This window comes from Delphinapterus leucas, chromosome X (genome assembly GCF_059928025.1).
Source record: "Delphinapterus leucas isolate spDelLeu-1000000601 "Yukka" chromosome X, BTC_Dleu_Yukka2, whole genome shotgun sequence".
Classification (NCBI taxonomy): Eukaryota; Metazoa; Chordata; class Mammalia; order Artiodactyla; family Monodontidae; genus Delphinapterus; species Delphinapterus leucas.
In genome coordinates, this window is record NC_143150.1 from 40,537,766 (window position 1) to 40,681,944 (window position 144,179).

General features: G+C 39.3%; 2 protein-coding genes across 5 annotated transcripts in view; one reads left to right on the top strand and one right to left on the bottom strand.

Annotated features, from left to right (window-relative positions):
- Window positions 1-1,664: 1,664 nt before the first annotated feature.
- RADX (RPA1 related single stranded DNA binding protein, X-linked) lies at window positions 1,665-68,705 on the bottom strand. 4 transcript variants are annotated; one of them, XM_022566415.3, is made up of 14 exons: window positions 67,991-68,705; window positions 60,352-60,494; window positions 59,007-59,199; window positions 48,547-48,655; window positions 48,255-48,346; window positions 48,025-48,147; window positions 44,887-44,991; window positions 43,360-43,524; window positions 42,014-42,174; window positions 41,081-41,253; window positions 28,873-28,946; window positions 20,860-21,150; window positions 13,420-13,587; window positions 1,665-6,662 (listed from the first exon to the last, which is right to left on the bottom strand). In XM_022566415.3, exons 1-14 carry the CDS (start codon window positions 68,631-68,633, stop codon window positions 6,532-6,534), a joined length of 2,571 nt encoding a protein of 856 aa, XP_022422123.1. In that variant the 5' UTR covers window positions 68,634-68,705; the 3' UTR covers window positions 1,665-6,531. The 4 variants fall into 4 exon arrangements, with proteins under 4 accessions (XP_022422123.1, XP_089760359.1, XP_022422124.1 ...); XM_089904233.1 differs by lacking the exon at window positions 44,887-44,991 and having other exon boundaries at window positions 67,991-68,704; XM_022566416.2 differs by lacking the exon at window positions 42,014-42,174 and having other exon boundaries at window positions 43,490-43,524; window positions 67,991-68,704.
- A 74,933-nt stretch (window positions 68,706-143,638) lies between these two features.
- The window catches only part of LOC149744211 (uncharacterized), a 4,703-nt gene continuing 4,162 nt past the window's right edge, over window positions 143,639-144,179 (top strand). Inside the window, exon 1 of the mRNA XM_089904902.1 lies at window positions 143,639-144,179. This exon is cut by the window's right edge and continues 1,403 nt beyond it. The gene's annotated coding sequence lies outside the window, so the exon portion shown is untranslated.

The window sequence follows — 144,179 nt, forward strand, 5'->3', positions numbered from 1 at the left end:
TCAGTAGTTGTGGTGCGTGGGCTCAGTAGTTGTGGCACACGGGCTTAGTTGCTCCGCGGCATGTGGGATCTTCCCGGACCAGGGATTGAACCCGTGTTCCCTGCATTGGCAGGCGGGTTCTTAAGCACTGCGCCACCAGGGAAGTCCTAGTTGTAGTTTTGACAGATTAGCTGCTGTCATTTTATTTCAACCTCATCGTGCTTCAACTTCCAATCTATAAAGGTCTGATGTTTTATTTGTACTTTAGGTGGTTCTCTGAACATTTCTGAAGTTATCTTAAAAACCAAAAGGTTGTGCAAGTGCTGATACTGCAACAGCTAGTGTTATATCCTCAGGAAAATAATAACCTCTCCTGGACTTTTTCTTCTTTTACACAATGAAAGAAGTTGGGTTAAAATTTATCTATCAAGTCTTTTCCAGATCTGCCATGCTAGAACTCTATGAAAATGAAAGTTGTTTCAAAACTATCAATTGTTAATTTTTCCTTATCAGAACAATTGAAGTGGAAGCTGCATAGAGAGCAGATGAACTATAGCACCTAGATAGGAGGTAAGTTCAAAGTACTGGGTGAAGCTTGATCTCTAATAAAACTAACAAGTGCTTGAAACAGGACTATGTAACAGTGGTTTTCAAACTTGTCTGCACATTAGAATCATCTGGGGGAGATGTTGACTCTCTTGACGCCCAGGCTACACTCCAATCAGAAACCTGGGGTGGGGGTGGCATGTAGGAATAATTTTTTTTAATTAATTAATTTATTTATTTTTGGCTGCGTTGGGCCTTCGTTGCTGCGTGTGGGCTTTCTTTATTTAGTTGCAGTGAGCAGGGTCTACTCTTCATTGCCGTGCGTGGGCCTCTCATTGCGGTGGCCTCTTGTCACGGAGCACCGGCTCTAGGCGCGCGGGCTCTAGAGTGCAGGCTCAGTAGTTGTGGCACACGGGCCTAGCTGCTCTGCAGCATGTGGGATCTTCCTGAACCAGGGCTCAAACCCGTGTCCCCTGCATTGGCAGGTGGATTCCTAACCACTGCACCACCAGGGAAGCCCAGGCATAGTAATTTTTAAAACTCTCCAGGTGATACCAATATGAAGCCAAGTTTGAGAACCACTGCTATGTTTCAAACATTTAATACTACTGGACTTTTTCAACTACTTGTACCTTAATAAATATTAAGTATCTTAGCAAAGGTACACAATATTAATTAAAGTATAGAGAAGTGAATCACTCATCTCTTAAGCAAGGAACATTTCAATTTTTTCCATATGATTGAATAACAGCTATGGCAAACCTACCATTTAAAGATGACAAGGACTTCCCTGGTGGCGCACTGGTTAAGAATCCGCCTGCCAATGCAGGGGACACGAGTTTGAGCACTGGTCCGGGAATATCCCACGTGCCACGGAGCAGCTAAACCCGGGCACTACAACTACTGAACCTGCGCTCTAGGGCCTGCGAGCCAAAACTACTGAGCCTGCACTCTAGAGCCCGCGTGCCACAACTACTGAAGCCCGTGAGCTTAGAGCCCGTGCTCCGCAACAAGAGAAGCCACCCCAATAAGAAGCCCATGCACCGCAACGAAGAGTAGCCCCGGCTCGCCGCAATTAGAGAAAGCCCGCGCGTGCAGCAACAAAGACCCAACGCAGCCAAAAATAAATAAATAAATAAATTTATTAAAAATAAATAAATAAAAAATAAAGATGAGGAAGTACAGGGCTGTGTTTCTAATAGAATACAGGTACCCCTTGATTGTTCATAGCAAACTTCCAGTTCTGCCTTGGGTGACTCTGACTTGGTGTATGTTCAAAAGAAATTAATTTTAATATTAGCCCTAGCCAAATAAAAGAAATAGTCACAAGGCCATATCCAGCTACAAAGGAAGCAAGGAAAAGTATTCTTTATTCTACGTAGCCATGTGCTTAGCTAAACATGGGGAGAACTATTACTATAGAATAGGTATTAGGGTACAGCTAGCAGTCTCTGCTAACCTTCTTATAATCCATTCTCCTTCCAGGAGACAGTGACCACTCTAAAACATGAATCGAATCAAGGCATATCCCTGGCCACAAACCACTTAATGGCTTCCTAGTGCTCTGAAGATACATACTAAAATCCTTACCATGGACTATAAGGCTCTGTGTAATTTGCAAGAGCCTTTGTCTGTCTGTCTCATCTTGTATCCAACTTTCCGCACTCCAGCCATATCAGTTCTCATTCAAGTTCTCAAGCACACCTTGTGCTGCAAGGCCTTTTCACCTCAAGTTCACTTCCTCAGGAAAAACTTTCCCAATGCCCCCTGGCCAGCTTCCTTTGTGAAATTTATCTTATTTATTTGTGCAATTATTTGAATGTCTTTCTCCTCCACAACACTGTAAGCTTTATGACAGTAGGGGCCATGTCTGTTTTTGCTTGTATTGTATTGTGTTCCTAGTGCAAACTCAGTGCTTGCCATAGAGTGGGCATTCAAATACTTGGATATATGCTGCAATAACTGGGCTCATTATTTTATGAACCCTAGGATTTAGAGAAGTTTATCTCACAGTAATCTACTAGCTGAAAATTTATTATTATTCAAACGTTTTACTTTGTGCTCAAATTAGAGTTTAAAGAAACAGACATTGGAGTTATAAGCCCAACCTTAAAATTTAATTGCCTTGACAATATTTTTTTTTTTTTTTTTTGCGGTATGCGGGCCTCTCACTGTTGTGGCCTCTCCCATTGCGGAGCACAGGCTCCGGACACGCAGGCTCAGCGGCCATGGCTCATGGGCCCAGCCGCTCCGTGGCATGTGGGATCTTCCCGGACTGGGACATGAACCCACGTCCCCTGCATTGGCAGGCAGACTCTCAACCACTGCGCCACCAGGGAAGCCCACCTTGACAATTTTACATTAAATCATTTAGTCTTTTTCTGTTTCAGGTTCCTATCTACAAAACAGACATTAAAAACCTTGTTAGGGGCAACTCCTAGATCTTAAGCGACTAGAAGTCACATGCAATAATCTCAGAATAGCATCAGAAGTACTCAAATTAAAAAAAAAAAGGTTACTTGATTTTCAATGGAAATGTGCATATGATTAAAAACAGCTAAAATATTTCAGATTTCTGTTTTGAAAAAAATACATATATGTATCAATCACTGAAAAGGCAACAAATTAGGAAGAACATTAGCAATAAAAATAACTGGGATTTAAATATTTCAATTTTTTTTGTTGTAATGAGCTGCTATAATTGATAATGGTCTAATCATAACTTTAAAATGTTCTTCATAGAAAACCACATTTTCATGACACACATGATAATAACACAAAGACATTTTTACTGTTCTAATAACTATATTAACATACCAAAAGAATCATACAACTGGATGGGACCATTATTTTGCAAATTTTACAAATAAGAAAACTAAGGCCAAGCAGTTTAAGTGGCTTTCCTTAAAGTTCCACAGGGATTTAGGGACAGACCTGTGGCTAGCTTTAAGTCTGTTTTTTCAAAATCTACTTTTTATTTCTTAAGTATAAAGGAAAGCAAAAACTTAGGGCTAGAAGTGGTATCAACATAACAATGTAAGAATGAGGGATAATATTTAGTGGGTGGTGTGACCTAGACCAAGAGATAAGTTTTTATCTAATGTTTCCATTTTGGAGATGTGACATTAATGTAATATGACTTGACTCAAATATAATCTCAAATAACTGAAATCTTCAGATAATCCCCAAATCTAGTTTTACGTATTCATTTTAACCCTTTTCCCTAAAATTTCCTTACTAAAAACAACTGATTACTGAAATAAGCTGTACTAATACATACTTCACCTCCCATCAGTTTACCTGAAAACTCATGGGTAGCAATGCTTAAAAAAAAAAAAGGAACTGTACCTGAACAGGTAACTAGCAAAATAGCAACCAGCTCAATTATAAACCATATAAATGACTTCAGAATAATAGAATTGGTTATAATCTATAGTCCATGTTGGCAGAAGTTATCTAGCCAAAAACATCAAATATTATTAGTGTCACCAAATAAGGGTTTCAAAATTTTTAAAAGTCCTTGTCTTAATATGAATAAAATTAATGCAGGATAATTCCAACAAAGAAAAGTGGCAGGATAAACATGTACTCAGATTCTTCTTTTAATAGTTTATCAAAGGATTTCAATGTGTAGATCTCATGTGCCATCTAAAATTAGAAACTTCAGTGAAAGGTTGTGGTCTTGTGGTAGACTATGTAATATTTCATAATTTACTAACTGATTTGTTAATATAAAAGTGACACCACAGTAGTATATTTGTGTTGCTTTGGAAAGAATCAACACATATTGTCACTTGAAGATAAGGTCTTCTGATGTAGTTTGCTATTTTTCTTAGGAAACTGCCACAGTAGCTATCCAATTTTGCCATAAACTGGAAATGTGGACACAGATGTTTAACTCCAAATTTGGATAGAAACATTACTATAATATAAAACAAATTGCCATGGAAGTTGTTTTTAAAGATCCTAAATCTTTTTTAAAAATTAATTAATTAATTAATTTATTTATTTTTGGCTGTGTTGGGTCTTTGTTGCTGTGCACAGGCTTTCTCTAGTTGCGGCGAGCGGGGGCTACTCTTTGTTGTTGTGCACGGGCTTCTCCTTGTGGTGGCTTCTCTTGTTGTGGAGCATGGGCTCTAGGTGCCCAGGCTTCAGTAGTTGTGGCACACGGGCTTAGTTGCTCTGTGGCATGTGGGATCTTCCCGGGCCAGGGCTTGAACCCGTGTCTCCTGCATTGGCAGGCAGATTCTTAACCACTGTGCCACCAGGGAAGTCCAGGATCCTAAAACTTAATAATGAGTTCATATTTCTCATTCAATATAAGAACAGAAATTACACCTGTTAAAGTGTGTAGTTTTGCAATCTCGGCCTGAGGTTTTTTAGTCAATAGCCATTTAAGTATTAACTTTTTCCCTTCTCCAACTTTTATGAGGCACTAAAACTGAATTGCCTGTTAAAGTTTATAATAGCTTAATACAAAAGCCCAGATTCTGTTTGATAAACAACAGTTTTCAACCCATATGGAAGAATCATATTGGCTCATTTAGCAAGCATGTGTAGGTCTAATATAGGCCAAAAATATGAAGGAAAAACATCAAATACATTCAAAATGAGATAGGTTTTAACTTCTTTAATAATACAGTCAAAATTTTAACATGAGAAGGATTCCCTATTTTAATTAATGTTTAAACACAATTTTAAAGAACAAAAGATTGAACACAGTTATGAAAAAACTGTAGCATCTGTCTTTAGGTTTATGATGCCCAACACATTTAAAATGTATAGCATATGAAGTTACAGAACCACAGGGCTAGAAGGAAGCCTAAAAGTTAATAGCTTAACTACAATCGGATTCATCTTGAAACAGTACTTTTTTTTTTTTTGAGGTACGCGGGCCTCTCACTGTTGTGGCCTCTCCCGTTGCGGAGCACAGGCTCCGGATGCACAGGCCCAGCGGCCATGGCTCACAGGCCCAGCCGCTCCACGGCATGTGGGATCTTCCCGGACCAGGGCACGAACCCGTGTCCCCTGCATCGGCAGGTGGACTCTCAACCACTGTGCCACTAAGGGAAGCCCGAAACAGTACTTTTTAACTCAAGTGATGGTCATTTTGGCTCATCTAACTAACCACATAGATGTCAATCACAGAATCTTGCACATGTGGAATGGCCATTTACAGTTAAAATGAAGTAAGATAGACAACCAGAATAAAATCAATTCCCTTAGCTACTCTTTTATACTTTCAATATGAGCACTTAAAATGTTAATTTGAGATAAATTTTCACTATTTAAACTCACATTACATGTACCAAAATTACAAATGAACATAGCAAGAATACAGACATACCGTAGCCTCTGGCGTTAAGACCATACACTGGTCAAAACATTTAGAAATTCAAAGGATAAGAAGTCACATTAGGGAGTAGAAAACCTTAAAACAATTTAATTTAGCATGCTCTTTGTACAGGTGACCAAACTAAAGACCAAGGCAAATGGAACATAACAATCCATGTGTGCTTTTGAAAATGATAGAAACTACCTTGGTTTTGAGAAATTCAGGTTGACCATTTTAGGAGAATTTAATCCTCAAATCAGCAATTCAAAATTCCCCATTACAGCCGAATAAAATGTTAAATGTCCATGAAAAGTTACTCTTAAGTTGGGATGCCTTATGCTGAGGCTTTAGAATAAAAGTATACTTCACAAATAGAACAGTGAACACAAATTATCACAAGTCAAGATAACAGTCATATAGAAAGAAGTAAGATGAACTTTCTTGATACACACAAATTGTTTCAATGACCTTTCCAAAGAATGAATTTAAAATGAAGTGTGTTAGCTCCAAATACAAGACGAACATAAAACCACTTAACTTTAGAGTGTATGTAATACTCTGAGAAACAGTTACTGAAATTACCAACAAAATGACAGAATATCTTTTTTTTGACAGAATATCTTTAAAGCCATGCCCTCTTTATAACCTTTAATAATTTCATCTGCCAATTTTTAAGAAGTTTTATCTGGTCTATAAATTTTGTGCAAATAGACTTCTGTTTTACCGTTACCTAAATTACAGATATCCAAGATACCAACGATATGCACTTTATCCAATTCAGTTGCTGCTTTTATAATATCACCTAAAAGTAAAAAGCAGATGGTAAGTATTGTAAAATAGTTAAATATTTACTTGGATTTAGTATCACATAAGCTGATTTTTTTTTCTTATAATTAACAGTGTCTCTCATCTTCTCCCTCTTCCCTCCAGTTCATCACATACATTCATCAAAGTTATAATATAGTAATTTCTGCCAATAACAGCGAATACATCAAACAGATGCTACCAAAAATGTCAAGATACAGGCTGGTACTCCAAAGCCTTATTTGTTTGTTTATTTATTTATTTAGTGGAGCAAAGTAAATCTACATATTTTCAAGGTCATTTAGGTGCCAAGTAAACAACTTCTTACTACCCTGCAAGGAAATACAAAGATAAATTTTTCTATTTTGCAATTCAATCATCAATTATTTGCAAAATTTACAAGACATAAAGCAAAATTTAAAAAAGAAGCTTCTTTTAAAGTATGTTTCCTTTTAAGTGGCTTTATTAACTAACACTTAGCTTTGGATATTCTTAAGAAGCTTTATCAAGAATGGATCGGGTGAGTGACATTGATGAAAATGGCAGAGTATGGAATTTCAGGGCTCTGTTCCTCCACTAAAGCAACTTATAAGCTGGCAAAAAAATTCTCAGATCAACTTTTCCAGAACTCTGGAATCTAGACAAAAACTTAACAACCTGGTGAAAGATTAATGAAGAAAGAAGTTGCTGCACTATGGTAAGAGTGTGCTGTGGTGTTTTAAACTGCCCGCCTACTCCCCAGATCAGTAGCAGCCATGAAGATGGCAGCTCGTACTCTTGGTACAGGTTGCTAGCACAAGAGGGAGCTACGCAGACCTTATTCTCAAAGATGTGGTTGTGTATTTTGACGGGTCAGGCAGCTCCCTCAAGGTTAGATGCAAGAGCTTGCTTGTGTTTCACCCAATTTGGAGCAACCCGTGACTAGGGTAGCTTTCCCAATGGCTGTTGTTGAAAGCATATAAAGGCAAAAGCATTTGTCAGAGCAGATAGATTAGGGTTTTAAAGTTGGGACAAGCAATAGACAGACCAAAAAGCCTGGGGAGGAAGGGCCTGGGAAAAGAGATATGTGGGGGAATATGAGCTTTTAAGAGCTCCTGTGTATTCCAAGGAAACAAGAAGGCCACATGTATGCCCAGTGCTGGATGCATGTTCAGAAACGGCCTGAGAAAACTCTCATTGTTCACCTCTGGCTGACCATCAGTCTCTGTAGAGCAGGAAGTGAGGGCTAAGACAGAGTCATAAACATCTTGGCTAAGCACTGAAGGGGTGCCACAACACAGAGCCAATCTGCAAAAAGTGAGAAAGTAATGTTTTTCTTTTCTTCTTCTTCTTGGCTAAAATGGTATTTAAGGAATCTCTTTCAAAACACTAACTGACCACTACCAAGCTACTGTATCACAGACTTCAGTGGTTACACATGACAAAGACCTCATTTTAAACATGAGAAAGCTAAAACATTTAGAGGTTAAGTAACTTAAGCAAAGTCACAGGGTGATTCTAATCCAGACAGTCTGGCACCAAGGCATGGGCTCTTAACCTTTTGTGCTAGAGCTACATCTCTACAAAATTGTGACCAAGGGCCAGTAGTGGATCTAGATTTTGTGGGGCTTGAAAGGTATACTATTTGGGGGTCCTCTTTATGAAAGAGAAAACAAAATACAACAACACACACAAAAAAAAACCCTAGAAGTGCTGTGGAAAGGATTTACACAAGTGAGAGCTCCTCAAGCTCAGGCTTCATTAGCTGCATAGGACAGCCACATCTGCTAGGCATGTCACAAAATCTGATGAATGATTTAAAATTGTGCAAGTTCACTAAAGCACAATGAATATAATAACAACTGCTGGTACTATATAATTTTCTTCTTTTTTGAGTGGGATGGACTTTAATCCAGATGCTTTGGAAAGATTTCAAGATCTTCAGATTTGATGCTAACAGCAGAAACCCAAACCTTAATAATTCTAATTGTCACCATATCATTCTACAAATAATGACTTACGTAGTACCTGCAACATAACGTATAAGTAAGCTTTCTGTTTAGGTAACTCTGCCTACTTGTGTAAATGACAACCTCTCTGCGCCTCAATCTGCTCATCTAGTACCTATATCATAGGCTGTTGTGAGGATTAAATGCATGTAAAAGCATTTAGAATGGTAGCTGACACATAGTAAGCACTTAATTAAATGCCAGCAACCATCATTTTCTACTTAAGAAAACCTAGTATTAAATTAAAATGTTATTATTTACATTACAAAGGAATTGTTTTAAAACGATTATAGATTTTACCTATAAAATGAGCTTCTCTACATGTCACTTTAAAATGTTGGAATTACTAAAATTGTACATTTTTAGGAACATCACATATGCAGAAGGTGAGTGTGACAAAGGCAATGCTTTGTGTTTGCCACTCCATTTCCTCTTCATGGTCACATGGGAGACAAAGTGTCCTGGCCTCCCTTGTAGTTAGCTTGGGATCATGTAAATAAGTTCTGGCAAATGAGAATGTGAGCAGAAATGATGTGGCAGTTTGGGTCCAACAAAATTAAAAGTCAGTGTCTCCTTCATCTATTTCTTCCTCTGCCTAGACAACCCTAGAAGCCATTTGGTCCTGTTGGAGGTGCAACAGGATGGAAGCATGCTGGATTCCTGAATCACTGGTGGGGAGAAAGCTAATAACTGATTGAATCAGACTTGACTTGAGCAAGAAATAAATTTTTACTGTATTAAGTCACTGAGACTTTGGAATTGCTTTGTACTGCAGCACAGTCTAACCTATCTTGTAATATAGTGTGGTATTCCTGCCTCTGAAAATAATATCAGAAACTCTGATTATCTAGAGAATAATAAAATTATTTCTTACATGTGTTAAAACCTTTCCATATCATGCTATGCTTCTGAAATGTTTATCAATGAAAACAATGCTTTCAAAGAGGTGGGATACATATATGTGTGTATATGTATATGTGTATATATATATCCTTGTACTTCATAGTTAAATATAATACCAATTATAACACCATAACAGTAAGTATTATTCAATAAATGATTTGGGAACTATGGCTAATCCCTTGGAAAAACATTAAGCTGGATCCTTATCTCATTCTCTACACCAAAATAAAATTCCAAATGGATTAAAATGTTAAATTATAAAAATGAAGCCATATTATCAAAAGCAAAAAAAACCCCAAACAACCCAATTCAAAAATGGGCAAAGGACTTAAATCGACATTTCTCCAAAGAAGATACGCAAATAGCCAACAAGCTCATGAAAAGATGCTCAATATCATTTGTAATTAGAGAAATTCAAATCAGAACCACAATGAGATACTGCTTTAGGATGGCTGTTATCAACAAACAACAAACAGAAAATAACGTGTTGGCGAGGATGTGGAGAAATTGGGATCCTCATGCATTGCTGGTGAAAATGTAAAATGATGCAGCTGCTGTGGAAAATGGTTTGGTTGTTTCTCAAAAAGTTAAATATAGAACTACCATATGACTCAGCAATTCCACTCCTAGGGATATTCTTAAAACAACTGAAAGCAGGGACTTCTTAAACAGGTACTTGAATACCAATATTCACAGCAGAACTATTCATAACAGCCAAGAAATGGAAACAACCCAAATGTCCATCAACAGATGAATGGATAAACAAAATGTGGTACATACATTCAACAGAATATTATTCAGTCATAAAAAGAAATGAAATTCTGATATATATTATAACATGGATGGATCTTGAGGATATTATACTAAGTGAATAAGCCAGACACAAAAGGACAAAACTGCATTACTTCACTTATATGAGATACCTAGAATAGGCAAATTCATAGGGACAGAAAGTAAAATAAGAGGTTACCAGGAGCTAGGGAGAGGGGGGAATGGGGAGTTATTGTTTAACAGGTATAGAGCTTCTGTTTTCAGATGATGAAAATGGGTAACGATGATGGTTGCACAACATTGTAAATGTACTTAGTGTAAATGTACTGAATTGTACAATTAAAAATGGTTAAAGTGGTAAATTTTATGTTATGTATATTTTACCACAGTACAAATTATATATGAGTAAAAAACCAAAGCTATAAAAGTATCAGAAAAACACATAGTGAATTAAAAAAAAATCTTGGACTGAGTGATGCCTTTTTGAGTATGACATAAAACCAGCCACCATAGAAATGAAAGATTGATATATTTGACTACATAAAAATAAAATTACTTAAAATATCAAGATTTCCACTGAATAAACGTCAAACTGGTAAAAGTATTGCAACACACAATAAAGGGTAAATTTCTTCAATATGCAAAGAGAACTTACAAATTAATAAGAAAAAGAATGCTCATGGAAAAATGGAAAAAATAAAGCTAGCATAGAAAGTTCATAGAAAGAAAAAATATAAATGGCCAATAAGCATAGGAAGATATTCAAGCTTAGAATAATTAAGATATGCAAATGAAGATAATGATATAATACTTTTGCCTATTGTCTGCCAAAGATTAACAAGACTGATAACACCTAGTATTTCTAAGGGTGTGGGTAAAGTGGCACTCTTTCTTTTGGTTAAAGTGTAACTTGTTATAAATGCATATATCTTTTGAGTCAGTGACATCTAAGAATTCATCCTACAGATGTGTAAGCGCACAAAGATTATATTATATACATACACACAGATAGATATACTCATTGCAGTACTGTTTGTTAATATCAAAAACATTTGAAAAAGAAAAAAAAACATTTGGAAACAATCTAAATGTCCATCAATAGGGGACTGATTAAGTAAATACAGGTATATCTACACAGTGGAATATTTATAGTTACTAAAACGAGAAAGGTAGCTCTCTCTATACTAATATGAAAGTTATTCAAAACACAGTGTTACAAGGAAAAAGTAGGTTATGAGACCATGTTTACTATAATTCCATTTGTGTGTACTTAAGAGAGAGAGAGAGTGTATGTTTGTGTATGCGTGTGTGAGAGACAGAATATACTGTTATATGCAAAAATAATTTCTTAAGGATTCAAAGAATACTGGTTACCTCCAGAGAGTGGGTGAGTAGGTTGGCAGAAGGGGATGGACCTTCAAAGGCAGGGAGGGGAACTTTCACTTTTACCCTGTGCCTTTTGGTATTGTTTGAATTTTTAAATTGTGAACATGTATAGCTTTTATAATAAAAAAGAAACTAGTTCATAAAAATGTTTAAAAGATGATACCAATGTTATACTATAAGCCACTGCATTACATTATTCTGTATATTTTTATCTTTCAGTTTGTAATTATGGAGGGAATAGAAATGTTTTGAATCAGACTGATCTGGGTTTAGATCCTAGCTGTTATCCATGCTGGTGAGTCTCTCTGATTTTCAGTCTAATCATCTATAAATAGGGGATAATAATGTTTACCTTGAAAGTCTCTTGTTAGGATTAGTTGTAACTTATGTAAAATGTCCAGGCACAATGCTTTGCACAGAGCTAAACGGACACTATCATTATGTCATGAAAAATACGGTATTCCATGTTCAAAATGAATCAACTTGCTTTTGATTACATCACTTTTCTAGTGATTCTTGCCCTTCATGTCCCAAAATACTAACTGGTTTGGCAGAATGGTACCAGGTATTTTCACTTGACCATGTTAGCGACTGCTGGAAGACTACTGGCACTAGCAACTAGTAGATACCTGAGGATTTTGCCTTGATTTTTTATATCAATAATAACATACACATATAGCAGAAGAAACATGACAGAAGTGGATACTGCATGAAACAAGAACATGAGTGCACAAATATTTAAAGTACATATTAGGGCCCTAATTACGAAATCTGGGTTACTGTAAGTCTAAGGAGCTGAAATGTAAGAAGTAATACTGCAAGTTAACTAATATACTATCTTTAAAATGGACTGTGGAAAAATAAAAAAACCTCATCTCTTACAAAATTAGATACTCAAGTTCAGTTTGCAGTAACCATTACTGCCAAAAGCTACTTCATCATCAGGTACAGCTCAAAAGACTTGTTTAAAAACAACACCCACTCAAGGGTTTCATCAGCTTAGAAAGACGCACCACAAAAATCCCAAGATAATAAAGCCTTTCTTTAAAGCTTTTTAAAATGAAATATTCTTATAAGCTTGATGAAAATGGCTAGAAACTTTACCACATGCTTAGGAAATAGAAATGACAACAGAAAGTGAATAGGATAATTATAATTGGACACATAATTTTACTGGTATATAGAAATGATTTATAGTTCAGGATATTATGTAGCAGCCTAAACAATTAGTTGGTTGAAGGGTTTCACTACTGGGATTACATACACTCCTAGCAGTCCTGAAGAAATTTATTGCATAGCACTTGAATAACTGAACATTTATAAGAGAAAACAATTGTACTCTACTATACTATGGAGGTATTGAGATTTCAGGCAATTATAAGGTGAAAGGCCTGAATTAAAAGGAGAGAAGAGTAGAAGTTGCACTGCTCCATGTGCATACCACTTAGGTCTAATGAATACTTACATTTAAAAATGTATTATAAGAGAACATTCTTAATGCCTGCCTGGAATAGAAACCATTAATCTATCCAATTTTATTTAAAAATATATTCTCATTTATAAGTCTTTGGGTACTTTTACCTAATAATTATTTAAACTATATCAAATGTTAAGGCTAGAACTATTTATATAATAACATCTTAAGGTTAGGACTGTTTGCAATATTAATTTTATTTTCTGAGTGAAAAGATCCTGAGATTGTCTTACCTGTAACTGTTTTTGGACCTTGAAATCTGTCATTGCCAGTTAATTCCTGTGGAAACACACAGCTGTAATTCATGCAGGTCAATAATGTGTCTATTTGAGATGTTCGGACATCTTCCGGAGAATACTCAGGAAGGAATGCAACACTGATTGCTATCTCATGATTCAGACCTGTTAAAGAAAAATCACACTTTATTAAAAGTGCAGTGGGTTAGTACATGGTGCTAACGTGGCCAGATTTGCTGGTTTGATCCGCACATGTGCCAAATAGCTTCAAAACTGTAAAAAAAAAACTTTCAAAACTAGGAACTAAACCCTTTCCTGTGCAAACATTTATGAATACATGCTATTGGTTGAAAGAAGAGACACTTTGGAGCAATCTATCTCCACCGCTGGAAATAACAATCCCAAATCTTTTAATATTGACAGAAGGCTTAAATTTCAATATCCAGAGGATAGCCTAGTCACATAAATGAAGACATGTAGGGTGTTTTCTTCATCATTCATGACAGGTGCCATTACAGGATAGGAGAATTCAGAGGTAACTACTGGTTCAATTACTGCCATTTGGACTTAAGGATATAAGACTCAAGCAAGGCCAGGGATGGTAGTAACAAGGTTCCATTTGTCCTCAAATATACAAGAAAAACTTTAATCACTCACCATTAGGGCTAGAAAAGGTCGCAGTATGGGGAAACAACCAACATGAATCCTGACCTGTGTCTGTTACTCTTTATGAGAGTCAATGTCAACTAGGGTGGATAAAAAAAGACTTCCTAGAGTCAAGGGTTTGAGCTGGGTATTAAAGGATGAGTAACATTTAAATAGAGAGAAGGGTATTTCAGGCAGGACAGGGAGAAGCCAAAAGTAAAGACCAGAGTTAAGGAGACCATCTTGGCTGGAGCAAGGGTAAACGCACAGAGCACATCTTGAAAACTCTGAATTTCACCCAGTCACCCAAACCAGAAACGTAGAAGTTATCCTTAACTCCTCCCTTTCATTCTTCCCTGATATTTTAGTCAGCAAGTCCCGTAGATTCTATATCTCTCCTATTCAGCCCTATAGCAATGCTGAAGTATGGAGTAGGAGCAAATGGTAAGTAAACAAGTCCTTCCAGTTAAGCTGTAAACTGATCCAGAAATGCAAGTCTGTTCTTTTTTGTTTTTGTTTTTGTTTTTTGCGGTACGCGGGCCTCTCACTATTGTGGCATCTCCCGTTGTGGAGCACAGGCTCCGGACGTGCAGGTTCAGCGGCTATGGCTCATGGGCCCAGCCGCTCCGCAGCACGTGGGATCTTCCTGGACCGGGGCACGAACCCGCGTCCCCCGCATCGGCAGGCGGACTCTCAACCACTGCGCCACCAGAGAAGCCCTCGTTCTTTGTTTTTTATGGGCAAATGACACTAAGTTCCATAGCTTTAACTTAACAAACAACTAAGGGCTACTTAAAGCTTTTCAAGGATTACTAAAATCTGGTATTCATAAACTAAAACAGTCATGCCATCTAGAATTTACTGTGGATTCCAATTCAGTATTACAAGTATAGCTACCTCAGAACTCTTAGCAATGCTGCAAAACTCATGTCAATGTGCACACAATGGCATCCCATTTCCTTGATTCTAATACCAAATCTAACTCTAAGACATACCATCAATTTAGTAACAGTTTTTTAATGAAAAAGGAAACACTGCATTAATGTACCCATTGACCATAAGATGCATTCCAACTTGCAAATGTAAAAAAAAAACGTATGCTTTAGAACTGAGAAAATATTAGAAGTTGGAAATCCTGATATTTTCAGGAAGATAGCTTCATTATCAGTGTGTCACTGATACTATTATGGGTTGCTTTCTAAATTACAGAATGCTGTGAGTTTAGCTTCAACATTATTGGTAAAATTCATCATGAGTTGTTTGGTTAAAACTAGAGTTCAGAGTGCAGATGTATAAGTAAACATGCCTAGGGCCTCTGTACTTGATGTTCTTGTACATAGACTGTTCTTTCCCCAGATAAACACACAGCTTGCTCCTTCATCTCCATCAGGTGTCTGGTGAAATGTTATTTTCTCAGGGAGACCTCCCTTGACAACTCTATTTAAAATTTAGCCCTTTCCTACAACAGCACTCTCCAACCCTTTTCTTCTAGCCCTTATCACCATCTCATTTTACCATAGGCTCTGTTATCTGTTGCATTAACGCATGTAACCTCAGCCCCCAGAACAGTGCTGGGCATGCCTTAGGTGCTCAGTAAATATTTGTTAAATTGAGCAAAAGAATGTACATATGTGTATTTTTAACCTATAATTTTCGAATATTAGACTTTAGGACATTTGTGCATTGTGTTCAAATATGAATTCATCCATATTCCCAACAGCAAAAGAGATGAACACAAACATCCTCCCCACAATGTACATGTATAATGCACTTCAATGGTGACTTACTGTTTATGTGTTACTTAGATAACTTACAACATACTATCTAGGTAAACGTGATAATATATGTGGACTATATTAAAAATTAGAGGCAGATATAAAATCAAACAAGCTCATATTCCTCTTTTGTAAAGTGTATTGTATGCAATTTATATATCTTCCTCTCAAATTCTTTGTTGTCACTGAATTTCTTTTCCAGTGAAAAGTGTGTGTGTTTGTGTGTGTGTGTTGCAGAGGAGGGCAATTTGTAATCCCAGCACATAGCTAAGGGTACTTGGCATATACCATGTTTCATGGAATCTAAGATACCATTGATTTTTAAGATGATCATTATTTTATATACCACTAAGAAAGAAAAATGCTACCAACTAAACAAAGGCATGACATCGATTATAAGATCCGTATCAATTTTCAAAGATGTTAAAATATGGGGAAAAAAGTCTTACACTGATGAAATCTGATAGTAGCTACTTAAGGTTTAAGGATTAAATTACTTTTATTATGCAATGGAATAAGGGACAGAATTAAGGGGTGGCAACAGTAACCACCTCTGGAACCCATATAATCCAGTGTGCTGCTCCATTCAAGATACAATAATGGGAAGCATGCCAGTGGGATAGAATATCCTAAGGATATAGCCAGTTAGGGAACCAAGAGTGAGGGAACCCAGTGCTACTCAGTTAATGGTTCAAGTAGTCTTCAGTACGGAAGGAGGCATACCTCAGGGGTACAAATAATTGGTCCTGAGCTTGCAGGCCAGTACCAAGGAGGGCAGGAATTATGTTGGCCTGCTTGGTTGCTTTAATAGGAGAAAAAAATCAAGGTAAGTAAAGCCTTATGATTTCCATGTTAACTATAGCATATTACATTACTTTGATGTTACAATTAATGCTATTAAAATTTTTAAATTATCATTTAAATGCATTTTGCAGAAAAGGAAAAGAACCATATAAAAATTCTTGACAAAAAATCTTTTGACAAAAAGTCTAGAAAATACTGTCTTGACAGCTCTCCTTAAATTATACCTATTGTTACTGGAGTTTGTATCTCTTGATTTCCAAGAGATAAACAGATGGCTTTCAGAGGTTTACTAAAGACTGGCTGAATATTTTCCTTATTGTCTAAGTCAAATGCAAATCAAAGAGGGAACTCTTAAGCTTTAACTGACTCAGCATTTCATGGGTAACTAAATTAGTGTTGGCAGAGTCAGTGATATACTAACACCATCTATGAGTCCAATAAAGCTTTTGAAAAATACTTTCTTATATTTAAAGTGAGAAATAATTCTTAAAATTGACCAATAGATTAAAAATTTTGTACCTGGGCTAAAGGCATTGAAAATTTAGTCTGTTACTCCATCCCAATATCTTCTCTTTGAAGTGTGTTATTACACTCCATCCCAATATCTTCTCTTTGAAGTGTGTTATTACACTCCATCCCAATATCTTCTCTTTGAAGTGTGTTATTACATAATAGGCAATGGGCCGAGATTTTAGCACTTATTAATACTATCTACTTATTTGAGTCAAGTGAGATGGCATAGCAAGAATTTTAACACGAGAATTGGTACTTCTGAGATGGGTTTCTGATATTGCCACAGTACCCAGGTGGTTGTTGGGAGCCATTAGAATCGTGGGAGGTAAGATTACAAATTCCGTTCAATATTTTCAATAATGATTCACCCTAGACCAGTCAGAGCTAATGACCAAGTAACAGGGTTATGGTCTGAATAACCTTTCTGGCTCCCAGAATAAGACACTTCAAAATTACTGGGTCCTCCAGAGATCAGCAAGATACAGCAGAGGGACAATAAACCACTAGAAGGTAGTATCAGTGTAGACTGGACAAACTGCATGTTGGAAGAACTTTAAAAATCATACAGACTTATCTGCCTTGATTGGTTTAATCAGTTTCATCTAAAAACAGGAATCTAGAAGAGGGCTCAGCAAATTATGAGTTGGTGGGGGGAAGGGTCAAATATAGCCTCTACCTGGTTTTGTACAACCCATGAGCTAGGAAACTTTTTTTTCATTTTAAATGGTTGAAAAAAAATCTAAAGAAGAATATTTTGTGATATGTGAAAATTAAATGCAACTCAGATTTAAGGGTCTAAAAAGTTTTATTCAAACATAGCCATGCACATTCATTTACACATTGTCTATGGCTGCTTTCACACTAAAAGAGCAGAGCAATGAGATATCACCTCACACCTGTCAGGATGGCTATCATCAAAAAGAACACAAATAGGGCTTCCCTGGTGGCGCAGTGGTTGAGAGTCCACCTGCCGATGCAGGGGACACGGGTTCGTGCCCTGGTCCGGGAGGATCCCACATGCCATGAAGCGGCTGGGCCTGTGAGCCATGGCTGCTGAGCCTGCGCGTCTGGAGCCTGTGCTCCGCAATGGGAGAGGCCACAACAGTGAGAGGCCCGCATATTGCAAAAAAAAAAAGAACACAAATAACAAACGTCGGCAAGAATGTGGAGAAAAGGGAACCCTTGCATACTGATGGCGGGAATGTAAATTGGTGCAGCCACTGTGGAAAACATTATGGCGGTTTCTCAAAAAAGTAAAAATAGAACTACCAGATGACCCAGCAATTGTACTTCTGGGTATATATCCGAAAAAAACAAAAACACTAATTTGAAAAGATACATGCACCCCAATGTTCATAGCAGCATTATTTATAATTGCCAAGATGTGGAAGCAACATAAGTGACCATCAACAGATGAATGGATAAAGAAGATGTGGTATACGTGTACAATGGGATACTACTCAGCCATAAAAAAGAATGAAATTTTGCCATTTGCAGCAACATGGATGGACTTGGAGGGCATTATGCTAAGTGAAATAAGTCAGACAGAGAAAGACAAATACTATATGATATCACTTACATGTGGAATCTAAAGAAATAAACGAGTGAGTATAACAAAAAAGAAGCAGACTCACAGATATAGAGAACAAGTTAGTTGTTATCCGGGGGAGAGGGAAGGGGGAGGGACAGTATAGGGGTAGGGGATTAAGACATGATTTTTAATCATGGCCTGGCTTTTACCTAGCTAGGGGGTTACGACTAGAAGATATCCAGGATCCTTTTACCTTTAAAATTAAGTACCTCATTAGGAACAATCCTTTTTCTCCCTTCCTGCCAGAAAGCTCACAGAAAATTACTACCGAATGGTAATAATTTGTTATTTATAGGCACCTAGTAATACCTACTTTTTCTGTATCCTTTTAAATGCTCTGTTTTGTTTTATCCATACATAGCATATTTTTCACTGTCTTTTATCCCTGTAAATCCACTTATGTCCTTGAAAAATGGTAGGATATAAAACAGCCCAATTCTAACATGGATTACAGCTGGTTGGACAGAATGACAAATTTGCCTTCTTTATATCTGATTCTTGCTTTTAGGTGATGCATAGTAAAGCTACAAAGGTTCACAATACTTATAAGACAGCTGAGATGTTTAGAGGATCAGTGACATGTTGAAAAGAAGAGAAGTATTCAATTTCTGTGATTCCAGATGAACTCATGGTTTTCATGGTTACTTTTTGTGATGTATGAAAAATCTCCACTATAATTTTTGTTTCCTAGATATAAAACTAAGATTGATAAGTTACCCAAAGATAACAAGCAATGCAGTCTAGGAAAAAGAAGCATTTGAAACTTAGGTCTGAGAAGGTCTAACAGAGTCAATGGGAATTTATACTTTCCATAGATTATATACATATACACAATCACATGTATGTACAAATTTATGTGTGAGGGAGTAGGGCAGAAGGAGTGGAAGAGAGTAAAGGGGAAACAGGAATCTTGATTAAGGGCAAGGTAATTCACTTCAGTACTGTAGGTGCAAAACTCTATGAAATGCATCCTCTTTCAGGCATTTAATTAATTTACTAATGGCACTTCATCATTCTTTCATTTTAAGGTAACAAGATCTTCCTTTCAAGTACAAATAAAAAACCTAGAGAGTAGCTCATTTTGGTTAAGATTTTATTTTATAATTAATTTTTGTGTACATTTTTCATTCATGAGAAACAAACTTTAAAAATAAATGTAAGTTGGGCTTCCCTGGTGGCACAGTGGTTGAGAATCTGCCTGCCAATGCAGGGGACACGGGTTCTAGCCCTGGTCCGGGAAGATCCCACATGCCATGGAGCAACTAAGCCCATGCACCACAACTACTGAGCCTGCGCTCTAGAGCCCGTGAGCCACAACTACTGAGCCCGCAGGCCACAACTACTGAAGCCCACGAGCCTAGAGCCCATGCTCCACAACGAGAGAGGCCACCACAATGAGAAGCCCGCGCACTGCAACCAAGAGTAGCCCCTGCTCGCCGCAACTAGAGAAAGCCCGCACGCAGCAGCGAAGACCCAACATAGCCAAAATTTAAAAAATAAACATAAGTTTAAAAATGTGTTGACTTTAAATTTTTATAAGTTCTATAGCTACCTGTCAGTTTAGAACAACCTGAGAAAATCAGTTTATTGTCCCTTGTCAGACAAGATAGTTTTTTGAATAGCTTCCTTCTGTTCAACTTGTTACTTGAGAATTTTATTTTCTTCACAGGCTAAACAGACGTCTGTTCATAGGATCTTCTCTCAATTAGTATGCCTTTCTCTTTAACCTACATTTTACCCTTCAGTGGTTCAGATGCACTGAGAAAGAGGCAGAGAATATGAGCAAGAAAGTGGTGGCTAAAGGATAAGTGAATCAGTTTTAGAGGTAGTAGGAGAGTCAGGGCTAAGGAAAGTTCCCTTGGTTCCCATTCTTCTCTCCCCAGTACTTTCTAAGGACTTGCCAATATTTAAATGCCCACAATTAAAGCTTAATGTATTCCAGAATTAGTGCTCCATTCCTTTGGTTTGAGCCAAACAGGAGTTCTCCTTGGGCTTAACTTTTTTGGTGGTGGGGATGTGGAGCGCTTAATTTTTTAAAGCAAAATAGTATCATCTATATTTAAATTATGTCAAATTAACAATATTCAAAGAGAAGAACAGGTGACTTACCTAAGATGGTTACTTCAAAATGTCCAAGGACTAGGGCACTCTTAAAATCATAAAGATTTGGGGGTCTTCCTTCTTGTGGTATGTATTTTGCAGGCTGAGAATTATACTGCTGAGTAAGAAAATTTCTGTGTTCTAAAACAAATCTCCGTGGAATACTTTCAGGATAAATACAGCTGTATCGTAGGTGATCTATTAAGCCGAACTTCTTTTCTCTCCACATCTGACTTTCCCATTTACCACTTATAGTTTTTCTGGCTTTCCCTATGCAACCAGTTCTTGTGCTTTCTCGACCTGTTAAAGAAGCGAGATGAACACAATTGAGACCTATAAACTAACCAAATCAGGTAAATCACTACAAAAAAAGCACAGATTAATGAGAAATAGCTTAATTAACTTTAAAAATCAACCACCTACAAAATGTAAACTGAATGTCCAAAAGGTAACTCTTATTAAAGTGAGGAAAGAACTAGAATTCACCTTCAAAATAAACTTTTACTCCAAAATATTAAAAAGTAATATTGTTTTTTCTGTTTCTGGAATTAACGAGATTTGTAATTATCTTCTTTATACTTTTCTATATTTCCTAAATGCTCTTAAATAAACAAACATTCCTTTTATATTCAGTGACAAATTCAAGTTAAGTAAAATTCATGAGAATAATAACCTTTAGAGATTGGACCTCCACTCACTATTGGTGGAATTTAAGCTTAAAATAAAATTTTGTTAATCTTTGCTAAAAGTATCCTGAACACACACAGAATGCAGTCTATTTTTTGGATATAAGTCTCTTTCAAAAGGACCGTTGATATGATATTCCTTTCAGATATAAATAACATATGGAAAACAAAGAGGGAACTAAATTGAAATGAAAGACCACTTCAACTCTTAATTGTTCTCTATCATCAAGTCAGTTTATCATTTATGTACAATTTATCTAACATATTTAGTTTCTAAGGCAGAATATAATTTCCCTCTTACACATTATGACATTTATCCATTCATTCAATTCACTAAGCAAATAATTATTGAGCACCTATTATGTACCAAATACTACACTAAGGAATTTGCTAAAATAATATTTTAATTAAATAATACACCCTGGGAACTGAAGACATAGAGAAGAATCAGAAAAAAAAGAGATGTTGGAACTTCTCACACTGTCAGTTCTGCTAGCTAAGGCAAGCTGACAGCAACTGTTGCAGAGTTTAGCAAGGTTGCTGAATTGCTTCATTGTAGGCTGCCTATGCCTTGGCATTTATTATCTTCCTAGCATAAAAAACCATGCTGAGACAGAAGGGTGTTTCAACAGCAAGGTTTCAGTGTGGTTAATATATCACTTCTGTTTTTGAACTTTATTCTATATCCCCAGACTACTTTCTTGGTTTCTTAAACCTAGACAGAGACTGAAAAATTATTACGAGGTAAAATACTACATTGAATTTTTAGAGAAGATGAAGAGGTGAACTTCTTACCAGGTATTCAAAACACTGTGATATTACAAGAGTATTTTTTTAAACTTAAAATTTAGTTGATGAACACACTTAACTTCGCTTGATAACAAACGAAAAGGATAAAAAACTTAATCACACATGAAAAGGAAAGGAAACAATAAAAGCCAAGAGAAAAACTCAAAGTTAATAGGAGTAAAGTAAGGATTGGGCAATGATTTATCCTTTTTATCTTCTAGAAATGAATTTCCCTTACCCAAACTAATAAAAGTACATAATTAGATTAGCAATAAGTAGCTATTACAACCCAAGTTATAGTGAGAATTCCTGACTGATTTGTTCTAAAATAATGCACACAAAGAACAAGTTATGGGCCATTCCAATCTTTAAAAATTAAGTACTTACATCCATTGCATAGGAAAAAAATCCTATGATTGACACTGTCAGGAATAAGTCAGAATATTTTCTATGGCTGTTTTCTTATTTGAGTGTTAAGAACTGGCAAGGTTTAATGTTTACATGAAAAGTTCTTCTGAAAAAATAATGCTTTTTTTTTTTTTTTCCGGTACACGGGCCTCTCACTGTTGTGGCCTCTCCCGTTGCACAGCACAGGCTCCGGACGCGCAGACTCAGCGGCCATGGCTCACAGGCCCAGCCACTCTGCGGCATGTGGGATCTTCCCGGACTGGGGCACGAACCCGTGTCCCCTGCATCGGCAGGCGGACTCTCAACCACTGCGCCACCAGGGAAGCCCCATACATTGTTTTTTAATTTAGTAACTTGGGACTGTAATTAACTATCCCAATTATATGTTCATAATTAATACAAATGGGTATGAAATCAGTACAAGAGATATTGGCAGTCACTGGTTGTGAATAGCAAGATTTCAAAGGCAATAATTAGGAGACAAAATACATCTAGAGCTCAGGTTTTTCTAAAAATAAGATGGAAAATTATACACTAGAATTCTTTTATTTTTAGCTTGAATATTACTAAAATTACCAAATGAAAAACATTATTGTTTAAGCCTAATGCATAACTAAGATACAGGTTAATTACCTAGCAAAATTATATTTTTGTATATATCTAATTATATACCAGAATTATAGTGATCACCGTTATTTTAATGATTCATTTTACCCTTATTTCTGGTGAGAACGGATTTATGTTTTAATGAGGAAAAATTTCAGGAGAAGACCACATTTAGGTTGTGAGGTGAAAAAGGACATGGTATAAATGTATGTGTATAGGCAGAGTGATTTTTCTTCACAAAATCTACTCTAAGCATTTCATTATGTGGATAAGAGTGATAGGTAGGGGTGTATGGAGGCATGGGGGTCGGAGAGGAGCTATTTCCTTTCCCTCTTTCCCCCTTGCCTTCACTGACCCCATGCTGGTGCAAGATCTACAAGTCTAGAAAAAAACAGAGTATTTCAATCAGTGATCAGATCTATGCTTGGTAGCAAGTATAATAGACTTTTTAAAGAATTGTGTAAGTCAGAGGCTACCTATAATGTCTTATGATCTCAGTAGTACTGTTATTGTGAACTTTTCAATGTATATCTTACTTATCTAAGTTACCAGATACAAACAATAAGATGTTAAACTTTGTAGTCTTCAAAATAACTAGCACAATCAAACCACATAAACAAATTAGCTATATATTCACAAAATGAGTGGCTTTTGAATTTACAGACACAGTAATTTCCAAAGCTATCATGAAACATATCTGGAAATACATCAGTAACCATGTTAACACATATAGATCTAATTCATTCATTAAAACTGCAGTATAATAAACAAATGGGACTACATCAAACTAAAAAACTTCTGCATGGCAAAGGAAACCATCAACAAAATGAAAAGGCAACCTACAGAATGCGAGAAAATGATTGCAAATCACATATCTGATAAGGGGTTAATATCCAAATATATAAAGAACTTGTTCAACTCGATAACAAACAAACAAACAAATAAAAAATGTGATTAAAAAGGGGGCAGAGGATCTGAATAGACATATTTCCAAAGAAGACATACAGATGGCCAACAAGTACATAAAAGAGATGTTCAACATCACTATTAGGGAAACGCAAACCAAAACCACGAGATATCATCTGACACCTGTTAAAATGGCTATTATCAAAAAGACAAGAAATAACAAGTGTTGGGGAGGATGTGGCAAAAAGCGAACCCTCATATGCTGTTGGTGGGAACGTAAATTGGTGCAGCCACTATGGAGAACAGTATGGATGTTCCTCAAAAAAGTAAAAATAGAACAACAATATGATCCAGCAATTCCACTACTGGGTATTTATCCAAAGAAATAAAAAACACTAATTCAAAAAGATATATACACCCTGCTTTGGGGCGGGGTGGTGGTGTGATGAATTGGGAGAGTGGGATTGACATATACACACTAATATGTATAAAATGGATAACTAATAAGAACCTGCTGTAAAAAAAAATACAATACGCATAATGGTTAAAAAATAACATTAAAAAAAAAATATATACACCCCCCTGTCCACTGTAGTATTATTTACAATAGCCAAGACCTGAAAACAACCTAAAGGCCCATCAATGAAAGAATGGATAAAGAACAGGTGGTGTATATACAATGGAATATTATTCAGCCATGAAAACAATGAAATCTTGACATGGATGAAACTTGAGGACATTATGCTAAGTTAAATAAGTCAGACAGAGAAAGACAAATATTGTATGATCTCACATGTGGAATAAAAAAAAAGACAGACCTCCCCCCAAGAAAAAAACAAGCTCATAGATACAGAGAACAGATTGGTGGTTGCCAGAGGTAGGGGTTTGGGAGCAGGTGGGTGAAGTGGGTCAAAAGGTACAAATTTCCAGTTATAAAATAAGTAAGTCATGGAGATGTAATGTACAGCATGGTGACTATAGTTAATATCATATTGCATATTTGAAACTTACTAAGAGAGTATATCTTAAAAGTTTTCATCACAAGAAAAAAATTTTTTGTAACTATGTATGGTGACGAATGTTAACTAGACTTACTGTGGGAATCGTTTTGCTATATATACAAATATCAAATCATTATGTTGCACACGTGAAATTAATATAATGTTACACGCTAATTATACCTCAATTAAAAAAAGAAAAAAATAATGAACGTAAAAGAGTTTTCCTATTTTAAACAATGCTCCAATACTCATCTTAGAACATGTCTCCCAGTGTGCCCAACATATAGGTCACAAAGTGTAACATTTTCAATAAATTAGGTCTTGTCAAATTGCTCTCAAAGGTAGTTGTACGTTTATCTAAGAAAGGGGGGGGCGTGACTCTCTCTCTCTGATATACACACATACCTTCTTATATTATAAAACAAACAATGAAAAGACATACCATAAAATGAATTAAAAAGTTACCTATAATGGTGGAGAAGGAAGAGGATGCAGGGAACAGGGGTAGAAGCTAAACTTCTTTAAATATATATTTATACAACAACAGTTGAATACATTCTTTTCAAAAATACACGAAATACCTCCAGGATGGACCATATGTTAGGCCACAAAATAAGCCTCAATAAATTTAAAAAGAATCACATAATACAAGTATCTTTTCTGACCACAATAGAATGAAGCTAGAAATTAACAACAGAAGGAAAACTAGAGAATTCACATATACGTGGAAATTAAACAACACACTCTTAAGCAACTAATAGGTCAAATAAGAAGTCACAAGGGAAATTATAAAATACCTTGAGATGAGCAAAAATGAAAATACAACATAAAAACTTATAAGATGCAGTGAAAGTGGTGATCTGAGGGAAATTTACAGCAGAAATACCTATATTTAAAAAAAGAACTATGGAGAACAGTATGGAGGTTCCTTAAAAAACTAAAAGTAGAACTACCATACGACCCAGCAATCCCACTACTGGGCAAATATCCTGAGAAAACCATAATTCAAAAAGAGTCAGGTACCAAAATGTTAATTGCAGCTCTATTTACAATAGCCAGGACATGGAAGCAACCTAAGTGTCCATCATTGGATGAATGGATAAAGAAGATGTGGCACATATATACAATGTAATATTACTCAGCCATAAAAAGAAATGAAATTGAGTTATTTGTAGTGAGGTGGCTGGACCTAGAGACTGTCATACAGAGTGAAGTAAGTCTGAAAGAGAAAAATAAATATCATATGCTAACACATATATATGGAATCTAAAAAAAATGGTCATGAAGAACCTAGGGGCAAGACGGGAATAAAGACACAGACCTACTAGAGAATGGACTTGAGGATATGGGGAGGGGGAAGGGTAAGCTGTGACAAAGTGAGAGAGTGGCATGGACATGTATACACTACCAAATGTAAAATAGATAGCTAGTGGGAAGCAGCCACATAGCACAGGGAGATCAGCTCGGTGCTTTGTGACCACCTAGAGGGGTGGGATAGGGAAGGTGGGAGGGAGGGAGACGCAAGAGGGAAGAGATATGGGGACATATGTATATGTATAACTGATTCACTTTGTTATAAAGCAGAAGCTAACACACCATTGTAAAGCAATTATACTCCAATAAAGATGTTAAAAAAAAAGAAAGATCTCATTCAATAACGTAACATTAAACTTTGAGGAACTAGAAAAAGAGAAAACTAAACCCAAAGTTAAGAAAAAGAAGTAATTATGCTTAGAGTAAATATAAATGAAATAGAGAATAGAAAAAATAATAGATTCTAAGAAACCAAAAGCTTGTCCTATGTAAAGACCAACAAAATTGATAATCTTTACCTCGACTGACCTTCTCCCCAAGGAGAGAAGACACAAAAACTAAATGCAGAAATGAAAATGTGATTTATTACAGAAATAAAAATGATAATAATAGAACACTATGAACAATCATATACCAACAAATTAGAAAACCTAGATGAAACAAATTCCTAAAAGCAAAGAAATTACCTAAACTCACTAAAAAAGAAAAAAAAATCTCCACAGACCAATAATAAGAGATTCAAAAGGAAATTAAGAAACCTATTCTAAATATAATAGCATCTAAAAGAATAAAATACCTAGGAATAACTTTAAGCAAGAGGTGAATGACTTGTGTACTGAACACTACAAAACATTGTTGAAATAAATTAAAGAATGTCTAAAAATGAACAGAAAGAAATCCCATGTTCATGGACTAGAAGAGTTAATATTATTAAGATGTCAATACTATCCAAAACAATCTGCAGACTCAATGCAATCCCTATCAAAATCTCAAAAGCCTATTTTGCAAAAATGGTAAAATGGATCCTTAAATTCATATGGAATTACAAGGAGTCCCGAATGCTAAAGCAATCTTGAACAAGAAGAACAACGTTGGAGGACTCATACACCCCAATTTCAAAACTTGATACAAAGCTACAGTAATCAAAACATTGTGATACTGGCATAGGGACATACATATAGACCAATGGAATAGAATTTGATGTTTAATAAGGGTTCTAATTCAATTCAGTGGGTACTAAGTCAATTCAATTTTTCCTACCCATTGCCCAGGGAATACAGGAAGCTCCTTGATACTTCCCCATGCTGATGGGAATAATTTATCTGGACCTTAATAACCTTCCAACTTTATATTAGTTCTACTTCACATGTAAGAGGCCTGTGGTCTGGACTCTCTTTTCCATGTCGTTATTACACCTCAGCCTATGATCATTTAGGCCTCTATCTAGTTCTGAAATGCCCAAGAGCAGTTTTAGTTTTAGTTCCTACTCACCACTAAATTTAAATTCTTTTGTTTCTGCCACTTAGGGATTTTTCACTCTTGCTTTCAGCTTGGTTATATATTTATATTATAATGATATTCCCCTTATTTTCTATCTTTTATTTTTTTGGGGGGTATAGTCCAGATCCCTTTGTGGGTTCTTTTCTTTTTTTGGTGCTGAAACCCGGGACCTTTGTGGGTTCTTAATCTGTCAGACTGACTAGAAGTCAATCCCCAAATAAGAGTAACTCAAAAAGCAAGAAGGATCTAAAGTGCTAAAAAGTCTAGAGAGATGACCCCTTATAACATCTGATTTAAACAAAACCACTCTAAAGATACCCTACCAGAACTAAATTGTGTCATGAAATCACTTCAGAAATGAACCCAAATATTCAAACCAGTCAACCTAACAGCAAAGAAAGGAACTACAACTATCTTTTAAGCTTTACCTATATTTATTGTCAAATAAAAATTAAACTTCCTACTTTAGTATTCTTCTGTTAATTCAAAATAGTACATTTGAAGAGATGTACTACCAAAGAAACAACTTAATAAGTGCTTAATATAAACAAGTTTATTTATATTTACTTGCACTTTGGTGATGATACCAAATTGTTCTAAATTTGGGACCAGTACTTTTGACAAGGACTTAAGCTAAATAAAAATAGAAACAAAAATAACTAGCTACATATAGTTTAATACAAGTACTTATATTATGCTAGTGGCAGGTATGACCCAAAAATGCAGAATCAAATCAAACAGCAATCTGTATATAACAGTGTTCCATAAAGACTTTATAAATCATCATCATCATCATCGTCAAAGCAACATACGTTGGAAGGTGATTGGCATGTCTGGTTTACTTCCTTTTCTTTGTGCAGAAGTTTCTGGCTGAGGCACAGGAATTCTACAAAAGATTTTTAAAAAGATAACAAATAGTTAACAAATAGTTATAAAAAGAGACTTGAATGGGAAAAACTAATTGGTTCCATTCAGAGTTTATTCTAATTCAATACATTTAGAAAATTTATAGGTTTAGTTTCTTAACGTAATGCATTAGGAATTTAAGGAAAACACATTCAAATTATAAACAAATATCCATACTAACATAATTCAAATACTGCAACAGATTTAAATGTTCTCTTTAGGAGTGTTACACAAAAGAAAGTATTCAACTTTATTAAATGTCAACTAAAGATGGATATATATTTCATTCCCTATGATAGGAATTTAAAAATTTGTCCAATGGCCTATTTTCATCTTTGCTTTGTTCAAATATTCTGGAAAACTATTTGGCCTAACTCTCCAACTTCATTTCAGAGTTTTCTATAAGCCTCATACTGGTTCAAACCTTCGTGTTTTTCTTTCAGCCAGGAAAAACCCTATGCTCCTTTTCCTTTTCCAAGTTAACTCTTCTGCCTCTTTCAACATTTAGCTCAGGCATTATTTCCTATAAGAAGCCAACCTTGATCTCTAGTCAAGGCTCACTGATCCTTGTATATGCTGTCATAGCACCATGAATAAACTTTATCATAGCATTCATCACACTGTATTAAAATTACTGGTTTTTCAATCTGTCTCTTCTACCAGGTTCTACAAAAATATAGACTTTATTTTTTTGTATCTCCACAGAATATCCACTCAATAACTGTTTATTGAACTGAAAAAAAAAGTGAAAAGGGAAGCATCTTATTTTGAAGCTGAGGAGAGAAGCTTGCACTTATAATAAAGACTTCCTTCTTATAAATTTTCAGTATATTTCTATGATGAGCATTTTCTTTTGTTGTATTCCCAAAACTAAAAGCATAAAGCAAAACAGAAGTGTCATGTTGTAGAATGCCACATAATATTGCTCAACTTATTTTATCAATAGATTTGTCTCTTATAGTATTCTTTATTTTACTAATGAGTTATTAATGAATACAAAGAACTAGCTTTCATGAATGAAGACTGCATCCATTTCAATATAAAACTCCAGCAAATAAAAACACATTTTATAGTTGTAATTTTAACTTTTTTTCTGAGTAATGAAAAATGGTATTTCTAGAAATTAGTAAACTGAAACATCAACTCTGAGAGATATTTAAATAAAAAAATAGTTAAATTCCATGTATTTTGAGATTAAACAGTATGTATATACTTTTAAATATATGGTGTTATAAAGTGATTTTTTATCTGAAATAAATTAGAAGAAATCGTTTTCCAAACTCTAACAGCATCATTATATTGTATAGAATTTTTTTAAAGTGGCTTAGGGAATTTTTACTGGAATATACAGTCATTCATTTGTATGCCTTAAGTGTCTTAAAGGTTAGGGGCTTCATAACAGAAGTGGATGTATACAATGTCTACAGGTATCAAATGAGGAAACTGAAAAAAAAAGAGATGAAAAATGAAAATATAAGAAATAAAAGGATACCTGAGGAAAAAAAGGGAAAAGACGGCTAAAAGAAGAGACAATGACATTACATATGATGGATAGTGGCCGAATATTATAAAAACTGTCAGAGGCAATAAGCTGTACTCTAACTTTTCCCTTTTCACCAACTTATTGACCTTAGATAAAAGTCATATAGATTGTATAGTATGCCATGCCCTCATCTATATAAGAGTATTATAGTTAATATTATTGTAGTCTTTCCTATAATACCTTCTACTTTTCTTAGAAGGAGACACTGATAACGATTTTTAAGGATTCAGATAAACCTGGTATGGTTCATTTTCTATCTTTATGGAGTAAATATTACCAACAGAATGCAAAGAGTAAGATTTAATGTCCCATTGTTATATTTTATTTCTCAGTGCTAACTTTTGAATGAGTTGATGTATTTTGACTACATTTTACTATCTAACATAGAGCACCACGGTTCACTATCTACCATTTGGATTAAAATGTTCTTTGATACAACCTCTTAAATGGTCATATTTATTACTATCATAAATTGTACAAATGGAAGCCGACCAACAGGTAATACAGATATTGGAGTCAGCAAGCCAGGATTTAAAATACAATGATGTGCCAACAGAGTAACATGCCCAGATTCCACAAGGAGAGGGCATAGAAGCTCCATGTTCCCTCTCGGACCTTTCTCTATGTGTCTCCATTTGGCTATTCCTGATCTGTATTCTTTACAATAAAATTGTGATTGTAAGTATAGTGTTTTTCTGAGTTCTTTGCATCATTCTAGTAAGCTATTGACTCTGAGGGGGACATGGGAACTCCTGAATTTGTAGCCACTTGGTTGGAAGTGAGGGTGGCCTGGGGACCAGCTGAACTGTGGCTAGCATCTGAAGTAAGGTCAGTCTCGTGGAGGACTAAGCCCTTAAGAGTCTGATGTTAAGTCTGGGTAGTTAGCATTAGAAATGAATCACAGTATAGCTAATTGGGTTGGAAACCCAACAAGAGCTCAATGAACCTAACTGATAGGTTTAATAGCAGATTGGACATAGTGAAAAAGTAAACGGAGTGACAGGTCCAAACTGAAACATGGAATCAAAGACAAAAATGAAATATGTATATGAATAAAAAAGAATGCAGTGTAAGAAACTTGTTGGTCACAGTTAGAAGTGCTAACATATGTGAAATAGGAATCATGGAAAGAGAGGAAATAATGAGGAAGAAAATATATTTGAAGAGATAATGGCAGATGGTTTTCCGAAACTGATGAAAGATATCAATACACAGATTCAAGAAGTTCAGTAGTATAAAACAAAGAAAACCACTCCTTGGCACATCATATTTAAACAGTTGAAAATCAAAGAGAAAATCTTAAAAGCACTCAGAGAAAAAGGACGCAACATCCTTGAAGGAGCAATTAGAAGACATTAACCTGATTCTTAATAGAAACAATGAAAGCAATAAAACAGTACAATAAGACATTAAAAAAAATGTGCAACCTAGTGAAAATATCCTTTTAGAACTAAAGGTGAAATAAAGATGCTTTTAAACAAACAGAAAGAGAGAATATATCATCAGCAAGCTGTACTGAAATAAATGCTGAGAGGAATTCTTCAGTCAGAAGGAAAACGATCCCAGAGAGAAGTATGAAAATACAAGTAGGAATGAAGAGAACCAAAAACAATGTGGTTAAATATAGCTGAAAGTTAACTGTATAAGAAAAACAATACTAATAATGTCCTACAGAATTTAAAATATATGTAGAATTAAAATACAAGGCAAAAATAATGAAAATGGAGACAAATGGAATTGAAGTGTTCTAAGGATCTAGCATTATCAGGAAATGGTAAAATAATTTGTATTTAACTGCAATAAGTCAAGTGTTCAGGTTGTAATTTATAGCGTGACCACTGAAGAATACATACCTATCAAATTAAAAGAGGGGAAATTGAATAATTAAAACTATTTGATTAAGCAAATAGTATAAAAATTGATATAAGCTCCAAATACATATCTTCTTCAACTTATGATGGGGTTAAATCCCAATAAACCCACCATAAGTTGAAAATACCGTAATTTGAGAATGAATTTAATTCACTTAACCTATCAAACATCATAGCTTAGCCTCGCCTACCTTAAACGTGCTCAGAACACTTACAAAAATAGCCTACAGTGTGGCAAAATCACCGAACACAAAGCCAATGTTATAATAAAGTGTTGCATATCTCATGTAATTTATTGAATACTGTATCGAAAGTGAAAAACAGAATGGTTGTCTGGGTACAGAATGATTGTAAGTGTATCAGTTGTTTACCCTTGTGATCGCATGACTGACTGGGAGCTGTGGCTCACTGTCACTGCCCCACATCACAAGAGAGTATAGTACTGCATATCACTAGCCTGGGAAAAGATCAAAATTCGGAATTTAAAGTATGGTTTCTACTGAATGTGTATCGCTTTCGCATCATTGTAAAGTTGAAAAATCATAAGTTGAACCATCATAAGTTGGGGACCATCTGTATCATTAACTCCATTAAAAGTGAATGGAGAGTGATATCAGCATCATGGCAAAGGGAGACGCTCTCTTTGTCTCTCTCCTTCTATCTACTATCAGTAAAACATCCACGACTCAACAAAAGTGCCTCTGCCCAACACACCAGGACACTGGAGAATCCCACATATCCATACACCTAAAGGTGGGTGGACTAGAACACACAGAGGAGGTGGAACTTGGGGAACAGTGGAGGTGGTACCTGCAGTTCTGGTCCCCCAGCCATGGCAATTGAACCTGCAGTCCCAGAAAACTCAGTAGCGACAGGGGAGGTGGTGAATACAGCTCTGGCCTGGCTGCAGTGGTGCCCACAGCCACAGATAACTGGGCAGCAGTGGCAGTAGGGTCTGGGACCCTGTCTCTCCAGCTGTGGAGGTACCCATGACTCTCTCTCCTCGCCCCCTGCTTACAGCGGCAGAGTCCTCAAACCTGACAATACTGAACACAGCAGAGGTTCCTGTGCCACCTGAGCTATCCCCCATTCTGCAGTGGGAGTGCCTGCAACTCAGGAGGTCCTAAACATGGCAGAATTGTCCACCATCCTGGTGCACCAGGCAGTGACACCAGCCACACCAGCAGCAGCATGGCACCAACGACACTGGAGGCATAAGCAGTGACAACTAGGGCACTGGCTGATACCTCTGATGGAGGCGGTAGAAAGTGGAAAGTGCTGACTGTCAAACATAACTAGAGGCAGCTCAGGTAAGAGAAACCAAAAACTTGTGGTATAGCACCACCTACTGGAAGATAAAAGAAGGGCCTAACCTGTTGAATTGTTAGAAACAAGAAAAAAAAAAGCTTTACCTAAGAAGAAAGGTGTTTGCCAGTTGAAATGAGCTAGCAGAGGAACAACTCATCAAGCACCATGAAGAACCACAGTAACACCACAAAAAGAAAATGACAATTCTCCAGAAACCAAACTGAAAATCACAGAATATTGTGATATAACTGATAGAAAATTCAAAATGGCTATTATAAAACTCAATGAGTTACAAGAAAACTCAGAAAGTTCAATGAGTTCAGGAATAAAATTAATGAACAAAAGGAATACTTTACCAAAGAGACTGAAACTAAAACAAGCCAATCAGAAATTCTGGAGCTGAAGAACTCAGTAAATGAGTTGAAGAATGCATTACAAAGCAGTGGAAATAGAGCAGACCACATGCAAGAGAGAATTAGTGAGCTTGAAGACAGAAATATAGAAATGATACAAGGAGAAGAGGAAAGAGAATTAAAATATATTTTTTTAAATGAGTAAATTCTACGAGAGCTAGCTGACCCTTTTAGGAAGGGCAATAGTAGGGTAATGGACATCCCAGAAGAAGAGTGGGAGAAGGGAGCAGAGAGTTTATTTAAAGAAATAATAGCTGAGAATTTCCCAAGTCTGGGGAAGGAAGTGGATATACAAGTCCATGAAGCTAAGAGAAAACCTAATTGCCTCAATGCAAAAAAGACCTTCTCCAAGACCCCTTATACTAAAACTGCCAAAAGTCAATGACACAGAAAGAATTTAAAGGCAGGGGGAAAAGGATGGTAATCCACAAAGGAACCCACATTAGGCTATCAGCAGATTTCTTAGCAGAAACTCCACAGGTCAGTGGAGGGAGTCGAATGAAATTCTCAAAATACTGAAAGATAAAAACTGTCACCCAAGAATACTCTATCCAGCAAAGTTATCATTCAGATATGAAGGAGAAATAAAGAGTTTCCCAAACAAAGCCGAGGGAGCTCATTAACACTAGATCTGCCTTATGAGAAATGTTGAAAGGAACTCTTCTACCAGAAACAAAAAGGCAAAAAAGGACACAAAACTTTGAATAAGGTAATAAATAGACAGAATCAGAAAACTGTAACTCTATATCAGAATAGGCTTTTTGTTTTTGTTTTTTAAAATTTTTTAGGCCATGTCTCACAGCATGTGGGATCCTAGCTCCCCGACCAGGGATTGAACCCGTGTCCCCTGTGTTGGGAGTGCAGAGTCTTAACCACTGGACTACCAGGGAAGTCCCCAGAGTAGGTTTTTTTTTTAACATTTTATTATAGCATAAATGTTAAAGAGGAAAAAAGAAGAAAACATAACTATAGCTACTTCAATTTGGTAACAAACTCACAACATAAAGAGGGGTAATTTGAGAAACAAAAACATGAACAGGGATGAGGAAAAGGATGTAACTTATATAGGTAAATGAAGATAAGATGCTATCAGCAGAAAAGGAACTATTTTATCTATGAGATGTTGTACACAAACCTAATACATAAAACATAAATCTAAAGCAGAGACACAAAACATAAAAAAAGAGGAAACTGAGAAAAACATCAGAGAAAACCACCAAACCAAAATGGTAGATTGAAATACAAGGAAAAAGAAACAATGGAGATATAGAGCAACCAGAAAACAAAAGAATAAATGGCAGTACTAAGCCCTCATCTATCAATAATCATCCTAAATGTAAATGGATTGAATTCACGAGGCAAAAGATAGAGTGGTTGGATGGATTAAAAAACAAGACACAATTATATGCTGCCTCCAGGAGACTCATCTTGGCTCTAAGGACAAACATAAACTCAAAGTGAAGGAATGGAAGATGATGCTTCAAGCAAATTGCAGCCAAAAGAAAGCAGGTATAGCCACACTCACATCAGACAAAATAGACTTCAAGGCAAAAAAGGTAACAATAGACAATGGACAGTATATAATGATAAAGTGGACAATTCATCAAGAACACATAACAGTGATTAATATATATGCACCTAACTTTAGGACCACCAGAATACAGAAAGCAATTATCAACAGATTTAAAAGGAGAAATTGACAACACAATAATAGTAGGGAACTTTAACATCCCACTTAACATCAATGGGTAGATCGTTCAGACAGAAAGTCAACAAGGAAACAGTAGCCTTAACTGAAATATCAGACCAGATGGATTTGATAGATTTGTATAGAACATTCCATCCAAATGCTGCAGAAAACACATTTTTCTCAAGTGCATGGGAAACTTTCTCAAGGACAGACCATATATTGGAACCCAAAACAACTCTCAATAAATTTTAAAAGATTTGAAATTATATCTTTTTGAAAGTACCTTTTCTGATCAAAATAGTATGAAACTAGAAACCAACTACAAGAAGAAAGCTAAAAAAAAATCGCAAATGTGTGGACACTGAACAACATGCTAATGAACAACTATTGGGTCAGTGATGAAATCAAAGGAGAAATCAAAAAATACCTGACAACAAATCCAAATGAAAATTCAACAAAGCAAAATCTAAGGGATGCAGCAAAAGTGGTACTAAGGGCTTCCCTGGTGGAGCAGTGGTTGATAGTCTGCCTACCGATGCAGGGGACGTGGGTTCATGCCCCGGTCCAGGAGGGTCCCACATGCCGCGGAGCGACTGGGCCTGTGAGCCATGGCTGCTGAGCCTGCGCGTCCGGAGCCTGTGCTCCACAATGGGAGAGGCCATAACAGTGAGAGGCCCGTGTACTGCAAAAAAAAAAAAAAAAAAAAAAAAAAAAAATGTGGTACTAAGATGGAAGTTTACAGCAATACAGGCTTACCTCAAGAAATAAGAAAAATACCAAATAAATAATTTAATCTTACATCTAGAGGAAGTATAAAAAGAAGAACAAATGAAGCCCAAAGTCAGTAAATGGAAGGAAGTAATAAAGATCAGAACAGAAATAAATGAAATAGAGACTAAAAACAAAAAACAATAGAAAAGATCAATCCAACAGAGCCAGTTCTCTGAAAAGATAAACAAAATTGAGAAACCTTTGGCAAGACTAAGAAAAAAAGAGAAGACTCTGATAAATAAAATCAAAAATGGAAGAGGAGGGACTTCCCTGGTGACGCAGTGGTTAAGAATCCACCTGCCAGTGCAGGGGACATGGGTTTGATCCCTGGTCAGGGAAGATCCCACATGCCGTGGAGCAACTAAGCCCGCACGCCACAACTACTGAGCCTGCGCTCTAGAGCCCGTGCTCTGCAACAAGAGAAGCCACCGCAACGAGAAGCCCGTGCACTGCAATGAAGAGTAGCCCCCGCTTGCTGCAACTAGAGGAAGCCTGCACACAGCAATGAAGACCCAAGGCAGCCAAAATAAATAAAAATAATTTTTTTAAAAAAAATGGCAGAGGAGAAATAACAACAGATACCACAGAAATACTAAGGCTTATAAGAGAATATTACAAAACAGTTATATGCCAACAAATTGAACAACCCAGAAGAAATGGACAAGTTCTTAGAATCATACAACCTTCCAAGACTGAATCAAGAAGAAACAGAAAATCTGAATAGACTGATCACTAGTAAAGTGATTGAAACAGTAATCAAAAACCTCCCCCCAAAACAAAAGTCCAGGACCAGAGAGCTTCACAGGTGAATTCTACCAAACATTCAAAGAGGATTTAATACCTATCCTTCTCAAACTCTTCCAAAAAATTGAAGAGGAGGGAACACTTCCTAATTTTAAATGTCCATATCACCTAAAGCAATTTACAGATTCACTGCCATCCCTATCAAAATCCCAAAGGCATTTTTCACAGAAATAGAACAAAGAATTCTAAAATTTATTTGGAACCAAAACAGACCGCAAATAACCAAAGCAATCATGAGAAAAAAGAACAAAGCTGGAGGTATCATACTTCCTGATTTCAAACTATATTACACAGCTATAATAATCAAAACGGCATGGTATTTGCAGAAAAACTGATACATAAATCAATGAAATAGAATTGAGATATCAGAAATAAACTCATACGTAAATGAACAATTAATTTATAACAAAGGAGCAAAAGTACATACAGTGGGGGAAGGAATCTCTTCAATAAATGGTGTTGGGAAAACTGGACAGCCACATGCATAAAAATGAAAATGGACCATAATCTCACACCATACACAAAAATCAACTCAAAATGGGTAAATTAATTGAATGTAGGCCCTGAGACCATAAAACTCCTAGAAGACGACATTGGCAGTATGTTCTTTGACATCGGTCTTAGCATTATCTTTCTAGGTAGGTCTCCTCAGGGAAGGGAAACAAAACCAAAAATAAACACAAATGGGACTACATCAAACTAAAAAGCTTCTGCACAGCAAAGGAAACCATTAATAAAATGAAAAGACAACCTACCAAATGAGAGAAGATATTTGCAAATCACATATCCCATAAAGGGTTAATATCCAAAATATATTAAAAAACTAATACAACTCAGCCTCAAAAAACCAAACAATCCGATTACAAAATGGGCAGAGGACCTGAATAGACATTTTTCCAAAGAAAACATACAGATGGCCAACAGGTACATGAAAAGATGTTCAACATCACTAATTATCAGGGAAATGCAAATGAAAACCACAGTGAGATATCACCTCACACCTTCACACCTGTCAGAATGGCTATTATCAAAAAGACAACAAATAACAAGTGTTGGTGAGGATGTGGAGAAAAGGGAACACTCCTACATTATTGGTCAGAATGTAAATTGGTGCAGGCACTATGGAAAACAGTATGGAGATTCCTCAAAAAATTAACAGTACTACCATATGATCCAGCTATCTCACTTCTGGGTGTTTATCCAAAGAATACAAAAACACTAATTTGGAAAGATATATGCACCCCTATATTCTCAGCAGCATTATTTGCAGTAGCCAAGATATGGAAACAACCTGAGTGCCCATCAACAGATGGATGGATAAAGATGTGATATATACAGTGGAATACTCCTCAGCCATATAAAAGATGAAATCTTGTCATTTGTGACAACATGGATGGACCCTGAGGTTATTATGCTAAGTGGAATAAATAAAGATAAATACTGTATGATCTCTCTTATCCGTAGAATAAAAAAAAAGAGAGGCAAAGAATGTTTATTTTTTTGTAATTCCCCATTTTAAACTCACATTCAATTAGTCCATGCTGAGCATGGCAGATAAGAGAGCTTCTGTTATGGGTTGAACTGTGTCTCCTCAAAATTCATGTTGAAGTCCTAACCACCAGTAACTCGGAATGTGACCTTATTTAGATATAGGGTCACTGAAGATGTAATTAGTTAAGATGAGGTCATGTTGGATTAGGGTGGGCCCCTAGTCCAACATGACTGATGTCCTTATCAAAAGGGGAAATTTGGACACAGATACAGATTGGAGTGATGTTTCTACAAGCCAAGGAAAGCCAAAGATGGCTAGCAAACCACCAGATGCTAAGGGTGAGGCATGGGGCAGATTCTTCCTCACAGCCCTCAAAAGGAATCCACCCTGCTGACATCTTGATTTTGGGCTTACAAAGCTGTGAGACAAATTTCTATAGTATAAGCCAAACAGTTTCTGGTACTTTGTTATATCAGCCCTAGAAAATTAATAGATTTTGGTACCAGGAAGTGGTGTGCTGCTGTAACAAATACATAAAAACGTGGAAGTGGCTTGGAATTGGGTATTAAGTGCAGGCTGGAAGAGTTTTGAGGTGCGTAACAGAAAAAACCTAGATAGCCTTGAAGAGAATGTTGGTAGAAATATGGATTTTGAAGGAGAATCTGTTGAGGGCTCAGAAAGAAAAGAGCTGTAGAGAAAGTTTCTGCAGTCTTAGAGAATACACTCATCGTCATGAACAGAACTAGATATATGAATGTAAAAGGTGCTTCTGGTGAGGTCTCAGACAGAAATAAGGAATGTGTTATTGGAAACTGGATTTCTAAGCAAAGTATTGAAGGCACAGCCTGGTTTCTCCTTGCTGCTTATAGTAACATATGAGAGGGGAGAGAAAAGTTGAAAAGGGAATTGTTAAGAAAAAAAGAACCAGAATTTCAATACTTGGAAAATTCTAAGCCCATCCATGTTGCAAAACATAAGAAAGCTTGCTTTGGAAAGAACACTAAGGGCATTGCTAGATAACCATTTGCCCAAGAGACTGTGATTTGTGGATCCAGTCAACCATCTCAGCAGGCATGCTGTTAGCTCTGACTGAAAGAAACACGGGTGGGAAGAAACGAAGGAATGCAATTCCATCGAATTTCTGGGATTCTACAGTCAGGAAATGAGCTGCTAGAGATATCCAGCTGTGATCAAGTATTATCCTTCAAGAAAAGGGAAAAATGACTCTGAGGGTGAGGCCATTTCCTCAGTTCTAGAGGGCAGGGACAGCTCCTCAATTCTAGAAGCCAGGGCCACCTTCCCAGTTCCAGAGTGCAAGACCACCACTCAGTGCCATGGGGGTGGGGCTGCCATTCCAGTGGGCCCAGAGGACACAGTATTCTGCCAGGGAGGATAATTCTGGGGCCTTAATGCCAAATGGAATTTGCCTCATTAGGTTTCAACAAGGTTTGTGTGACCCATAACCCCCTTATTTCCAGTTTCTCCCTTTTGAAATGGGAATACCTGTCCTATGTCTGTCCCACCATTGTATTTTGGATAGAATGAAACATGTCTAGTTTCATAGGTTCACAGATGGAAAAGATTTTGCCCCAGGATCAATTACCCTGCATCCCATCCATACATGATTTATATGATATTTAGGACTTAAGAGTTGATGTTGGTGTAGATTAAGACTTCTGGGGATGTTGTGATGGGATGAATGTATTTTACATGTGAGAAGGACATGAATTTTTAGAGGGTAGATTGTTATGGATTGAATTATGTCCCCACCAAATATCACTGTGACTACCAATATGTAACCAATTACATCTTCAGTGACCCTAAGAATATGACTTTATTTGGTTTAGATGAGTTCATACTAAAGTAGACCAGTACTCCAGAGTGGGTCCCTAATCCAGTATGGCTGGTGTCCTTAAAGAAAAATTTGGACACGTACACACACAGGGAGAATGCCATGTGAAGATGAAGGCAGAGATCGGGGTGATACTTCCATTAGCCAAGGAATGCTAAAGATTGCCACTAAACCACTAGAAGCTAGGGGAAATGCATGGAACAGATTCTTCCTCATAGCACTCAGAGGGAACCCACCCTGCCTATATCTTGGTCTTGGACTTTGGCAGCCCTAGAAAACTAATACAACTTCTAGTAGAATTGCTCATTTTACAGGATAGAAACAAATGAAAAAGTATATGCCATGTATATACTTAATACAAATGACTTACTGTTTGGCACATGGCCCTTGTAGAGCTCTTTTTTTCTTGGGAGGGCTCAAACTTGCAGATGTAGTATGACAACACTGAGAACTCACAGGACCATTATCTCTAGGTTCTCCATCTCTTTCTTGACTTTGACTTTCTCTTCTAGCTGCTTGGGATGTTGAGCGTCGGTTAGCATTCTAAAACCAAAAATTTGAAGAAAACGTTTAAAACTGATTCACAAAAATTATTTCTCTCTTAAAAGACTCTATAATTTTAGTTTACCCATTTTTCATAACTTAAGAGTTGTGACAAAACTTTGCAATCGTAACAATGCTTTTATAAAGTTGATTTATCTTAATCCATCTGCTATTAAAATATTTTAATAAGATAAAAGTCCTTATATTAATATAACTGTAAAGTTGGATTAGATGCTTATTTCCGTAAGAACAGTAATCTTAGAAATAACTTTTAAAAAGATAAGCTCATGGAAAAAATTAACTTATTTGTCTTGATTTTGCCTAGATTCTTGAAGTGGCCTCTTCTGTAGCATTTATCCTACAAGAGTCATTGCTACCTCTTATAGAACCTGGGTAGAACTGTCAAACTGACAATAGAGCTAAAAACTTCTGGTGGGAGTGTGCCTATAACTTTGGCCTAGACAAAAGGAAGGAAAAAATCATAATCATATATACCACCTGGAAATTTAAATAAAGACAATCATGATAGGCTCATATTACACAGAAAACAAAAACAAGATACCAAGTTTTGAGGGCAGCCCAGACTGCTCCAAAATAAATGACATAAAAAGGAAACAAACTAAAAATCATTTTTTTTCCTTTTAGGTTTACATCATTAAGAGTTAATACATGTGAGTTCTGAATGATATTTACAAGATACCAGTTGTGATTATAAACACAGTGCTTTCAGAGATATACTATTAATTCTCTGGCACCATACCCGTAGTGTTTCAGATGCTGAGGCACTTTCAGTTGCACCGCTATAGGGGACATACTTTATAACAGTAATTATCCCCTGAATTGCAATGCGCTTTTGTTCCCTATACTGCAAGTCTTCAATCTCCTTCCTCACTTCACTTATAGCTGTGAAGAACAACTCAACTGCAAAAGAGTAATTTCAAGGAAACTGTAAGTTTTAAAGAACTGAAATGACAAAAATAACAATTAGATTTGCAATGTAATTTCACAACATGAAAATTATAAACTTGCTACATAACTTAAATATGTGAGATTTTGTGTTTATATTTGGCAACCCCTTATGTAATTTCGGTAAAATTGGCAAAACACATTTGTCAGTTAAATTGTGATACAGCCTTCTAGTCTGACATCTTAATTTGAAACAGAAATTTTACAAATTGAACGTAATTTATATATCATACTTCAAACTATAAAGTGTTGCCTAGCCACTGCATAGAAACACATATTTTGTTTAATATTTTCTGTATTCTATATGCTATTTACAGCATATACTACATATTGCTGGCATTATGAAGTACAGGAGGGTGTCAATATTTAGATGATGATAGATCAGTAGTTCAAAGTTTCTCTTTTTTCCAAAACCATGCATTATTCCATAGCTTTTCAAAAATAATATACTTATGTTAAAGTTTTCAACTGTCATATCTTAATTCTACTAAAATAATGTTAGGCCTCTCATTAATACTTATTCTGAATCTCATTGATTTTGGTATCATTTTTATTTAAAGGTAGAGCTCAATTGTGTTATATCCAATACACAGTTGGCTCTCCATATCCACAGGTTTTGCAAACCTGCAGATATAAAGGGCCTACTGTATTCATTGTACTGAGCCATTTTATATAAGGGACTCGAGCATCTGCAGATTTTGGTATCCATGGGGGCTCCTTGAACCAATGCCCTGCGGACACCAAGAGATGTCTATATATCATTCCACAAGAGTGGTCTAATACAGTTGTCAGTACCTTGGTATCAAATTGTCCAGTGTCTCCTCTGATATCTTTAGTCTAAGTAGTGTTATAGGAGTTGGGATCTACCAACTCAGGTTTGATCTCAATGACCTTAAATCAAGATATTACCTCCATTTAGTCATAGTCTATTTAGACTCCTTCTTTTCTTGCAGTCTAATAAAATCAAAATATTAACCTTTATGGTCATGACATATGTTTTTAGATCTTGATAAAGATCAAATTATTACCAGTGAGTGTTGCTACACTTTGGCTCACTCCCATTAAAGATGACTAACTGATATGGCATATACCATACATATCACATATAAACATATAAGGGACTAGCAATTACATCAGTACCTTTAACAGAAATATTATACTTCGAAAATGTTTCTGGCACTGGTGGATAGGGGTAATATCCACCAATAACAGTGTTCTTCAATTCCCCAGAACTGGTCTTTGTTTTAATCCACTGAATAAAGTTTTTTACCTTGGTATCGTTGGTATACGGCTGGCCTCTATGACCTTCTTGCAGGAAGGGTAAAGTGCAAAAATATGAGGAATAAAAAAAAAAAAGACAACTCACTGTAATAAACCATCTGGACTTTTTTGGGTATAAAAACAGTTTAATATAAAATCATTCTTATAGCACCAAGAAGTTAACTTATTCACTATGTAGCAGATAATTATACTGAATATGCATATGAAAATTATCAGTTAACGAATCCTAAGTCAATAAGGAAATCAGACATATTAGTTTACGTGGACTAAACTGTAACTGTCTACAGGACACTGAAAAGCCAGAAGAAAAAGAAAACTAATAGTCTGGCTTTTGCTAACTATCCAACTGGTTAGCATCTTCTTAGAAAATTGATTATGTTTTAACCTGAAGGTATGACATCATGTATTAACTAAATTGCCTATGAATATAGCTCAACATTTAAGTTCATGTTTTTGAAACATACTTAAAAGTGTCATTCACATCTGTTATTATTAGTATATATTAGATCTGATAGTATTCATATTTATAAAATGAGGTATGGACAAAGATATGTGTTACATCCTTCCTAGGACTCTTCTTTCTTTTTGCGATACGCGGGCCTCTCACTGCTGTGGCCTCTCCTGTTGCGGAGCAACAGGCTCCGGACGTGCAGGCTCAGCGGCCATGGCCCACGGGCCCAGCTGCTCAAGGGCCCAGCCGCTCCGCGGCACGTGGGATCCCCCCAGACTGGGGCACAAACCTGTGTCCCCTGCATCGGCAGGCGGACTCTCAACCACTGCGCCACCAGGGAAGCCCTAGGACTCTTCTTTTGACGAATTTCCTAATTACCAACATGGTAGCATTCTAGTAAATACATCATTCCATAGTACTCCCTCACTCATCTGAAAACTTTTATCTTTATTATTTTGTCCCCCTTATCCAAGGGAATAGAGAAAAATAGTGTATTTGTAGATAAGTAGTGAGAATTTTCTTGCTATATAAGTAAAATGCGAGATCTGGGGACCAAAATTGAATGCACATTTTTGTTTTATTTAATATTTAAAAACTGTTGTTAATTGAATCCATATTGTGATACAGGGCCCAACAGTCTTCAATCTATGAAGCAATTTATGGTTATCTAACTTCTTATGTCAAGCAGGAATTAAAGTTAACCAAAGGACATAAACAAAATTCTTCAGTAAGTCACAAAATCATTGCTCTAACTGTAAATAATCTGGAAGCAATAGATTTCATAGGCTAAATATTCTTTCTTAAACCATTCTTATAGTGAGAAAGGAGTTCAAAATAAAGCTATCTTGTGGTTGAATCTTATAATAGAAAAGTTAATTTAATGAAGAGAAAATACATTAGATTTCCAATAAAGTATATACAAAGAACTTGCTCACCAGTAATAAACATGCGACTCTCATTTGTAGTAGTAAGGTAAAGCAGTTCAGGTACTTGAGTGTCATTTCTGACAACTTTCAACTGTGTACACGTGAAGTGTGCCACTGTAGAAAATGAAAACACTTATGAAATTATTTCTGCATTTCAAATGGGAATACCAAGATCAGGATCTAACAGAGTGCTTCTCAAAGTTTAATGAACTGAGGAATCACCTAGGACAATTGTTAAAATGCAAATTCAGATTAAAGTAGTTTTAGTGTAGGGCCTGAGATTTTCCACCGCTAATGAGCTCCTGGGTGATACTAGTGCTGCCAGTCCTTTGACCACACTTGGAGCAACAAAGATCTAACACTTAATCATTTCCTTTAAATAAAGGATCTAACACTTAACTTTTCCTTTAGAAAGTACAACGGCCGCACCTAACTGAAGTCACTGCTTGCTGGACAGTTGAAGACTGCAAGAGTCTTTCTAATTGGCCACACAACGGAATGTGAATAGTTATTTCCTACAGAGAAAAAAGTTGAGTTCCTCCATGATGCTTCCACTGATTAACCCAATCTAACATTGATCCCTGAATTACTCTGACTCCTTCCATCAGATAGGGCTACACAATATTAATTTGAATTTGCTTATGCGAGTGTTTTACTTGTGTATATCTTAATTAGACTTTAAGTCTCAAGGACAGGGCTTATACCACCTATTATTTTCTGTTTGCCTTGCTAACCAACTGGATAGACTAAAAAGAATTCCTGAAAATGAGATTATAATGTCTTCAGACCAGCTACTTTCAAAAGCTATCAACTGCTTTCAACTATCAGGTTATTTAGGTAAAGTTTACTTATCCAACAATATTTTAAAAATTTTAACTCACTGCACGCCAAAACATTTACGGTCTTCAAATTAGGAAATAGGGCTTTCCTGGTGGCACAGTGGTTGAGAGTCAGCCTGCCGATGCAGAGGACACGGGTTCGTGCCCCGGTCCGGGAAGATCCCACATGCCGTGGAGCGGCTGGGCCCGTGGGCCATGGCCACTGAGCCTGCGCGTCCGGAGCCTGTGCTCCACAACAGGAGAGGCCACAACAGTGAGAGGCCCGTGTACCGCAAAAAAAAAAAAAAAAAAAAAAAAAAAAAAAAAAATTAGGAAATAAAGAAATAAATATAAATACTCGTAATTTCATGTCAACAGTAAGCTCTCATTTGAGAATAAATATTTCCCTAGAGCATGATAATATCTATAAATTCGTTTCCTGTATCTCACATTTACTAGTTCTTTATTTTGTAGCAATGAAAATAAAGAAAATCTGTTCAAATGACCAAGAATAATTCTCTTGATTTATATCACTTTTCCTTTAATTCAAAAACTGTACAAAGTATTCATGATTAAAGACGTTGATATAAGAATACTTCTAATTCTAATTTCATGGTTGTTAAAAATCAGATATTTGGACCTACCACCTTCTGGCTGTTTGACAACCCTCTGGACCTTTGTTTCCTCACCCGTAAATTTGTAAAAACATCACCTGTTTAAAAGGTAACTGGGAGTACAAAATGAGATAATATCTATGAGCAACTGGTATATAGTAAACGTTCAAAATTACTTCCCCTTAGTTCTTCACTTTTCTTAGTCAAAAATAAACAAGATGCCCTACTACCAAAGGATTTTGGTATTATTCCAGAAGACCCTTGGTCATGTTCCCCTTCATAGGCCTGAAGCCCCCTTAATACTCACCATTTATTTTATGATTTTTTTCCTTCACTCTTGGTCAAAAGATGAAAATGAATTGTGATTGTTGTCAACTATTGTACTAGAGTAAATCTCACCAAGGTCCATACAAACCTTTCTTAAAAGATATATTTCACATTTTCACAATAGAATGTGCATGGATGGCAACATTTCTGTGAAAAATCGTTATCCAAAACCTGTGTCAGTTTGTTGTTTAAAGTGGCTACAAAGAGAGAGGGACCTGGCCCTAAAGCCCATCTAAATTGTTATCAGGGATCATCACTACCAATCATCTGTAACCTGAGAGAAGTTATATGAAAGGTCATGGCCCCCCTTACCTTGGAAGCCCATGCCTTGGTTTTGACCAAAACTCTCTTTCTGCCCTCTCCTCCAATGACATTTTGAGTGATGTTCAGTTCTACTCATATATATTTAAAAAATTTAATCTCACAAGCAGAGGGTGGATTCTAATGAGGTAATATCCGAATGGTGTGTAATACTGTTTTACAACAGAAAATAAAGGGGTAGCAGAACAGCCCTGTATATGGTCTCTAGGTCTCCTGATATTCTACAATTTCTATCTTGTTGCTCATTAAAAAAAATACATGTAGTCAAGATTGGGAATTTCTCCAATGTTGGCAAGCACTTAACAATCAGTATTTTATTCACATAATCATTTGGAAAATAGGAAAATAGCACACCAATACCTAAAATAGCTTTATGTTACAAATTCAAATAAGGAAAAATTCACTGAAGTTGTTAAAAAGTATTAGATATACTTTTATCCTTATCATAGTAGATCTAAAGACTAACTTGTTATATAAAACACATAATAGGACATACTTAAAATGTCTTCAAATAAATAAAAGTAGTGGAAAAAATCAACACCAAATTAAGTAAAATATTGACCAGCTGGTTTAACACCACCAACCTAATATTAATTCCATACTCAAATGACATCATACTTACCACTGCCATTATTTAATTACACAGTATCCCAATCCTCTACTACTTAATTCTACATTAGTAAAGCCTTCATTGTGTTTAATGGGGTCTACTAAGTCAATTTCCAAATGGATACAAAGGAAACGGACTATCTATGTTTTAGTTTCACCGAATTTTAAGGTTTTATGTCTAAAATGCTAAAAATGGGAATTGATAAGAGCACCTGTTTTCTGAAAAACTAGTTTAAATCCCAAATTAATTCTGAATAGAAAACCAGAAGGTGGTTAATATCTGTTAATACCAATTATAATATTAATATAGAAAAAACTTAAACATGCTATCAGACTGCTTGAATTTGCTAACTCAATATCATGGCATTCTGTAAGTAAGTCAGTATACCTCTATCATTTTTTTAAGTCAATGCCCCCACTTCCAAAAATAAAATGATAAAAATATTGAAACTGAGTACTTGGGTAAATATTTTCAAAGACTTCTGGCTGAGATGTAGAAAACAGTTCCACTATAAATGGTTTTTTGGAAGTCCCATCAGCAATGTGAATCCAGCGATATGACCAAAAATCTTCACGGCTTTCTATATGGATAGAATGTTAGAATAAATGAAGGTAACTGATTATGCACATATGAACACAGAATTATTCACTGAAATACTTTTTATGACTTTCAATATCAAAAGCTTACCCTTCTTTTTTGACCGCTGGACTCTTCCTACAAAAACTAAAATGCCAATAACATCACAGATACTATTTTCTGGCATATCATCCAGTTCGGATCTAAAAAAAGCAAAATTATTAAATAGATATTGTATTTTTAAACAGTGAAAAAGCGTTCTGCAAATATGACTGTGAAAATGCACATCTATCTAACTGTTACAGCATAATTCTGGGTAGATTCCAAGCAAATTACAATACATTGTTTCAGTAACTAACATTAAAAATTAATATTTGAGATATTTTACAAGAAGCTATTTTACCTTGTGACAAAACGGTGGTTTAATTTTGGCAATCTCCATTCTGGTTTCACCTGCTTTTCTGGAATGATAATTATATTAGTTGGAGGATTTCGAAGGTTCAGGCAGATTTCTGAAAAACAAATATATTACTTTAGTATGATATTTAATACATATAAAATAATATATGCATATAAATCACACAGCAAAAATAGATTGAACACTTTTGAGCCCACCACTAAACCTAACAACTAGATCATTATCAATAGCTTTCTTCTACCTATTCCGACATTATCACATCCACTTATCTCGCCAACTAAAGGTTAACCATACCTTAAATTTTGTGTTTCATCATATACTTAATTTAAAAAAGAGGGTTTTTTTTATCACTTATGTGTTCTTGCCCAAATAGTATACTGTTTGAATTTCTTTGTTTTTGAACTTTAAATGAATGGAATTTTACCATAATGCAGTATTCTAGGGCTACTTTTTTCACTTAACTTTATGGTCCTAAAATTCATCCATGCAGCTGCATGTAGCAATTTTTTTCTCATTTCTACTGCTGAATAACGTTCCAGAGTGTTGATATACTACAATTTTATTTACTCTTTATTGTATTGCTGGACGTCTGGATTATTTCCAGCTTTTGTTGTTACAAACATGGTCACTATGAGCTTTTTCTACATATCTCCTTGTACACACAGGCAAAAGCTTTCTAAGGTATTATATCCAGGAGGGAAACCCTGGATTGTAAAATATGCAAATGTTCCACCCTGTAGGATAATTTCAAACTATCCTAAAGTAGTATTTATTATTTATTTATTAATAAATATTTACTAATATTTACTGAATATTAAATATTTATTTAAACTATTAACAGTTCCAGCAGTGATGTGCAAGAATTCCCACTGAGCCACATCCTCTCCAAATTTTGGTACTATTAAAAATTTTTTTTTTTTGGCCTCACCACGTGGCATGCGGAATCTTAGTTTCCTGACCAGGGATTGAACCTGTGTCCCCTACAGTGGAAGTGCATAGTCTTAACCACTGGACCGCCAGGGAAATCCCTAAATTTCTTAGTTTTTGTCAGTCTAATGACAGAAAATGACAATTCGCTGTGGTTTTATTTTGCACTTCCCTTATTACTAATTATGTTCAACAACATTTCATAAACCTATGGTTCATTCATGCATCCTCTTCTGTGAAATACCTGTTCATATTTTTGCCCATTTTTCTACTGGATTGTCTTTCTCTTATTTATTTGTATTACTTCTTTCTATATATGTTGAATACTAATCCCTTGTTGATTATACCATTGCAAATACCTTCACCCAGTTTTTGGATTGTTTTTTCATTTTGGGGGGCTGTCTCTTGATGAACAAAAGTTCTTAATTTTAATATAGTTAGGTTTATTAATCTTTCTTTTATGGCTACCATTTCTGTGTCCTATCCAAAAAATCCTTCCTTATCCCAAAGTCAAACAGATACTTTCTATAAGTTCTTCTAAAAGTTTCGCCTTTCACATTTAAGTATTTGATATACCTGAAATTTATTTTTATATGGTATGAGTTAGGGATATAATGTCATTTTTTTCCCATATATAATCAATTGTCTCAATACTATTTACTGAATGGCTCTTCCTTCCTTGATGATCTGCACAGCACATCTGTTGTATATCAAAATTTTATACGTCTAGGGCTGTTTCTTGACTTTGTATTATGACTTGCTGGTCAGTTTGTCTATATCTATACCAATACTACATGGTTATACTTTATAACAATTCTTGATATTTGTAGGACACGTCCTCATTCTCTCTTCAGCCCCTTATTCTTTTTCTTCAGAGGTGTCTTAACTATTCTTGATAATTATGTGCTTCCATATAAATTTTAGAATCAGTTTGTCAGTTCCAGAAAAAATAATCCGATGGAATAGCACTAAATTTATAGATCAATTTGGGGGGGACTTGACATACTTATGAAACTGAGACTAACCTCCTGCCTGGGAACACGGGATATTTCTCCATTTATTTAGGGACTCTTTAGTGTCTTTCGAAAAGTATTAAAATATTCTCCAAATAGGTCTTACATATCTTCTGTTAGATTTATTTCTAGATACTTTATAGTTATTTTTAACAAGGTAAATTATGTTTTTAAAATTATAATTTCTAACTCTTTGTTACTGGAGTGTACAAAATCAACTGACTTCGGTATATTGCTGTTACAGCTAGCTTTGCCAGTATCTTATTTTTTTCTCTCTCTCTGTTTTTTTTTTTTTTGGCTGCACCATGCAGCTTGTGGGATCTTACTTAGTTCCCCGACCAGGGATTGAATCTGGGCCCTCGGCAGTGAGAGTGCATAGTCCTAGCCACTGGACTGCCAGGGAATTCCCTATTTTTTTCAATTTTATTGAAGTATAGTTGATTTACCATATTGTGTTAGTTTCAGGTATACAGCAAAGTGGTTCAGCTTTATTTATATATATATAAAGTATATATACATATATTAATTTATAAATATATTTCTAAATATATATTTATATATATTTCAGATTTTCCATTATAGGTTATTATAAGATACTGAATACAGTTCCTTGTGCTATACAGTAAATCTTTGTTGCTTATCTACTTTATGTATAGTAGTTTGTATCTATTAATCCCTTTTTCCTAATTGATCCTTCCCCCCTCCCTTCCACTTTGGTAACCATAGTTTGCTTTCTATGTCTGTAAATCTGTCTCTGTTTTGTAAATAGATTCATTTGTATTATTTTTTAGATTCTACATATAAGTGGTATCATATAATATTTGTCTTTCTCTGTCTTCACTAAGTATAATATTCTCTAGGTCCATCCATGCTGCAAAAGGCAATATTTCATTCTTTTTTATGGCTGAGTAATATTCCATTGTATTGAGATATATATATATATATATACACATATACATATATATATATATATATATATATACATATACCACATCTAAGCCAATCATCTGTTGATGGGTACTTGTTTCCATGTCTTGCTTATTGTAAATAGTGGTGATATGAACACTGGGGTGCATGTATCTTTTTGAATTAGGGTTTTTGTCTTTTCCAGATATATGCCCAGGAGTGGGATTACAGGATCATATGGTTAACTATTTTTAGATTTTTAAGGAACCTCCATACTGTTCTCTATAATGGCTGCACCAATTTACATTCCCACCAACAGTGCAGGAAGGTTCCCTTTTCCCCACACCATCTCCAGCATTTATTATCTGTAGTCTTTTTGATGATAGCCATTCTGACCAGTGTGAGGCGATACCACGTTGTGGTTTCTTATTATTTTTAATACTTTGTGTTATTTTGGATTTTCTTTGTAGAAGATCTAATTTGTGAATAATGACAGTTTTGTGTTTTTCTTTAAAATTCTTATGCCTTTGGTGGGTGGCCAAGATGGTGGAGTAGGAAGACCCTGAACTTACCTCCTCTCGTGGACACACCAAAAGTACAACTTACAGAGAAACTACCTAACAGAATGACCTGAAGACTAGCAGAAAAGATTTTCCACAGCTAAAGACATAAAGAAGAAGCCACAACGAGTCAGGTAGGAGGGGTGGAGATGTGATATAGTCAGGAAGCACCCCCCTCAGGTCGGTGACCCACTAAGAGGAAGGATAATCATAACCACAGAGGTCCTCCCCAAGAACAAGGCATCTGAGCCCCCCACACTGGGCTTCCCAGCCTGGGGGTCCTGCGCTGGGAAGATGAGCCCCCAGAACATCTGGCTTTGAAAAGCAGCAGGGCTTATGTGCAGGAGAGCCAGAGGACTACAGGAAACAAGAGATTCCACTCTTAAGGGCACATGCAAAATGTCACATACTCTGAGTTCCAGCACAGAGGTAGGTAGTAGTTTTAAAGGAGACTGGGTCAGACCCACTTGCTAATTTTGAAGAACCTCCTAGAAAGGCAGGAGGCAACTGGGACTCTCTTGGGGACACAGATGCTGGTGGCAGCCATTTTGAGGAACTCCTACCAGGAGGACACTGGTGTTGACAAATGCTAATTTGGAGTCCTTCCTCTAGCCTATTAGCTCCAGGGGCTTACCCACCCACCAGCTGAGCAGCACAGGTCCTGGGACACCCCCAACACCAAGCAGCCAATCCTGTAGTGACCCAGCCCCAACCACCAGCAGGATGGCACAAGCCATGGCCCCACTCAACACCCCCCCGGGGCTGCCCCGCCTACCAGCATGCCCAGAGTAGTCAACTACAACAGGAGGGCTCACACAACCCACAGAGGGGGCACTCCTAGAGCATATAGCCCTGGTGACCCATGCGTATAAGGTCAATTAATCTATGACAAAGGAGGCAAGAATATACAATGGGGAAAAATAGCCTCTTCAATAAATGATGTTGGGAAAACTGGACAGCTATATGCAAAAGAATCAAACTGGACTACTTTCTCACACCATATACAAAAATAAACTCAAAATGGATTAAAGACTTAAATGTAAGACCTGAAACCATAAAACTTCTAAAAGAAAACAGAGGCAGTATGCTCCTTGACGTTGGTCTTAGCATATATTTTTGGATCTGTCTCCTCAGGCAAGGGAAACAAAAGCAAAAATAAATGGGACCACATCAAACTTTAGCACGCCAAAGGAAGCTATCAACAAAATGAAAAGACAGTTCACTGAATGGGAGAAGACATTTGTAAATGATAATCCAACAAGGGGTTAATATCCAAAATAGATAAAGAACTCCAACAAACATCAAAGAAAAAGAACAACCAAATTAAAAAATGGGCAGAGGACTTGAATAGACATTTTTTCCACAGAAGACACACAGATAGCCAACAGACACATGAAAAGATGCACAACATCACTAATCATTAGGGAAATGCAAATCAAAACTACAATGAGCTACCACCTCACACCTGTCAGAATGGCTATCATCAAAGAAGACAACAAATAACAAATGTTGGAGAGGATGTAGAGGAAAGGGAACCCTGTGCACTGTTGGTGGGATTATAAATTGATGGCAGCCACCATGGAAAACAATATGGAGGTTCCTCAAAAAATTAAAAATAGAACTACCATATGATCCAGAAATTTCACTTCTGGGTATTTACCTGAGGAAAACAAAAACACTAATTTGAAAAGGTATATGCACACCAATGTTCACTGAAGTGTCATTTACAATAGCCGAGATATGGAAGCAACCTAAGTGTCCATTGATAGATGAATGGATAAAGACAATGTAGTCTATATATACATACAATGGAATATTACCCAGCCATTAAAAATAATGAAATCTTGCCTTTGCGACAACATGGATGGATCTAGAGGGTATTATGCTAAGTGAAATAAGTCAGACAGAGAAAGATAAATACCATATGGTCTTACTTATATGTGGAATCTTAAAAACAAAACAATCAAACAAACAAAATGAAAAACAGACTCACAGATACACAATAAACCGGCTGTTGCCAGGGGAGGGGGGATGATATAGGTGATGGGAATTAAGAGGTACAAACCTCCAGTTATAAAACAAGTAAGCCAAGGGAATGTAATATACAATAAAAGAAATATGGTCAATAACATTATAATAACTTTCTTTGGGGACAGATGGTTACTAGACTTATCATGGTGATCATTTCATAATGTATGCAAATGTCAAATCACTATGTAGGACACCTGAAACTAACATAGTATTGTACAGCACTATGTCAACTATATTTCAATAAAAAATTCTTATGCTTTTAATGGATTTTATCTTCTCACATTGGCTAGGAGAGCCCATACAACATTAAACAGAAATAGTAATAGGAGACCATCAATGTTCCCCATTTAAAAAAGGAGTGTTTCTAAATTTTCCCCATTAAAAGTTGTGTTTGTTGGGCTTCCCTGGTGGTACAGTGGTTAAGAATCCTCCTGCCAATGCAGGGGGCACAGGTTCAAGCCCTGGTCCGGGAAGATCCCACATGCCACAGAGCAAGTAAGCCCGTGTGCCGCAACTACTGAGCCTGCGCTCTAGAGCCCATAAGCCACAACTACTGAGCCCACGTGCCACAACTACTGAAGCCCACGTGCCTAGAGCCCATGCTCTGCAACAAGAGAAGTCACCGTGGTGAGAAGCCTGCGCACCCAACGAAGAGTAGCCCCCCACTTGCCGCAATCAGAGAAAAAGCACGCGCACAGCAATGAAGACCTAACACGGCCAAAATAAATAAATTAATAAAATAAAATAATAAAATTTAAAAATTTATTTTAAAAAGTTGTGTTTGTTGTTATGTTTTGACTTTGCAAACATCCTTTATCAGTTATGGAAGGTTCCTTTTCTCGCTATTTTCTTTTTAAAATTTATGAATGTGTGTAAAATTTTAGCAAATGTGTTTTGTGCCTCTATTAGGATGACCTTCTTTAATCTGTGTGGTGAGTGACACTTATAGATTTTCATATGTAAAACCAACTTCACATTGCTGGAGAACAATGCAACTTAGTCACAGCGTGTGATCATTTTCCACATATAACTTAATTCAGTTTGCTAATCTTCAATTTTGAATATCTGTACATATGTTCATAGTGGAAGCTAGTCTTTAATTTTCCTCATTAATAATATTCTTGTTTGGTTTTGATTATCACAGTTATACTGGTAGCAAAGAATGAGTTACAGAGTATGCCCTCTTATTCTATTATCTGGAATAGTTTTGGAATGGTACATTCCTTCAATGTTTGCTAGAATTTGCCTGTAAAATAGTACCTGCCTGGTATTTTCTTTGTGAGATGATTTTAAACCTCTGGTTCATTTTCTTTAACAGTTATAGAACTATCTGGGCTTTCTATTTCTTTAATGCCAGTAATATTTTTCTAAGAATTTGCTATGTAGCAAACAAAGATTAAACCAGGATGAAAATAATTGCTTTCTTTTTTTGCCTATTACCATCCATGTGACTAGAAAATTCACTTTTACCTTTTCATATATGAGTGAGGAAGTTTTGTATTACACCTTGCACCTAGAAAATGGTTTGCATTTTACAAAGCACTTTCATAGCCATAGTTACTCAGTTATATTCAAGGTCGCCCCCAGCTCTAAAATGCTAGGATTTTGAATCAATTAAAAACCTCCTTTGTCCCAAACCAAAAACCCTTGATGCTATTATCTCAATATGTATTATGCCATACAGTCTGAAAATCTCAAGACTTTAAAAGGTTTATTATTTGTGTATGCCAACTGAATATTATTTTGTATATGGGGACAGAATGATATACAAAATGGCAATATACAAAGCATACATTACCAGCAAATAATATGTCTTTTTTTTTTGCAATAGAATTTTCATCTTTATAAGCTTCCATTTATTTAGTTTTTTTAAAAATTGCATCTTAGTTTGTATAACTTGGAACTATATGTGTAAGTATGAAAAAATAAACCAAGCTAAATTACCCCAATAATTTGTCTTCCAACATCGACACCTAGAAGGCAGTGATGCTATCACAGATCTTTACTCCTAAGCTGACCAAACCGGCCCCAACTACATACGCTTTCTCATTTTTCCTCTCATAACATTTAAACTACCCTGCTATTATTCCTAACCCTCACTTATACTTTCTCCAATTCAACCCATTCTCCCACTCTCCAGACCATTCATTCTTTCCTCAATTTCTGTTCATTTCCTCTCCCCTTCCATTCATTCTTTTTTCTTACTGTTTACTGTCAGCAGTCTTTCATTTTACTGTAATTTGTTCATTTTACATATGTTACCCTGTTAGACTAATTTTAAGGGTAGAATTCTATATTACTTATCTTTGTGTCCCTTGTGCCTAGCATGGTTTACAAAACTTCTTTTCCCTTCAAAAGATCATTAATCATACTGAGGTTTTAAAAGATCATATATCAATAGTTTTCAACCCTGGCTGTACATTAGAATCACCTGAGGAGTTTTAGAGACACACCAATGTCTTGGTCCCCTCTTCAGAGTAATTAATTCAGAATCTCTGAGGGTGGGGTGCTCATGATTCTTTAAAGCTCCCCAAGTGATACTAATGTGCAGCCAGTATTGACATCTACTTATACACATAGACTTGGCAAACTACGATGGACGTCTGTGTTTTGCAAATAGAGTTTTACGGTAACACAGCCAAGCCCATTCGTTTACATATTATCTCTGGCTGCTTTCACTCTATAAAGACAGAGCTGAGTTGTTGTGAAGAAGACTATACTGCCTACACAGCTTATAGTACTCACTGTCTGTTCTTTTTTTTTTTTTAAGAAGATGTTGGGGGTAGGAGTTTATTAATTAATTTTTGCTGTGTTGGGTCTTCGTTTCTGTGCGAGGGCTTTCTCTAGTTGTGGCAAGCGGGGGCTACTCTTCATCGCGGTACGCGGGCCTCTCACTATCGCGGCCTCTCTTGTTGTGGAGCACAGGCTCCAGACGCGCAGGCTCAGTACTTGTGGCTCACGGGCCTAGTTGCTCCTTGGCATGTGGGATCTTCCCAGACCAGGGCTCGAACCCGTGTCCCCTGCATTAGCAGGCAGATTCTCAACCACTGCGCCACCAGGGAAGCCCACTGTCTGGTTCTTTATAGAAATAGTTTGCTGACCCCTGATAAAGAGGAACAAAGTCCTATTACTTATCAAAAAGGTATGGGATAACAGAGACTGATGCTAACACTAATAAGTAAGACTGTTGTAAAGGCTAAAAGGAACGTTTTCAATATATTCTCATCAAGGCTCTCACTTTAAAAACGTTTTCTATATTTGCAATTATTCACTTGAAAATGTAAATAGCTTCTCATATCCTAAAAAGAGAGTTTCCATTATGAAAATCTGGCCCTATAATTCTATGTAGCAGAGGTAGCATACAGCTCAATCAGTTTCACTGCTACATTCTAATGGCTGTATCTACTTGTCACATGCTGTCTATTGTCCCACTTTCCATATGTTTTTAAGGTTTAGAAGCAGCTATTAGTACAGACACATTTCTAGATTTGTCCACAGACACATAAAAACTGTGATAGAAATTAATTTTCTTTACACCAGAAAACACTGTATTTAGTAAAAAGAACACTAGATTAGGTATCAGGAAAACTAGGTTTCAATTTTCACTACGCCAGTGATTTATTATGTGACATTGACAAAGTTACTTACTTTATCTGTTATTGACAAAGAATGTCTCAATTTTTACTAAAGCAATTTTGTCACCTGGAGATGCTTGGTTGTGGGAAAGAATTTATAAATTGGCAGACACAATAATACACATTTTGAATTAGCTTCCTCTCGCCAAATTTTACTACATTTTCTTAATTAAGTCTCAATAGCAATATGAGCTTAATTTATCCTGTAATAAAGAGTAATGAGATTATGGACTGGTTGTACCAAACTATCTAAGTAATGACCTGTTCATCCAGCAAGATTGATGTCTACCAAATGCTTAAGATTTTAATAGAGAATCATATGAGATTTTCCTAAACATATATTTCAGTAAACAGTGAACAAAGGCTTCATTATTTGAACATTCTTTACATAATTAAGCTTAATGGGTCAGCTAGGGAGTTCAGAATACACAGAAATAAAGGTCCAGTATAAAACTATGACAAGCCAAAAACAATGCTTAAAATTGTTGAATGATGTGTCCTACAATTTTGAAAAAGGGAAATGCAAAAAAAAACACATCCACATCTTAAAGCAATCACTTACTATATTAATTCTAATGCTCCCAAAATATTTAGGATGATGCCAAGATGTCAATACTGTGATTTCAATACTAATCAGGAAGAGCCCTTTCAAGATTGTAGCAATTGGCAACATTTGAATATTGACCATAGGTTAGATAATAGTATTATATCAATATTAAATTTCCTGATTTTGATAACTATACTGTGATTATGTAATAGAATGTTCTCGCTCTTAGGAAATATAGAGTGAAATATTACTGAAGTGTTTAGAGGTAAAGGGGTATGTATGATGGCTGCCGCTTACTGTCAAACAGTTCAGAGGTGATAAATACATATGTGTGTGTGTATGTGTGTATATATATGTAGTGGAGGAATGACAAAGCAAAGGTAAATGTTACCAATTGTTGAATCTGTGTGAAAGGTATATGGGAGTTCTTCATACTATCCTTTCAACTTTTATGTAAGTTTGAAATTATTTCAAAATAAAATTTTGACAAAAGCCTTTTCAAATAGCACCTCGTAGTACAAAAAATTATCTCCAAGTCATTAATTTAATATTTTAATACAAAAAATGAAAGAAAATAAGTACATCCCAAGCGGCACTCATTCATTAATCAACAATATATATCTCAGATGATTTTTCTTAAAAAATGCAATAATAAATAAACATATTTATTAAGTGATTGCTCAAAAATTTTTATGGACAAAAGAATTTAAAGTCTGTCAGGTTCTAACAGCTTCAGTAATTTTTAAGGGCTTTTGACTGATATGGTACTTTGCAAATTCATACAAACAAAATAGCGATAAAATAACAAATTCATTGAATACTTAACCCATTGTAGAAATTAGTTTGATCTGTGGATCCACAGGGAGAGGCTGCATCCTGAAGGGGTGACTCTTTTTAATAGAATAATCTTGAAGCAGAAGAACTAAACCAACATGCAAACTTTTATACCACTCAGGACACAGGGCATTCCACATAATCACTGACACGGTGCCTGAACTGTCAGCAACTTCCAAAAAGGTCTAGTTAAAAAAGAGTAAAAGCACATGCATATTTGTTACTTTAATCTACAGGGTGTTCAAATTTTATTTTAAGAATGAGGAAGCAAAACTATAGAAGAATCACTGAATAATTTATGATATGAGAGACTCTGTAATGATGAAAAGTTATAAATGAAGAATTCTTAGTAATGAGAAAATACTTGAGAAAATGTTAAATGATACAAAATTTTATATACAATATGATTCCCATTTTGTAAGATAACTTACTATGATATATGCCATAGTTATATGTAATATATGATAGGCATACATATATGCATAGATGTGCTATCTATGACATACATATGATATCACAGATATGTGTATATATATGATATACACATATAAAAAAGGGGAATAAAATACACTTTAATATTAACAGTGGTTCTCTCTGAGTGGTAAGATTTGGCTTGATATTATTCATCAGCTTTATATATCTTTATACATTTTCCAAATTCCCTGTAAATATGTATAACTTTTACTATAAAAGCTTAATAAAGCACCTAAAATAATTCTTGATAACATGCGGAAATACAGTAAAATGTTAAGTTTCAAAAAAAAACACAGGACAGAAATCAGCACCATATGGCATAGAGTGTCAAGATAACAGAAAAGTGTCAGATAGATTGGACAATTAGAAGGTCTCTGGTGAGTTACCAGCTGAAGCAAAAAGTCAAACTAATTGTGTTGAGAAGTAAAAGGGAGGCAAGAAAGTGAAAACATATAGTGTAGACTACTTCTTCAAGGAGCTTGCCTGAAGAGAAGGACAGAGGGAATACAGGAGTCCTGATGTCAAAGGAGATTTTTTTCCTTTTTTAAAATGGAAGACTAGACTATATTTATATGCTGGTGTAGAAAGCACAGTAAAGAAGAAGTTGAAGATACAGAAAAAGGTGTGAAGGAGACCAGCTGGATCAAGGGAACTAAAGGGCACTAATACAGAAAGAACTTCTTTTTCTATAAGAAACTACATAGAAAAATACCTTGAAATATATATTTGTTCATTTTTAAAATTATTAAGTTGAACTTTAAAATATGTTATTTAAACATAAATTATCCTAATAAAGAGTCAGGTCTGTAAGTTATAATTTATGAGTGCTAAATTAACATATAATATCTTATTACTACTTGTACCTGGTATGGCTCAATCATCTTTTTATTGGGTTTTCCATAGTATCGCAGTTTTGATTTATGCAAGATTCTCACAAGCAATGCAGGAAAATTCCTTATGTTAGACCAGGTCATTTCAAGGTGAGAAAGGGAAATTATTCTGATATCTAGAATACAAAAAAGAAAAAAAATCCTACTAAATATGTCATGGTAATTTCAAAATTCTATTTTATTGGTTAAAAATGGTAGCCAGATCATACCCAAAGCAACTCCTTCTCACCAGCTAAACCAGTCTGTATACTTCTCACATATAAAACTTAGTAATAAATATTACCCCTAATAATAATAGCTAAAAAATATATATGACTTACTATGTGACTAGAATATAGGTAAACACCTATGTTAACTAACACATCTAGATGGAATGTTCCATCTGGAATGCCCTCTACCTCACCAAACTGTGTAATTACTTCCTGGAAGACTTGGATCGAAACTTACCTCCCTTAAGAAAAAACTCAATGCCATGGAATATTTTCCATGGCACTTATATATTTAACTTATAGAATTGTTTCATGATATATTTCTTTACTGCTCTCACCTTAGTCTCACATGTATAAGTTCGAACTTTCCCAAACATTCCAGACATGGTCCTGTAACAGGGCCTTTGCACTTGCTGTTCCCTGGGTCTGGAATGTCTTCCTCTTAGATACCCAAGTGATTTCCTCTTAGATACCCGAGTGACTTTCTCTTCTCCTTCAAGTTTTGCTCAAAGGTCACTTTCTCAGTGATGTTAGCCATAACCACCCTATAGAAAACTGATCCCCTTACTTATCTTCCATCCCATTTTATTTTTCTACATAGCACATATTACCTTCTCATACACCATATAATTTACTTTGAAATGTTTTAATCTCCAAGCCTGCTAGCAAGTGCCAAAACTGCTTAAAAGCTATTCACCATCTTTAAAAGATTAACTTGTATTTCTAATTTTATTCTTCCTTGGTTAAGAGGGGTTCCATCTGCAATTTTCTCCACATTTTGCTCTCTCATAGCCCACAGTCCCAACTTTTAAAATGTGTATTTGTATTTTTCCCAATATTTATTTATTTAAGGCATCCTCCATTTCCATTTTTATTTATATAATGTATCACCTACTCAACTTTGGCATGAAAACCATTCTTGTAATTTCTTTTCAATAAAAGTTTAAATGGCCTTTTATAACTACAATTGTACCATTAACACTGCCCCCCCTACACTATTTTCAGTATTAGGGTATCTTGTGTAAATTTCCCTCCAGATTCTCCCAATACATTACTAGCCCAGGATCACAGATCCTAATATTTGATGTGACGTAATTAAGTGATTTCCTTTTAAATATGGTCAAACAAATTGTAGATCACCTCTGAATTATCTAGAAGGTATGTGGAACACTCTTCATCAATGAAGGCACATACACCACCTTTACCAGCCGGAATAAATTCAAGAGCTACATGGTTTTATAAAACCACAGTTGTAAGAGCCACTGTTTCTGCTACAATTGAGTCCAGACAGTTAGCCATGATCAGACACGTGCTTGGTTAACATTTTCCCAGATTGGGTAAAAACAAAAACAAACAAACAAACAAACAAAAAAACTCATTAACTTCATAGAATATACATATCTCTGAAATCTAAAAAAAAATTACAGGTTATACATAGACAATGAGAAATCTGTGTAAATTCATAGAAATAAGTGGGTTCATTATCAAAAGAAAGAATGAAAATAATAATAAACTACATATTCAATATAAAAAGTTAGTAAGCAATACAATAGTGTTTCTCAAACTTTGTGGTCCCAGGACCCCTTTACAGTCTTAAAAATTACTGAAGACCTCAAAAAGCTTTTGTTTATGTGGGTAATATTTATCATATTTACCATACTATAAAGTAAAACTAAGAAATTAAAATATTCATTAATTCCTTTAAAACAACAATAATAAACCTGTTAATGTATAATAAAAAGGTATATTTTTGAAAAATGACTATATTTTCCAAAACCAAAAATGTAGTGGAAAGAGTGGCATTGTTTTACATTTTTGCAAATCTCTTCAGTGTCTATCTTAGTAGAAGACAACTGGATAAATCATATTTTATTTGGCATTTATTCAGTCTGTTTCAATGTCACATGACATGTACCCTCTGGAAAACTCCACTCTATACTTCTGAGAGAACGAGAGTAGAAAAAGATAAATAAAGCCTTAATATTTTTATGAAAATACTTTTAACATTGCAAATCCCCTGAAAAGATCTTGGGGAAACACCTAGGGGTCCTTGGACCGTACAGTGAAAACCACTGCAAAAGAATAAATCTAAGGAATATAGAAAGGAATATAAAGATTAAAAACTGAAACTAATGAATTAGAAAACAGTAAAACTGGCAAATCCAATTCCCTGGAAAAATTAATAAAAAGGTAAAACTTTAATAAGTGCAACCATGAAGAAAGCAAACAAAAAAATAATGTTTGGAATGTGATCAACTATAAACATAGAGAAAATCATCTTAAAGACTACTATATATAATTATATATCACTAAATGTGAAAATATCAGTGAAATAGATAATCTTCTAGAAAAATATGAATTACCAATATTGTTGCCCTAAGGAACAGAAGAACACTGGAACAGGTCAATAACCATGCAAGAAAATGAAAAAGTTCACAAATAATGACCTCCCAAAATTGCACCAGGTTTATATGATTTTTAACAATTTTCATTTTAATAAAATTCAAAGAATAGCTCTTTCTCTTAACTATAAGTTGTTCTAGAGCACAATAAAATATAGAAATTATACCAATTCATTTTATAAACTTAGATAAATCCTGAAAAATTATGACAGAAATAGTACAAAAGAGAAAACTATAAACCCAAAACATTTATGATGGCAAAAATCCTAAATCAAATACCTGCAAATCCAATGTAGCAGTATGCCAAATTACATCATGATCAAGTAGAGTCCTAAACCTCTTGTCTTGTTCAGGAGGAGAATATTATAAATTCTAAATAATTCTGGAGATTGACATAAAATGTAAGTTCAAATGATTTTGTTAAAACATTAAAGAGAATAAAAATATAATATATTACATCTAAAGCACTAGAAGAAAAAAAAATTTTAATCCTGTGAAAGCAAAAAAAATAGTAAAAAAAAATAAAGCATGGCATATACTAAACAAAGTAGGACTGCAAGAACAGGTATAATCATTAATTACATTAAATTTAATTGGATTAAATTCATCTCTTGAAAGAAAAAGAATTGGTTTGGGTCAAAAAGCAAAATCTTGGCTGTAGAAAGAAACCTAAAACAAAATGGAAATAAAGTGATGAACAAAGATACATACACTAGGCTAGTGGTTATCAAAGTGTGGCCTTTGCACCAGCAGCATCAATGTGTTAGAAATGTAAACTCTAGGGCTTCCCTGGTGGGGCAGAGGCCCACGTACCGCAAAAAAAAAAAAAAAAAGAAATGTAAACTCTAGGGCAGATGTACTGAATCAGAAACTGGTGATGGGGTGCAGCAATCTGAATTTTAAAACACTTTTGAGGCGATATGGATGCCCAGTCATGTTTGAAAATCACTGCCCTAAATGCTAACTAAAAGACAGTGGAAGTGGTAAACAGTACTATCAAAATATACAAAATATAATTTGAGGCAAAAAGGGACTAAGAGGGACTTCCCTGGCGGTCCAGTGGTTAAAACTCTGTGCTTCCACGGCAAGGGGCACGAGTTCCATTCCTGGTGGGGGAACTAAGATGCCCCATGCAGTGCTGTGCGGCCAAAAAAAGGGGGGACTAAGAGATACATTCTATATTGATAGAGTAAAATCGACCAAGATATTAACAAGCTATGAAACTTTACACATTACAGCAACATCTAAATCGAAAACTTAGATGTTGAGAAATGAACAAAACCACCAACATAAAGAGAAGCCAATATTCCTCTCAAAGGAATGGGCAAATAAAATAGATTTTAAAATAAGGATATGGAATACTTTAATTTAAAAACTTCATATAATAAGTAACTTCATGTCTAATAAGTAAGCTTTTAACCTTTTGGGGGTAAAGAGGAATTCAAATTTAAAATCAGAAAATATGAGTAAGGAGTAATAATGAAATTTCTATACTTCAAAACCTGGGGGATACAGCCAAAGCAGTACTCATGGGAAATTTCAGAACTGTTAAAGCTTTTGGAAGAAATAAACAAGGAAATAAATGAACCAAGCATTGGACTGAAGAAGGTAGAACCCCTCCCTCCCCCGCCAAAAAAAGAACAAAGGAAGTAAAAAGAATTAAAGAGGACAGCAAAAATAAAGTAGAAACATCTCCCCAATATAGACTTGTGGTACGCGGGCCTCTCACTGTTGTGGCCTCTCCCGTTGCGGAGCACAGGCTCCGGACGCATAGGCTCAGCGGCCATGGCTCACGAGCCCAGCCGCTCCGCGGCATGTGGGATCTTCCCGGACCGGGGCACGAACCTGTGTCCCCTGCATCGGCAGGCGGACTCCCAACCACTGCGCCACCAGGGAAGCCCTAAAAGTCTTTTGTTCGTTTTGAATACCAAGAAAGTAGACAAACCTCTGGCAAGGCTGACCATAAAAAAGGGTGAAGACACAAACATTAGGAATGCATCAGGGGATGTAACTGACAAGACAGAGATTTAAAAATGTAGACTACTGGGCTTCCCTAGTGGGGAAGCCCACCAGGGAATGCTTTTTTAATGCTTTTAACGCACTAAAAGCATTATTGGTTTTACCACTTTTTCAAAAAACTGAAAAGGAATCATTCTTCCAATTCCCAATCCCGGCCCAAGGTCCCAGGTTCAAATCGTTTTAGGGGTAAAATCTACCAAACTTTCAATGAACACATGATTTCTGCTAAGTACAGAAAAACAGGTAACTCATCCTACTAGGCTAATATTAATTAACCTGATATCAAAATCGAACTGAAATAGTACTCTCCTAAAAAATAACAAAACTTATGGACCAAATTCACTTGAATATACAGATATAACAATAACAAGCATGACCAAGTAGAAACAAAAGTGGTTCAACATTAGAAAATCCAGGAATGTAATTTATTTCATTCATTCCTTTATTCAATGAACCTGTATTGGATGCCTACTATGTTCCAGACATTGTTCTGGGTATAGGAGAAACAGCCCACAGCAGTGAGGAAAAAAAAAAAGAGTGCTTGCCCTCCTGGATCTTACAAACTAGTGGGAGAAGAAAGAAAAGAAAAGAATTTCAGTGTGTTACCACTTCTATGAAAGGCATTTGCACGGTGATGTAATAACAATAAATGAGGAAGGAATGCATATTTTAGAGAGCCCTTTTCTAATATATTTTATATATCTGAGTTGAAACCTGAGGATGGGAAGGAACTTTCCAGAAAGAGGAAAAAGCAGGAGCAAAGTACCTGAGGGCAGGACAGAGCTTGGAGGTTTAAAGATTTAAAAGGCGGCTGGCGTGGCCGAAACAAAATGGCGGAGGAGAGCGGTTAGAGAGGCGCGTAAGGGCACCTTGTAGGTCAGGTCTCCGCAAACTGTGGCCCTCAGGCCAAATCCAGGCTGCTGCCCGGTTTTGTTAATAAAGTTCTAGTTTTAACACAACCAAACCCATGTAATTACATATTTTCTGTGGCTGCTTTCCATAAACAATGGCAAAGTTTAATAGCTACAGCAGAGACCATAGGTCTCGCAAAGACAAAAAGATTTACTATCCGGCTTTTTACAGACAGTTTGCCAACCTCCGTAGCACCACGTGGACCTGGGTAGGAGGTCTAGATTTTCTTGCAGTGCGGAGCTACTGTAATGATTTAAGCAGGAGAGTGGCACAGTCTAACTTCCTTTTTACTTTATTTTACTTTTTTGGCCGCGCCCTCGGCTTGCGGGATCTTAGTTCCCCCACTAAGGATCGAACCCTGGCCTCCAGCACTGGAAGCGCGGAGTCCTAACTCGGACCGCCAGGGAATTCCCCTAACTTCCCTTTTAAACCGCTGCCTCTGAGATCGTATTGGTACCTTTAGAATAGGGTATTGAACGAGGAGAGGGAGCCTTTTGGGGTTCTTGAAATGCTCTATATCTTGATCTAGGAGGGTGGTTACACAGATATATATATAGATAGCTGTATTTTTAAGACTCTTCTATTTTACTGTGTACACACTACACCTAATAGAAAAGTTTTAAAAGCACAAAATCGCACCACAAAACTAAGAGGAACGGAGTGGGAGAAAATAATTTGCAAAGTACGGCAGACAAAACTTAATACCCATTAGCAAAGAAATCCTACAAATTAATTAGAAAAAGTCAAAACATATAATTAAAAATAATAGTACAGGGAATTGGGCACTGTCGTATATATGTTAGTGGTAATGTAAATTAGCACAACCTTTTAAGAAGCTGCTTTGTCAATATCCACTTAATTAAATAAGTCAAATAGTCTTTAACCCAGCAATTTCAGTTCTAGGAAGCCAACCATTCAACAGAAATACTTGCACATAGTGAACAAATACAGGTATATCCTAATGATGCTCAGCACTGGATTTAAAACTGAAAAACCAATAACTGCCTAAAATTATAAATTACCCATTAATGTGGGCATGGTTATATAAATCATGGTACATCCATACTATGGAAAAGTGTATAAAAAGATGTACGTTAAAGATGTTTGAGAGAAGTGGAAATAACAAATCATGCAATGTAATATAATTCATTTTTCCCCATTTTAAGAGGAAAGTTGAAGGTATACGAGAAGGCAAAAAGGGTCTCTTACTCCACCCATTTTATTATTAAAAATTTCAAACATACAGCAAACCTGAGAAGAACACCAATATACCCACTTCTATATTTTGTCATCAACACTTTACTGTACTTGGGTCTTACACTATTTTTTTTTTTTTTTGCGGTACGCGGGCCTCTCACTGTAGTACTATCATTCCCCTTATTCCATCTCTTACAGATAAAAATATATTTTAGAGCATTTGCTGATGACGGACGAGCTAGCATTATCAGGTTAACTTCCTACTTCTGAAACAGAAGAACTGAACTTCTCAGGTTAGTATTGTTCGTGGTAAGTAATAAGAAACATAAAAATGAGAATTCCAAGCTTTCCCACAAAATCACACATTCAAAAAACAACATTTACATAACTGCCACACTCAAAGGTATAGAAAATGGAGTTTCATTAAATGTGAATTATTAAGGAATAAATCACGGAACATCCTTTTTTGAACGAAAGTTAAAACAGGCAAAACCACAAATATTTACAACACTTATGCCGAATTCAAATCTATACACTTTCCAACCAACACAGAAGGTACTACTTCCACGACTGTAATGGGACTAAAACTAGGATGAATTCCACTGTAGTCAAACGTACAACGAACACATGAGGAATACTGACTGCAACATCACTACGTTCGTCAGATTAAATTTAAGATGTATTCGGACATTTCCTGAATGACCACTTTTACAATCAAAGCAAGACGCGAGCTGGAACCCCGTCACCCATCAAAGCTTGTCTCTTACCACTCCCAGCTTATAATTAACAATACCAAAGCACCTTCGTTTCCTTTCCCATTAAAGCAAGCTCCCGAAAACCTTAACCCCTCCGTCGTTCCCTCCAATTACTTACTGTTAAAATTGTGCTCTTCAGGTTGCTTGTTGCTTAACCAGATATCTCCATATGGATCTTCGTTATTCCACAGGGCCAGGTAATGGCTCTTTCCGCCTCTTAACGGCCTCTCCGGGATTTCCCGGTGCGCTCTATTTCTGAAGGGAATTTCTAAAGAAATAGAGTCCAGGGGCTCCCCACAGTGGACGTTATCTATGCACAGGATCACCTGGCCTAATCTTTTCTCGTTGTAAATACACGAGACTCTGGAAATTTTCACTTCTATGCCAACTTTGAGAATATTTTTATATACGAGAAAATTCAGGCTGGGGTCCAGGTAGCACTTCTCACGGAACACCCCGTCCGAGATCGTCACATCATAGCAATAAAGCGGAGGTTTAGGTTCCATGTCGCGTGGCTCACCCTCTAACAGGTACCTCTGGACGGCCAAAACAGCGACAGGCACCACCTCCAACGGGGTGCTACACCGGCGAGGAGAGTCCGTTATTTGCTCAAGAACGTTTTGGATCCAGGACCTGCGCCTTGGGGTACCAACCCTTTGGTTCACACTTCTCTGGACCTCAGCCTCATTTCCCTCAGGGTTCGGCAGATAGAGCCCAGAATGTGACGGGCCTTCCTGCGGCTGACCTAGCTCACCAGACATGGCGGGGTGACCGCGTACCCTCTCCGCTCCCAAAACCTAACTTTCCCCGTCAGAGGCTGAGAAAATGAGAGTGCGCGCTTGCGCAACGGTCGCTACTCTGCCCGGGCTGACTGGTAAAGCTCCGCCCAGTCGAGGAGCTACGAAGCCTATAGGAGGGCGTGCGTCAGCTCTCTGGCTCCGCCCCTCGCTCAGCACGTTTCTGTCTCCCCGCACTGTTACTAGTCAGTCACTTTTGGGGATACGTACTGGGTCGTCTAACCTAGTGCCCGCCCATTTGCCAGGATAGAAGCGGGAAAAGCGTTGGTCGCCATGGTTTCCAAAACAAAGTAGCAAGAGGGAGGGGGAGGAGCGCTCGTGGCTCTTCTGGAAAGGAGGGTGCAGAGAGGCAAGAAAAGAGAATGTGGCTGGAAGCGGGAGGCAAGTAGCCATAGCTCAGGAGTTCCGGGCTTTTGGCCTTGGGCCAGCCACAGAAGGTAAATTAGAGTTTGATATACGTGAATGTGATAATATGGGTCTCCTGTAGTATGAACAAAACTAGATAATGTATGCATAGCCTTCTGGACAGTTACTAGCACAAAAAGTCCTCCATAAACATTAGTTGTTATTGTTATTAGCATTCCCGTAATTGTAGTGGCTCACTGAGTGCAGGGTGGGTGAATTCGTGATTAAGTGCAAATGAAGCCATAAAATTATAGAACTGGCTTGGTGGAGAGCTGCCTTTAGATTACACTTCTTAAAATATACTTATGGGGCTTCCCTGGTGGTGCAGTGGTTAAGAGTCCACCTGCCGATGCAGGGTGACACGGGTTCGTGCCCCGGTATGGGAAGATCCCACATGCCGCGGAGCGGCTGGCCCTGTGAGCCATGGCCGCTGAGCCTGCTCGTCTGGAGCCTGTGCTCCGCAATGGGACAGGCCACAACAGGGAGAGGCCCAAATACCACACACACACACAAAATATATATATATATATATATATATACTTATGTTTTATACAATACCTGGCTTAACATACAGGTAGGATATAGAATTTCAGAAGCTGCATTTCTAAACTACAAGGATTGTATACGGAATGAATGTAATGTGAAAAAGCTGATAAGAATAGTCAGAATTAAAAATAAAACATTTATTCCATGTACCCAGATGTGCCAGTATACACAGAACATAGTAATTGTCCTAAGAATACTTTTCAAAGAAAGAAACAGTCGTGTTTTGATTATATTAATCTCCCTTGGCTGTCTATTTCATCATTCATTATTCACTATTTATGAAGTCCTTACTATGAGGCAGGCACTGTTCTAGGCCATTATGGACAACAGTAGTCAGGCTCCTTTACTCAAGCTTCTTCTCACTGCCATTATTAATATTTAACTAATTCACTAATTCTACATATATTTCTTGAGTGTCTGCTCTAGGCCTGGTACACTCTTGCTTTGGAAACCAAAAAACATGTTAAGGGGAAAGGGAGGGGAGGGGGCAGGAGTTAATATTTTATATACAATATGATTAGGGAAGGGTTCTCTATTAAGAGATTGAATAGAGCAGAGTTCTGCAGGAAGTGAGGGAGTGTGTGGACTTCTTGGGAAAGGACACTTAAATCAGAGGGAACGGCAAGAATATGTTCCGTGAGACAGAAGCATGCTTGATATTTTAAAGGAAATGCAAAAAGCCAGTTGACTGGAATGGAGAGGTGAGAGGAAGAGTGGTAGGAGATAAAGTCAGAGAGGTAGAAGGGCCTTTTAGGCTTTCCTCTGTTTTGAGCAGAAGAGTGACCTAACGCTTCAGCTTGAGCCCCACTTCCTTCATGAAGCCTTCCATAATCAATTTATTCTAGAATGATCTTTCTCTTATCTGTATCACCTTGTATGTATCACTTATTTAACATTTATCATCTAATACCTTGTAATTAAAAACAAAACTTCTAATGTATGTAGCTCATCTCCCTAACTTAGGGTTTCTCAACCTGGACACTGTTGACATTTAGGGTCAGAAAATTATTTGTTGTGAGAATGTCTTGTGCACTGGAGGATGTTTAGAAACATTCCTGGCCGCTACCCCCTAGATACCTGTAGCACTACTCTTCCCTCCCAGTTGTAACAACCAAAAATATCTCTAGACATGACAAATGTCCCCTGGGGGGCAAAATCACCCCTTGTTAGGAGCCACTAGTTTAGCTAGACTATAAGCCTTTTGAGAGTAGAAATTGATTTTTTCTTTATTGTTTCCTATAGTTCTTTCACTATTGCTATAAGTAAAATGCATTCAAATATTTTAAATAAATGAAACATGTAATTCCCACTACCTCTCCACCAAAGGGAATATATATGTGTGCCTCTCTGTAAACAAATGTAATAAACAAAAATCCAAACTTACAAAACACAAAATAAGTAAGCTCCCCGAGTGTAGGTACTTTGTTATGTTCGCTGCTGCATCTCCAGTGCAAAAATCAGTATTCCAGCAGATAACATGTGCTCAATAGTAATTGTTGAATGAATAAATGAAATTATGGGGTTTTATTGGATTTACTGCAGGAGCCATTAAATATCAGCCATCTCTATTGTTTATCCAAGAAGAACTGGTTTTAAATCTTTCAAATCCATTCCATCAGCACCCCCAAAACTATATACTCAGTGGAATTTATACATAATAGTATTGTATCATCATATTCTGAGTCTATCTAATTCATAAAAGATGAATATTGGCAATGGTGCTCAGTAGTTGAATAATTACTGAAATTGGGAAGAAATAGCACCCATGTTTGTTTTTACAATACCACACACAATAAAGATATACACTAACTATGAGAACACAGTTGAAGTCTTTTGTATTGTTCTACTGACAATCTGCTGATAGTGCATCTCCCTGAGAATTAAGGTGTCTACTTGAATAGTTATCACACCTATGTATGAATGTTCTCTGAAGGCATTATAAGCACCTGTTTTGGGATTAATTACACAATAATAGAATAAGAGAAATAACTTTTAGAGCCAATAATAGGTATCATTTAGGTTATTGATTTTTTCTCTCCCCTGAGATCTGGACAATTTGTTTTAGTGCCCTCCAAAGCTTAAAATAGTAAAAGCAGGTGCTACACTACTTTTATTTCATGAAACGGTGATGTTCTGAGCTATTCAAAACACTTCAAATACAACATGAAATTTATTTTGGTAGTCCATTAAATTTGGTGCAGATTATCTGCCACATCGATTTTCCTCATCTTTAAAATTGGACTAATGAAAGTATTCACAGTAGTTGAAAAATTAAGTTAGTTCATATAGATAAAGTGCTTAAAACTGTGTTTGGCACATACTAAGAGTTCAGTAAATGCTAGCAATTGTTATTATTATTCTAAAAAGAAGATACAGGCATAACATAAGATCATAGAATTCTAGAACTACAGGAGCCATTATATACCCACTAACTAGTTCAGTGTTCTTCATACTGTGGGTGGTGAGGCATTAATGATGTCATGAAGTCAATTTATTGGGTTACAACCAGCAACTAAAAATATGAAAAAGTTTAGAACACAAAATGTCAGAGTACCTCACACATACATAGTAATTGTAAAGATTGCTTCATAAAATTTTTATTTTAGATTTGTTGGCATGTATATGTGATACTGCATCATGATGTAAAAGTTTTTCTTACTATAGATTGTGACCAGAAAATTTTAAAACACGACTGCTATAATTCAACCCTCTTTTACTACAGTGAAGGAACTGAGGCCCAGAAAACGGGACTCTTGTGACCAAGATCACACAGTGGTAAGTGACAGAGCATCAGAACTATTAGCCAAGACTCCTGCTTATTAAGCCAATGTCCTTTCCACGACATAAGGTTGCACAGATCCTGGATTATCCCCCTGATATATCAGTTTTTTATTGAATAATCTTGTTTTGGTTATTTTTATTTGAATAATCTTGGTTGATCTTCTCATTCATTTAACTGTTCTTTCATTTATTTGCCTTGGGTAGACAAATCAGCATCATTCTCTGGCCAAGTGCATTGGGCATTGGAGGTACACTTGTAGGTTCATCAAATTCATAAGATTATAACAGTATGAGTAGAGATGTGGGGGAGGAGGAAAAACAAGTGTCATGACTAGTTGGTGCTAAAAGGATGTGGAGAGTTCAGATGCTATCTCAAAGAGTATTTAGGTAAGCTCTCCAAACATCACCACGGTAAAAAAAGAGGGCCTCAGAGTGGCTGCCTGGCAACCAGAGCACTACAGCCTTCAGCATAATGCTGCCCTTTTCCAACATCTTTCCCTTTTAATGCTGCTTTTGATGATTTTATTAACTAAGTTGCCTCTATATACAAGGATGTATCTGCACAGCTTATAATACTCCCTACCTCATTGGAATCAAGGATGTTCCTATGTTACCTTTCTATCAGATGGCAAATCTGTTTTGATTTACTTGTTGAATGTACTTAAACAGAAGTCTCTAACACAGGCTCACCATAACAATGGTTCCAGACTCCTTTTGCCCCTCAGTATCTCAAACAAATGTTCCTATTTGTCTGCATTCCTTTGCTTATCCTGAGCACATATTAGATGCACGATAAATGATTGCTGCTGTCCTCCCTTCTCTTTTGTTCATTCAAATCCTACTATTTTCCATGAATATCTCAGCGTGTTAACTTTTCTTCTGAGTCTCAATATTATATATCTGTAAGAGAGTTGGATTTTAGAATATGGATTTGATCATTTTCTTTTTTAAAAATATTTATTTATTTGGTTGCGCCAGCTGTTAGTTGCGGCTCGAAGGCTCCTTAGTTGCGGCAGGTGGGCTCCTTAGTTGCGGCATGTGAACTCTTAGTTGCGGCATGCATGTGGGATCTAGTTCCCTGACCAGCGATCAAACCCTGGCCCCCTGCATTGGGAGCGCAGAGTCTTAACCACTGAGCCACAAGGGAAGTCCCTGATTTGATCATTTTCAATTTATTAGGTCTCTGTTTCTCTGATTATTAGATGAAGGGGGACTGACTGTAAACTCTCAGTATTCTACAGATTAATTTATTCCCATTTGTCTTCATTGGTCATGCTAGCATCATGTATCTAGCATGCTTCAATGTTTACATTCCTCCTCTCAAGAATTTCTGTTTGTTGAAATGTGTGGCTACAATTTGATGACATTTTGGAAATCCAAACACCAGTGTTTATGCTGGGTTGCCTTACATGAAATAGAGCTGGTCAGAAAGTTGGTTCTCAGTAGGCTATTTATCTAAAGATGTTTGTGTTAGTTTATTATTAAAATAACAGCTTTATTGCAATATAACTCACAAAACACACAATTCATTCATTGAAACTGGAGAATTTGATTGCTTACGTATACTCAAAGAGTTGTATGTCTGTGGCCACAATCTAATTTTAGAACATTCTATCATGCCATAAAGGAACTCTATACATATTAGCAGCTACCCCCAATTCCAGCTCCCTGCCCCAGCCACCAGGAACCAGTTATCTACTTTCTGTCACTATGGATTTGCCTATTCTAGACATTTCATATGAATGGAAACATACATTGTGTCTGAGTACTTTCATTTAGCATAATGGTTTCAAGTTTCATCCATGTTGTAGCATGCTTCATTTATTTTTTTGTTTGCTGAATAATATTTCATTTTATGGATATACCACATTATGTGCATCAGTTCATCAACTGATGGACATTTGGGTTGTGTTCACCTTTTGCTACTATGAATAGGCTGCTATGATATTAGTGTATGAGATTTTGTGTGGACATATGTTTTCAAACCTCTGGTATAGATACCTAGGACTGAAATTGCTGGCTCATATGGCAATTCTATGTTTAACTTCTTGAGGAACTGTCAAACTGTATTCCAAAGTGTTGTGTTATTTTATATTCCCACCAGCAACGTACAAGAGTTTCAATTTTTCCACAACTTTGCCAACATTTGCTATTGTCCGTCTTTGTTTACCTTAGTTTATCTTAGTGGATGTGAAGTGATATCTCATTGTGGTATTGATTTGTATTTCTGTAATGACTAATGATTTTTAGCTTCTTTTCATTGTGCTTATTGGCCATTTTTATATCTTCTTTGGAGGAATGTCAATTCAGATCCTTTGCCTATTTTTATTTTTTATATACTTATTTAAATTTTTTTTCTTTTTCCTTTGCCTATTTTTAAATTGAGTTGTCTCTTGATTATTGAGTCCTGAGGTCTTTATGTATTTTGTATGTTCTAGATACAAGTCCCTTATCAGATATATGATTTACAAACATTTTCTTTGAAGATGTGGATTGTATCTTAATTTTCTTGAATGTGCCCTTTGAAGAATCTGCTTTTCCTTATCCTCCTCCTTATTCATTTTCCTCATCTTATTCTTTGCCATTTTCATCTTAGAATATTGAACCTGTTCATTTAAGGCATCATTATCATCTCTGATAGCTTCTCTTGAGTGATGTTCTACTGATCCTGGGACTCATAGAAAATGTGCTCCACTTCATCTGCAGTAAGGATAGCTTCAGCAGCAGCATTTAGGGACCCTTCCTTGGGAACTTCAAGAGGACAAAAGCAATTAAAGAAGGAATCATTATATACCCACTTGACTGGCAAAAATTAAAAAGCCTACGAATGCCAAGTGTTGTAAAGGATGTCAAGCAATAAACCACTGGTGGGAGTGAAAATTTGTTCAACTACTTGTAAAGTTGAACATGTGCATACCATATGATCCATAAATTCTCCTTTGTATATACCCAAGACTAGTGTTTGTCAAAGGAGAAGATGGTATTAACATTTCGTGGGGGAATGATTTTTACTTGTACTGGGTAGTACCAAACAGTATAGGATGTTTAACATCTGGCCCTAACCCTCTGAATGCCAGTTGTACTCCCCAATCACTGTGACCATCAGCACTTCCCAGGTGAGAACCACTGGCCTAGAGAAACTTTAATAGCTGCTCTAGTACATATGTAAAAGAATGTTCAGTAGCATTATTCATAGTAACTCCTAACTGGAAACAGCCCAAATATTTATAATAGGAGAATGAATAAATAAATTGTGGTGTAATCACACAATGGAATACCCTGATAACCTCATGATGCCAGCATACCAGCCCTCACTTGCTTATATCCAGGCTTTTTAATTTAAGAGTAAAATAATCTTTCTATCTTGTTTAGCCACTCTTTTTTTCCAGTCTCTAAAAAATATGGGTTTGAAAATTAATGTGACTTGGAAATGAGCCCTGGTCTTTGGTAAGGACCCCATTAAACAAATGTGGTATTGTAATGAGATTTTTTCCCCTTTAATCACTAGGTTGTTCCCTAAAATATATGAAATGTGTAGGACTTAGACATAATGCTGGCTGAGGCAATTTCATTATGATGTAGCATTCTGAATTTAGGTGCTGCTCTTATTTTTGAAATTAAAGTGTAAGTTGGCTTCTAGCTATACGATTTATAAGGTGGATTACTATGCCTTAACAAACCAGCCTTTGAATGTCTGGTCTTTTATTCTTTTTTTTTTCTTTTTTTTTTTTTTTTTTGCGGTACGTGGGCCTCTCACCGCTGTGGCCTCTCCCGCCACAGAGCACAGGCTCCGGATGCGCAGGCTCAGCGGCCATGGCTCACGGGCCCAGCTGCTCCGCGGCATGTGGGATCCTCCCAGACCAGGGCATGAACCCGTGTCCCCTGCATTGGCAGGCAGACTCCCAACCACTACGCCACCAGGGAAGCCCTGTCTGGTCATTTTTGATGTAGTTAAGTTGTTCAGATCCTGAATATCTGGTGGTCCTCCATGTGCTTGGATAGCCTGGACCTTGAATGTTTTGCTAATTTTCATAAAAACCAGGACTTGGCTGGCTTCATAAGATAGAAGCCTTAATGGATTTCTCTCTTAAACAGCTTGGAAAAAATTCATATCACTAGTCTGTGCTGGTGCTGTTGTAACATCTGACACATGGTTAAGGTCATGCTGTTCCCTCTCTGACTAGACACAGTTTTCTGGAGGACCCAGTTTCTTTGGTGGTATCCCTAGGCTGTTGAAATTATTTCATGTACCCTTATCCTTTTTCAAAGTAGCCTATATTCTGGAGAATGATGAGAAATTATAACTCATAATTTTTCTTTGGTTGAGGATCTTTCACCTTCTTCCCTACCAGATCTCAGAAGACAGGCATCAGCAACAATATATGTATGTTCTTTATCTATAGTTTGCTCCTAGTTTAACTACTAGAAATGGAAAGCTAGCTTTTAATTAGACTAATACAAATTTGAATACTCATTCTCCTATTTACTAGTTGTTTGATCTTGACCAAGTTACCTAAACTCTCTAAACCTGATTCCTCCTTTTAAAAATGGGGTGGAGGGAATTCCCTGGTGGTCCAGTGGTTACAACTCCTCACTCTCACTGCCAAGGGCCTGGGTTCAATCCCTGGTCAGGGAGCTAAGATCTCACAGGCTGTGCAGTACGGCCAAAAAAAATAAATAAAAATAAAAATGGAGTGGAACACCTACCTCACATGGTTGTTATGAGATTTAAAACATAGTTTACCTAGAAGGTCTGGGATGTAGCCTGTTAGAAAGTTTATACTATTTACATAGTACAGATAATAATTCTTAAAGAGCAAATGGTCAGTAAAAAGATGTTTCATAATTTAATGTGCAGTATATAACACAAGCTAGAAGATGTGTTAAGAAATAAATGAGGGACTTCCCTGGCGGTCCAGTGGTTAAGACTCCAACACTTCCACTGCAGGGGGCACAGATTCGATCCCTGGTTGGGGAACCAAAGATCCCACATGCCGCATGGCGCAGCCAAAAAAAAAAGAAAGAAAGAATCATAAGAAAAGTATCCTAACTTCTTTAGTAGTCAAGAAAATGCCCATTAAAATTACTTACAAAACTGCCAAAAAATTTTTTGAAGCATCATAATCGGTTATTCGTTGGCTGCCATTTTGTCTAACCTCCAAGTTGGATGCTAGTTACGCCAGAGGAACAGGAGGAAGAAGTTCATACTAACTGAACTGTAGGGAAGGTGCCAGTCTCAAGGATACTGAGCTTCACTGGAATATGGCCAGACTGCTCATGTATCTTTTATGCATTTCATCCTCCCATACTATGGGACTGATCTAAACTCTCAACACCATGACAAGGCCAGGAGATATCTCTTTTCTTCTCTGTACTATAGGAAGGTGTCTCTAACACAGTGACATATTTTTAAATATAAAAATTATAACTTGGAAATCATGCATCAGGCTTTTATTTTCAGCTACAATGGAGCAGCTGGTATCGAACTAATTCTACTGCTAACAATAACTATAAGTGCTTGACAAAAGTTTTACAAAGCTGTTTGGAGACATTAGAGAGAGCCAAGGCAGCCAGGACATGAGAGGACACATTGTAGTGTATGGAAAACATTGAGATGAGTCTTCCATTTGCTGCTACTTTTCTCTCCTCAAAGAATTTTTCAATTCATAGAATGTGTGGCTTAAAGGACAAACAAAAAGCAACAATTAGAGATTAGTGGATGGGATAATAGGACAGTAGACAACATCCAAACTAAAGCTCAGAGAGAAAAACATCGGAGAATACAGAAAAAAAATGAGACACAGATAACAGGGTGAAAAGGTCTAACGTGTATGTAATTGGAATCTGAGAAGAAAAGAAAAAGAGGGCAAAAGCAGTATTTAAGAAATAGTTGTTGAGGATTTTTCACAAACTGAAGAATGGTCTCAAGCTGTACGTTCTAGATGCGATATGAATCTGAAGCAGTATAATGACTGTTTCAGGCAGAATACTGAACCCCCAAAGATGTCCACATCCTAATCCTCAGAACTATGAATATGTTACGTTACATGGTAGAAGGGAATTAAGGTTGCAGATAGAATTTAAGTTGTTTTCCTGGATCCAGGTGGGCCTTTAAAGGTGGACGAGGAAAGCAGCAATTTTGGTTAGTGAAAGATGTGGCATGAAGACTTGAACTATTGCTGGCTTTAAAGATGGAGGAAGGAGGTCATGAGTCAAGTAATGCAGGTGGCTTCTAGAAGCTGGAAATGGCCCTCAGCTTACAGCCAGCAAGAAAACTGGGACCTCAGTCCTGCAAGCACAGGGAATTGAATTCTGTCAACAACTTGAATGAGCAAAAAAATGGATTTTCCCTTAGAGCTTCCAGAACAGATCTCATCCCTGCTGACACTTTGATATTGGCCAATAAGACATATACTGGACTTCTGACTTATGAAACTAAAAGATAATGAATTTGTGTTGTTTTAAGTCATTAAGTTTGTAGTAACTTTTTATGACAATGATAGAAAATACAGTGAGAAAGAAAACCAGACATAGGTGCATCAAAGCAAAACTGATGGATAGTGGAAACAAAGAAGAAGTTTAAAGAAACTAGAAAACAAAGACACATTATCTTGCAGGAACATCAATTACCTTGACAACTGAAATTTTCCAAGGAAATAATGAAGACAATGGTCTGACATATTTAAAGTGTTGAAAAAAAAAGTTCCAACCAGGCAAAAATTCTTTCAAAATGAAGGTGAACCAAAATGGTTTAAGAGAAACAAAAATTGAGAGAATTTATAACCATCAGACATGCACTAAAAGAAATACTAAAGCGAGTTATTTAGGCAAAAGGAAAATGATCCCAAATGGAAACAAGGTAATTCAAGAAGGAATGAAGAACACTAAAAAGAGTTAATATGGGTAAATCTACATGAATATTGGCTATTCAAAACAACAGCAATAATATCTTTTGGAGTTTAAAATATATGTGCAATTAAAATACGTGATAACAGCACATAAGGTAGGAGGGTGTAAATGGAGTTGAAGTGTTGTAAGGTTCTTACCTTGTCTGGAAAGATGAGATCAAACCAGACTAGGACAGGCCCTAATCCAATATGACCAGTGTCCCTATAAGAAGAGAAGAGAAGAGATGCAGAGACAGAGAGAAAGAGAGGAGGATAACATGGGAAGACACAGACACAGAGGGGAGAGAATGCCATGTGAACAGAGGCATAGATTGGAGTGATGCATTTACAAGCCAAGGAATGCCAAGAATTGCCAGTAACCACCAGAAGCTAGAAAAAGCAAGGAAGAATTCCTCCCCCAGAGCCTTTAGAGAGAGCATGGACCTACCAGCAATTTGATTTTGAATGTCTAGCCTCCATAACTATGAGAGAATAAATTTCTCTTGTTCTAAGTCACCTAGTCTGTGGTGTTTTGTTATGGCAGCCCTAGGTACCTAATACACTATTGGTACATTTTTAATAAACTATTTGAAAATAATTTTAAAACTCCACAGCATATTTAACATCCTTCCATGCTTGTACTGTCTACATCATTAGTTTGTTAATAAGTTACAGAAGGAATAATTTCTGCATATCTTCAAATTTTAAATTTCATTTACTTTTCTGACTACAAAGATAGTATATGTTTTATATTAGAAAATAGTAGGAAAAATCTGTAAAATAAGATTTAATTGCCCTGTGACCCTACTCCTAGGGCCCTTTCTAAGATATTCTCTATAAATAGCTTTGGTGTATATTATTCCAGGTATTTTTCACTTCAGATTCAGATTCAGTATCAAGAGAAATGTAATTCTCTTATTCTCTCCCTCCCTCTCTCACTGTGAGATGCATGTGATTTACTGATATAGTATATCAGCAAAGAATGCTTATTGAAGCCTTGCCTATAATGGCAAAATGCTAGAAACTAATCAAATGTCCACCAATGGGTAGAAGCTTGAACAAATTGTTGTATATTCATAATAGAGCATTTTTCAGCTTTTAAAGGAAGGATAAGTTTTATCTATATTAATGATGAAGAAATATTCATGATGTATTAAGCGAAATACACACACACAAACACACACATACACACAGAATATGAGAAAAGTGTGGAATAATACATAGAAGGTTATTTGGGGTTTGCAGGTGAAGAAGGAAAGGGGTGGGGGTGGGGGTGAAATTATATATATTTTTAATAATATCATTATATTATTTCATTTCATTGTTTTCAGTGAACACATGCTAATTTTATAATTCTGGAAGAAAATTTGATCACAGATTGAAAAAATATACAAATTTGAAAACTTTTAATTTAATATGACTATATCAGTTGAAAAATATATTTTATTTTCATTTATCAGAAGCTTAATACTTATAATAAACTTATCACCTAAAAGTAGAAAAAATAAGGTATTGCATAAACTCTGAGTATTTAGTGCCATGAACATAAAACATATGTTTAATTTAGAGTCATTTCACAGAAAAATTTCTATTTGTAATATACACTTCTTTCTCTAGAAGGGCCAAACATCATTCCAATAATATGAGTTATGAAATTTTATTTACTAAAATATCCTAATTGGTGACAGATAAAGGTTGGATAAAATTACTTAGGAGATATGGTAATATAGCATTTGCAGAAGCCAGATAAAAGGATGTTACAAACAGCTCTTTTGAGAGGCTCTTCAGGGTCATTTACTTGCTTTTGCTATGTGTTTCCTTTTTAAATTTCTATTTCAGCTTGTAATTTTGAAGTAGCTCCTGATTATAGTAAATGACCACTGTTCTACAAAATTTATGACGTTTTAGCGAAATGAAATAACCTTTGTCACATTAATTTTCTTCCTGTCAACACATTACTATCATCATGGTCTTCACTCTAATCTACTGTGGGGACTACAACAGTGTCAACATTTTCCCAATCTGTCAAATACTGGTAAATGACGGAGAACTGTAGTAATCCATATGTTACAAGTGGTACTGCTATGATGTCCCTGAGATTATCTGCAGCAGATTTTACTGGTCATAATCACAGCTTAGTGGATCACAGTGTCATTATGTACCATGCAGCATATAGAATAATTAATTGAATGCTTCCTGTGTGCCAGGAACTGTGCTAAGCATTGTACAAACATAATATCATTTAAGATAAATAAATATTTAATTGGATAGGTATTACTATCCATACTAAGGCTCAGGATTTAAGCCATTTGTCAGGTGGCAAATAGCAAAGCTAAGCCTTGAATTTAAGGTGTGTGACTCCAGGTGTGCTCTTTACCTATAAGCTATGCTACTTCCAGTAGTATCTGAGGTATACATTACTAAAGTTCAAAAATATATGGTTTTCTTCCATTTTATGTGCATTGAAAGGGTATATTTCCTAGTGTTCTTGTAATTGGTAAGGGCTACCTAACTAGTTCTGGCCAAGGGGCTGTGAGAGCTTTTGTTTCCAGGTGAAAACACTTAATTGCTAATGTGCAACTCTTGCCACCTCTCTTTCCTAGCTGCAGTAACTGAAGATGCCTTGTGTTGAGATGCTAGAGCTTCTCAAATTTGAAGAAGCCTGATTACTCAGTCACCATAGAGAGGGAAGATACTCTGGAGAGTTATCTGAATCCACAGCATAATTTGTGTGAGTCAGAAGCATGCTTTTGTTATGTTAAGCTACTGAGATTATAGGACTGTTACCATAGCTTAGTTTAACATGTCCTGATTAATACAGAAGACTGGTACTTCGAGTATTACCACAACAAAAACCTGAACTGTGACATTGGCTAAGTGGTTTTGTGGTAGGATTTTTCAGTGGCAAAAATTCGGTGAAAAAAAAATTTGGTGAAACTGTAACTTGCAATAGACTCAGCATATATAATTAGGGAATTTGTAACTCTAAGAGAAGAGATTGGAAAGCAATGTTAGTGGGGAAATATAGGGGAAGAAGCTAGAAAACAAAATGTTAGTACTGTTTTTAATAGTGATGATAGTGTTTGGCAATAGCTGCTGGCTTTGACTGGTGTGATGGTTAATTTTATGTGTCAACTTGATTGGGCTAAGGGATGCCCAGATAGCTGATATAACATATTTCTGGGTGTGTCTGTGAGGGAGTCTCCAGAAGAGATTAGCATTTGAATCAGTAGAATGAGTAAAGATCAGCCTCACCAATGTAGGTGGGCATCTATCAATCTGTTGAAGGCTTGGATAGAACAAAAAGATGGAGAAAGGGCAGTTCATTCTCTCTGCTTTGGTGAAACACTCATTTTCCCCTGCCCTTGGATATCAGCGCTCCTGGTTCTCAGGCTTTTGGATTCAGACTGGGAATTACACCATCAGCCCCTTGATTCTTAGGCCTTCAGACTCGGACTGAGTTACACCACTGGCTTTCCTGGTTTTCCAGCTTGCAGATGGCAAATGGAGGGACTTCTTGGCCTCCATAATAGCATAAGCCAGTTCCTGTAATAAATATCTCTCTTTTTGTCTCTGTCTCTCTCTCTGTCCCTATCTATCTGTGTATATAATTCGTTCTGTTTCTCTGGAGAACCTTGATTAATACAATTTGCAAGAATAGCTCAAGAAAGAATTAGCTGATTTGCAAACAGAAATAAAGGAGAATAGAGAATACAAGAATTTCAAACATTTTATGGTTGGAAAACCCAACTGGGTTTCAACCTCAAATTGTAAAAAATAAGACTGAGAGATCTTTGGAAGGACAAATGCTCAATGAAATGTTTCAAATTATTAAAATGTATCATGGGAAAATTAGACTAATGGTGTGACACCATATAAAGCTTTTCATATAAATAAAATGCTCAGGTCAAAGATTACCTTACTGTTGTGGTTTTTCCACAGAAGACTGACGACCTCAAGTTAATCCACATTAAAGAAACAGGGAGATATGGGAGCAAGAAAGAAAGAAAAAGAGCTATAGCAAATCTGAAAACTACGCCTGAATAAGAAGTGCAGGTGTGGTTATTGGCACATATGGCTGACTGAAGCCAAGCCTGTTTTTGAGACAATGGAACTGTTAAATAAACCATAAGCCTGAACTAAGAAAGCCTGTGAAAAAGACTTAAACCAATGCTTGGGCCACCAGGATTAAAATAATCTAGGTTATCAGACTCAATTTAGGCCATAAGACTTAAAACAACCGTTAGGCTGCCAAAATTCTATAGACAAGAAGCAGGCATAACCCCCAAGGAAGACATATTCCATAATGCTCACTTCAGATATAACATACACACAAACGTGTATAGAGATTCAATTAATTTTATGAAACGAGGATAACCTTAACACAAACTTTGTAAAGATAACTCAGAATAGTAGACTAATTGCATTTATGAATAAAAGTACATAAATTTCTAATAAATGTAGTAGATATTGTGGATTGATTAACTCAACCTCCATTCTACCTTACTAATTGCAGTTAGATTTCTCATAGTAAATTCAGTTCTGTCAATTAGATTGACTTGTTGGATATTTGTAATATGTGTAAGTGAGATGGAGGACATATTCCTGCTGCTGTTGCTGAGGGCAATGTCATGGATAAGAGAATAGTGACTCCATCTAGCAAAGACTACTTTGGGTCCAGGTGTGGCAGACACATTTGGTGCCTAATACTGCTTTTGCACAAACTTATCTCTGACTTGTCCTGTGCATGTCAGCCAGCCTCCATCCTTGGCCACCCCAGCATTTGCACAATGGGCCTATGAGTGGAGTAGCCATGATGGTATGGATGGAGGCTATACACGGGCTCAAAAGAATGGAGTACTCACCAACACCAGCTACCATCTTGGTGGCAAGTTGATTATTTCAGACCTTTCTACCATGGAGGATGGTGTGATTTGCTCTTAACAGAATTGACATCTTCTCCCGATATGAGTTTAGCTTGCTTTCTCTGCTGGCATCACAATTTGAAGTTTACAAAATACCTGATTCAAGGGATCCATTTTATGGTGAAGGAGGTGTGGCAACGGGTACACGACCACAAGGATCCACTGGTCCTATAATATAACATAGAACTCAGTATTAGCTGGTCCAGTAAGCTGATTGGATGGCCTGTTAAAGGCACAGCTAAGGCACCAGACAGAGGAAGACACTGCAGTGTTGGAATATTGTCCTTCAGAGCGAATAATATATACCTACATATCAACAAATGATATGCGGTATTGTATTTCTAATAGCTAGAATACATGTCCGGGAACCAACTCAGTGACCCACTTACAGAATTTGTGTTTCTTGTTTCTGCATACTCACGTCTGCTTCTCAAGAGTGATGCTTCCACCAGGAAACACTTTAAGGGTTCCTCCTAACCCAAAACTACAATTACTACCTGGTCACTTTAGCCTTCTCATTTTGGTAGAGCAGAAGGCAAAGAAAGGAATTACTATACTAGTGGGCATAACTGTCTCTGATTATCATAAGAAGTTAGGGTTTCTGTTACCTAACGGAGGCAGGGAAGAATATGTTTGTCACTCAGATGATCCACTGGGGTGTCTTTTAGTGCTTCCATGCCTGATGATAACAGTGAATGGACAGTTATAGTAACAATGACCTAATAATGGCAAGGCAACAAAGGGCCCTAACCCCTCAGGGATAAAATGTTGGGTTGTCCCAAAAGATAAATGACTTACACCAGCTGCAGTGTTGGTCAAGAGCAAGGGTAATCTAGAATGAATGATAGAAGAGAATGTATAGACTATGGCTTCAAGACCAATTGAAGCAGGGGAACCATAGCTTGTTCAATTAACTCTCCTGTATTACTTAATTTTAGAGACTACGGCCTGTACGTCCTTGAAAATTTTGATGTCAAAGTATACTTAACATAGGGTATGAGTGTATCTGAGTAGTGCAAAGGGTGAACCAAGGCAGACACACATATGTTGTGCAAAGGGTAAATTGTTGCACATTAGAATCTTACTTGATTATTTTAAATTTAAGATTTCGCTTTACATAGCAAAATTGTATTTATTCCTTTTCTCCATTGGACTCTTCATGGCACCATTAAAATGATTTCATTGTCAGTTGATCAATATTTTATTTATTTCTATTGTTAGTGCTCCTCCGAAGTCTCTTTTTTTGGAGGTTACTTGAGATGGGGCTCATTGACTTAGCTGCAACTGATGTTTAATGTTAAGTTTTTAGGTATCAACATTTTGTTTTTAAAAATAAACCATTCCAATCCATGATTATGCAACTAGTTTAATCTTGAGAACACTCTGTAAGGCATGCATACCAAGATGAATATATTGCTAGACAGATAAGTAAAAATATAGATCTAGACAGTTGATTTTAAATTTTACTTCTGGAAACTGTAAGCAACGACTTGTGGGAAGAGTTAATTGTTGCTAATTGGAATCTTGATTTTTTTTTTTTTTTTTTTTTTGCAGTACGCGGACCTCTCACTGTTGTGGCCTCTCCCGTTGCGGAGCACAGGCTCCGGACGCACAGGCTCAGCGGCCATGGCTCACGGGCCCAGCTGCTCCGCGGCATGTGGGATCTTCCCGGACCGGGGCACAAACCCATGTCCTCTGCATCGGCAGGCAGACTCTCAGCCACTGCGCCACCAGGGAAGCCTGGAATCTTGATTCTTTAATGTGAGATTCAAATTAACCTTTTCATTTTGTTCCACTGTGCTCTTCATCATTTCTTTAACCAACGCCATACTTTTAAAAAGTATGTACAACAGACCCATTATATACTTTGGTGCCTGCTACTGCCAATGCTCCTTAGCAAGCTCCTTTTAGAAGTAAATCTAGGAGGTTGTCATTATGTAAAGACTTCATGTGATACTTACCTAAATATTGCCTAGCGTTATGGACTGAATATTTGTCCCCTCCCCCAAATTCATATGCTGAAGCCCTAACCCCCAATGTAATGGTACTTGGAGATGGGGCCTTTGGGAAGTAGTTACAGATAGATGAGCTAATGAGGGCAGTCCCTATTCTGATGAGATTAGTGTCCTTATAAGAAGAGAGACCAGAGAGCTTGCTCTCTTCCTCCTTCACTGTGTGTGCACAATGAAGAGGTCATGTGAGCACACAGTGAGATGGCTGCCAAGAGAAGAGGCCTCAGAATGAAACCTACCTTTGGTGACAACATTGACATTCTTGGTATTCTGTTTGAAAATCAATCAACCATAAATATACAGGTTTATTGTTGGGAAAACCTCTGGAGGATCCCCCAACCTGGCCCATGAGCACTCCCAATGCCCTGAGTGCCAAACCCATACCTATCTCAGTCTGAAACCAGCTCCTTGTCTGTACTTCTTAAGGGCAGAAGCATGAGCAAGTCCTGGTAGACAGGGAGTATGCTCAGAAAAATGCACTATGGCAAGGGAAAAAACACAAATGTGAGCTGTAGCACCACTTATGAGAAGACAAAATGGAGGCTATCAGCAGCCAGCCTGGTGTATTGTAAAATGGAGAGAAGATACACAAGATGAAGAATTATGCCACAAGAGGGAGCAAGAAGCATGGAGAGGAGGTGTATCAAAATAAGGTCTAAGAAAGCTTCAGAGTTTATAGCAGGACTGATGAAAGGTTTTACTCCCCTGAAGAAAGTTATTAAAGATTGGAAGAGGTGACTCCTATTTCAAAAGCAAAAACAGCAATGGAAAACTCCAAGGAACATGAAAAATCAAGGGAACATGACATCACCAAAAGATCACAATAATCTTCCAGTAACCAAACACAAAGACATGGAGATTTATGATTTACCTGATAAAAAATTCAAAATAGCTATTTTGAGGAAATGCAGTGAGCTACAAAAAACACTGAAAGAAAATTCAATGAAATCAGAAAAATAATGCATGAACAAAACGAAATTTAATGTAGAGAAAGAAACACAAACAAGAACCAAACAGAAATTTGGGAGCTGAATAATTCATTGAATGAAACAAAAAAATGCAATACAGAACATGAATAGCATAACAGACCAAACAGAAGATAAAATCAGTGAGTTAGAGGACAGGAACTTGGAAATAACTCAGTCAGAGGATAACAAAGAAAAAAAGAATGAAAGAATGAAGAAAGCCTATGTGATCTATGGAACATTACAAAAAAGAACAAATTTCAGAATCATTGGAGTTCCAGAAGGAGAAGAAAAGAAGAAAAGGTAAGAAAGTTTATTTAGACAAATAATAGCTCAGAGCTTCCCAAACCTGGGGTGAGATTTGGATGTCCAAGTTCATGAAGCTAATAGGTCACCCCACTATCTCAATTAAAAATGACCTTTTCCAGGGCTTCCCTGGTGGCGCAGTGGTTGAGAGTCCGCCTGCCAATGCAGGGGACACGGGTTCATGCCCCAGTCCGGGAAGATCCCCCATGCCACAGAGCGGCTGGGCCCGTGAGCCATGGCTGCTGAGCCTGCATGTCCAGAGCCTGTGTTCCGCAACGGGAGAGGCCACAACAGTGAGAAGCCCGTGTACCGCAAAATAAAATAAAATAAAATAACCTTCTCCAAGACATATTATAATAAAACTGTCAAAAATCAAAGACAAATAGAGAATCCTAAAAGCAGAAAGTAAAAAGATTGTAACCTACAAAGGAACATCCATTAAAGAATCACTAAGCTTCTCAGGAGGAACTGTATAGGCCAGTAGAGAGTGGAATGATATATTCAAAGTGTTGAAAGAAAAACATTGCCAGCCAAGAATACTCTACCTGTCAACATTGTCCTTCAGGAATGAAGGAGAAATAAAAACTTTCCTAGACAAACAAAGCTGAGGGAGCTCATCACCATGAGACCTGCCTTACAAGAAATGCTGAAAGGGGTTCTTCAACCTGAAATTAAAAACACTAATTGTTAACAGGAAAACATATGAAAATATACAACACAGTGATAAAGAGTGACATAGAGTCAGATTCCAAAAATTCTAATTCAGTGATATGATGGTGTATTAACCACTTAACTATAGTATAAAGTTTAAAGGTAAATAATATAAGGAATATAGTGACTATAATGTTTTAATGAATGTACCGTATAAAAAGAGGTAAATTGCGACATCAAAAACATAAAAGGGGGGAGTAAAAGGGAAAAGCTTTTGTATGTGATCAAAGTAAGTTGCTATCAGCTTAAAGTAGACTGTTAAAAATATAAGACGTTTTATGTAAGCCTTATAGTAACGACAAAGCAAAAACCCATCATAACTTCACAAATGATAAAGAGAAGTGAATCAGAAATAGCTACTATGAAAAGCACCAACTCACAAAAGTAGACAGAAAGAGAGGAAAAAAGGAACAATGGAACTACAAAATAGCCAGAAAACAATAACATGGCATTAGTAAGTGCTTACATATCAATAATTACTCTAAATGTAAACAGACTGAATTCTTCAGTCCTAAGGTATAGAGTGGCAGGATGGATAAAAAAAAAACAAGACCCAACTATATGCTGCCTACAAAAGACTCACGTCAGCTCTATGGACAATCATAGACTAAAAAGGAAGGGATAGAAAATGATATTCCATGTAAGTGGAAACCAAAAGAAAGTGTGGGTAGCTATACAACACCAGACAAAATAGACTTTATGCCAAAAATGATTAACAAGAGACAAAGAATATTATTATATAATGATAAAGAGGTCAACTCATCAAGAAGATTTAACAACTGTAAATACATATGCACCCAACATCAGAAGACCTAAATATACTCCCTAACACCATACACAAAAATAAGCTCAAAATGGATTAAAGACCTAAATGTAAGGCCAGAAACTATCAAACTCTTAGAGGAAAACATAGGCAGAACGCTCTATGACATAAATCACAGCAAGATCCTTTCTGACCCACCTCCTAGAAAAATGGAAATAAAAACAAAAATAAACAAATGGGACCTAATGAAACTTCAAAGCTTTTGCACAGCAAAGAAAACCATAAACAAGATGAAAAGACAACTGTCAGAATGGGAGAAAATATTTGCAAATGAAGCACCTGACAAAGGATTAATCTCCAAAATATACAAGCAGCTCATGCACCTCAGTATCAATAAAACAAACAACCCAATCCAAAAATGGGCAGAAGACCTAAATAGACATTTCTCCAAAGAAGATATACAGAATGCCAACAAACACATGAAAGAATGCTCAACATCATTAATCATTAGAGAAATGCAAATCAAAACTACAATGAGATATCATCTCACATCAGTCAGAATGGCCATCATCAAAAAATCTAGAAATGATAAATGCTGGAGAGGGTGTGGAGAAAAGGGAACCCTCTTGCACTGCTGGTGGGAATGTGAATTGGTACAGCCACTATGGAGAACAGTATGGAGGTTCCTTAAAAAACTGAAAATAGAAGTACCATATGACCCAGCAATCCGACTACTGGGCATATACCCTGAGAAAACCATAATTCAAAAAGAGTCATGTACCAAAATGTTCATTGCAGCTCTATTTACAATAGCCAGGAAATGGAAACAACCTAAGTGTCCATCATCGGATGAATGGATAAAGAAGATGTGGCACATATATACAATGGAATATTACTCAGCCATAAAAAGAAACGAAATTGAGCTATTTGTAATGAGGTGGATGGACCTAGAGTCTGTCATACAGAGTGAAGTAAGTCAGAAAGAGAAAGACAAATACCGTATGCTAACACATATATATGGAATTTAAGGAAAAAAATGTCATGAAGAATGTAGGGGTAAGACAGGAATAAAGACACAGACCTACTAGAGAATGGACTTGAGGGTATGGGGAGGGGGAAGGGTAAGCTGTGACAAAGTGAGAGAGTGGCATGGACATATATACACTACCAAACGTAAAGTAGATAGGTAGTGGGAAGCAGCCGCATAGCACAGGGAGATCAGCTCAGTTCTTTGTGACCACGTAGAGGGGTGGGATAGGGAAGGTGGGAGGGAGGGAGACGCAAGAGGGAAGAGATATGGGAACGTATGTATATGTATAACTGATTCACTTTGTTATAAAGCAGAAACTAACACACCATTGTAAAGCAATTATACTCCAATAACGATGTAAAAAAAAGAAAAAAGACTAAACCTCATTCAAATCATTCATCCCTGTGGTCAGATCATGAAGGACTACCATTATTCACCTTGTAAATCTCAGCTCATCCTAGCAAACCAGGAATAGAAGATAAGTTCCTTAACTTCATAAGGGTTAATCATTAAATATCTATACTAATATCTCAATAGTGAAAGTTTACAGCAGAATTTCTCCTAAATTGGGGAAATAGACAAGTATTTTCTCTATCATTGTTTCTATTAAATATTATACTGGAGGTCTTAGTCAATGCAGCTAGATAAGAAAAAGAAATAAACATTATAAAAGATGGTGTGGAAAGGAGGAAACAAATCTTCCTACACAGAAAAATGAAGAAAAGTCTATGGGTAAACTCTTAGAACTAAAAGGATAAAACTTGTTGGGGAAGAAGATACAAAAAAGTAGTGGTATATATAAAATAGATAAGCCACAAGAATATACTGTATAGCACAGAACTTATAGCCATTACCTTGTAGTAACCTGTAATGGAGTATAATCTGCAAAAATACTGAATCACTTTGCTGTACACCTGAAACTAATATAATATTGTAAATCAACTATACTTCAGTTTTTAAAAAAGAGTAGTGGAATGGAGCATGGAAGTCATCAACTCTGTTTTCCTTTCTCCACTGTAAATAATAGCCACATGGCTCCCCTGATATATTACATTTCTTAGCCTCTCACAATTAAAGGTGCCCATGAGACTAAGTTCTCATCAGTGGAATAGGAGTGTAAGTGATGTGTGACATTTACTGGCCAGGGCATAACAATTGTTGAGTCCCTTCTCCACTCTCTTTCTGCCTCCTTTGAGCTAGATCACAGACTTACACCATGGATCCAGCTTTAACTGCCAAATAAGTGAAGAATTCTTTGGCAGTCTGGTGAAAACTATGCGTCTCTTTTCAGAATAAACTTTTAAATGCCAAAAAAAATATTTAGGATAACAAAGGGCACCAATAATGTTGAAGTATAATTATAAAAATACTACAATGACAAATTAGTGATATACTGTTGTGTCAGTCTCATCCCATCAATAGTAGTCCTATTGCCTAAGACTGCCTGAGGCACTTACCCAGTGGTAGTACCTGTGAGGAGACCCCCACAGACATTTCCCCAACCAGAGACAATGTTGTAGCTGGACCGGCCCTTGTGGTTCTTATTATGGTTGTAACATGCACCTCAGGAACAACCATCAGGAAACTTTGAAAAAGCAAAGTTAATTACTCACAGGTCATGGAGGGTATATGGCGCACCTGAGGGACACATAGCAAGGTCATGGAGAGACAAAGAGAGACAAAGAGAGACAGAGACAGAGAGAAATGAACTTGAGGTTTGCATTTATTAGGTCCAAGGGCAAGGTAGCTAGGTTCTCTCTTTATTGGTGAATTTAAAACATAAGAGGTGGGACTTCCCTGGTGGCACAGTGGTTAAGAATCTGCCTGTGGATCTACCTGTTTAATCACTGGTCCAGGAAGATCCCACATGCCGCAGTGCACCACAACTATCGAGCCTGCGCTCTAGATCCCACGCTCCACAACTACTGAGTCTGTGTGCCACAACTACTGAAGCCCGTGCACCTAGAGCCCGGCGCTTTGCAACAAGAGAAGCCACCACAATGAGAAGCCTGTGCACCACAACGAAGAGTAGGCCCCGCTCGCAGCAGCTAGAGAAAGCCCGCACACAGCAATGAAGATCCAATGCAGCACTAGAAACTGGGCCAGTAGAGGATGGGAAGCTTGGGGAGAGAGGAAATGAGGAAGGATTTCTGAACAACAGTGGGGAAGTTCCTCTTTAACAAGCAGCTTGAACCCATAGGCATTCCACAGTTTCACAGTCCAGTTGGGTCACCACTTAAGTCAATGCAGGCCGCATTAACACCTTCTGCTATGAAATCTTCCCCTCAGATTCCTCATAAAACACACAGCAGCATTCTGAAACATCTGAACTACAACACTCAGCAGGCATTTCTTTTTGTATTCTTCATGAAATGTGTTTTGTCTTTGTTATTACTAGTGTTTAAGTCATTTTTTTACTTGAATCAGATGGTGTCATTTAGAAAGGATTTTTTCTTGGTTTTTAAAATCCAGACTTTTTTTCTATACATGAGATGGTTTTCACTTTAACTGGCATGTCGTTTGCACACAAAAATAAAGAATAGAGCAAAATAATGCAATGCAGGAGGAGACAAAAGAAATACACTAAGACAAGTAAAAATCATTCTCTCATGGAACAATGATCTGTTTTACAGGAAACAAAAATCTTGCCTTGAAATCTACACAGTGAGACTGTACATAATTGCATGAAAATATCTATTTTTTTCCTAAAATATTTTTCATTCATGAGTATTTTCAAGTTTTTCGTACTGTACACATTTTTTAAAAACACATGATACCAGGAGCAACTGAAAATGAATGCCGAATTTGGTATACATGTATTATCTACCTCAAGGTAACAAAAGTATGTGGCAAAACATATACCACCCATGGTGCTTCACAATATGCACTTCTATTTAGCCATTGTTTATTGTAGCAAACTATTCTTTATAAGATTCCCTCACCATTTATAAATCTTCTAGTTTGCATTCTTTGTTTTTGGGTTTTTTAAAAATAAATTTATTTATTTATGGCTGTGATGGGTCTTTGTGCCACGCACGGGCTTTCTCTAATTGCAGCAAGCGGGGGCTACTCTTCATTGCAGTGCGCAGACTTCTCATTGTGGTGGCTTCTCTTGTTATGGAGCACCGGCTCTAGGCACGTGGGCTTCAGTAGTTGTGGCACGCAGGCTCAGTAGTTGTGGCTTGCGGGATCTATAGAGCTCAGGCTCAGTAGTTGTGGCGCACAGGCTTAGTTGCTCCGCGGCATGTGGGATCTTCCCGGACCAGGGCTCGAACCTGTGTCCCCTGCATTGGCAGGTGGATTCTTAACCACTGCGCCACCAGGGAAGGCCCTGGTATGCATTCTTTATAGTGAAGTGTTACTACATCACATCTTATTTATTTTAGCAAATCATTATATTTTCTGTAATTAATTATAAAAAGTTAACTTAGTTTTTGAAATTTATTTGAAAATACACTTTTTTACATTTGGCACTATGCTTTGTTGCCTACTTAGCTGAATATTATAATGTCAGCTATCCTAAGGCTGTCTACATACTTAATTTACTTAAGTATTCATTTTAAGTGAAGCGCTCACTGTGTATAGGAGTTTGTATTTTGGAGATGCTTGATCTATCTACACAGAAAAATTAAGAATTACTTTATTGTAAAATGCTCGTAGAAGTCTTAATTGTGTTTATTTTTTTTTAAAAAAACTGTAATGCTAGACTTGAGTGCATGGAAGTAATTAAGGTACATCATTATTGTATTTTAAAAGTTGTACATGTCAAGACATATTTTGTTTTTACTTCATGTGTTTACTGAATGATCTATTCCCCATCCCAAGTCAAGCATGAATAAAATTAGGCTAAATGTAAAAAAAAAAAAAAAGAACCAACGCAGCCAAAAATAAGTAAATAAATAAATTTTAAAACATAAGAGGGGATTTAGGCACAGGAAGGGAAAAATGAGGTCACTCACCTGGTCAGTTATCTAGGTTACCCGGAGCTATCTAAAAGAAGAACTTAATGGGTGTCATGGGTGGGCGTAGCCTGGGTGCTTATCTAGTTGTGTAGCTGCCATACAGCTAGCAATGTGTTTATTCGAGATGGATGTCTTTGAACTTGATGACTTAGCAATCAAAAGCTTAATGTCAGACACTCAACACTGCATATAGTAAGATATGTGTTCTATACTAAAAACATCATTCAGCAGGTATAATAAATACAGTACTTCCGAAGTCATAGGAAGTATAAATGATATTTCGAAATCTCTACAACAACTATAATGTTCCTTGAGATTGTGTGTGATTTTGTAATATGCATTGTGATTTTTGTAATATATACTGTGATTTTTGTGAACAGAAATTACAGGTATGACTGCCACTACTGTGGTTCTTTTTTTTTTAATATGTTTATTGGGGTATAATTGGTTTACAATGGTGTGTTAGTTTCTGCTTTATAACAAAGTAAATCAGCTATACGTATACCTATATCCCCATATCGCCTCCCTCTTGCGTCTCCCTCCCGCCCTCCCTATCCCACCACTGTAGGTGGTCACAAAGCACCGAGCTAATCTCCCTGTGCTATGCAGCTGCTTCCCACTAGCTATCTATCGTGTTTTTAATTTTTTTTGTAAAGTAAATAAGAAAAACTTGTTGAAATTTAGTTTTGGAAAAAGAGTTTAATGTTAATAATGTACTTGTATTCTAGATGATATAGAAGGAAGTGTGTTCTGAAATGTATCTCATTTACATACACAAATCCTCTGTCCTGTAGCTTTAAGACTACTACAGATGGGAAATTTATCAGACCTGGAAATAGAGACCTATATTTTTTTAGAGGTCTAAAATATAGAGACCTATATTTTTAGAGAGTGGCCACCAGGAGAAGCAGCTAAAGCGACCAAGCTGTGCACTGGCTGAACCTTCATCACCTGGCCACAGAAATGGAGTCTCTTGGCATAACAATGCCTTTGAGAAGGTGACTCCTTACAAAGTAGTAAAAAGTTAAGGATTTTAAATAAATAAATAAATAAGACTGCATTTCATGAGTAATTCACAAATATTAGTTCAATAGAGATTTTTTATTCAAAAGAAAAGAAAATTAGCCATAGTAAGATTATTGGCTATCACTGAGTTGGTAATTCAATGTTAGTTTCTCTTTTCTCCACCCATTCATCTTTTCTTTTCTCTCTCTCTCTCTCTCTCAGTATCACACTCTTTCTTTCTCCCTTTCTTAAATTTCACACCTGTGGACCTTTGAGAACAGCCTCATTCTCCAGATATGGAAACTGAAGGTCTGGGAATATAAGGGGTTTATGATTTACAGGCGGTAGTGCGAGCCCTTTGGGAAGAGCAGGGTGGGCAGGAGGGCCATAGTCCAGGAGTACTGGGATGTACAGCTGGTAGAAGAGCCGCAAGAGGCAGAAGAAGAGGAAGAGGAAGTGGAGGAGGCGGAGGAGGCTGAAGAAGACGAGGAGAAGAACGAAGAGGCGGAGGAGAGAGACATAGACAAGGAAGAGGACGAGAATTATGTGGACAAAGAGGATGGTGAGGAGGGCGCAGAAGTGGTCGCGGGTATCTTTGAGTTCCCCACCGCGCGGTTTCGGTCCCTTCCCTTCTAGACCCCGTATTCATTATAACGACCGCGTCCTGGCCCGGCCCCATGCCGGGCACGCGGTGGTCAGGCGCTGCTCTTGGGAGCCCAGGGAGCCGGGAGAGAGAGGGGACCAGATGCTGGAAGGCGAGTACCAGGCAGAGGGCACCCCGCCCTGGAAGCCGCGGGAACCTGCAGAGGGGGCGGCATCCCAGAAGGCAGAGGAACCAGCGGCGGCGGCAGCGGAGGCCGAGTTCTGGGCGGGCGAGGTCCTGGCTAATGCCTCCGAGTCCTGGGAGGCTGGGGCGTGTGGACCTGACGACGGGGCCGAAGCTGGCGAGGGGCGGCCCAGGCCTCAGGCCCTTGCAGCCCCTGCTGGGGCATTGGCCTCAAAGGCAGGCTGTGCTCAGCGCTGGCCTCTGGCGGTTAGGCAGCGGGTCAAACCTCTCAAAAACCTTCAGGCACGATATGCACAAGTAGAAGCCCAGTTCTCTAAAGACCTTTAGGATCTTGAGAAAAAGTATGCTGCCTTCTACCACCCGAGGGGCAAACAAATGGCATACCTCACTTTTGGCTGACGGGCTTCTAAAAATGTAAAGATTCTCAGTAGGATGACCTGAGAAAGTGATGAAATGGCACAGGGGCACTTTTCAGTGGTTGAGGAATCAATGAGCTTCGCGGTAGAATTTGTCTTTATATCGGGTGAACGTTTTCCAGTGAGGTTCTGGCAGAAACATACAAACATGCTCTCAGGATCAGACGATTTCGATCCCTTCTCCAAAGGGCCAGAAATAATCAGCAGCAGTGTGTGAGATCTGCTGGAAAGAGGGGGAACGTGTTGTGAAAACTGTCAAGCAGCAGAAGTGCGAGGGCCATGGAAGTGTTGTATCAACCAGTAGGAGCATGGCCAGCTGTTCTTTTTACTTATTTATTTATTTTCTGACATATTTCTCTTCTCCAGATCCTCCCGAGGGCAGAGAACTAGATTCTGCTGCTGATTTTAAATCGGGAAATGTTGTCCACCACCTTGTGATGCCAAAGTCCGTATCATTCGACCCTAAAGAAGAGAGTGAACATCAGTATGAAAACGCTGATGAAGAGAAAGAGGATGGAAATGAGAAGAAGGACCTAAGCTGGATATGGTCTCAGCAGAGGGCAGCTCTGGAGAATACAGGTATTATTGTATAGTGCAAGCATTCCCGACATATACCTGTTACTAACAGCTTTATGTTTTGTTTTGTTTACATCCTTAATCTACCTTTTGTTTATCTTTTTAACATCTTTATTGCAGTATAATTGCTTTACAGTGGTGTGTTAGTTTCTGCTTTATAACAAAGTGAATCAGCTCTAGTATACCTATATCCCCATTTCTCTTCCCTCTTGCATCTCCCTCCCACCCTCCCTATCCCACCCCTCTAGGTGGTCACAGAGGTCCGAGCTGATCTCCCTGTGCTATGCAGCTGCTTCCCACTAGCTATCTATCATGTTTTTAATAATTTTTGTAAAGTAAATAAGAAAGAATTGATGAAATTTAGTTTTGGAAAAACAGTTTATTGTTAATAATGTACTTGTATTCTAGATGGTATAGAAGGAAGTGTGTTCTGAAATGTATTTCATTTACAGCCTCAAGTCCTCTGTCCTGTAGCTTTAAGACTACTACAGATGGGAAATTTATCAGACCTGGAAATAGAGACCTATATTTTTTTAGAGGTCTAAAATATAGAGACCTATATTTTTAGAGAGTGGCCACCAGGAGAAGCAGCTAAAGTGACCAAGCTGTGCACTGGCTGAACCTTCATCACCTGGCCACAGAAATGGAGTCTCTTGGAATAACAATGCCTTTGAGAAGGTGACTCCTTACAAAGTAGTAAAAAGTTAAGGATTTCATATGAGACTGCATTTCATGAGTAATTCACAAATATTAGTTCAATAGAGATTTTTTATTCAAAAGAAAAGAAAATTAGCCATAGTAAGATTATTGGCTATCACTGAGTTGGTAATTCAGTCTTAGTTTCTCTTTCCTCTACCCATTCATCTTTTCCTTTCTCTCTCTCATCTCTCTCTCTCTCGCAGTATCACACTCTTTCTCTCTCCCTTTCTTAATTTTTACACCTGCGGATGTTTGATAACAGCCTCTTTCTCATTTTACAGATACGGAAACCGGAGGTCTGGGAATATAAGGGATTTATGATTTGTGTAAGGAGCATAGGCTCTTAAGATGGAAAGACATTTAAATCACAGAGTGGCCTTTCAAGAACAAAAACTAGCATTTATAGTGGTGGGCAAGAGAGAGATGAGGTTGGTGTGATGAAATGATGTGCACCCTGACAACCAAGGGTCTGGGTTACAAGAAGAAAACGTTTTGTTTTCTCCTTGGAGAGCCAACAGATGTTCATAGTATTGACTCCTATTTAGAAAGTCCCTGGTGCATATTATTGGTGTACAATTGTTAATTGACTCTTATCCCACCCTACAGTTGGAAGGCATAAAAAGAAGTGGACAGCGAAAGAAAAGACGAATTTGTTCTTCACGGATATTCTAGTTTTCATTAGCCCACAATACAAATGTTGTTTCAAAGTTCAACATCCCAAAATGATATTAACTGACATCTGACGTTATTCTTACCTTTGACAGATAAATTTGACAGTATTGTTCACATTGAAAATAAAAGCTTGTTTGACATGAATAAGCTGCAGAGTTTTTATATTTTACATAAATAACACTGACTCCAATGTATCTTGGTTCTACTTATTTCGGCCCACCTTACTGTCATTGAAAAGGATTTCTTTCAACTATTTGGTAAGCCTGTTTGACATCCCTTTATAGCAGCCTCAAATAAAGTGAAATATTAGATTATAAACAACTTGTGTGGCAATAGAGATGGTGGCCCAGCCTCTAGTATATGTTACTGAAAGAAACTGATGGATGACCTAGCTTGCCTGGAGACCAGGTGGTGCTAGGCGCCTGCCATGGAGCAGCAACAGCAGCATCAGCTGGGAACGTATTTGAAATGCAAATTCTCAGACCCTGCTCCAGACCTGCTGAATTGGATATTCTGAAGGTAGGCTGCTAGCGATCAGGTTTTAACAAGTCCTCCAAGTGCTACTGAAGCACACTAAAGTTTCAGAACCACTGCTTTAGAGCAATGCGGGAAACGTTTAACTACACCCACAGTAGGACCAGCCTTAATTCACTGACTTGGTACTATTGCAGGTAAACAACAGGATGGTAAGATCTGGACTGAGGAAGACACTAGAATTCTCAGGGGCCTGAGACACAAAGACCTCCCGGAGGGATATGTTAGTTTCCTAGGGTTACCATAACAAATTACCACAAAGCACGTGGCTTAAAACAACCGAAATTTATTCTCTCACCTTTCTGGAGGCCAGAAGTCTGAGGTCAAGGTGTCGGTAGGGTTGGTTCCTTCTGGAGGCTCAGAGAAAGGATCTGTTCCATGCCTCTCTCCTAGTTGCTGGTGGTTGTTGTCACTCCTTGGCATCATTCGGCTTGTATATGCACGATTCCAATCTCTTTCTTCATCTTTACATAGTGTTTTCCCCTGTGTCTCTGTTTCTGTGTTCTTTCTCTTCTTATAAGGACACCAGTCATATTGGATCAAGGGCCCACCCTAATCCAGTATGACCTCATCTGATCTTTATTACACCTGCAAATACCCTCTTTCCAAATAAGGTCACATTTACAGGTTTCGGGAGTCAAGACTTCAACATGTCTTTTGCGGGGACACAATTCAGCTTATAACAAGGGGCAAAGATTCAGTAGAGGAAGGGACAAATAGATGAAGGGAAAACCTAGTTCCAAAATGATAAAAGCATTATGGTTGGACTTATATTTTACTCAGAACATAGGACTTGTCTATAAATTATGGCAGGGTTGAGGGAAGGACATAAAAGTGTGAAGATTAATACTTCCTTTCACTCGTGCCCCAGACATCCAGTTTTCTTTGCAAACCCTCAAGCCTGGTTCAGGAGCCCCTCTTATGTATATCACTGCACCATGTGTTTTGGAATTCCTTGGCTCATCATCTATATTTCTACTAAAGAGTCGTTTCCCTAGGGGCAGACTGTGTGTGTGGCTCTGCATGGCACAGGACCTGGCATATGGTGCTTTCTCAATAAATACTGTTATCATGAGGAATGGAGGAATACCGCATCACCTTGAGTTCACCAGCTCAGTGACCAGGGGAATTTTTCTGTATTAAGGGGCCCTATAACTCCTTGCTCATTTCCAGTGTTGCCAGATGGGGCTACATCTTCCAGTGTGCATTGTGAACACATTTGGGTAGTCAGAAACTGGAATCCAACCCCAAGGGAGGGGCACGGGACTGAGGCTTACTCAAGTCAACACGCATTATGTTCCGCTAAATTTCCCCTTTGCTCTCCATGGGAGTGATTGCCCTAAGCACACTTATCCCTCATTATAGTAAATCAGAAACACAAAGACATTCTGCATTTTGCCCTGTGCTCCATTGTGAACAAGGCTGTATCCACATGAATATCTGAGACAAAGCTGCTGACAGAAAGGTATAAATGCTGAAGCTGCTCTAGGAGCTACTTGAGAGTCTTAACTGAAAAGTAAAGGGGAAACATTAGTTAGTTTGATATGGACTAAGAGCTTTGAACAAAGTTATAGTTGAAACCACTTACATTCTGTGATGACAACGGAACACAAACTCCAGCCATTAGAAATGATAAGGTAAGGTGATAAGGTGGTTCCATGTCACTCAGGGGTTTGACACCCCTACTGGGTGAGCCAGAAACTGCTTCAGGTTTCCCAAAGAAAAACTATGATGAACAAACAGTTGCTTCACACCTTGTCACTTGTAAATTAAGAGGGTAAAGTAGTACTTTTAAAGTGAATTTATTGTGATTCATTGAGCTTAGAAATTTGTATATTCCTTGGGGTTCTAAACGCTTCCTGGAGCCTGTGTGGGAAAGGGCCTTTTCTCATCTCTGGGATTCCATGACCTTCTAGGTGGGGCAGACACATTTGGGACATATTTTAGGCACTGGCTCCCCCTGGAGTGCAAGGGTTGGAGAACACTTGTAGACACCTCCTCCTGCCCCTAGTCAGGGTCACACAGCTCATCTCAGGACCTATGGATAACAAGGCCAGGCTGCTCCCATGACCCATGTTTCTTCTTCTAGTTGGCTTCAGTGATCCATATTTTTCCTTCTCGTTCGTCGTATTAAGTGGCCAGAAAATAAATGGCCACGTAACTCTAGAAGAAGAAGAGTTTCCATGTTTTGAGCACTGATTGTATGATTGGCCGTAATAATTTAGGTGCTTTCCATGAATTAACTCATTGTAACCTCTAAAGAAGTCCTATTATTATCTTACTCTAGAGAAGAAGGAAGTGAGGCACAGAGAAGCTATGTAAGTTGCTTAAGATTCCACGGCTAGTGAGTGACACAGGTGAAATTCAAACCCAGGCAGTCTGGCTTCAGAGTCTAAGCTCTGACTTCTACTATATCATCTCCCCTCCTGGCTGGAAAATGGGAAGAATAATACCTACCTTACAGAGCTGAAGTGAGGATTAAATTATTATTATTAGTCCTCTGGAGGAGGTTGGCCATTTTCTGATCAGTGGGATGGGGTAGAGAGTACATTTTGTAAATTAAGATCCACACATAATCCTCAAGGTGAAATAAGTGTTTCCATTTACTTTTAATAAATTCAAAGTGAAGTTGTGTATAAGCAAGGTGCCATAACAATGCATTTCAATGGAAAGAAGCTCTCTTCATGTTTGCATTAAATGGAACACAAGAAGGGTCACTCTGACTTCATTTCCATAGCTGACTCCTAAATAGGATCTGCAGGTCCACAGAGAAGCTTTTCCAGACCTAATAGCTCCTGGAATAGGTTCATGCACTTGAAATTCTTCCTTAGCCCAGTCAAGGTGACACATAAAATTAACCTTCATAATTCCTATGGAGAATACTCACCCCTGTCATAGCCCATGAGATGACATACTTATAGGGTGACGACCTTCCATGTATGACTAAGACAATTTGAACAGCTCCTAGGTGTCAGGGTGCTCTAAGAAATAGATTTGGTAGCAAATGATTTTTATTAATGAAGGATGAAATGGATAACATTTATAAAATAGTGTTTCATGGTAAGTCTGAGAAAAAGGTATTCTAAAGACCAGCGTCCAGAGGCCCATCCCCTTGTCTTTATTTCTTCTGCTCCTGCCCAAGGTCAAGATTCATTATCTCTAACTTGGATCCTTAACATAGCCTTCATTCTTTCTGATGTCCTGCACTCTCATTATGATGCGTCTAGGAGTGAATTTCTGTTTTCTATCCTGATGAGAATTCAATGAGCTTCTAGTATCTGTGGATTGGTGCATTTCATCTGCTTGTGAAAATGTTTGGCCATCATCTTCTTTCCCATTTCTCACTCCTGTCCTTCTAGGATTTAAATTAAATGTATATTAGACTTCTTCACTCTATTCATTGTGTCTCTTATCCTACATTTCTCTTCATAAAATTCACTTCTCCAGGCAGAATTCTGGATGATTTCTTTTGATCTATCTTCTAATTCAATAATTCTCTCTTAGGTTTATTTCTCTTCATCGCATTTATCATCATCTAATGATTATGTTTAGCCTTGTGTTGAACGCATCCATTGAACCCTCAATCGTTATATTTTTTTAGTCCTAGATGTCCTATTTGATTCTTTTCCAGATTGGCTATGCCACATTTTAGGATTTTCTGTTCCCTGAAAATATTTTAAAGATTATTTCTTAATTTTTTGAACTATAGTAGGCCATAGTGATTATAGTCTGGATCTCATAATTCTGATATGTGAAATATTTGTGAATTTGTTTTCATTGTCTATTTTTTCTTTGGGCTGTCACTTACAATGTATTTTTTTTGCTTATGTGTCCACTTATCTTTGACTATGTACCAATGTATTATTGAAAAATTATTTAATAGACTGATTTCAGGCATGGGAAGACAGAACCTTCCTACAGAGAGCATTTTCACCTGCTTCTGCTAAATGCCTGGGGTCACTACCTGTCCAAGACCACTTTATTCCAAGTTCAGGGCTTGAAGTTCCTCAGATCACTCTGGTGATGGATACCTAGACTGCAAGTCCATGCCAGGGCTTGTTGCTTCTGGTTCACCATTATCCCAAAGGGGTAGCCACTTCTTTTCAGCTTAGAGTGGCTGGAGGGCTTAACAGATCTACTCAATGGGGGTGAGGACTTCAACTTTTGGTCTCTTTTCCCATCAGGTCGCCAAAACCACAGCTCAGTGTCACAATTCTTTCTTCTGGATCCAGCTAATGCCCTCAGGTAAAAGTGGCTTCGAGTGCTGGGCTTTCCTATTTGGGTTTTTGCTTTCTTCTAGATTTTGGCCTCAGAGTTTCTTAGCGCTTAATGAAGATAATTTCTTTTCACATTTCACCCAGTATTTTTTAGTTGTCCTCATTGCGATGGTGAGTGCCATTACTCGGAGCAGAAGTGCGCACCACCCTCCTAACTTCTCTCCTTGTCCCCAGTCTATCTTTCCTCCAGTTCTTCCTACAGAAAGTAACTGAAAGTTTCTTCCTGATGGTGTCATTTTCCTGCACAAAGCCTCCAAAAGCTTACTGTTGAATGTAAGATAGAAATCAAATTCCTTAGTTTGGACAATCAGATCTAAAACTCTCTTTCTCAGAAACTACTGTATAGCACAGGGAACTCTACCCAGTACTCTGTGGTGACCTAAATGCAAAGGAAATCTAAAAAAGATGGGATATAATGTATACATATAACCGATTCATGTTGCTGTAAAGCAGAAACTAAGACAACATTGTAAAGCAACTATACTTCAATAAAAATTAACTTCAAAAAAAGAAGAGATGGAAATGAAAAATGGAGTATGCAGAATAGGTTATGGAGAGAAAGGTTGAAGAAGAAAAGTTCTCTGCCAGTCAATCAGAAGACTTTGAACTTTTTAAAGGAAGAAAATGATGTGATTTTATTTGGGTTTACACATGGCACTTTGTGGGCAGTATGGAAATTGGGTAGGTGTCCTAAAGAGAATGTTTGCATTCCCCCCAAATCTATGTGTTGAAATCCTAATCCCCAAGATAACGGTATTAGAAGGTGGGGTCTCTGGGAGGTGCCAAGGTCATAAGGGTGGAACCCTCATGAATGAGATTAGTGCCTTATTTAAGAGGGTCCAGAGAGATACTTTGCCCCTTCCACCACGTGAGCACATTGTGAAAAGTTGCCATCTATGACCCAGGAAGTGGCCTTCACCAGACACCAAATCTGCTGGTGCCTTGATCTTGGACTAACCAGTGTCTAGGACTGTGAAAAATAAATGTTTGCTGTTTATAAGTAAAAAAATACAGTAAAACTCTCCTTCTTAGCTTCAGTTATTCACCGAGGAGTTATTTTCTGTGCACTGAATGTATGGCCCTCATTAGGCCAGGTGCCACCTATTCTTTTGCTTCTTACCTATTTGGCCTCTTGCCTTACCTCCCAATCCACCTCATACTCTAGACAAACTGGAATATTCACAGTCATGTGTCAGAGCTGTGTCAGAACACAGGTGGGCTAACTCCTAGGTCAGTGACCTGTCCTCTACACCATGATCCCATATTCATGTTTAATTCCATTCAATGTGGATATTTATGTACATTCTCATAAACGAACTAGACAGAAACTCAACAAGTATAAATTGTACTGGCCTTTTCATATTCCTTGCTGCCTTTGGGGCTCTTTGTCATTGAGTGTGGGACGTAAGCTTTGGAAATAAATTCATTTTTGCCATCAAGTTTTTGGCCATCTCCATAGTCACAAGGACGCCTAGGGAAAAGAAAAAAACTTGAGGCTTGCTTTTCCTGTCAGTTGAGACACTGATTGCAGAATTTGATTCCAGGAATAGGAATAACCTGCTTCCAAACAAAACAACTCCCATATGCCGGTGGCTGCCTGAAATAACAGTCAAAGCTGACTTTCACGGGAAAAACGCACTTTTCTGGAAGTAGGCCAACCTGGAAATAGGGTTCTAGTTTGCATTTTGCCACTGTGTAACCTTGGGCCCATCCACCCTCCTCTAGGTTTCAGTCCCCACCCCTCCCCGCACATATACAATTCAGATACTTGGACAAACTGATCTGAAATGGCCTTTTCATTTTTCATAACAAGTATTGTCTCTACGAGGATGCCTTAGTGACCAGAGACAAGGGGTGCAGGATTAAGAGCAGTAGGGCTGAGCTCAAGTGACCCACTGCTGTTGTGATAGTTAGTTATAGAGAGATGCCCCACGTAAGTAAGTGGGTTAGTTCCATGCAGATGCGCCACGTAAGTGAGAAGAAAGCACTTACGGCAATAGAAGGAAAAAGAGGGGGAAAGGCGAGGGGAAACGAAGGTGTGAAGATGCTCTGCTGGTGAAGAGAAGGAAGGAAAATGAGAGACATTTTAAAAATGTGTGATTCTAAAATGTAAAAAAAAAAAAAAGAAAAAGAAAGGGGGTGCTGGAGAAGGGGTCAAGGTGGGGTAAAGAGTTAAATTTTTAGCTGTACAAAACACTCAGCCACCCCAGGAAGTTCCATGCAACTAATGCTTTGCAACATGCTGGGCACAAGCAGTCCCAACTCTTTTCACCAAATACTGAAGGAAAGGCGAAGGGGGAGAATGTTTGTTTGAATATTCTAGTTGACCAAGAGTGAACCTGCAATCCATTTTGATTTCAAACACTTTTACATGGCATGCCTCACGAGGTCCAGCGCTGGTGAATATGACTGAGGTTGATCTGCTCATTGCCCATCTGGCTTATGTGCTCTGAAGAAGCCTCTTTCTGACCTTGCTTCATCAAGTTACCTGAGATGGGAAGGACGAAGGGTAGTGAATGAGTGGAAGCATTTCCTCTTTCTCTGAGATGTTTCTATTCTACGTGGCAATGTTCAGGGTAGCGGAAAGAATAGAAAACCTCTAGCAAACATGTAAGGCTTTTTTCCCCCACCTGCTGGGGCAGAATGCTGGAGCGTTAGAGTGACCTGCTCTCCAGGGACTCACTGCCTTAAAAATCCGATACACTGACCGTTGCCTTCTTTCCCCTTCAATGCTGTCAGCCAAGAACCCTCACTTCAACTGTGCATCCCTTAGCTATGGGAGGGGCGCTCCTGGAGCCCAATTTCTGTCCTGATGATGGGCCAGAGCCGTGCACAAAACGCACTGGTTGCACCTCCTCTATGCCTTCCAGAGGACAGGCACTCTGGTTCACTGGAGGCCCGAGGGTCTGGGAATGACCACCGGTCAACTATGTCCTGATTCCTCAAAGGTGTTCAGTACTTTCAAACTGCAGATTGAGCCTGGGTGGTCAAATTACTTCTTTCACCACAAAAAGAAAACTCTTGGGCATACGCTGTTTCGAGTGAAAAGCACATTTTGCGTTTTTGCAGAGGGGAGGCGCAGGGCCGTGTTTCCCACGCCGCCGATCCCCGGCCCAGCTCTCCAGCTGCCAAGGAGCTGGAGCTGCGACTGACCGAGGAATGACTGCAGACGCCAGAAGGAGCAGAGGGCTGGGCGGCAAACAGGCTGTGCTAGGAGGCGGGACCGCGCATCTATTTGAAAAGCTCCCGGCGCATGCCAGATTGGCTAAGCTCGGTTGTCATGGGGTGGGCGGAGCCAGTTGTGCGCCAGGCCTCCGGCCCGCCCAGCGGCAGCCGGAAGTGCTTCAGACCCCGCGCTGTCTGCAGGGGCCGGTTGAGTGGTCGGATTGGTACGTGGAGTGAAGCTGCTGGGCTGCTGCTCTTCTTGCCGCTGCCAGGCTCAGGGCCGCTGGTCGACCCCTCCCTCCGCGCTCCCCTTGGCCTCGATGTTCTGACCTTACGGGCGGCTCTTTGCAGAAGCACGAGCTCCTCGCCCCGCTCCTCTTGGTTATCCCGCGCCCCCCCTCGTCTGTCTTCCTCCCGGTCCGCAGCGGTCTCCAGGGTTCTTGGACGGTCGGAGCTATGGCGTCCCGACATGCGGCGGGCCGCTGTTTGCCTACTCCTCATCAGGACCCGGCCCTTGGAGGGCGACGACCCCCATCCCAGCTGGAAATTCCACTTTGGCTTCTAACCTCTCCTCGCCTGATGTTCCTGACGTCGTTCTGGACTTCTTTGATTGGTAAGCGAGGTCGCCAGGCTGCCATGATTTAGGAGGGCGGTGGGTGAGTGGGCGACCTCTTAGAAGGAGACGGCTGGAGCAGACGTGGGCCTGGGCTTTTGAACGGCTGCCCACGCGCGCTGCCTGCTGGCCAGTCCCAAGAGGAGTTGGTGGTGGGGCTGGGCACGTCCAGCTGCGATGGAGCGCCCTTGTTTCAGGCCCTGTGTTGCCGTGGTACCTAATAGCGCTGAAATGGCGGGGGTCGGGGAGCTACCGCCCCAGGGTCCACCCCTCCATCTCCAGGGACTGAGTTCTCCTCAGCCAGGTATACTGACCCCTGTGTGTGAGTGCGCGGGGAGGGGGTGATGTTGTGGTGAGGGCCAAAGTTAGTATTCCGCCGTGCTGAGTTGACGGCTGGTGAAACTGGGAGGGCCTCGAGCGGCCTAATCCCAGATTCCGCTGCCCACTCTGCTCCGCCAGATAGGGTCCTCTAGCAACAGCCCTTGTTATTAAATGCACCGGATGCATTCCTGCTTATTATCCCTGAATAGTGTTTCCTTGTCAGCCAGCAGAACGATTCAAACAAGCCAATCACATCCTTGCTTAGGCACCAGGGTGTACCTCACCTTCTTAGTACTGCAAAGCCCACTTCCCACAGACCCTTCTGCTTCACGCTGTTCCAGAATGCAACCCCCACGTGTCCTGCGATGTCCTCCTCTCCTGGGCTGCCCAAGAGGTGGGTCAGTGGGCCTCCGAACCTGTCCCCATAACCACCCAGAAGGTCTGGACCACTCATGATTAGATGGAGATAAAACCCACAGCTGTAAATTTGCACTGCTAGAAATCCAAAATATTCTGACGGAATTTGTACAGAGAGAAAAGACAAAATAATGATAATAATAATTCCATGCAGCGCAGGTGGCAGCACCATAGCAGAAGATGGCTTCAGTCCACCCACCTCTGGCTTGGGGGCCCAGCCGTTTTCTGCTGTGCCACTCTATTGTGTATGCCTCTGTTGCAGTAGAAATCCTGATCATCCTAATGATAGGGAAAAGCAACCATGGCACATTTCTGACGCAGTGATGAAATTAAACGCAACTTAAGCCAGAGTCCTTAAAACTTATTAAGCAGCCATTGCCATAGGGGAGGCCCCTAACCCTAATGAAACTGATCTGATGCTCTCTGAAGGAAGAAATCTATAAATATGAGCTGATTAGAGAGGGCACTGCCCTCACACACACACACACACACACACACACACACACACACACACACAAAGTATATCCAGTGACAAACAAGCTAAAAGAATCAGAGAGAAAGAAATCAGAAAACTTGAATACAGAGGGAGGAAACAATTTAAATTGATACAAACGTCCACAATTTAATCCAGTTGGAAATCTACAATTTGCTAAAAGTATTTATAGCCTGGTGAGACCTTTGTCCTTGGCAGACAGCTGTCTTCTCACTGTGTCTTCATATGGCCTTTTCTTTGTTCCGTGTGGCGAGAGAGAGAGCTCTGTGGCGTCTGTTCGTCTTCTTATAAGGATACCCCTCTATTGGATTAGAGCTCCAAGCTTATGAATTTGTTTAACCTTGAAGGTCATATCTCCAAATATAGTCACATTGGGGGTTAGGGCTTCAACATACCAATTTCAGAGGAACAGAAATCAGTCCATAACATCTTTTTTTTTTTTTTTTTTACTTTTGGCTGTGTTGGGTCTTCGTTGCTGTGCACGGGCTTTCTCTAGTTGCGGTGAATAGGGATTCCTCTTCGTTGAGGTACACGGGCTTCTCACCGCGGTGGCTTCTCTTGTTGTGGGGCACGGGCTCTAGGTGTGTGGGCTTCAGTAGTTCTGGCACATGGGCTCAGTAGTTGTGGTTCGCGGGCTCTAGAACTCAGGCGCAGTAGTTGTGGCACACAGGCTTAGTTGCTCCGCGGCATGTGGCATCTTCCCGGACCAGGGCTCGGACCCGTGTCCCCTGCATTGGCAGACGGGTTCTTAGCCACTGCACCACCAGGGAAGCCCCATTCCATAACATCTTTGTTTTCTGTTTTTAATAACATGTTTATGGGAGTTTAATTGCTTTACACTGGTGTGTTACTTTCTGCTTTATAACAAAGTGAATCAGCTATACATATACATATATCCCCATATCTCTTCCCTCTTGTGTCTCCCTCCCTCCCACCCTCCCTATCCCACCCCTCCAGGTGGTCACAAAGCACCAAGCTCATCTCCCTGTGCTCTGCGGCTCCTTCCCAGTAGCTTTCGGTTTTACATTTGGTAGTGTATATAAGCCCATGCCACTGTCTCATTTTGTCCCAGCTTACCCTTCCCCCTCCCCGTGTCCTCAAGTCCATTATCTGTTAGGTGTGCGTCTTTATTCCCATCCTGCCCCTAGGTTCTTTATGACCATTTTGGGGTTTTTTTGTTTTTGAGATTCCATATATATGTGTTAGCATTACGGTATTTGTTTTTCTCTTTCTGACTTACTTCACTCTCTGTGACAGACTCTAGTTCCACCCACCTGACTAGAAATAAGTCAATTTCGTTTCTTTTTATGGCTGAGTAATATTCCATTGTATATATATGCCACATCTTTATCTATTCATCTGTCGATGGACGCTTAGGTTTCTTCCATGTCCTGGCTATTGTAAATAGAGCTGCAGTGAACATTGTGGTACATGACTCTTTTTGAGTTATGGGTTTCTCAGGGTATATGCCCAGTAGTGGGATTGCTGGGTCGTTTGGTAGTTCTATTTTTAGCTCCTTAAGGAACCTCCATACTGTTCTCCATAGTGGCTGTATCAATTTACATTCCCACCAACAGTGCAGGAGGCTTCCCTTTTCTCCACACCCTCTCCAGCATTTATTGTTTGTAGATTTTTTGATGATGGCCATTCTGTCAGTCCCTAACATCTTGATCTATATTTTGGGTATCTGTGATGCAAGTGATTCCCAGACTCCTTTACCTCAAAGGGGACAACATTTAGGCAATGACCCAGGAGTTTATAAAAATGTGAAGATGGGCCCATTTGTTAGCCGGGGCATCGAGTACTAAAATGACTGAAGTTTGGTTAATTGTGCTGACTCTTTGGTCCTGTCCTTTATCATAGGCATCTTGGTTAAGGGATCGAAAGCAGTAATATGGATGATGGTGACCATACCATATGTAGTGTACAATGCCCAATATTGCCCACTCAGTTGATTCCAAGGGGCTCCGCAGGTAGCCAAGAAGTCTGGGAAGGGGTGTCTCCTTCTACCACTATCTCATCTGGCAAGGGACTAAGGACAGCTGACGCCATGCCCTCTTGCAAGAAAGATACGCCAGAAAGCTGTCTGGTATCAAGGAGGCCTCAGTAACCATGCTGAGGTTTTGGGGTGCTGGTTCCATGATCTAAGGCATCCTGGGCACCTGGGTACAGAGGGTCAGAGCCCCAGGGTCTGTGAGAACCTCTATTTTGAGGATGGCCCGGTATGTGGCTGACAGTTGACACTCTAATGGTTTATAATACAAGGCCAAGAAGGGCAGTTTCTTGCCTCAGTATCCCATGGGCAACTTACAGCCATCATGTGTGGTCCAGAGATGCCATGGGGCATGAACAGAGGTTACTAAAGCCTCAACAATGAAGGAACCTCTGGAAACACTACTGGGAGTGTCCAGTGATTTAGACTTGGACAGATTCTAGAGTTTTTTGTTGGAAGACGCTTTTAGCATTTTGTTAATATACATTCTTTTAGTAAATTCTGGATTTCTAATTGGATTAAATAATAAATTGAAAGGGAAACAGACATAAAACAAGTTTATATATTGATTGGTTGATGAAAGTGTTGTAACCAGAGGCTCGCAGGAACCTAACCCTGTATTTCCCCTAGGAGCAGTGGTTTAGTAGTCACTGATTCATTACTTGTGGTGACTTTGTAGGACATATAGTGAACACACACACACATTGCAGGGACTGATGTTCCTTGGTCAACGTGTGAGTACATTAGGATGACAGTGATGCTCAGGGCCTGGTTCCCATTCCCACGCCCTCTGGGAGGAAAGAGCCCTGCTGAAGGTCTCAGGTGTGTTGGGTGAGCACATCAGAGAGCTTTGGAAAGCCCAGCTGTCTGCAGGGCTCTGGCTGGCTACTTGCGTATACTCAGCCAAGACACCTCCAGGCTGGAAATACATGATTAGTGAGAGAAACGCCAGCTCCCAGAATGAATGTCTTTGAGAAGACAGCCTTGAGGCCTAAGAGTGTGAAATGACTTTGTTGGGCGAGGGCCAGAAGGTTCTCTCTCTGTGTCAAGCCATATGCCCAGCCCTAAAAACAGAGGTGTACAAGAGCAAGGTTGACATGGGTATGACAAGAAAATGCCCAGGTGGGGAAATGTGACTTTGTGCTAGAGGCCGTAGACTTGTTAGCTCAGCTCAGGAGGGCACTGAGGGTGGAAGAGTACTTTTCCTGGGGCACTCAGCTGCCCCTGGAAGGACAGCCACCGACCTGGAGAGCTGTGTCCATTGCTGATTACAAACTGGGGCTCTTTAGGGGGTTGAGGTAATGCATTTTTCTGAGGGCTGCCCCCTGTCTGCTTCCTCTCCTCTCCACTTCCCAGAATGCCTGCCCCCGCTCCCGCAGCCCCTCATCCTGCTTGGTAACGTGGACGCAGTCTTTGTGCCCCATCCTCTGGATAAAAGCTGGGGCGGGGGAGGAGGAGTCTGCCTCACTGCGAGCTTCTGGCTGACTCACCGTGGGGAGAGAAGAAGGGGGTGGGGGAGAGAACGTGTAACCATACGACTATACATGTCTGCATGTGTGCAGGAGAAGGGAAAGCCCTGGAAAGGTGACAGCTGTGCTATTCTCTGCTGCTTGTCCTCTGGGAAACACTGTGGCCTTTACTGATGACCAGTGACTTCTCTGTTTCAGCAAAAACTATGCAAATGAAAGTGGTTCAGAAGGTTTTGGACAGGATGCTGATGGGATATGGTATCCATCTGAATCCACATATTGGAGGTAAACCACTTACAGATGTTGAGGGCTTTTTGTTTTTTTTGGTGAAGTATAGTTGATTTACAGTGTTGTGTTAATTTTGGGCACACAGCAAAGTGATTCAGATTTTATATATATATATATATATATATATATATATATACATGTATGTATATATCTCCTTTTTCAAATTGTTTTCCATGATGGTTTATCACAGGATATTGAATATAGTTCCCTGTTCTATACAGTAGCACCTTGTTGTTTATCCGTTGTATATATAACAGTTTGCATGTGCTAGTCCCCAACTCCCATTCTTTCCCTCCCATACACCATGCCCCCCACCGCCTTTGCAACCCCAAGTCTGTTCTCAATGTGTGTAAGGCTGTTCCTGTTTTGTAGATAAATTCATGTTTTCACACCTGAGGTTTTTCTGTTGAGGAGAGCTGCAACACAGGAAGGCAGCCCACCACGTAAGCTTACCAGTGGCCCTCTCCCAGGCTCTACACCTTTGCCTCTTGAGATCCCACCTTCCTGACTTGCAGAGACCTGCAGTCGGGGTACTCCTGGGCTCACAACCTGCAGGCCTTTTGCTCTGACCCTGGAATTTCTCCCACTTCTCTGGCTTCACATGCATGAGGCCTTCTGCTCGCTCCACACTCCCTTGAGGAGGTCCCACACGTGAAGTACACTCCCTGGTGTGAGTGGAGGAGCACTACCCCCAGAAATGGGCGTGCAGGCCAGAGGGCACTATGGTGCTCAAGGTAGAATTTTCTGCTCCATCTGTCAGGCTCTATGGGGAGGGCAGTTGAGCACACCTTCTGTGCACCCTGGGTACTCACCATATAGAGTTTCTTCAAAACTGAGCACATGATCTCTGTCTAGTCTACGTCACCTACCCGGGACCCAGGCGCTTGCCCCTCTGTCCTCCAAGCCTTCAGCTCCCACCAGGTTGTATTGGTTCTACCTCCAGAAAACATCCCAAGTCTCTTCTTATCTCTCTGTTGATCATGAGCCACCCCCAGATCAGGCCTTGGGCATCTTCCTACTGAATTTCTGCAACAACTTCCCAGCCTCTCGTCGCCCTAATATTAGTGTTGCTCCCTCTAGTCCATTCAGCACACTGCAGTCAGCATGGTCTTTATAAATCAAGCCTGATTATGTCAGCAACATCTGATGACTTCAGCTGTCCAATAAAACCCAAACCCTTTAGCCTAGCATTCAGATTTCTAGAGCAGAGGTGAGAACTGGCAAAGAAAGAGAAATAGAAACCACCACGAAGCCAATGAGTCAGTTTCTTTCTGTATTCCCTCCTAGCCTTCCCCTTAGAAAGGGCAGCTAGCCTGGGCCACACAGCTTGAAGTGACAGGAAACCTACCCTAAGCCCACAGGACAGGAGTAGTATTCTTTGGCCCAGGGGACACCCAGGAAGCCTAAGCTAATGATAGAGAAAAGGAAGGGTACATTAATTAGAGGTTCTATGGGAGGTTGAACTAGATACCAACTCTGAGGAGCTAATGAACGCTCATAGTTCATATTTGTGGAAATGAATACAAGTCTTCTGAATATGTGGTGCCTCCACCCTAAAGAGCACACGGCTGTGAGGATTTGGCACTTGGGGGTAGACCAGTGAGGGCACCATTTGCCCTGGGAGCTACCTGGAAATCCAAGACCATTGCTCTCGGCCCTGAGCTTTGGAGGTGGGTCCCCTGACTGTTGCTTTCCCTTTGCTGCATTGTTCCCTCCAGCGAGTGAGGGGATAAGGTGTAGAGCACATGATCCAAGGTGAGTGTCTGTGTACCTAGTGGCTGGGATGCTGGGGTGGAGAAGAAGCAGAAAGCAAGCTCCTTCAGTAGCCTTACGTTAGAAGGACAGCAGTGGCTCTAGGTGGGGACCTTAGGGAGGAGAGCGAGGGCTAGAGGGCTGGGTATAGGGAAATTCAGGTGTTAGAGCACAGCCCCTGCCCTTTGTTTGATATCGTTTGGGTCAATGGGCCCAAACACTGGTCGGTGTCATGGAGTAGCTGCCTCCTTTCCTCCTTTCCATGTTCTCCTATATCTCAGCAGAGACTTAACAACCACAATTTAAAAACACCAAGCACATTCTCCCATTGTTTTAAGCAAGATAGCATCTCAGCAGGCATCCAGGGCCAGAAGGAGGAAGCAGGGGCGAGGGCCAAGCTCTGGGGATCGTCAGGTGTGGATAATCTGCATTATCTCTGAGGCACCTCATCACCGTCTTTCAGACTCTGATCTATTTACACCTGCTGCCTAAGGTGGGAGGGGCTGGGTTATATTACTTTTTTGGAACGCAAACCTGGGACATATGAGAAAAAGGAGGTCCCTGGATAGATTTGGCCAAATATTCGATGAAGAGGGGAGTGCAAGAACAACTTTAGACTTTCTTTATACAGAAGGGGGCACCGCAGTTGCTAAGTCTCGGGATGTCGTGTGTGTGTGTGTGTGTGTGTGTGTGTGTATGTGTGTGAGTGTGTGCACACACACGTGTGAGTGTCTGTACTTGGGGAGCAGGGAGGACAGTAGGTGGGGTAGTTGCTGTCTGAATGGAGTGCGTGGCAGGGCTGGGGGAAGTGGAGAACAAAGCCGAACACGTTGGGGCAAGGTGTGTGTCCTAGGAGATAACTGCCCTGCCTGGCCTGCAACTGCAGCATGCTCTAGAGAGGAAGGAAGCTCAGCCCAGGGGGGCAGGAGAAGAGGGAGGTGAGCATCTGCCAGGGGCCCATAGGTACCACGGGAGCAAGGTTAAGGTTGCTGGGGGTGTCTCACTGGGAGAAAAGAGCACCTGGATAGAGATTTGCAACTTGATTCTGGAAGAGAGTGAGACTCTAGCAATCAAGGAGTGAACATACCGGATTACATTTTGAATTGCTTTAATTGAAGGAAGAAAGAGGCAGCAGGAGAATGAGAGCTGACACTGGACAGAGTTGAGTAGAGACGTCAGGACAGAGAGGATGAGGGATGAGGGTAAAGAACAGTGAGGACAGGAAGGAGAACACTGCCTAGGGATAAGTGGTAGTCTCAAGAGCACTCAAAACCCATTCGAACCATTGCCTGCTCCACGGGCAAGTTGAGCCTGAGCCCATCCCCAGGTCTGTGAGGTTATCAGCGGCAAGCAGGATCCAGGCGGTGGCATCTACCCTGGGAGAGTCACCTGCCATCACACCTGTTCCTCTTCTCAAGCAGGGCTTCAGGGAGAATGGGCCAGGGGCTTCAGAGTTTAGGGACCCCTAGATCTCCCTGTGAGGCCTCCCACTAGATTGAGTCGAACCTCTCTTTGTGTGTGAGGTGGAGGAGAGCCTCAGGGGTTAACCTGTTCTTCCTCTTCCCCCACAAGTTCGCAAGCAGAAGCCTTGGGAACTTTGTCCTGTTCAGGTTCAAAAAGAGCTTTATTTTCCCTTAGAAGGAAGGGGCAGTGAGAAGAGGAGGAGGAGGAGCCAGGGAAAGCTAACAAAGCGGCTTCCCTCCGGGCAAGAGAACTGGAAGCCACAGTGTTGTGAAAAGCAGCTGCCTGAGGGCTTCGCCCAGCCCAGCACTTCCTATGACACAGGCACTCCCATATCGTGGAGTGAAGGAATAAATGAGACATTTTTTATTCTTCCTCCCTTCGCCTTTCCTTTGAACCCTGAACCTGTGATAGACACTAGGGAGAAAGAGACGTTGGAGCAGTGAAGTTCAAAGAGGAAGGGAAGTGGTTACCCGCACAACTTTTCTTGCCTTCCTGAGCTCATCAGAGAGGACAGTGATAGGTTATGGAGCTGAGGTCATCACTGCAAAGATGGGATTTAGGCACCTTATCTGGAGGCTTCTTGTCTTAGTTCTGGCCACTATAGCAAATATCCCATAGACTGAGTGGCAACAACAGACATTTATTTCTTATCCTTCTTGAGGCTGGGAAGTACAAAACCAAGGTGCTGAGCATTTTGGTTTCTGGTGAGAGCACTCTTCCTGCCTTGCTGATGACTGCCTTCTGGCTGTGTGCTCACATTGTGGAAAGAGAGAGAGTTCTGGCATCTCTTCCTCTTCTTGTAAGGGCACTAATCCCATCATGGGGAGCCCCATCACACTATTAGGCTTTCAACATGGATTTTGGAGGGTACACAAACATGCAGTCCGTAACACCTGTTTTTTTAATTTATTTTAGTTTTTCGCTGTGTTGGGTCTTCATTGGCTGCGTGCAGGCTGTCTGCAGTTGTGGCGAACGGGGGCTACTCTCCGTTGAGGTGTGCGGTCTTCTCATTACAGTGGCTTCTCTTGTTGCGGAGCCCGGGCACTAGGCGCATGGGCTTCGGTAGTTGTGGCACACGGATTCAGTCGTTGTGGCTCGCGGGCTGTAGATCACAGGCTCAGTAGTTGTGGTGCACGGGCTTAGTTGCTCCACGGCATGTGGGTCCTTCCCGGACCAGTGCTCAAACCCGTGTCACCTGCATTGACAGGCGGATTCTTAACCACTGCACCACCAGGGAAGCCCAGTCCGTAACACTTTGAATTTTCCTGTTAGAGATGTATGGATACTTTAGCTAAGTTCTCACGCTGATCACTGCTAGCACATAAGGCGGCCCCTCTGGGCAGATAAGTAGAACAAGTTTCCCTTCTTCTGGGCTGCATTTCGGTGCCAGGACCCATGGCTTGATGAGGGGAATGTGGACTGCATTTCAGCTCCCGTTTGCTCTTTTAGCTGGGAGCACTTGGACAGGGCTCTGTGCTGGCCCTTTAGGGTCCTCAGGATTCCACGAAAAGGGATGGAATTGCCTGAGTGGCACTGAATGGTCTAGAATGAGAAGTACGACCCTGGGATTGGTGGGGTCCCTGGCTCCCCAGCCCTGCTGGGTTTTGTTAACTGTCTTACACAGCTTCCATTCTCTAAAGGCATGTGAGGGGTGCAAAAGGTTGTAATAAAGGACTGTGTTTATAGGATCCCCTGTCCCTACATAGCACGTTGCTGGGCTTGTTCACAGTAACGCTAAATGCTGGAGCCTGGAATTTGCCCTAACACAGAAACCCATTTACTTCTCAGTTGTCATTCAGACAATTATTCCCAGTAGAACTTTGCTTTCTGAAGCATTAGGTTTGGAGTAACACATTTGTGTCTTTGCAGTTCAGCTTCTGGGCAGTTATCCTTCAAGGAAGACAGCAGGTTGAATCACAAGAGTCATACATGTTTCTATAGCAGCAGTGTGATGTAATACACAGAGAATAATATGGCCTAGCTGTAGAGGTGGTTAAAGACAGCTTTGAGCCAATAGAAAATAAAAACTTCTTTGTGCACAGTGCCTTACAGTTCACTATATGGACCTGGGGTTCTGAAAAAAAAGAAACACACTCAAACGCATGCTCACACATTCACTCACACTTACACATTAAATCTGTAACGCATATAAGCATTCTCACACATTCACTTACACAAACACTCACATGCTGACCCATTCACGCACAAATATAGTTACACATGCTCTTAACATTTTCCCATCAACATGTTCACACACGTGGACATACTCACACATTTTTCACACAGGAACATGCTGGGGCATTCACACGTAGCCTCATACACTCGCATTCAATCACACGTGAACATGCTCTCACACGGACGTACCTGCATATCTACTGAAACAAATGTGCTAAAACGCATACACACTCACAGATCACTGACACGTGAACAGGTTCACACGTTCACACAAATGAACATGTTCACATGTACGTGCATATTAACTCAGTCACACACAAGAACGTGCTCACACCCTGACAGACACAATATCATCCACTCACAAACTCATAGTCACTCGCACACAGACATGCTCACATACACTCATACTCACACATCCACTCACACACATGAACACACTGATGCTGTCTCACACACATAAAGTCATACATTCATTCACAATTGCACGTGAACATACACCTATCGACTCACAGTCATTCCCACATGAACACACTCACGCATTCAGTCACCCATAGGAGCACATTCTCACATTCCTTCACACGAATGAGCACACTCACATTAACATGCGTATATGCGCAGACATGCTCACACATTCACTCACACGTAGATGCACTCATGTCCAATCACAGGACACTCACACAGTCATGCAAACTAAGATGTTAACATTGTCACCAACGTGAACGTGTTCTCACACACAAAACTGCTCCTCCATTTACTCACACACGAACATGTTCATATGTTAATCCTCACATGAATACAGTCACATAGTCACATTCATGAATGTACACATATTAACACACATTTCAGTACAATCACACAGATACTAACATGTTCATTCACACCGATACCCATATTCACACATTCACTGAATGAACATATTCACACTTTAACATACTCAAACACAGAAAAACCTTACACACTTATTGACACAAAGGAAAATGTTCACATAAATGCACATCCTTATATTCGATCACACACACAAAGCTGCTCAGACACTCATGAGCACAAGAAGACATTAACATGATCACACAAACATATTGACATATTCACTCACATGAACTTGCTCACAGATTAATTCGCATATACAGACACACCCCACATACACTTACAACTTCACTTAAAATTATACATCGTGCTCACATACATAAACTTGCTTACACATTCAGTTGCACACAGGAAAAATAATTATACATCAATACCTTCACACACACCAGCTTGTTCATACATTAATTAGTACATGTGAACATGCTCCCTTACATGCACATGCTCACACACCTAGATATGAATGAACACACAAATTCATTTAAACACACACAAAAACTTTCACACTTGCACATTAACATGCCCAAAACACAAATGTGTTCAAACTTTCATTTACATATGTTCATGCTCAAACAGACAAGTATACTCAGACATTCACCCACACATGAACATACTTAAACATTAACATTCCCAGACACACAAACGTGCTCACATTATCTCACTAAGAAGTGGACACTCCCACTTTCACTCACGTTCGCACATAAACACACACACACGTTCTCATGGACTTACATACGGACATGACTGCACACTCACACACTCACTCCCTACCTCCACTCACACACATTCACACATGGACATGCTTTCACATTTATTTAAAAAATAACATGCACACACACACACATCACTCATGCATGAACAAGTTCACACACATGAACACGTTCACATATTCACACAGCCTACGTGGTCATAAACACACATGCTCTCACGTTTATTTAAAAAACAGCATTCATGCACACCCCAAAAATACTCATGCACAGACATGGACACGATCACACTTTCACATATAGACAGGATCATATTCACTCACACAATCTCTCACACGCAAACTCACATACACTCACACACTCACAGTTGCACATAGACATGCTCACATTATCACTTCCACACAAATGAACTCACTTTTAATCACAAACATAATCGCATTGACTCACAGAAAACACACACATGAACATGCCCCTACAGAAAAGTATGTTTACATATTCATTAATGCACACATGTTCCTGTATTCACTTACACTTGCATTTTAATAATATTCACCCGTATATATGTGTGTGTGTATATATATATAAATATATTTATATGCTCCTGCATTTACTGACATAAACATTTTTGCACATTTACTCAGACACAAATGTACAAAAAGACAAATACAAAGCATGCCTTCACTCACGTTCATGAACATACCTGATATGCTTCCACATTCATTCAAACACGGGAACATGATCACATGTATATACTTACACAGTCATTTGCACACAAACATGAACATGTTCACATATGCACACAGTGAACCTGCTCATAAACTCACAGATACCCTCATTAACACAGTCATGTTCATGCATCTGATCAACATTCACACATACACATACACTCATGCATTGACTCAGAAATAGATGCACACATTAACAAGCTCACAAAAATGAATACAGTTACACATTCACTCACAGATGAACATGCTACCGTCATGCACATACCTACAAATTCGCTCATACACGTGAACACACAGAAACACAAACACACATTACCACACTGACGTATGAACAGGCTCCATTCACTCTTACAGACATGATCACATACATCCACAAGTTACACATTCACTCATATGAACATGCTCACAGACTTACTCCCATTCCTAGATAGACTGACACATGCACACATTCGTTCCAATACAAATATACTCAATTTAACATGGTTATGCACTCATTCACCCACCTGAATATGCCTCACGTATACTGTGTCACTCATACATTTACTTACGTGCGTCAGCCTACTCATCCTTAAGATGTTCACACCCTCACATGCACAAACACTCAGTCGCACACACAAACACGGTTGCAAATTCCTTCACCCACATAGACATCCTTACATATAATCATTTGCACACACACATGAACATGCTCACATATACAAGTGTGATCACTATTCACTCACATCCACAGCATATTCTTCACATGAACAAATTCACTGAGATATAAGAAATGCTCACATACTTGCACACAGCCAAAAATTCTCTAACATTGGAGCATATTCACTGACTCACGAGCATACTCACAAATTTACTCATGTGCATAGACACACTCATATATGATCATACCCACATTCACTCACACAAAATCCTCACATGTCCACTAACCTGTGAACATGTTTACAAATTCATTCACATACAGACATTCATATATGCTGACAAGAGTACACTCAGTTTCACTTATACGTGCACAGGAACATGCTCACAAACAGCAACACTTTGATGCAGTCACTTGAACACAGATTTTCTCCAGTCATCACAAAGCTCACACCTTCACACACAGATACACTCAAACTCACAAGCATATTCTCATGTATTCATGAACATGCACTCACACATTAACAAGCTTACACAAATGAACAGTTACACGTTCACTCACTCATGAAAACGTGCTTACACATGCATTCCCTCAAACTTGCTCCCACATTCACTCACACACACTCATATATGCTCACAGTTGCGTACTCACATTTCCCCACACACAGCACATTGACAAACAGCATCATACTCATACTCTGACAAGTGCATATGCTCACACTTACCATGAAGTTCACACATTTTACTCACACACATAGGGATGCTCAGGTATACCCCCCCCACACACCTGCACATTAACTCACAGAAATCTACTCCACTTTCACATGCTCACAAACACACACTCACACACAGAGACACACACGCACGAGTATGCTAACATCCATGCACATGCTCACGAATTCACTCATACATATGAAAAGTCCCATTTACTTCAACACACAAACTCATATTTTAAAAGGCTCCCACGTTCGCTCTCACACCTGTGCTTATATACATGCGCAAGGTCCCATTCACTTGCACACATGCTCACACACTCCTTTGCTTACAATAACTGCTCACATTTCACTAGAATGTGCTGACACATTGAGTCACAGTCACTTACATACTTACACTCATTCCCTCACATACAGAGCTACATGCTCCCAACTAGGAATGTGCTCACCCTCACCAAGAGCCTCACACATTCACTCACATACACTCACACATTCATTCATTCAAATACACTAATGTAGTTGACCCTTGAACGACACAGGGGTTAGGGGTGCTGACCCTCCACGTGCAGTTGAATACGTATAACGTATAGTCCGCCCTGTGTACATGAGGTTCCTCCGAATCCAGGGTTCTGCATCTGCCGATTCAACTAATCGCATATCGTGTAGTACGGTAGTATTTGCCATTGAAAACATCTGCATATACGTGGATCTGCGCTATTCAATCCCCTGTTGTTTAAGGGTCAGATGTGTTTCTAAACTGTCAAACGGGAATTCCCTGGCGGTGTAGTGGTTAGGACTCAGCACTTTCACTGCCGTGGTCTGGGGTCAGTCCCTGGACGGGGAACTGACATCCTGCAAGCCGTGCAGCATGGCCCCCCCCAAAAGAATATCAGGCAAATAAACATGCTTACATTTTCACTCACACCCACAAACATGCTCATATCCATGCACATGGTCACCTGTTCTCTCATGCATATGAAGATGCACAAACATTTACTTAATCACACAAATAAATTCCTATGAACACACTCATACTGTGCTTGAAAAGGCTCACCCATTCATTCTCCAACACGGACATTGTTGTGTAAAGGAGCCAAAGTTGGCCTCTCTTTCCTTCTGCACAGCAGGCTGGAACCCATTAGCTCAAAAGCCCGGCCACACCAAACTCAATTTTTACACATTCATTTGCTTTGAATATATTCCAAGTAAGTAGATTTTAATCCATTCAGAGCTTGCGTGCTTTGTATGCCATGCGAAACTGCAGCCAACACCTGTTAGCTATAGATAAGATAAAGCCTGTAGTTATAAAAGACCCCACAGCACTGCTGCCCTCTGGTACTCTCCGACCCAGAGGCTTCCCATCATGCTACTGAGTGGTGTCACCTAAACACACTAGTCCTCTCTCTGAACCTGCTCTTCCCTGGCATTTCCCTTGCTTTTCTTTCCTGAGTGGTACTCCCACACAGTAGCCTCTGGAAGTTCTCCTGTTATTAAGACACTTCCCGTGCATGCAAAGCTGTGAAAGCTTCCTCTGGATAAAGGTCATCTTGTGCTACTGCCACTTTCTGGTGATACTTTAGTCTTTGATCAGCCCCTAAATCCCTCGCACTCATTACTCGTGTTGATGAGGAAAGTGGAGGATTTGGGTGACAATCAAGAAATCAATATAGGGTCCACCCAGTCAGGAGGAGTATCCATTGGCAAAACAATCCTGGACAGTCTTAAGTGGTTGGGACTCAAAATGTGGAACTCCCCCATGTCAGTTTGGCATGGCATTGCTCTGTGCTGTATTACACTTTATCTGTATTTATGGTGTCTCCCTGTGTGTCATTAGCCTGGTCAAGCAGCAGCAGCAGTATTTGAGCCAACCCATGCCATTGTAACTGAGTTTTGGGGATCAGAGGCACTGGGCTCCCCAAGAAAGATCCGCCCAGCCACCTGGGTCCCTCACTAGGCAGGTACTAGACATTGTAAGACCTGTGGGCCCAAATAGGAAAAGGGGAGGAGTGCGGGCCTCTGGACCAAGAGTGGGCTACCTCTGATCCCATAACAGGCTCCCTGTAGCTGGGCTGGTGATCTGGGGTGCTCTGAGGTGAGAGGACATCCTCATGGCCAGGGCGCGGCTATGGCAGGTAAATGAGTCAATAAGGCAGAGGTGTCAGGCCGAGGCTGGTCTCTTAGGACATCTTTGTAAACAGCTAGCCTGTCTCTGCTGCTGTCTCACTCCGACCTGCTGTTGCAGATGGCATCTTTCTAGTCCCTCCCCCAAAGGATGTGGGCTTAAAAAAGCATTACTTAGAATGACTGAATGCACGGAAGTGAATATTCCTGCTGCTCCCAGGACTTGAAGGAGGTGGCTGTCTTTTTTGTTTTTTGTTCTTTTTGGCTGCACGGCACGTGGGATATCAGTTCCCTGACCAGGGATCGAAGCCGTGCCCACTGCAGTGGAACCGCAGAGTCTTAACCACTGGACCGCCAGGGAAGTCCTGGAGGTGGCTGTCTTAATGAACACATGCTCCAAACCACAAGACGTGTCGGGCTCTGTTCACTGTTGTTTTTGCTTGGAGCCTTAACTCCTTTGGAAGTCGAGACAAATTGGAGAACCCTGGGAAAAGAGGTCTGGTGCCCTCTAGAAGAAAAGGCAGTGCAATACCATCCTGACAGTTATTTATCCTCTGTTTTGCTGGTAACCACTCACAAAGTAATAAAGACAGAAGAGACAAAGTAGGAGGGCTAAGGAGGTGAGGTGTGCTCTCAGGTGGAGGAGGAAACATATCCTTTCTCTCACCCATCCGTGAGACCCAGTCTCTCCTTAGGGACGTAGCCGAAGAGCCAAATGAAAAAAGGGCTCTCTGGCTGTGTAGAACCTGGGGGACAGTGAGCTCCACCTAGCAGGGAATGTAATTAATCAATTGACTGCCATACTATGGGATGGGAAAATGGTGTCCCTACTGAAGTATCTCACGCAATTAGTGCAGAAGCTAGGAATGGTCCCAGAGGAGGCCTTGGAGATAGATAGATAGATAGATAGATAGATAGACAGAGAGATAGATAGATAGATAGATAAGTAGGTAGATACGTTGTTGATGTGGATTTTTATTTCTTAGAAGGCTGCCCACCCTACGTTAAGCCTCATAGTGATCCTGGGCAAACTCTTAAAGGAAAACATTAGCCTCCAACAGCTGGGGATGTTGGGATGGGCTTATCAGGCGACAGATGGCATGCAGCCTGGTGATTTGCCAAGTCTCGAGGAGGCTGAATTTTGTCCTGAGTCCACCAAGTTGTTTCTCAGGGGGCGCTCCTGAAAAGTGTAAGTCCTCTTTCCTGACAGTGATGGCTCATCCTGAGACAGTTCAAGAGGACATAGCTGCCCTGGATTTAACAGAAACTCACGAAAGACAAATTCAAAGTCAAGTGCTGCCTGTTAACAATACCCCACCTGGCCTAAATCAAAATTACTCTCCATAGAGCGATTGCCCCCTTCCTCGGCCAAATAAACCACTTAAAACCAGGCCCCCTCTTAAGCGTGAACCCTGAAATGAACTAGAGACGTTGCTTGTATTGGACCCTAAGGGACAAGGAGCCCAGAGATATTAGATGATCTCTGGTAAATCTGTGGAGCAATTAAAATATTTACTAAAGTCAGACTCCAACCTGGCCAGGCTTTTCCTTCAGAGACAACCTTACCTTCCATGTCTGCCCCTGACCTCTGCCAGTGGCAAGGACCTGCTCCCACATCAGGACCCATTGGCCTCAAAGCAGGCCTCTTCTGGCCGACAGTAGCCCTTTTACCACGTGAACTGTAAACTATTAACAACACTGGCTGGCTCTGGTGGACACAGGTGTCCAAAGCTCCCTAATCCCAGGAAGCACTCATACTTTAAAGTGCCGCCCCCCTCCCCCCGCCAGGAGATGCCGGGCTTTCGAGGAGAATTAATTGAAGGGATCATTATCTGCTTAGCTTTTTTTTTTTTTAACTTTCTGTGTGGCGTGCGGGATTTTAGTTCTCCAACCAGTGATCGAACCCACGCCCCCTGCAGTGGACGTGCGGAGTCGACCGCTGGACCGCCAGGGAAGTCCCATCTGCTTAGCTTTAATATGGGCTTAGTTTTGCTAAAAGATGCTTCTGCGCTGGTTGTTCTCTGAGGCTCTTTGCCCATTACTGGAATGGACTTCCTCAGTCAGCAGGTAACCTCATGAAACAAGCCTAAGGTTTCGATGCCACTGGTGGGCGCTGGCCAGTGGGAACCAGTTCACCTTGCTCTACCCGTGTAAGAGGTACTGAGTAAAAGGAAAGCACTGAAGGATTATGGCCTGTCCTAGCTGACTTAGTTAAAGAAAGGAATGGATTCCCACCTTTCAGTTCTCTGGTATGGCCTGTGCTTAAAGCCACTTCTAATGAGTACAGGCTGTCTGTAGACTAGAGAGAGTTAAACAAGGCTGCTCCCTGTATTAGAGCCCCTCTACCATGAATTGTTCCCTTAATGAATGACATTCAGAATAACACTGGTAAATGGTTCAGAGTCATAGACTGGGCTAACATGTTCTCTTTGTTAAATATCACACTTTGCCTTCCCCTTGGAGGATCAACAGTACACCTTTTTCCCAGTGACCTGTGGGGTACATGAATGCCCCCGTGATTTCCCGTGGGATTTGCATTCGGGACCTAGATGCTTGCTCGGCACCAGCCACCTCCTGCAGAGACTCAGCTCTGGCATTGTATCGATGATATCCTGGTCACTGGACCTGGACAAGACTCTGTGTCACACACCATCACAGCTGTGAGTGAACACCTCCCTGAGAGGGGATGGGCAATTGCCCGCCATAAGGTACAAGGCACCTCCTAGGTTGTTAAATTTCCGGGCTATGTTTGAAACTCAGAAGGGTAAACTAGTCGCAACTGGGTGAAAGAAAAGCTCCTAGTGCTCCAGCCAACCTCCCAGATTGGTAAAGAAAGCCCAACATTTGGTAGGCATGTTTGCATTCTGGTGCCAACCTCAAATATTTGCTGGCTCCCATCTACGGAGTCACCCATTGGCCCTCCACTTTTCCGTGGGGACCTGAGCCACAAAAGGCACTAGATAAGACTAAAGAAGGCTATCATTTCAGCTCTCCCACTAGTGCTCTGAGGGCAGGACTTACAATTGGAAGTTTCGGCCACCCTAACGTTCACTTATGGGAGCCGCTGGACCAAATGTCCGTGGGCCTTTGGCATAAGTGACTCCCAGACTCAGTCCAAAGGTATTGGCCAGTGGAGAGGCAGCTTCTGGAGGTGCACTGAGCCCTTATTGAAACTGAAGGCTTTACTGGAGCAGAGCCAGTTGTCCTGTGGTTTGAGATTCCTGTTATGTCCTGGGTAGTGGCAGAAGCTCCCCGTAGAGCAACAAAGGCCTCTGCTCAAATGATAATGGGATCTACTGGATTGAGCTAAAGCTGGCCCTACTAGAGTGCTGCAACTCCATGAGAAAATCACCACATACCCTGCCACTGCAGTTAATTTACCATAACCTCCCGGCCTTCTATACAGGCCTTCCATTAGTGTATCCATGCAAGGCACAGGCGTCTCCTCATATTATTGAGGGCTTGACAAAATAGCTTTTACAGCCCTTGGGGCTGCCGCAGAAGTTATCCCGTCAGACCAAAGTTCCCACATCCCTGTAAAGCAAACCAGCAACGGGCATTACAAGAAAACATTGCTTGGGGTTGTCACCTATCCTATCATCTTCCAGTAGCAGGGATCATGGAAAGACATAATGGACTTTTTTTTTCCTTTTTTTGCTGTACACGGGCCTCTCACTGTTTTGGCCTCTCCCGTTGTGGAGCACAGGCTCCGGACGCGCAGGCTCAGCGGCCATGGCTCACGGGCCCAGCCGCTCCGCGGCATGTGGGATCTCCCCGGACCGGGTCATGAACCCGTGTCCCCTGCATCGGCAGGCGGACTCTCAACCACTGCGCCACCAGGGAAGCCCCGACCTAATGGACTTTTAACTCAAGGGCTGTTGAGAGAACTTGGAGGGCAGTGGCCCTTCAGGTGGTCAAAAATACTGCCCACGGTCCAGATTATATTAAGTTCATGCCCCTGTGGCATAACTACACCATATTTAAATTCACAACAAATGACGAGACCCCCAACAGAGACATTTCTCTCTCTGCTGGTGTACACCTCCACTGCAGACACGACCCGGTTGTCAGTTTTCACAGACATGGGAGCCCAGGCATTGCCATGCACAGAAAAGAAACTTTCACCAGGTACTTTCATCTTTCCTTTCTCCCTCATAGAAAACCTGGAGCTGAGCCACTTCCTTCGTGATCCTGATGAGAACCTGACGTGGACCAGTGATTCTGAAACCATCCTTAGCCTGTGTTCGTTCGTCATCCAGTATAAGCCAAGCAAACTACCCACCACTTTCTGGAGAAAGAGGTGTCCTTATCTGCCATCCCTGTACTTTGCTCCACTAAAGGCACTGTGGAACCCAGGGGGTGGAGCGAAACCTCTCCCAGACCAGGTAACCCCATCTGAACAACACCCAGGGACAATCAGGTCCCCTACTGATGGCTACAGGTGACCTCCAACCTTAATCCCTACCCTGTTAGTATGCCCCTTCTTACCTGAGGAGTTACTGCCCTTGCCATTGTTGACTATCTGTCTATTTGCGGTTCACCCAGCCCTAGTAATCCACACACTTCTGTTGACAGGGTGTGTTGGAAACAGTATACCACATGCACACAACAGGGACTCTTACAACATAGGTCAGGTTGGGGACAATGGGAGCCATGCTGTTGGCTATTCAGGTTGGTCAATCCTACTGACATGACCACAGATACCAACACTGAGGCTAGCGACCTTCTCCTGTCTCTTCTACTACTAGCAACACCCATTCTGGCTAAGCCAGACTCTTCGGATAACACTTAATGACTCATAGATGCCTTCTAAACCCTCAGGGCCAACTTTCACCTCAAATCAGATGAGACCCAGTGTTATAAAGTAGTGCCATTAAGCAAATAGAGCCACTATCTCTTGAGTCTTATTTAAGGCATCCCAGGGAGAGTATGCACCCGGTAGTACAGCCAGCATGCTTGTGATCAGTGTAGTCATATTAAAAATGCTGTAATGAAGAGCCATACCGACAAACTCTATGGGGTTACAATTAGATAAAATTATAGCTCTTACTAATCCCTGGCATAATGATGAATGTAAACGCTGCCAAAAACGTATACCTTAACAACTATTGGTCTCTTTTCTTAGTAGTTATAACGATTTCTCTCTCTCTAGCACAAGTCCCATTTACTGAAGCTTGCACTAAAAAAAATTACACTAATTGACCAAGGGCAACTTATCATGAATTTCCCCCGGGTTGGTAGGTCATATTTTATATATAAATACACACACACACACATACTCACACACACACACACACACACACACACACACAAGGAAAGGAATGTATACAACATAATACCCAGGACAAGGCATGTCTAAAATGTCAGGAGCTTCATCCAGTTTGGGAATTCTTTCCTAACCTAACGTTCTTACAATACCACCTTCAAGATTTACATCACACTCAGTGGGACTGGGTTCTTCAACAGCTGCAGCACTTACTGCCCACAGTAAACAATCACAGCTTTTGGGTGTGACAGCAAAGACAGTTCTCATGAAAACATATTTGATCCCATGGAGAAATCTAACCAGTCTCTGCGTGGGAGTTTTTTGTTGTTGTTGTTGTTGTTGTTTTGCGGTACGCGGGCCTCTCACTGTTGTGGCCTCTCCCGTTGCGGAGCACAGGCTCCGGACGCTAATGATCAGCGGCCATGGCTCACGGCCCTAGCCGCTCCATGGCATGTGGGATCTTCCCAGACCGGGGCACGAACCCGTGTCCCCTGCATTGGCAGGCGGACTCTCAACCACTGCGCCCACAGGGAAGCCCTACGTGGGAGTTTTTCCATCCAAATTGACAGCTACTTGGTTACAACGTTTACAAAATTTGTCAGGCTTACCAAGGCCATCGTTAATAAGCACTTGGGAAAGACTTGAGGGAAATTGCAGCCCAATGTTACTCTTCTGGGGATCTTAAAACATATACATCCCATCTTACGGAACAAAAATGAGAAGCCCAGTGGCAAAGGTAATCTGGGAGGAAATCTATTGGTAGCGTTACGTGACCACCTCCCAAGAGGCCACGTCTGAGGCTGTGAAAGCTATACAAACAGCTGCCCAAGAAAAATTTCCCCTAGAATGGAAGCATTGGAACAGGTAGCCCTGCACTGAAATTCAGCAGCCTTGTGATAAACAGGGACAGAAATGGGACAAATGTACAATCTGTTTTTGAAATCACTTGGCCCACCCAGCTGTTTGTTACTGGTAGTTGGCAGGAAACTCAAGCAACGATCACACCACTCTGAGCAAGAAAGAACATACATACAATTGCCCACCAAAACAAACCTGCATGTTGCCTTAGTCACAGCAATGTATAAGATGGCAAATTTAAGCACATTCTGCTTACACAGTCATTTATTCACACAAACTTGGTCACATATTCACTCAATAAAATGAAGATGCCCACGGATTCACTCACACACACAAACACACACACACTCAAGTATGCTCACATGTAAAACTCACACATTCGCTCACATGCACACATTAACACAGTCACAAACAGGCATGCTCACATATTCACTTACCCACAAACATGCTCACACACCATGAAGTCCACACCTTCACTCATGCATATGGATACACTCAGATAAATTCATACACACTCACATGTTCACTCATTCAAATGTAATCAAACATTAACAAGCTTACACGATCAAACACGCTTAAAGATTCACATGCACATGTTCACACACTCACTCACAGGTTTACTAGCACTTGTAGATACCCTGGTTTAGGAACATGTATCTACATATTCAGACACCCAGATATATTTGAAATACCATGTTCACGTACATGACAGTGCTTACGAATTCATTGCACACATGAATATGATCGCATACGCAAGATCACTCACGTTCCTTCACACACATCAACACACTGACACGTTCACTCCCACACAGTGGCATACTTGGTGTTAATGGGTTCACACAATCAACAATCTCATGCACACAAACATGCTCACAAATTCATACACATACATAGCGACCCTCCCATAAATTCATTTTCACACATATCCATTCTCCCTCTCCCATTAATATGCTCACATATACAAACATGCTCACTATTTACTCACACAATAAGATACTCAAGAATTCATACAAACACAGACTCACATATATGGACACGTTCACACATTCACTCAGTCACATGAGTTTGCTCACAAATTCACTTACACACGGGCACACTTGTGTTTGCTTACATGGACACAGCCACGTATTCACTTATGCACATGCATTAGCCTGCTCACAAACTAAAATACATATTCAGTCACACACAGATATACTCTCACTCTATCATGCTCCTTGCACGGTCACTCACCTGTGAGTATCTTTACACGTTTATTCACCTACAAACACACTCAGTCCCTCACACACATGAACATGCTCACACAGTCACCCACAGATGAACACCCTCAAATAAGGACATGCGTATATATTTATTCACTGTTAACATCAAACAAAGTTACTCTCGCACAGAGACAAACTCACGTATACTCACAAACACGTGCTGATGCTCATCAACAGTCACACGTATGAACTTGATCACACATGCAGTCATACTCAATATGTAAATATACTTACATGTTAAGTCCCCAGAGTGCCTGCTCCACATATGAACATGCTCCCGCATTCCCGACAGAAATTATTATCCCACATATTACACACTCACGCGTTTACTTGCATACAAATTCACTCACGTAGTCAAATACACCCACACGTTAACTCTCTGACAGACAAATAACATTCATATATTCATTCACTGGCATGAACACACTTATATGTATGCTCAGTGACACTCATAAAATATGTTGACACATTTATTCACTCAAACTGGCTCACACAGTCACTTAAATGAACATGGTTACAGTATCACTCATGCACAAGGCATTCATATGTGTCACATGTACATACACATTCCCTCACAGGTTGTGCACGTAAGCACAAACAGGGACATCCTTACACAGTCACTTGCAAATGAACATGCTTCCAAACACACACACTCACACTTTCACTCCCAGAAATAGATTCTTCCATTAAGAAGCTCACATACATAAACACACTTGCAACATTCACTCACACACCCAAAAATGCCCAAACATCCATTCCCTCATACAACCATGATCACAAATTTATTCCAACCTAAAGACATACTAATTTAGGCTCATGTGCACAGATCCTGCATATACGTACACTCTCAAACCCTTTGCCCGTGCAAATGAACACAAATAGGAACACACTTACCCATTCAATTGTAAATAAACATTTTGACACTCATCATGAAATTCACATGTTCAGACATCCCAGATGTACATATACCCTCACAAGTAGATGCTCACATATTCACTCATAAGTTTACTCATCCATTAGCAACCCCATGCAAACTAATATGCTTACAGATTAACTCGCACACATGAGTAAGCTAACCTCCATGAACAAATTCACATATTTACTGATACACGTGAATAGGTACAAATATGTGTTAAATACACAAATATACTCACACCGACACACTTATGCCTGAATAGGCTCACACATCAATCTTATACATGCACACACATTTATTCCCTGACATGATCTCGCTCAGACGTTTACTCACACTGGTGGAGACGCTTATGTACTCACAGATACGTGCTCATTCACTCACTCAGATGAACAACTATTACTCAAACCAACATGGCTACACACATGAAATGCTCACACCTTCACTCACTCGTGAAAATATGGTCATATAACCATATATTCATTCACTCATGTATCAACACTCATATATTTACTGACGTGTGTACTTTAATTTAGGCTCACACGCATTGACATGTTCACTTACAAATACAAACATGGTTTAAAATTGGCTTGCACACGTAGAGATTCACATATAATCACTTGCACATATTCTCACAGTCACAGATGCATATCAACATATTAAGTATAAAACTTGATTACCATTCACTCATATGTGTGTTCAAACACACAAATAAACTTGTGAATTTACTCAGACACAAAAATTGATACTATACATGCACACATACACATTGTTACTTATAATAACATGCTCACAATTCACTCCAAAGGGCACAGTGACAGATTAACTCACAGTCACACTCCTGTACTCACGAACAGTCTTACACATTCTGTCACTTGCACAAACATGTGTGAACATTCAGTCACATGAGCATGATAATACATGTATTCACTCACGTGAACACACAAAATCATTCACACACTAGACAGACTCATTTGCACTTATATGTACATACACTGTTTTCTAAAGATTTTTTTTTTGATGTGGACCTTTTTTTAAATAGTCTTTATTGAATTTGTTACCATATTGCTTCTGTTTTCTGTTTTGATTTTCTGGCCGTGTGGGATCTCAGCTCCCCGACCAGGGATTGAACCTGCATCCCGTGCATTGGAAGGCAAAGTCTTAGCCACTGGACTGCCAGGGAAGTCCCTGTATATACACTTTAACTTCCATAAAATAACATGATCACAAAAGGAGCATGCTCATGTCTTCATTTGTCCATGAACATGCTCATACTTAGAAACGCTCACACAATCGCACACAAATACCCCCACACATTAACATGCTTAAAGGTGAACACCTGTTCACTCACAACATGCTTACAAATTACTAACACACATAGACGCACTTACATCTACATTGTCACACATTCAATCCCACAGACTTGGTCACACATTTATTCACGAGAACATGCCCAAGAATTCATTCACACGCAAGACACACTCATACATGCTTACGTTCATTCGCTCACACCTTCTCTCGTTAATATATATAAACACACAAACAAGGACATACTCATACATTCAGTCACACACGGGCATCCCCATCTTAACATGATCACACGCTCAAATGCTAACACATTCAATCAAACACACACGTGTTAAAAAGTCATTTGCATATATACTCTTAGATATGATGATTTATACAAATCACGTGTCCAGTCTTACTCCCGTATTTACTCATTCACATGCACAAACATCTCAGTGTTCACTCACATACACCTACCTGTTCTCACCCATGACCATACAAATTCACTAAAACAAATTCATGCTCTTATACAGACGTATTCACTAACACAGACGTCCTCAGTTCTCACACACATGTAGACACACTCATATGCTACCACCAGTGCACATATTCCCTCATTCACCTGAACATGTTCACAAATGTATTCACAAAGAAGACACACTCACAGATCTCACATGAGCACATTCCCTCATTTACACTCATTAGCACACTCAAAAACAGGGCCATGCTCACACATTAACTGGCACATGCATTCTCACAAACTCATACTTACAGAGACATAGTCATATAGACTGTGTTCACACTGAAGCCATTCACTTACACAGGCACATTAACACACTCACAAACAGAAATATGCGTACCTATTCACTCTCACACAAACATGCTCACACTCAGCATCAACTCAAACATTCACTTACACACAAAGATTCACTCGCAGATTTAACATACAATACACTCTCACCGTAACAAGCTCATGAAAACAAATATTCACTCACACAAACATGAAAATATATATGCACATGCTCACAAGTTCCACACACTTGAACACCCCCATTTATTCAACACTCAAATATTCTCACATAACACACTGTAAGACGTGAAAAAGTTCACAAATTCACTCTCACAAATGTCCATGCTTACATATATGCACATGCTCACACATTCACTTATATTAACATGTTTCCTACTTGCTCACACAAATGAACATGCTGAAACCTTATTCACGCATATAGACACATTCATGTACTTTCCCACCCACATGCTCAGACATTCACTCACTACAAATGTGCTCATACCTCATACCCTCACGTGAACATGCTCACAAATGTGCTCAAATACATAGACATAACCCAGTCACCCACACTCTAAACAATTCACTCCATACAAACCTGCTCAAACATTCACTCAATCACATGAGCATTCCTACAAATTCACTCACACAAGGACACGAATATAGGGCTTCCCTGGTGGCACAGTGGCTGAGATTCCGCCTGCCAATGCAGGGGACACGGGTTCGTGCCCCGGTCCGGGAAGATCCCACGTGCCGCGGAGCGGCTGGGCCCGTGAGCCGTGGCCGCTGAGCCTGCGCGTCCGGAGCCTGTGCTCCGCAACGGGAGAGGTCACAACAGTGAGAAGCCCGCGTAGTGCAAAAAAAAAAATCAGTATGAGATCAAGAAGATTTCATTTAGGATTTAAATTTGGAAAGACCAAATATCACACGTTGTTAGAAATGGCAAAAGATTTGTACACTTGGCTAAATAGAATCATGGGTCACTAAGAAACTATTTGGCCACCTATTTTACCAGAGTAGTAATAAAAGATTTCAAAAGTAAATATTGGAAGTAATGTGATTCAAAACAGCCTTCTGTCTTTTAGAAGTAAGAAGACTCATTTATCTTACAAATAAAGGACATGATAAATCAACAAGCAGCACAGGAAATTATTCTGATAAGACACAGAATCTCTGCTTTCTACGGAGATTACTTAGGAGGTAAGGAAAAACCTATTATAATCTCTTATTAAGAGCAAACCTAAGAGGGTTTTGTCTTAGCAGCTTTCAAATATACAATCTAGTATTATTAACTATAGTCATCATGCTGTACATTACATCCCCGTGACTTATTTAATTTATAACTAAGAGTTTGTACCTTTTTTATGGCTTCATAACTGTGTTTCATTTTTTAATATATTTTTATTGAAGTGTAGTTGATTTACAGCATTATGTTAGCTTCTGGTGTACAGCAAAGGGATTCACCTATATATATAAATATATATATATAAACGTAAATATATACATACATATATACACACACACACATTCCTTTTCATATTCTTTTCCATTATGGTTAACAACAGGATATTGAATATAGCTTCCTGTGCTATGCAGTAGGACCTTGCTGTTTACCTATTTTATATATAGTAGTTTATATCTGCTAATCCCAAACTCCTAATTTATCCCTTCCCCACCCCCTTTCCCCTTTGGTAACCATAAGTTTGTTTTCTATGTCTGTGAGTCTGTTTCTGTTTTGTAAATATCAATAAGTTCATTTGTATCATTTTGTATTAGATTCCACATGTAAGTGATATCATATGATACTTGTCTTTCTCTGTCTGACGTACCTCACTTAGTATAATAATCTCTAGGTCCATGCATGTTGCTGCAAGTGGCATTATTTCATTATTCTTTATGGCTGAGTGGTATTCCATTGTATATATGTACCACGTTTTCTTTATCCATTCATCTGTCGATAGACATTTAGGTTTCTTCCATGTCTTGGCTATCGTAAATAGTGCTGCTGTGAACATTGGGGTGCATGTATCTTTTTGAATTAGAGTTTTCTCTGGATATATGCCAAGGAGTAGAATTGTCGGATCATATGGCAACTATTTTTAGGTTTAGAAGGAACCTCCACACTGTTTTCCATAGTGGCTGCACCAATTTAATTTCCCACCAACAGAGTAGGAGGGTTCCTTTTGCTACACACTTTCACCAGCATTTAGTGTTTGTAAACTTTTTTTAAATTTTTATTTTATTGTATTTTATTTACTTAGCTGTGCTGGTTCTTATTTGGGGCACGTGGGATCTTTGTTGCCATGTGCAGGATCTTCATTGCCCTTGGGATCTTTTAGGTGTTGAATGCAGGATCTTTAGTCGTGGCATCTGGGATCTTTGGTTGTGACATGTGGGATCTTTTAGTTGTGGCGTGTGGGATCTTTTAGTTGTGGCATGTGGGCTCTTACTTGCAGCATGCGGGGTCTTTTACTTGTGGCATGTGGGCTCTTGCGGCATGCGGGGTCTTTTAGTTGTGGCATGTGGGCTCTTACTTGCGGCATACGGGATCTAGTTCCTCGACGAGGGTTTGAACCCGGGCTCCCTGCATAGGGAGTGTGGAGTCTTAACCATTGGACCACCAAGGGAAGTCCCTGTTTGTAAACTTTTTGATGATGGCCATTCTGACCGGTGTGAGGTGATACCTCATTGTAGTTTGGATTTGCATTTCTCTAATAATTAGCGATGTTGAGCATTGAAGAAGATATCTTCTAATCCTAGTTTTTTGAGAGTTTTTATCATGGAAGGGTATTGAGTTATGCTACAGGCTTTGTAAATGTCTCTTAAGATGATCATGAGGATTTGTCTGGTATTCTGTTAGATGTATTACACTGTGATTTCTTTCTTTTATATAAATTTATTTATTTTTAATTTTGTCTACGTTGGGTCTTCGTTGCTGCGCACGGGCTTTCTCTAGTTGCGGAGAGCGGGGCCTACTCTTCGTTGCAGTTCACGGGCTTCTCGTTGCAGTGGCTTCTCTTGTTGCGGAGCACAGGCTCTAGGCATGCCGGCTTCAGTAGTTGTGGCACGTGGGCTCAGTAGTTGTGGCTCACGGGCTCTAGAACACAGGCTCAGTAGTTGTGGCACACAGGTTAGTTGCTCGGCGGCGTGTGGCATCTTCCCGGACCATGGTCGAACCCGTGTCCCCTGCAGTGGCAGGTGGATTCTTAACCACTGCTCCACCAGGGAAGTTCCTACACTGTGATTGATTGATTTATTTATTTTTGGCTGCTGTTGGGTCTTCGTTGCTGCATGCGGGCTTTCTCTAGTTGCGGTGACTGCGGGCTACTCTTCGTTGTGGTGTGCAGGCTTCTCATTGTGGTGGCCTCTCTTGTTGTGGAGCACGGGCTCTAGGTGCGTGAGCTTCAGTACTTGTGGCACATGGGCTCTAGAGCGCAGGCTCAGTATTTGTGGCCCATGGGCTCAGTTGGTCCACAGCATATGGGATCTTCCCGGATCAGGGCACGAACCTGTGTCCCCTGCATTGTCGGGTGGATTCTTAACCACTGCTCCACCAGGGGAGACCCTACCCTCTGATTTCTTAATGTTAAATCAACACTACATTCCTGGGATAAAAATCCTTTGGTCATGGCATACAATCTTTGTGTATGTTATTGGACTGGTACAGGCATTATGCCCAAGGAATCTTGGTCTTTTTCAGGGAGAGTCCAAAAGAGGTTCAGTCAGCCAAGAAACTCATACAACATGGAAGACTCTCTTCTATCATTATACACAATCCTGCATGAAGTGAATCTTTTTTTAGAATGAGAAGAAAGTTCATAATGAAAAAAGATAACAACTACCATGAACAAAAATTAGAAAATATCACACACACAAACACACAATGCCACATATGGCATGATTCCATTTCTATGAAATGTCCAGATTAGGCAAATCCATAGTGGCAGAAAGGAGATTAGTGGTTGCCAGTGTTTGAGGATAGGAGGGAATGGGGTATGACTGCTTCCTGGGTATAGGATTTCTTTCTTTTTTTTTTTTTTTTTTGCGGTACGTGGGCCTCTCATTGCTGTGGCCTCTCCCATTGTGGAGCACAGGCTCCGGACGCACAGGCTCAGCGGCCATGGCTCACGGACCTAGCTGCTCCGCGGCATGTGGGATCTTCCCGGACTGGGGCACGAACCCGTGTCCCCTGCATCGGCAGGCTGACTCTCAACCACTGCGCCACCTGCAAAACCCCAGTGTTTCTTTTTGAGTTGATGAAAATGCTCTGAAACTAGATAGGGGTGATAGTTGCACAGCATCGTGAATGTACTAAAAGAACTGATTTGTACATTTTATTTTTAAAACGTTTTATTTGATTTGTCCATTTTAAATGGACTAAAATCATTAATTTCATGTTATTTTATTTTCACTTTAGTTAAAAAATAACAAAGAAAGAAACGTGCATCCCGGTCTTAACAGAGAAGAGGCTTCTTGTAAAAAAAAAAAAAGGCTGAGTTGTGACAGAAAGGATGATTAGGGCTTAGAAAGTCAGTGGGGGCCAAAGCTATACATAAGGTCTAGTTAGGGGAATGAAGATGGGCAAAGATCCATTAGAAGAAAGAGAACATAGCATATTTGAAGGATTAAAAGATGATCTGTGCAGCTACAGCAGTGAGCATGGAATGTGTTCATTTTGTGATGTGCCCAGACATTAATTTGCACTTACTCCGTGCCAAGCTCTACATCAAGTAGACCCTTGTAAAGTATTAGCTCATTAAATCTGTACAGCAATCCGATGAGGTTGGGACTATTTTTCACCTCGTTTACTGATGGAGAAATTGAGAATTATAATATAAGACAGGATTTGAGATATTAAGTCCTGAGCCCAAGATCTCACAGCCTGTAAGTGCGCTGGAACTTTTATCCAGGCAGCCTGGTTTGAGAGCTCATACTCTTTAACTGCCACAGCTGCCCAAAGATACCAGGTCCTGCCTCTGCAGGGCAGCTCATCTCATGAGTTTAAAGACACAGGGGATTGGAAAGTGTTTCTGTGTAGAGTTTATGTTTACAGTTTGCCTAAAGTTCAACCAAAATAATCTTTACCCATACACTCACACACACCCGCTCAGCCCTCCAGATACGTTTCTGAGTCATAGAAGGTTTTTGCCTCTACCTAGTGTTTGCACAGATTTTACCTTTAGATCTCCCAATTCTTCCAAACTCTTAAGGGTATTTTGAAATCCTTCAGGTAGATAAACTGCCTCACCTGAGAGTGGTGTTCCATCAGGGGCTCAGGCAGAGGTGTTGAGTGTACCTGAGGCTGGAATATTAAAGAAACATATGGGGAAGGAAGCTTTTTTCCTAATCTCTGAGTTTCCTAGGTGGCCATGGGAGAAAGAAGAGAAGTCATTATGCACATGAACTTTTTTTCTACATCAAAATTAATGACATATGTAAATTTCATTAAAATCTGTCAATGGTTCCCTATTTACTATATAAACATAAGTACACTTCCTAACAAAGGTCTTAAATTTTGTTCTTGTGTTTTTGGAAGTGGGTGTTGCTGATGTTATAGTCACTTCTGTGTTTATTTTGTCTCAGAAGGCATACTGTTTGCATTCTTTGTCAGGATATATAAGAGGAAGTAGATGCGAGGTAAGTACAAGTTGTTTAATATCTGAGCTCAAAATTCTATAACCTGTTCTAAGTTTCTGGGTCTCTGCCATCCCTATTTTGCCTTTCCAGCTGGCTCACTGTTAAGCTGTGCCTGTAGAGATTTCCTGAGAGAGACAAGAAGTCTGAAGGAAGGAGAATCTACTATGTCTTGTCTCTGTTCCTGTTCCTCTCTGGATCACCCCCCTAAAGGTAAGAATAGTCTTTCAAATAAATTTTTTTAATTTATTTTTTTGTTTTTATTTATTTATTATTTTTGGCTGCATTGGGTCTCCGTTGCTGCGCACGGGCTTCCTGTAGTTGCGGCGAGCGGGGACTACTCTTCATTGCGGTGCGCGGGCTTCTCATTGCGGTGGCTTCTCTTGTTGTGCAGCACGGCCTCTAGACGTGCGGGCTTCAGTAGTTGTAGTACGCGGGCTCAGTAGTTGCAGCTCACAGGCTCTAGAGCGCAGGCTCAGTAGTTGTGGCTCACGGGCTTAGTTGCTCCGCAGCGTGTGGGATCTTCCCGGACCAAGGCTCGAACCCACGTCCCCTGCGTTGGCAGGTGGATTCTTAACCACTACGCCATCAGGGAAGCGCTCAGGTGAATTTTTAAGAAGAATTCTTTTATATGTCTTTTATATATATATATGATATGTTTTTTATCCTTTTATCTGCTCAAAGCACTTAGGTTGTCTCCATTCTTTGGCTATTGTGAATAATGCTGCAATGAGCATAAGAGAGCAGAGCAGAAATCACCTCCTTTGGATCTGTTTTCAGGAGTGGGATTGCTGGCTGATCTGATAGTTCTACTTTCAATCTTTTGAGGAACCTCCATACAGTTGTCCATAGTGGGTACACCATTTTACTTTCCCACCAACAGGGCACGAGGGTTCCCTTTTTACCACACTCTTGCCAACACTTGCTATCTCTTGTCCTTTTGATAATAGCCATCCTAATAGGAGTGATGTCTTAATTGCAGCTTTGATTTGCATTTCCCTGATGGTTAGTGATGTTGAACACCTTTTCATATACCTATTCGCCAGTTGTATGTCTTCTTTGGAAAAACGTATATTTGGACCGTGTGCCCTTTTATTAATTATTTGTTGGTTTTGTTTTTTTGTTTGTTTGTTTGCTGTTGAGGTGATTGAATTCCTTATATATTTTGCATATTATCCCCTCAGCAGATAACATGATTTGCAAATATTTTCTTCTGCTTCACAGGTCAGTTGCCTTTTCATTTTGTTGATTATTTCCTTTGCTGTGCAGAAGCTTTCTAGTTTGATGTAGTCCACTTGTTTATTTTTGTTGCCTTTGTTTTGGTGTCATTTCAAAAAAAATCATTGCCATAACCTATGTCAAGGAGCTTACCCCTGTGTTTTCCTCGAGGAGTTTTACAGATTCAGGCCTTACGTTTAAGTCTTTAATCCATTTTGAGTTCATTTTGGGGTATGGTGTAAGATAAGGGTCCAACATAGTATCTTTGCCCGTGGATATCCAGTTTTCTAGCACCATTTATTGAAGAGACTATCCTGTCCTCATTGTGTGTTCTTGAGTTCTTGTCAAATAGTTGAGCATGTATGTGTGGGTTTATTTCTGGGCTCTATATTTTGATCCATTGGTCTTTGTATATATCTGTTCTTATGCCAGTACCATACTGTTTTGCTTACTGTACCTTTGTAATATAATGAAATCAGGAACCATGATGCCTCCAGGTTTGTTATTTGTGGGGTGGTTCATCCAAAGGTACAAATGATCAGTTATAAGATGAATACATTCTATGGATCTAATGCACAGCATGCTATTTTAATTTAAGATATTGTATGGTATGATGGAGACTTGCTGAGAGAGTAGATCTTAGTTTTATCCCACACACCACCCCCAAGAAACCTTTAGCTATGTGAGGTGATAGATGTATTAATCAGTTTGACAGGGATAATCATTTAACAATGTATACATACATCAGGCATCACACTGTTCACCTTGAATATACAAATTTTATTTGTAAATTATACTTCCATAAAGTTGGAGGGGATGGGAGGAATGTGTGTCCTGTTCACATGGAAAAAATTAATTACTATAAACTGTCAGAGGTAAAGCACAGGATTTGGGTTACTGGAAAAAATATTCTTAGTCCGTTGTCTTCAATAAACTCAATTAGCGAAAGGAAACAATGATCAAAGAACTAGCAAACAATGAGAAAGATGTATCCCAAAGAGATAGAAATTATAAATAGGGACAAAGTAAAAGTTCTTCAGCTGAAAAGCACAGTAAGTGAAATGAGAAATTAATAAAAGAAGTCCAACAGCAAATTTGACCAGGAGAAAAAGAATCAGTGAATTTTAAAAGGTTAGTTGAAATATCCAGTCTCTGAAAAGGAAAAGAGGAGCAGGAAAAGCAAAGAATGAAGAATAATGAGCAAAGCCTATGAGACTCACGTGCATCAGCAAGCTTATCAATGTACACATAATGACAGTTGCAGAGGCAGAGGAGAGAGAGAAAGGGGCAGGAAATCTTTGAAGAAATGATGCCAGAAAACCTCCAAAATCGGAGGAAAGACATGAATCTACACACCCAATAAGTTCTACAAACTCCAAGCAGGATAAAATCAGAGATCCCCACCTAGGCACATCATGATCAAATTATCAAAAGTCAAAGACAAAGAGTGAACCTTGAAAACAGCAATAGAAACCACTCCCCATATACAAGTAATCCTCAGTAATATTTGTGCCCATTTCTCTACAGAAACCATAGAGGACAGATGGAACTGGAATGACATATTAAAAGCGTAGAACAAATGAACAGAAAATACAGTAATTGAGGAGTGAAGGAACAAAAAAAGACTGACATGTGGAAAATAAATAGGAAAATGTCAGGAAAACTCTTTCCTTGTCAGTAATCAATACAATAACCATAGATAAAACTGTTCAACGAAAAGACAGCACCAGTGAGTGAACTTCAGGCAGTCACCTTAGCGCTGGATGCTCTGGCCAACAGTTAGCACCATCTGCACGTTTTCATAGACAATCAGGCCATTGTCGTCGGTCTGGCTGTCTGGTCTGGCCCATGGCAGCAACGACGTTTCCTTGTGTAAAACTGTCCCCTTTGGGGTAAAGAGCCCTGGGAATCTCTTGGCCCACAGACTCCCAAATTATAAATCCAGGTCACACATGTCTCTACATATACTAAAGCCACTATGCAGGGCTCTGCCAAGACCCTCCTTACCGGCTTCGGAGTTCCGGGCCTTATTGATGGTGACCGAGGCATGCATTTTACTTCTCAGGATACACCACGCTGGGCTCTTGAACGGCCTTCAGTAGACCTTTTGCCTCCCTACCCGGCCTTAGGCGGCAGGACTCAGAGTTCCAGAGTGGCTTACTTCCACAAGTTCAAATTCCATTACACGAAAATGGCACATTTCAGTCGCCAGTCACACGCCAGAGGTGAATTGTAGTATAGGGTCTGACTGCATCCTATGATGTTTGACCGCTGAGGGCTTTTAAACGTCAACCCTCCCTCTTCCCCAACGCCCTACACTCCACTTTCTCCTTTGGCACGGTTGTAGGGTGGAGGGCAGGAGGAGTGGGCGTCAAACTACACTAGCTACTGCCAGCACAAGGGAACTGTCATGCTGGCCCCATCCACTAATCACAGTAGAACTCCCAAAGCAATTTCTTCCTTTCCTGACTCTGTGAAGTCTTTTTTGGAGCAGCTTGAAAAGGCTGCCCTGCTCTCCCCCCAGAAGCCTCCTCATGTAAGGAATACACTTTGCATCGCGTCTTGGTAGTGTGTGTGTGGGTGGTGTCACCAGTCTTGATTGACTTTTGAACCCAACTTGGGGTAGGAGTCCATACTCCTACTCAGGGTGGCAACAACAGCTCTTCTCGCCAACCTTCCCGGGAGCGCTCTGCAGAATGTGTGCTTCCCATCTGTGATACTTTAGGGTCTGTCAAATTAGGTGTCCTGGATCCCAAGGCGGTGTGCTTACTGGAAGTAAGGGACATAGCTTATGTTCTCCTGAACGTGAAGTTACAGCTAACATCCAGTCTTGCTTCTGTGCCCAGCGACAGTAGTAAATGGGATTAGCATGAAATAGTTGTCGATTGCTTCCTCGTTTTCAGCATTCGTTACCCTTGACCACTCGGCTAAGTGGGGCTGAGTACAACAAAAAGTCTCGGACTGGGCTTCCCTGGTGGCGCAGTGGTTGAGAGTCCGCCTGCCGATGCAGGGGACACGGGTTCGTGCCCCGGTCTGGGAGGATCCCACATGCCGCGGAGCGGCTGGGCCCGTGAGCCATGGCCGCTGAGCCTGCACGTCCAGAGCCTGTGCTCCGCGGCGGGAGAGGCCACAACAGTGAGAGGACCGCGTACCGCAAAAGAAAAAAAAAGTCTCGGACTGTTGAGCGAGAAATGATTCTAGGAAGCCTGTCCTGTTAATGTCTGCCATGCTGTATTAGTCTGCTCAGGCTGCCCTAACAAAATGCCATAGGCTGGGCGGCTTAAACAAGACATTTATTTATTTCCTACAGTTCTGGAGGCTAGGAAGCCCAAGGTCAGGGTGCCAGCATGGTGGAGTTCTTGGTGAGGGCCCTCGTTTTGGCTTGAAAATAGCCACCTTCTTCCTGTGGCTTCACGTTGGGGTGGTGGGCGGAGAGCACCATCTATGGTCTCTTCCTGTAAGGGCAGTAATCCCAATGTGTAGACCCCAGCCTCCTGACCTTCACAACTGAATGACCTACCAAAGACCCAGTCTCCAAATACCATCTCCTGGGGGCGGGGTGGGGTGGGGGATGGGCTTCATCGTATGAATTTGGGAGGCAGGGGGTGTACACAATCCAGTGCAGAGCAGGTGCTCAGCCCAGTCTTTAAAACAAGTATCTCTCTGTGCGTGTTTGTCTCTGTCTCTGTGTGTCTCTGTCTCTCTTCCCTCTCTCTCACTGTCTTCATTTCTTGGAGGCTGCAAGTGAATTGGGGAGCCCTGATGAAACACTGTCCAGCTCCTGTCTTTATTGCTTCTTCCACTCTCCATTCTCACTGCATCCATATTGACTTTGTATGTCCTTTTCTAAGTAGTCTTAACAGCATTAAAACCTCCAAATTCTCTTGCTCTCTCTTGTGGGAGGTTTTAAGCATTGCTGAGATTTGATCTATACACCTTCTCTCTCTCTCATTTTTGAACTAAGTGTGTCTCTATCAGCGTGAGCTGCCCCAGGGTGGCAATTGGGGAACACATGCAGGTTCCCATACCCCAGGGTGCCGCCCTTTAGGGACATTGTAGTTTTGCGCTTGCAGTGGTGGAATGAAAAGGAAGGGATTCCTGTGCGCTCACAGAGGC

Bases quoted from the DNA above. Each gene is read 5' to 3' on its own strand.
- RADX (XM_022566415.3), bottom strand. From the start codon at position 68,633: ATGTCTGGTGAGCTAGGTCAGCCGCAGGAAGGCCCGTCACATTCTGGG. The intron at 48,148-48,254 runs GTAAGCTTTTGA...CTATCCATATAG, and splicing joins CCAGCGGTCAAAAAAGAAGG to AAAGCCGTGAAGATTTTTGG. The intron at 6,663-13,419 runs GTAAGACAATCT...TTTTACTTTTAG, and splicing joins AGGTCCAAAAACAGTTACAG to GTGATATTATAAAAGCAGCA.